The following is a 129,199-nucleotide window of genomic DNA, read 5'->3' as shown; positions in this document are numbered from 1 at the left end:
TTTTCAGCCCTTGGGGGACCCACGCTTTTTGTGATGGCAGAAGGCCATCTTGAAAAGATGATTGAGACTTGTTTAATTTGAAGCATTTGACTGCTGGCGTTAGCAGGAGGCCCATCAGCAGGATTCTAACAGCTTGATGGGTGTTCTCAAGACAGCAGTGACCAGAGAAAGGGGAGGCTGTGTGGGAGGAGATCAGGGCAGGGTGGCTGCCACAGCCCCCCATAGGAGCTGCAGGAGCTCTTCCCAGCCCCAGAGACGGGCGCTCCTCCTGACTTGGGCCAACTCAAAACCAGAAGCAAATTCCTCCAAGTAGCCCAGCTTGTGAGGTGAGGGAGCCCTGCTCCCACATCCTGCCAGATACCGCCCACGAGCCGGAGCTTCACCTGAGAGCTCTGCAGCCTGCTCCAGTCCCTGCCCTGTTGTGCCTGCCCTGGACCTCGCTTTTGGGCTCACCTTTGCAACTGTGGCAGGGATGATTCTAGGGATCGTGGCGTTCCTCAACAAATTGCTTTCATCCTGAAGGAGAAATTAAAGGACGGTGACCAGCTGTCTGGTTTCTTTTGGTATCAAACGAAGCGTGGGGTTATTCAGGTAAACAGCAGCTAAAGACAAGTCCTCCCACAGGAAGAAGCCGCTCGTTGCTTGGCACAGATGGAGCCGTGCAGTGCCCAGCCAGGAGAGCCCGTGGCCCTCTCCACACGGGGGCACAGCTCTCCATCCATCAGGAAGCTTCATCAGGCCCTGCCCCAGCCTTGAGGCACTGGCAGTGCCGAGCTTTGAAAACGCGTTGGATAGCACGAGGTGGATAGCATGACAGATAGGCTTCTCCTGCCCTGGTTATCTTGACACTTCTCTTTTTTTTTAATGGTGTAGATCTGTTGGGCTCTTGTTACAACTTGTGTTCAGGTGACGGGCTGCAAAAGCGTGAGGGGAAAAAGGAGGTGCCTGCGAATCTTTTGCAAGGATTGATGATTAACGCCTATTCTTCTGCTGGCAATTTCACTTCTAGGTTACTCCGAGCCTTTGGTTTTAACAAATGAGACAAGCAGACTTTCAGCTCGTGACTGCTTTGCAGAGCTTTAAAATTGCTTCCTCAGCTTTTGGATGTCCATGGCAATAAAAAGAAACAACACAAAACCGCAAAAAGTCTTCCTGCAGAATCGCACCCCACAAAAGTTTTGCGGCTCTGACGTACGGAGCACTGAGCTGAACCGGGAGGCTCAGTCTCCAAGAAGAAATTCCAATAAAGGGCTCCCATCGGGCGAGCTGAACTGGTGGCAGCCTCAGTGGGAATTGTTTACTACCATGCTGCAGCACAGACAAGGCCTCATTGTCTGGCTTTGACAGGGAAAATGTCCAGTTTCGCAAACTTTGCTGAGCAAGGGAGAAAATAATTATATTGCAGATCGGCTTACAAGGGGCACATTCATGTTTGGAAGAAAACTTGATTTTCATAGGGCGAGAAAGAGAGGCACGGCCGCCAAAGGGAAAAGGCAGCGCGCCGCTGACCTACGAAGTTGGCCTCGAGCCAGGAGCTGTTCCTGGCCAAAGGGGGTCCCGGGGGTCCTGGTCCTGGCTCTGGCCGGGCGGCAGGCACCAGGCACACCAAGGGCAGCAGGAGCAGTGCAACCCAACCCAGGAGGTGCCTGTGCAGCCATCAGGACCCGAAGCATTGGGGACTTTTTGCCTCATGTGTTTTTACTTAGGAGGATGACGGCGAGTATTTAAGGAAGAGGTTTTACAGCGTGGGGCTGGCTGCAATGAGCCATGTGCCGTCGGTGTTGGCTGTGGAGTGGCCGTCTTCCCTCGAGCTGGGAGCATCAGCTGGAGCCATTTTAGCTGACTACCCAAGGGGGAGGATGCAATTATCCTCTTTTCGCAAGATTGCATGTAATTTTCTTTCTTCTATCTTAAAATAAAAAAAAAAAAAAAAGGAAACAAGCAGAAATGAACAGTGTAACAAGCTGATAACCCATTAATATTTTCATCAGATTGAAAGCAAAGCTCAAATGAGTCTGGTTTTATTAATCTTGCTCTGTGAATATTTCTCTCAAGACTGCGTGCGCTCTCCTCCTTGCAGGAAGCTGCAACATCCAGCATAAACCCCATTTGTTGTCATGGCAATTTCCTTAGCTGCCTTATCTGTATACCCAACTGCAGGCACCCAGAGGTTCCCACAGGAAAATTCAGGTGGGACAGGACCTCTGGAGATGTGCAGGCCACCCGCTGAGGGCCGGGCAGCTGTGAGACCATGCCATGTTGCTTAGGGCTTTCTCCATCCGGGGCACGAAGACCCGGAGGTTTAGGGGCACAACCACATGCATACAAACCAGTAAAGCCTGTGCTTGACTTCTCTTCAGATGGATTCTCGGTCCATCCTATTTGTGGTCACCTCTACAAAGTGCACTGTCCTAAGGAAGAGGGAGAGCATGCGTGCGTGTGTCCTTGTTCTGAAGGGCACCCCCTTGCCAACTCTCTTTTGACAGGATTGTTTCAGGAGTTTTGTGTTTCACCCTTCAGCTTGTCTCATATTTAGTATGCTGTGTCCTGAGGGCAACTGCTGTCCAAGGTTCGTCGTGTTTAACTGAATTATCGTTGCCATGGGTAGTGGAAAGGTCAAATTTCATTCTGCATGGTGAATTCTGCCAGCCAAGGTACATTACAGAGGAAGGGGGAAACCAGGCTCCCGAAGTCTGTGTCAAGGAGTCAGAGGGTGAACTGAGCGGGATTTTAAGAGGAGTTTACAGTAATTTGTTGCCCTGCTTCCCAAGGAAATGCAACTGGAATTGGGTCCACTTTTAGGCTTATTGGAAAGCCCTGCTTCACAGCCAAGTTTCACGGCTCTTTTTGTGTCTGCCTCCGTGCCTGCTCGCTGCTTTCTGGCCACGGCCTCCTCTGGAACAGTTGTGCTTCACCTCAGATGCCTACCAAGGTCTTCACAGTGAGGATTTCAGGGAGCCCAGCATGGGTGAAGGGGTTGGCACAAGCCACTGACTTCTAGGTAGGGCTGGGCTGGCACGAGGTCTGGAAAAACTCAAGGAGATGCAGTGTCATTTGTTTGGATACCAAATGCACTGGGGTCGTGCTCTTTCTGTGGTGCCAAGGCCTGCCTGGGGGGAACGCCTAAAGTGGAGAAGTGTCTGTGTCCCACTGCATCTGCTGGCAGAGCAGCAGCTCAGCTGGACCCGACAGCCTGTTTGTGAAAAATTAAAAAAAAAAAAGCATCTAACAGGGAGGACATGGGCATGTCGTGAGAGGAAATTCAGAACATCACTGCTGTGCTAAGTGTGGCTGTAGGAGACATAATGAGCAGCTGTGGAAAACTGATACAAGCAGGTGGGTTTTGCAGCTTGCAATATAACGCTTTGATATTGCTTACCGTCAGATGGATTTTTTTGTTTTTGCTTGCTTGCTTACAGTTCTGCTGTAGTTCCATAATTTCGCTAATCACAGGTAACAGTAAAAAGCATCTGTGGAGGCCAGGCAGCTGTACAGCACATTCAGTCTCAACGATCCATCGCGCCGCCTTCTTCTCAGGGCAAAGCCCAGTGCTGGCTGAGTTTTGGTCTGCTCTGTCAGCTTGCTGAGCATCACCAAGAGCAAAACTATCTCCAACCAGGGCACCATCTACTGCGGACTTGCAGAAGATATTTGCAGTGCATTGTTCTCCTTAATGACTGCTCTCTGGAAATACAAAGCATGGGATGAAGGATAATGAAACAAACAGGCTTATTTAGGTCAATTACAAAAACGCGAGCTAATTGTGAACAAAGTGGTAAAGCAGGAGCAGACGGGGCTCAGGGGCAGACGATGGCACCAGTGACCTACATACCGCTGGCGGCAGGCGGTGGGGGTGCGCAGCTCGGCACGGGAGGGGTTTGCACGTTCTCTCCTTCCAGGTCCCCGCGGGCATGCTGTGGAGTTGTGCAGAACTGGTCTCCGAACACAGAAACATCCAGGGAGGTGATAGCCAAGCCATGCAGGGGCCTCCTTCCCACGTAGCGTCCAACCCTTGGGAAACTGCAGGACCTCTTCCCCTCAAGCCTCAGGGCAGACCTGGAAAAGAACAGCACTTTTTTTTTTTTTTTTTTTTTAAATATATATATATATTTCCCCTCCTGCAGAACAGCCCTGGAGTGAAAATGGCATTGTTTGTACGCTCTGCTTATCCTGCCAGGGGGAGGACAAGAGAAGGAAGATTGTGTCCTGATCTGTGTTTGGACATGCTCAGGAAAATCTGTCCCACGATCCCATTCTGTGCCTGTAGCTGTCAGGCGCTCTCTCTTACCTCACCTGACTCAACGCAACCTAACCAGACCCAACCTTCCTCCAGGAAACAGGCCCTTAGAGCAGAAAGGCAGCTCAGGGAGCCCTTGCGAGTGCTTTCAAGGTGCTTGTGAGGCGTGGTTGTTCTGGGCTACCTCCCACAAACACCCTTATCCCCATTGCCAACAGGATGAAGTGTGTAGGTGTCAGCAGCTCTGCTGTGAAATATTTCAGGGTCCCAAACTGGGAAGGGTACAATGTGACTGCCCTAAGGGAAGCCGTTATCGCTCCTCAAGGAGTTCAATGGTAAATTCATCCTGTGCTTCACATTTCCAGGGAGCAGTAATTAAGGAGAACAATGGAACAAATATAACTCCTACAAAAGGGAACAAAGACTTGGCATCCACCAGCTCAGTCAAATGCTTTCCTACAATGTGGTTTTCAGCTCTGGGTGCCCCTTGCCTGTATCCAACATCCCATCTCTGTGTGTGCCTTCCAGCCCCGGGCACCTGGCTGGGCAAGGAGAGAGACCCCTCTTTTTATCTGTACCTGGCTGGTTTTGTCTCTGCCCAACCCTAAGGTCCTAGCTGATCCCTCGGTAAAACAGAGGTCAGGCAAGACTGAAGCACATGTTCCCAGCCAGCAGCTGTGGCACTGCATTCCCCACAGCAGTGATGCTCTCACGAGGACGGCTCAGAGCACGTGCTGCTGAGGTCCTGAGCCCATTCCTCCAGCCTCCAGTCACCTGGCCCAGGCTGTTTTCTATCACATTTATTACTTCACGGCAAGCTCCAGAGCTTGCTACGCACCGGATGCATGCGTGCCTCGGGCACCAGGTGAGTCAGCACAGGGCAGATGCACGGCCCTGGCTTGGCAGCTGAGCAGACACATGTATGTGCTTCGCTAATTACGTTAAGAGCATTTTTGAATGAGGACATGGGCATAGTTGATCCCTTGAGATACAGGAGTGAGACATAAGTGGACTTGTTCACCTGAGTTAAAATTTAAATGGATTCATAATATTTTCCTTCAATTTAGATCTCATTTTTCTAATTTGGAAAAAAAAAAAAAAAAAAAAAAAGGCTTGGCTGTACTTGGTATTTCCAAATACATCTGTGCACCTTTAATTTCACTACAGTAATTACCCACCCTTGGTGTTACAAGCCTTTTCGAAGTAATGTCTCCCTATCTTCGCTTGGGCTTTCCATACAACACATTTTGTTCTTACTCCCGTATCTTCCCTAGTTCCTGTGTAGCTGTTGGTTGGAAACTAAACATTTCAAGTCAGGCACCAAGACCCAGACTAAAAGACCCAAGATTGGGTTGGAAATAACTTCCAGAAACTCATTTTGCTTGTCCCTTTTAGCTGTGACCATAAAGGAGAGGAAGGGACAAAGACCAATGGGGGAGAACAAGTCAACAAAAGCAACTGACTCTGGTTGGGGTTCACCACCTGGCACGCCATACATTTTGTTTAGAAGACTTTTGTATTTCCTGTGAAGGATCTTGTGTGCTTTGTCTGGGCAAACTCATTGCTGAGTAAGAGGTTAGTAATGAAATGATTATGAAGTTTGCAGTCATTTTCCTAGCTGGAGGAAAATCACATCTAAAACATCTTCTATATACAACACAGTAGCTGCTTTTCCTCTTTTGCCCCTTACCTTCCTATTTTCTTATGTATCTATTTCTATTCTGGAGTAGACCTAAGCTGTTTACCTTCCCTCCTCCACCCTCCCTCCCCACCTGAGTGCCTGCTGTTTGCTCTTCTAATAACTCACCAGGTGCAGAAAGAATTTATGACCCTGCAGAGTCAACATCATGTGAGGCTAAGATGGTAGACAATAGCCTAACTGGAAACCAGCGCCATGGTCCCGTGGAGGTGGAAGTTTCAACAGCTCTTACAGAAGACTGAATGCTCTTCCTCCCAGGTATTTCAAAATCTGTGGTACAAAATATGTGCTCTGCTCTTCACTTGGCCTTTGCTAAACCAGATGGAAAGCTGCTCAGGATAGAGGCAGTGATGGTGTGGAGCAAAATCTGTCCACACAATTTTAGCAGGCACATGTGAGCAAACTCAGCCTCTGCTCTGTGCTGTTTGGGAGCCCTTCATTTGCATTGGTGTGATGCCAATCCTTGACTAAGACACCTGGTCTCCAAACAGGCTTCAGTTCCTCATGCCACCTGCCACGACTTCCAATTTGGAGCTCCTTCTAGTAACAGGATTGTCTGCTGGAATCTAAAAAATAAGAAATGCTGTCTCAGGTCTGTTTCTCTGAGAAAGAAATCTGTTTAAAATAAGGCAAAAGCAAGCTGATCAGGCAACCACGCTGGGTCACAGCTGCAGTGTGGTAGCGATGCAGCAGGGGCTTGGAGGCACGTGGCACCTTGCTGCCCCTGTTATGCAGAGCTCACACAGTGCTCGGCAAAGACAGCGGTGGGACCACGAGTGTCCTCATCATATCAGCAGGGTCAGCTGCAGAGTCACCTCACGTTCCCTGCCTGACTGCTGGTGGTGGGAAGCACTTGGGGAACAAGTTCAAGGAAAGGTTTTGACATTAAGAGGGCTCACGGAGCACTTCTGCTCTGTTGCTTCACATTTTCTTTTACACGCCTTTTTATCAAGGCATTTTTGAGAAGGAAAATCGTTCTGATTAAAGTCACTTAGAAAATGTTCCTTTTGCTTTGAGCCCTACAGAAGGCTTATGGGATTATTTGCAAGATGTTATTTCTTAGAAAACACAGAGGATTTCTGCAACAGAGGAAAGCGTTTCCAGATAGCTAATTACCTAGTGCTTAAAAATAGGGCATTTCATTTACGAGGCATCTGGTCTCTCTCATTATTTATGGCACACCTCAGAAGACTACGTTAAGAGCATCATTGAAGAGTAAATGCCAAAGGCAAATTATATAATTTATTCATGGTAGATTGGCTCTTCTGGAAGGGAAGAACTCATGACCTTAGAGTGAAGCTTAAAATCCTGCCGCCTCCTCTTATCATCAACTGATCTCAGTCAAGGTGCTGACCTTGGGAGTGGGCGCTACAGAAAGTAGAAGTTTTTTCTTTCCATTTTGAGTTATTTGGTATTTCCTGGAGGATGAGGTGACAGGGAGAACTGAAGCCAAGCAGGTTAGCATCATCTACTCCATTTTCACCCAAGCTAACACTTTGATAGTTGTAGAGTTAATACATTTTGCACTCATTTTTCATAAATGTGATGTTAGAATTGGAAAATCAGGCCCTTCTAATGTTGAAGTAAGTGTGGAATAGGACTTATATTAAAATGCTTAGAGGAAGCTGGTGATTCCTGCTTGTAATAATAGATTTTTAAAATGTTTATATTAATAAAACTGTAGAAAAAGTTTCTTTAAAATCATTGGTAAGACCTTTCTCTTTAAAATGAACTGGAGGAACTGTGACATGTCATTCCATTTTACCTAATAATTACAAAGGGGGTAAGTTTTACTCAGAAAATCAGAAGCATCAGTTGCCTGTCCCAGTTCCTTTTCAGTGAATTTCAAAGTCCAGTGATGTTTCAGACATAGTCTGTCTCCTCAGTCGCTTCACAGACACAAAGAATTGTAATCACAAATCACATTATGCTGCGCTCAGCTTTCAAGAGAACAACGCTAGCTGCATTAAAACAGCGTCTCCCAAGCAGACATCTCAGCTGTCCCTTGTTTTCAAAGACATCCCTCAGTTCATTCCCAAATGTATGCATGTTTCTCACAAATGTGATGACTCTGATGTTTTACTGTTGAACAGCAGAAATTTAAGAACTATCAACTGCTTTCTCCCCCCTGTGCAGTATCAGGTCTCCGTGGTGTACAGGATGGTGCATGTTTTTAACTCTGCATCCAGCACGAGTGGTTCCACTCTGTAGAACTGATCCCAGTCTGGATAAAACTAAGCACCCATGTAATCTTTATAGAAGAGGGATTTTACTTTTTTTTTTCTTTTCTTTTTTTTTTTTTTTCTTTTTTTTCCACCAGCTCTGTTTTCCTTCATGAATCCCTACTCACCCTGTGCAACAGGGCACTGCTTTCCAGCAAAGTGGCAATAGGTAGGAACGGACAACACCCACATTTTCTGAAAGAATCCTCTTACGTGCCTCTTCTTGGGCTGCAGACCATGTTTGGGCGTGGAAGCTAAGATACTGTTGTTCCTATCTCCCACAGACTTCAATTACTTTTATTTAAAAAAATAATTGCGACACTGCTGACTTGCAATTTAATTGTAAATTAAAAAAAAAAAAAGTGGTATATTTCTGAAAGCCTGGAACCACACTGCTTTATGACTCCTAGGTGTGGATTTCTTTAGGGCACCTATGTATGGAGACTAAAGACTAATGAAGATTAGAAACTGACATTTTAAACACACTTCTTGCAGGTTACTGTGGCATGACTAGAGCTCATAGAGATTGGAAAGATGTCCTGTGTTATGCTTCTGGGTGTTTCCTTCAATATACGCAGGTTTCTGACCAGCCAAGCCTTAAGATCATAATCCTGGCTGTTCAAAATCCCTCTTTGAATGGAAAACAACCTTTTCCTGAAAAACAGGCAGTGTGGGGTCACGTAGTCACAAGCTGTGACGCTGGCAGTGTCAGGGCCGCTGTGGTCACCCCAAAGGGCAAGACCACGGCCTGTGTGGGTTGACCACCATGGGAAAGCTGTGCCTGAACTTTCAGAACACAGAAGATTTTAATGGGAGAAGATTTTCATGGGCTATGTTTTTGGAACGGTCACCCCCAGTTGCAGTGAGAACTCTGGGTTTGAGTCAGTTGTGGAAGAGGGGATGGTCATCACTGAGGGGAAATTGGGGAGCAAGCAGCAAGGAGCCCGCAGGGCGCTCTGAGGATGGACTGAGAATGGCATCCGCCATCCCTGGAGGTGTTTGAGAGACTCGTGGATGTGGTGCATTAGTGAGGGACTTGGCAGTGTAAGATGGCAGTTGGACTGATGTTGAGGGCCTTTTCCAACCCATGGCTGTGCTAAACAAGGGGGTGCCGGCAGGTTTTTTTCATAGGTTGGACCCTCACAAACGCCACTTTCCTTCCCCGCCTTCAGGCCAGCCTCTAAACTCCCCCAGAGTTCAGCCTGGAGAAAAGGAGGCTCAGGGGCGACCTTATTGCTCTCTACAGGTACCTTAAAGGAGGCTGTAGCAAGGTGGGGGTTGGTCTGTTCTCCCATGTGCCTGGTGACAGGACGAGGGGGAATGGGCTTAAGTTGCGCCAGGGGAGTGTTAGGTTGGATGTTAGGAAGAATTTCTTTACCGAAAGGGTTGTTAGACATTGGAACGGGCTGCCCAGGGGAGTGGTGGAGTCACCATCCCTGGAGGTCTTTGAAAGACGTTTAGATGTAGAGCTTAGGGATATGGTTTAGTGGGGACTGTTAGCGTTAGGTCAGAGGTTGGACTCGAAGATCTTGAGGTCTCTTCCAACCTAGAAATTCTGTGATTCTGTGTGATTCTGTGACCCCTCGGACACCACCTGCCGAACCCCCCACCCCCCATCCCCGCCTCGCCGCCTCACAGCGCCCGTGAGGGGGCGGCGCGAGCTCCCCGCGCCCGTTAACGGCCGCCCGCTAACGGCCGCCAGGGGCGCGCGCCCCCCAGCTCCGCCGCCGCTGCTGCCGCCGCTGCCGCTTGACCCGCGCGAGGCGCCGTAGCGCGGCCGGGCGGCGCTGGGCTCCCGGGGGCGGCCGCCCCCCGCTGCTGCCTGAGGCCCGGCGCCGCCGCCGCCGCTGAGGGAACGGCCCCCGCCCCTCCCCGCCCGGCCGCGGGGGCGGCCCCGCCAGGCGGCCCCTCCTCGGGGGAGGCCGCATGGGCAGGCGCTGCGGGGCGCCGCGCTCGCCGGCAGAGCGGCGGCTGGGCGGCAGGTAGGGGCGGTGAGGGGCCGGGAGCGGGGCCGGGGCGGCCCCTGAGGCACCCCCGTGCCGAGGGGCAGGGGCCGGCCGCAGCCCCGCGGTGGCGGTGGCGGTGGCGGGGGGCAGCCCCTGGCTGTGCAGTGGGGCTGCGGAACGCGCCCTGCCCGCCCCGCCGGGTGTCGCCCCTTCTGCCTGCGTGTCCGCCGGGGCCGTGGGAGTCGAAGGGCTCCCTCGTGCTGGTGCCGGGGCTGCGAGGAGCGGGCGCCGCGCTGTGCTTGCCGGCTGCGGGGCTGGAGGGACCCCGGTGATTCTTGCGGTTGTTGTAAGAGCTGATGCTGAAGCGTAGGAAGATCGGGTTGCTAGATCCGAGTCGAGTTGATTTAGAGCTGCTAAACGGTGGTAAAAGAAGGGTGTTTTTTATGGCAGCCTCTGAGAATAAATAACGCTGCATCCATCTTTATTATTAAGTCTCGCGTTTGGCGTTTCTCGTAAAGAGCGAAGCTTGGAAAAATGATTGTGAATGTTGTACTGACCCCTGGGTGCATCTTTCAGTTTAGATTACTGCTGATTTGATCCTCTGGAATCTGCAAAAGGAAAGCCTGCCAGCCTCTGTGAATAGCTTTGCAGTGTAACAGGAGTGGAGTCCCCGAGCAGAATCCCTCAGAGATGTGTGAACAAGCGTGAGCAAAGCTGAGCGCCTCGGTGTTTCTGCCTCAAACCTGGGCTCATTCCCCAGGCACGGTTTGCACGGGGTGTAATACCCTCCTGATACCTGGAGATGATGTCGGTTGAAGGGTCTACAATAACAAGTCGGATCAAAAACCTGCTTCGCTCCCCTTCCATTAAGCTGAGAAGAAGCAAGCCTGGGAACAAGCGTGAAGATATCGGCAGTAAGGTGAGTGTGGTGTAGTGCTGCCAGAATGTCTTGACTTTGTTGCCTTCTGTACCGAAAATTGTGCTTTGGGAGGCCTGGTGTGACCACAGGATCATCTTTTAGTTGAGATCCTTACTGTATTGCAAATTCTTGCTAAAGCCAGCATCTCCCTTTCAAAAGGCGCTCTGCTTGTGGTGTATGTGGCTGGAGGTACCCAGTCTGAAGATACTGTATTGGAAAGCTTTTGGGGTTTTGCTCGTTCTGGCATATGGAGATGTTATGGATGACTGACAGGAGGAACATAATGCTTTTTCTTCCTCCACATTTCCAACTGCTACCCAGTGTTACAGGCAACTAATGATCCACAAAGACCTGTTTTTCCGTGTAAGCGATGGCTGTCGGCCCCACAGGGGAGTGCTCTGTGAGCACCTGGGGAAGGGTGGGATGGTCTGAAAGGTGGAAAATGTGGTTTGTGTCTCTGAGGTGGCCGTTCAGACAGGGGTTGCATTCCACAGCTTTCCTCCATCTTCCCTTCTCTGTGTGCTTCAGACTGAGCTCTCCCTTCTCTAGGAGATGCCTTGTCTGGGTGCAGTTGGTTCAACCTGAAAAATTCCTCGTTCCTCTCGGCGTTGCAGAGGATTCCTGACAGACAGTCACTCACCGGGAATTGGCTGGTGTCATGAGGAGAGGAGGCTGACTTCTCCCCAGCTGCAGGGAGAAGAGGAGCTGGGTGGCATTGCCTTGTGCTCAGAGCAGGCGCCTCTGAGTCAGGGCACCTGGTTGTGTCCCTGCCACTGATTCACTTGTAACCCTGGGCAAATCACTCAGCGTCTGTATAGCTCCGGCTCCGTAAATAGCGAGGTTAGTCCCACCCCTTGTGAAGACTCAGTAATAAATAAGAAATGCTTGTAAACCATGAATGCAAAGTGCATTCATTTATCTCAAAACAGTAGTGCTTGAGTGCTGCAATGAGGAACGTGTGTGTAAAACTGCAGGGGGAATAAATGGCTCTTTATTTAAATGACCTGTCCCAGCATGAAATCCTGCTCTTGAAGCTCTGGTTCAGGTCGGAGGTTCCCTGTGTACCAAGGAACACAATGCTCCTCTCTTGTCATGAAAGAGAAAAACCTGCTCTGCTTCCTCAGAGTTGTCTTGAGGAGAGTCCTTGGTGCTTGTGCATGACCTTTTCATGTGCATGTGCGTGCAGGTACTGCGCTTAGTGCAGCCTGGGCACTGCCAGGGACGTGTGCTGCACGTCTCTTGCTGGCCTGTGTTCCACAGAGACCTGATGAAACAGCCCAGGGCCACTTGTGCCACCAGGTACCGTGGATGTTGGATTCTTTTTTTCCCTGTGGAAAAAAGGCTGAGTTCTGCCCGCTCTGTTTTACAACCAGGACCTGCTGCTGCAAACCCCGGGTCTTCCCTGATACCTGTCTTTTTAACCTTGCCATGTGCCTTTTAGGAGAGCTCCATTGTGTCCCTTGTGCTGTTTCCCGGTGTACAGTCAGGGCTGCCTGATCCCCTGGGGACATCATGGATTCTTGCCACACCATCAAATTAGGGTTTGAGGGCTGCCTTTTGTGTATCTTATTAGTGAGAGCAGTTAATCAGTGAGACACAGAGAAGCTTGCTGGTAGAAGCAATTTGCTGTGATGAGGAGTTAGGGGCTGCTGGTGGTTTTCCAAAGCAGTCTGCTCTGAATTTCTCTCAGATGACTTACGGCCTGCCTTCAGTGGCACAGCTGGGGGGTAGGCAAGGCAAACAGGAGTGGGCCCTTTACCAAAGATCCAACAACAGCTTCCCCTGTTTGAAATCCATGGAGATGTTCCCTCTGCTGTGTGTGTTCTTCAGCCTTCCAAGGTGAGAAGCAGCTCTCCTTTTCCAAAATAGCAGGAAACAGATCCTCTGAGTCTGCTATTTAGCACAAGTGTAAATCCTGGGGACTGAAACCTGAGCATCACACGCACTGCTCCTGAGGGATCTCTGCTGACCTGCAGGAAGGGCTTTTCCAGGCGATTTCGGCTCTTGGACTCTTTGAGAAGTGCCCGCTCCGAGAGGTGCGTGTGGCTTCAGCCATGTGAATTGGGTGAGCCTGGGAGTATGGCAGGGTCTGTGAAACTTAGGGCTCTGGCTGGTCACCTCTGAATGCTGCTTGGGTGCCTAGGATGAAGCAGGACTGCTGCCTTTGATTAATGCGTGAAAGGCGATACGTGCTTTGTGCACATGGGCATAGGTGAAGAGCAGGCTCTCTGCAGCTCTGTGGTTCCTCAGAGTCAGGCTCTTTCTGCAACCAGCCACTCAATTTAAGATGGACAAGCACCCTCAGTGGCACTACCTTGACTTTTCTAAGCTGTAATTATTATTTTTTTTCTCTTTTATTCCCCAATGTGTGGTAAGTGTCCCTGCTCTTTCACAAAGAGCCCTTGGGCTGTGCGAGGCCTGACAGGGAGTCTCAGCGGTCAGGGACGGACCCCTTGGGCAGTTTGTCCTGCTGACGAGAAGCTCTGTGGAAATTGGCTCCTTCCAGCGAAGCAGCTGCTGGGCTGCAAGGGGCAGGCTGTGGGAGGCTGGCTGTGCAGAGACCTGTTTGTGCTTTGCCCTGGAAGGGGGAGTGTGGGTAAGCAGAGATACGGAGCGTGAGGGCTGCGCAGGACATGCCATGTGTGACTTGGAAGCTCTAAGAGAGAACTTGTTTTGAGACTTTCAATGGGACTTATTTCTTGCCTATAATTAATGCATGGTTCTACCGTGCTTCCCCCAAGGAGATCTCTGCAGGAGATCACACAACCACGGATGTTTTAATAAATAAATATATAAAGGGAAGGAACAGGAGCTCTTTAAGGAAAGCTTGTTGACAAATTGGATGTAGTGTTTGGTTTTGCTGCTGCATTTTGAAAACAACTTCTGTTTTGTGGGAGTCTTGATTTTTGTTGCTGTGTGACTAGCTCTGTGTTTAGAATATTATTTTTTTTTTTGGTTTTCTGGTGTGGTAATCCACTTTTTGTATCCTCTCCACAAAAACACTCCCTTTTTTGTGTTGAACCAATACAGACTTAGAGTGCAGTGACTTACCTCTAGGCCTGTTGATTGTCAGGATTGCAACATGTCAGTGTGGAGGCTGGAAGCTAAAATTTCCTCAGATAAGTTGGTTGGCCTACGTTCAATTTCGAGAGGATTACTAGCCCTACCAGAAACCCAGCTCTGCATCTGGTCGCCATGCTTGTGATTCCAGCAGGGAGAAGGAGTTTAAAACGGGGAAGTGAGTGCCTTTGAAGCTGCATTCGTTGTGCTGCATGCGAGGCACTGGACAGCAGGGAAGCACGACAGGCCTGAGCCATCTGCTGTTGCTGTAATGCCCCGCTTGCTGTTTGCACCCTGCACCAGAAATCTTGCTCTGCTTACAGAAGTAATATACCTGAGCAGGTAAAGCTCCTGCAGGGAATGTTCGTATTGTTAAGCTCTACTCCTGTAAGTATAAGCAGCTTTTTTGTCTGTGTGTGTTCCTCAGTAAACCAGATCCACAATGTCACTGTAGAAACAAATCGCTACAAAATCTGCATACAGACTTCTCTTTAAAAGCGTAAGCCAGAGAGACAGAAATGCACTTGGAATTTGCAGCTTGTTTCTTTGATCTCTGCTGTTTTTTCTGAGCTAGAAATATTTCACGTTGCCAGTTCACAACAGCGCCTTGACTAAAACCTGACGTTCCCCAGCAGGACGCCATTCAGCACAGGGACTGGTGTGTTCTGGTCTCCCCCTCATCAAACATCGTGCAAACATGTGCAGCTGGAACGAACGCTCGTTGCTGCTGCATGGTGCTGGGTTGGACCGGGTGGCTCTGCAAAACCTTTTTAAAGTTTTTGTTCAGAAAACAAGCCCTGTGTTGTTCCTGGTGGGACAGGGGTTCCTGTCCTCTGGGGAGGAGTGGTTGGCCCAGACGTGTGCCTCTCTGAGCAGGATGTGCATGGGCACAAGTTATGAGGAAAGCAGTTCTGTGGAAGCTTGAGAGCCCATTCCCAGCCCAGTTTTCCAGCTCCTTAGTCCCTTGGGAAGCTGCAGGGCTGTGCTAGGACCGCAAGCCACGCTGGATGTAGTGGAGTGGAGTGATACTTCTGGCCTGCCTGTAGCTGCCTGCCTTCGGTACGCAGTCCTTTTGGTCTGAAAACGTTAGAGCTTCAAACATGAATCACTTCAGATGCTGCTGGTCCTAACTGGATCAGCAGAGAGCTGCTGAGTTTGAACTGGAACAGAACCAAAACACAAGTTTGATTCAGAGATACGTGTGCTTCAAAAATCATCACCTCTTATTAAATTGTTTAAGGTGCAGCTGAGGCTTGTTGCAGGGCACAGTTCTTTGTAAGTCTTTGGGAACAATGTGGTCCCACAGCAGCAGAGCCTGCTGGCTTCCTTGGGGACTGCTGCAGCCAGTGGCACAGCTGAGAGGAAACTTCCAGCCCAGGTTGGGCCTGCTGCTGCTGTGCCTGCTCTGCTTCGGTATCCGTGAGTGTTGTGTGGCCCCAGCTGATAGCCAGGGATCTCTTTGGCAGTTCTGTACCGCTCACTCTGAACACACCCAACAGCTTAGGGGCTGCAGTCTGGAGACAGAAGGGATTTCCTGGCTGTCCCTGGTCAGGCTTATAACGGTGTCTCTTAAAGCAGAGGACAAAGGCTGATTAGGCTCTCCACGGCCAGATGACCCGCATATCAGTGGCATGTCTGTATGTGTGGATGGTATCAGTGAAACAATGAGTGTGTCACAGTTTGGGGGCTGAATCCTTTCCTACTACATTGCTCTGGTCCCTTCCACTTCACCCTCGAATACACAGTGCTCAAGATGGCCCTGTGTTTGCTTAACAATTACACGCACAGGTTTTCCTCACTCCCCTCGTTGCTCTGTGCACGTTATGCCTTGTCCTGCAATTACAGGGTGATCTGGCTAGGTCTCCTGGCCTGGGCTAGAGCCTGCTGTGAGTGTTAAATGTGGCTTATAGCCACAAGGCCTGTCAAAGCCAATGCGTTTCTGCTCCTGGGTTGCAGCACCACTTGCTTCTGGTTCAGGGGGATGGACACAAAAGCTTCTAGCAACTCAACGTGTTTGATTTTATAGCCTGCAATTGTATCACGAACCACTGTGACCCTTTCTGCCAAACTTGCGACAAGATTGCTGGAAAGATCTCGCCCTTCTGGCCACTCCTAGATAGCACGCTGCCTTCACCATGAGGGACAGCAGGGAGCCCCCCACACAGCGGGGTGGGAGCAATGGTTTGCTGACAGCTGGGGTGCAGCTAGCATGAGTAACACAAATCAGGTCACTTGCTGAGAGGGTTTACGTGGCTATTGCTTCCCCCAGGCAGTCACGTGCTGGATGGTCTCAGAGCTTCAGAGGTCTTGAATTGCATGTTGTTCTTCTCCTTCAGATGAGCAGAGTATTCTGAGAAGGCACATGGGACTTAGAAACCTAACCTGGCTGCGGAGAGCAGTAAGCAGGTTTTATTCTGTCCCTGCTGTGCTGGATAAGCCGTGCACATACAGATTGACAGCCCCCTTTGGCTTGCGGGCTGTTGCACTGCAGCAGGCAGTGGCACACGGTGTGTTTGCCCAAGACGCGGCTGGGACAGTAAGGTGGCAGAGCTCCAGGCTGGGCAGCAGCACATCAGGTGATGGGTTTGCTGCTTGCTGGTCATCCCCGTGGGGTGCTTCACTGTGGTGAGGAAAGACACCCACAGACACGGTGCAAAGAGACCTCCTCCAACACGTACTGTCTGTTTTGCTGCCTGTGCGTGGTGGTGTGTTTTGCTGTCTGGGGTGTATCGCATGGCTGGTTTCAGGGAATAACAGTTGACATGTTGGTTGGGAGCCAGGCCAGGTTGGAGCACTATCTGCTTGTGTCTCATCAAGGGTCTGCAGACGCCTGTAAAACAACACAGGCACAAATGTGTATTTTTGTCACCCTCCTTTGTTTGGTGGAAAACAGCAGCAGGACACCACCTCCATTTCCAGCTGGGAAACTGGTGGTCAGCATTTTGGTGGCCGCGCAGAGCTGAGCAGGTAGGGCATCCTGTCGATCAGGTTGCTTGGTTAGCCTTGGTATGGTTTTATCCATGAGACTGGAAGCAAATACCATGCGGTAGGTAGTCTGGCTTTTGGTACAAGTCTCTTGTCTTGATGTTTGGGGCAGGGAGTGGTGCTTACATGGCACTCAAATGGCACTTAGCAGGAGCGGAGCCCTCATATTAGCACTGAGTGAGCCCAGCTAAGGTCTGAATAATTACCTAGTGCCAAACCCGGCATCAGACACTTGAGGCTTCTCCTTCTGTCTGATGTACCTGTCTCCTCCGCACAGTTGGAAGCTTCTGAGGATTTGTGTGCAGGTGCAGCTGGGCATTTCTGGAATCTCTGGATTCCAGCTCCACACATGGGCTGCTCCCTGTGCCTGAAACCCTGCGGCTCTGCTGAGGCTGTGCCCACCAAACGGTGGCTACTGCAGGTCAGAAAATCTCCCTGTTCCCTTTCACCACAGCGCTGTTTAGCCTTGTCCTGAGCGTGTCCGCTTGTTGTGCAAGGAAAATACGGCTGAGGCCTGCGGCTGTTGGAACTGCTGATTTGTGCTCTGTGATCTGTCTTCAGAAATATTAGTGCAAAGGTGGGTCGCTGGCTGTGTTTGTATGACCGTAGACTGCAGGAGCATCCTGTCTTTATCTTGCTTCAGCCAGCATGGGACAGATATGATGAAGTAGACCCAGTCCAAAGGAGACTTAGGTTTAAAAAAAAAAAAGAAAAAAAGAAAGGATAAAAAGGTAGGGTAGGGAATGTGCTTTTCCTACACAGACGTGACTCCAAACTCCCACAGGAAGTCTGAAGCAGAAGTAGAAATTGAATCCTGATCCTCTGAGGCCAAATCTCAGCCTTAGCTGCAAAGCCCAGCCTCTTGCAGATTACCAAGGATGTTTCTCACTTCTCCCACTTGAGGACCGTGTGTTCATTTAGGATTATTTGCTTAAAAGTCCCCAAACCACGCTGCTGTGAATGCTGATTTGGTTCTGTTGTCGCTAACGATTTCAGTAGCTCTGGTGATGATGGCTTTCCAACAGGCTCAAGCAGATTAAGAACCATCTGAATTAAAGCTGTGGAAACCCCAGTAAGCCTTGTAATTCTGCTGATGTCCCAGGAGATCAGGACTGTTGTTAGTTACTGATTGGAAATAGTACTATAGAGAAGGCTACGAACCGCTGGGATATTTCGTGTTTCCAGGCCAGCAGCAATAAAAGCCAGTCCTGCTCGTTCTCCGAAATACAGCATTGAAGTTCACAACGGGTCGAGAAGGCGAATGCGAGGTAACTGCTAGGAGGTTTCAGGCCGAGGGGGAAGGTGTGCGTGCAGCAGCCGTGCCCCAGCGCTGCCGCCTCGCAGCCGGGCGCTCAGCGCGGTGCCCGTGCGGCCCAAGCGGGCAGCTCCCGCCAAAGGGGCGGGGCCTGGCGCCGTGGAGACGCCTCCCGGCCAATCCGCGCCGGGAGAGGGCGGGGCCCCGCCGGCTTGGCCCCGCCCCCCAATGGGTTTTTGGCGCGCCGCGGTGCGGCCCCTGCCCGGCGGCGCCCTGCGCTCAGCCCGCGCCGCGTCCCTAAAACGCAGCAGCGGGGGGCACAGCCGGCACGCCGAGCCCCAGGGCTAGGCAGGCGGAACGTGCCCACCGCCCGTGTCGCACAGAGTGGGCCTTGGTGGTGGCAGTCTCGCGTGCAGCCCTGGTGGCCCAGGTTTCAGGCTGAACGTCAAGGCCAGAAGGCAGCACCACGTTGCCCTGGGTGATAACGCCGTCCTCTGGGGCAGGGGATGTGGTGGCGTGAGGTGTACTGGGCAGCTTCCAGCTCAGCATCTCTGCCAAGGGAAACGAACCGTCTCTGTCATTTTAGGAAAACTTGCCTCTCTTCTTTTGCAAAAGAGAAGGGTTTTACAAGGCGCCTGAAACCTGGGGAGTTCCTAAGGTAACCAGGAGTGACGAAATGCTGCTGTCTGCAGAGAGCCCTGGGATGTTCCACTGGGAAGAGTAGAGTGCTTGTTGTAATAAAGCATTTAATTTTGCTGCCAGGACTTTCCAGAGGTTTAAAACAATTGGGAATACTCATCACCTACCGCCTAGAGGTTTGTTGGCAAGCAACAGAAACTCTTTTCTTTCTGCTGGTAGTTTTTTCTGGCACTTACGGCCAGTTGTACTGGGAGGAGCAACCCGGCCCGCCTTAGCCGGCAGCCCTTGCCGAGGAGGGGAGGAGGCTGTGTAAACAATCCTGGAAGTCTGCAGGCAGAGAGGAGCTGCTGTTCCTGCCCCGGGTTGTGGGGACAGGAGCTGTGGGCCTGAAGCGTGTTTGTGTAGCATGTGGGGTTATTCTGAGTTGGGGAGTTCTCATGCTGAGGCGATGGCAGAGCTGTAAATCATCAGTGCTCAGCATAAGCTGCAGAAGCAGTTCAGGCAGGAGGAAGGGCGTTACAAATCCGTTACAAAATGTGGGTGATTTCCCTTGCTGGGGAGTGGGGGGGATGCTGTCTTTGGGATGCGGCCACCACTCTGGCAGAGGGATTTACTTCCAGGTCTGTCTGCCTGGGTTTTGTCCCGAGTCCTGCCCTCCTGCTCTCTGGTGTGATTTCATTTGGATGCCTTTCCTTGGATCCCCAGAAAAGAAAGTACTGTAAACAGCTGCCAAGCAGGATTTCACATTGTAGGGGATATTTAAATGCTGGGGCCTGGTTGGATGACAGTATGAGTGTGTTTCTATTTTGCTACGTGTGTGCGTTTAATAGGAAGAACATACTCTCTTTGGGTTGAGCGTATGTTACTTTACTTAATGTGCCTGTTAGACAGTAACTGACCCCCCTTTAGAGAGTGGCACTGATGTTGTGTTACAGCTGTAACGTACACAAAGTCTTGCACAACTTTGTGTAATGCTTTTACAGTGGCAATGACCTTGAAGGTTTAAAAAATGCATGTACTTAATTGTGTGTGTGGTAGTACGAGTGTGAGCAGTTCTGCTTCGCCCAGTGCATGGGGAGATAAGCACCTCTGTGGCTGGTGGCAAGATCAGCGTCTGTGTATGATTCATCTCATGCACATGAGATGTCTGCATGCCTTATATGTATATCATGCAGTTGTCTTTATGATGTTGTTTTGACCATCTCAGCTGTGCTTTGCTAATCTATATTCCCTGGCTATGCTGCTAACAAGTCCTGTGAAGTTTGGAGCAGAGACTGGTTTTTCCCCCGTTCCCCAAGTGAGCAGTTAACCGGAGACGTTCTGTGTTATTCCATTTTTCTTTGATACCCCCATCATCATCCCCAAAATGTGGAACTGGTTTCCTCCTTTCTACCCAGCCAGTTCCACATGAGATGCTGACCTGGCGTGTTCAGGAAGGCTCCCTGTGGGCTGCTGCCCAAGGGCCAGGTAAGAGCAGGGTCTAGCACTGGGATCTGTGTCCCCTTGGCTTGTAGTGGGCGCCTCCCTCGCCTGCGTGCCGCTGGCACCCCGCTCCAGCTGCAGTCTGTGCCTTCCGTGCTCCAGGCCACGAGCCTGTGGGTGTTGGGCTCAATTCGGGTTCATTAAAATACGGCAGCGCTACAGATATTCCTACTCCAAGCAGGGTTTGCACGTAGAGCTGCTGACTGTGGTGCAGCCCGCTAGTTTCTAAGGTTACATTAAAATGCAAGGGGCCGCTGGCAGATGCTCTGTGCGTGTCTGCCCTTGTGCTGTCACACGCCCGGGTCACCTCTGCGTGGTCCCTTGGCAGGCAGGCAGGCACGGCATCCCGCTGTGGTACGAGCGGGCTATTAACTTACAGCTATACATCTGCTGGGGCTGCGGTGGGAGCCCGTCACTGCTGTGAGTTGGCAAGGGGCTCACTTAATTTCTTGCTGCATAATTTTCTTGGTTTTCTAATTATTATTATTATTATCGTTATTTTTATTTTCCTACCCGGCTTGTGTTTCTGCCCTGGTAGAGTCTGTTCTGGGCACAGTGAAACAGCCAAGCTGACAGCGTTTATGGGACATTCTTTCCAATTGCTGTGCTCTAAACACATGTACACCAGCATTGAGTTACTTCTGCCTGGAACTAAGCCACAGAGCTATATATAAAATGTATTTGAACTGTGGCAGTAATGTTGTTGGTATAAATAGGAGAAAGGGGTAGCACCAGGGCTTCCCTTCCCTAGAGCTGGCTCGGGAGGAGTTCCCTTTGCTCCATCTCAGCTGAAAAAAATGGGGAAGGAGGCTGAAAGCAACGAGAAAATGTCATGGGGCTAGGCTTCAGGGAAGAGCATGAAGCATGGGAAACTTGGGTCTGGAGCACTGGGTTCCTCCTTGGTGGCTGCCCAGCTCTTCTCTCTTGTGGTGGGTCGCCCGTCAGATATCCCTTAGGCTTTGGTGTGTGGTGACCTGATCCTCAGGGCCACAGGGTTGTTCTGTGACAGCCTCTTGTGTTCTTGTGACTCCATAACTAGTGCTGAGTTTTCTTTAACTCTTTCTGGCAGACATCTCCCTGTTCTTGCTGTTGGAGACATGGTCTGGGTACATGTAGGGCTTCTGTTTGCCCCGGTCCTTGTGTTGTGTGACATGTTGTAGGGGACAGTGTGTTGAAGTGATGTCACTTCCACAGGTGCACCAGGATGCTGCTGTCATCTTTTGAACCCTTGTGAAGTGTGCTTGGGACTTTTCCCAGGCAGCATTTGTAAATGAAACAACTTCTGCACTTTTGAAGTCCTTGTCTGGTTCTTTGTACAAAATTGGTTGGTGGAAGTCTTTGCTCAGTCAGCGGGGCTGCCTGTACCGCTGTCTGCGGTGTTTTCTGTCAGTAATAGATTTTTATCTCACCCAAAAGAAACGTAGGAAGTGACCTCTATAGAAATAGCAGAAAGTGCTGATAAGCCCTGAGCAGCGGGTTTTAGTCTTTGCTCATGGCTGGTGTTAATTCCGTCTTTAAAGTGTAAGTGCTTGTTTGTCTTGGCTAATTTGTAAACTGATCCTTCCATAATGCTCTCTTTTAAGTGCTTTATTGTAGATATCAAGCCTGTGATGGTCGAAGGAGATAAGAGAAACAAGGTTTGCAGCTAGAAGTATAGTCCTTACTTAAAACGACTGATACCAAAGAAGAGAAGCAAGATTGTGGACATGTCTATGATTTCAGGGTATAGTGCTCTGCAAACAAGTCTTTACATTCAATCCATTCTGCTGTGCTGCAGGGTTTTGTTTTGTTTTTGAAAGTCAAAATCACCAGCTGCATTCTTACAACTCCAAGTGGTGCTCAGCCCCCAATTCATCCTACCCCTCTTTTCTGCCCAGCGGTGGGAGCTGCAGCCTGGCTTCACAGGGGGGCTCAGCTCCTGAGCAGGGGGGAGAGCAAAGCCCCTCTCCAGCTGTAGCCTGCTACCTTACTGCAGTGCAGCCAGCAAGGAATGGGGAGAAGCTGCACAGAGACTTTATAGCTGTCTTTTTATTTATTTTTTTTCTTTTTTTTTCCCTGCAGGACATGAGCCTTCAGTTTGAGCAGGGTTTACGTAGGCAGAGTGGCTCACTACAAACGATAATCAAGGGGGATGTTCTGACTCTAAACATTGCTTTGCTGTTGGGTCTTTCTGCCTGTCCTTCAGGTGCTCATCTGCTTCTCATTACCCTTAGACAAACATACTGAGGGCCTGTAGTTCAGGTATTTCTGAGCTACGTGTGTCACTCAACTATTTCTTGCAAAGATGAATGCTGCTAAATGCTTCCAAGTAGGTAAATGCATCTAAAACTTTTGAGTGGAAAATTGTGAATCGGGAGCATTGACACTTTGCTAAGACAGGAGTTCAATGAGCTCTTTTTTTTATGTTCTGCTTTTATGGCAGAAAATTTTGCTAAGAACTAAACATATAAAAACAGAAGTTACTCTGTGCAGCGTTGGAGAAACAGGAGTTGGTTGTGTGCCTAGATCTGTGGCTTTCTGAATTTCGAGACAAGGACTGTAAAGAAATGGTGGTATTTTTAATGGTTTGTTTTCTAGAAGCATGGCAGGAGCTAGGTGGCAACACAAACAAAGCGGGTTTTAAGCCTGTGGATAAAAATTGCTTCCTCTGAGTGTCATTTCACTTCCTCAGTTCTCACATTTGATAATTCTGCCAGCTACACATGCTTGTAAGCATCAAGTATAGGATAAAGGAGACCTGCTTTGCCAATGTTATTTCTCATGTTTCTGGGTTTTCTGCACTGAGGTGGCAGCCTGCTCCCTTTTTCTTTTTGTTCGGTCACCTTTAACCCCTCAAACAAGTGAGCTTGTGTTGGACTGCTGTGCCTCTCATTTGCAGGCTTGGTTTCATTCAGGAAAGGAAACTGACCAGGCACTTGGGGAAAATCACAGGCAGAAGTGATTTGAGGGCAGAGTATGTAGGAAAGGCAAAGTGTACTGAACAAACGATTTAATGTGTTTGTTTAGGATTGCTTTCTAGGTATCCTTATAACTTCTGGTCTCTCTGTGCACGAGGGAGAGCGAGGATAGGATGGTGTTTCTTGCTGCTAAATTGCAGGGGAAGTTATTCCAACCTTCTGGGTGTTGGGTCTAGTCCATAAAATCTGCAGCAGATTTTATTCTTTGGGAAAGACAAACCCAAGTTCTGTGTCTGAGATAGGTGTGACTCAGTGATGGTTGCCTCTCCTGTAGCACCAGCTTGCGTCTTTGAAGCAGAAAGCTGGCCCTGTGGTGGTGCTCTGAGGGAAATTGGTACGGTGGGAACCTGAAGCTTCACCAATAGGGTGCTCCTCTGCAGCCCTGCCTGAGCAGCTCCCCATAGCTGTGTGGTCCTGGGCTTGAAAATCCGATTTCCTAATGCATGGGAAACACATGCGGAAGCAAGAGGGCCCTGCAGTGAAACAAAGTTCCCAACATGTCTCTTGCCAATTTTTACATCTGTCACTTCTCTTACTTGCTTATTCTTGGGGTATTTCCCCAAAGGCCTTCAGAGGCAGGTTGGATCTTCAGTGTTGAGGCAGGTGAGACTTGGGGAACACGTGAGAGTTTGCAGGAGATACCCATGAGGTGGCTGAGCAGCAGGTGCAGTACCGGGGTCGCTGTATGACTGACTGCTGGAGACCTCTCCAGCTGTGCTGGGAAGGGAGGCGGTGGCAACAGGGTTGTTGAGGAAGCGATGGAAATCCGTGCTCGTGCTGTTCTCTTCAGTTTGTTTTCTCAGTCTTCAGCACGTGTTCATACATATTGCCTCTCCTGGAGGCCATCGTCTCCTTTCTGGCTGGCAGGAGAAATCTCTTGGGTGCTCAGTAGACACGTTGACTGGCGGACGCAAAGGGCTCCTTAATTCTAGGGTGCACAAAGGGCAGCTGATGATAAAGGCCCTTGTGTAAGAGGCTTATTCCTCAGGGCAGAGGGAGGGCAGGGAGTGGAGGAAGGGATTGGAGAGAGCTGGGCAGCGAGTGGTGGCGGGGGGAGCTTGGGTGGCTGCTGCTGTATATCCCAGTTGGTCTGGGGGAAAAATAATCTCTTATGTTGCTTCGATTCAGTTTTAAGCATTCATTAAAATTCTTGTCCCTAGCCTCAAGCAGGAGTGAGATACAGCAGTGCTGTAGCCTGGTCCAAGCAGTAGATAACTGCTGGAATTTGGGAGGGAGGTAAGGTTTTTCTCAGCTCTGCCACTTGTTTGTTACATGACCATTATCAAGACGTTTCACCTCAGACTGTGTGTGTGTTTCTCCATCCAGCCCTCTTATATCTGTTTATAGATTGCAAGCTGTGTGAGAATACGTGTTGCTACCTGCTGTGAGCATAGGAGGCCTTCATATTCACTGGGACTTGTCTCAAGAAATGTGAAACAATAAATACTTCAGAAAATGTTTAGGGAAAGAACAAATACTCCTCTCCTTACCACGTGCCTCCTTCTTTGGGGATGCTGTCTGTGTGATAAATGCCGTGTGCTCCTGTTGTATTTAGTCCAACCTTAGCATCTTTTAAATTATGTTAGTATTTTTTTTAGTATAATTTAAATCGGCTTACAACAAAACCATTTTCTAATCTCCTGAGCGTGTAAGTATTTACTTTCCCCCGTGGAGTCACTGCAGTCTTAGGGAGATGTGTGTGGGAGGACAAGGTGGCTGGTACTGCAGGCATTCAGGTGCTGCCAGTGGGAGCTTTCAGGTGCGGTTAGAGGCGAGCTCTCTGACCTCGTGTGGAGGACACAGGTATCTGCTCTGGGCAAGGTATTGGAGCATAAAAAGGTCAGGCTTTTGTGTACAGAGAATCTCTTTAAGTCTTTCCCAGGGACTTAAGTGCTGCTTAAAGCTGTCTTCTTCTCTGGAAGATCTGCGACGTCTCCTTTGTGCCAATGGGGGCTGGGTGGATACAGAGCAGGTTCAGAGTGCCAAGTCAGAAATGACAGTGGGTGACTTTTTAGGCAGAACTCCTGTGTAAATCAGTGATGAAGGACAAAAATAAATTGATTTGGCATGGGGTGTTAAGAGTGAGTAAAGAAATCACAAATGAATTATGAGTGTCACTTCAGGCAAGCTGATTAAAATGCTTTCCTTCACCCTATTTAGTTCTGTCTCCAAAGTTCCTACTCTTGTGGGAGCGAGCTCCACCACCAAGCCTCCCCCCCACACCCCTACAGCCTTGGACAAACAGTACACCGATACATTTATACCAAAAGTAAGTGCCAGGGAGAAGAAATGAAGGAAGTCGGGGACAGGAACCTCAGCCTGGTACTTTTCTTACATAGCTTTCCTGCTCTGCTTTCACTCGGCAGGGTTAACTGTGAGGAAGGCTTTCTGAGCCCTCCCTTTCAGCGTATCTGTCCCGTGTCCATGTTTAGTTTGAACGTATGTGTTGTTTATAGAGCTCAGCACGAGGTGATTTAGGACTGAGCTCCGCACCACGGCGGTATCAGCATTAGAAACGCTGTGTTACGGCCCGTGTGTTTAGCTTCTCTGGAGTCGGGAGGTATGCGGAGCTGCCGTGGCTTCCTTGGAGCGGGTGCCTGTGCCCGCAGCAAGGCCGTGGGCTTTGAACTCCCGGCTGCTTGTGTTTAGGAGCAGCCCAGCTCGGGGCCAGGGCTGCGGGGAGGGACTTTGGCAGGGCCGTAGCAGGAGGACTCCTGCCAGCTCTTGCCCGCATCCCTGTTTGGCTCTTTCCCTTGTTCTGGTGTCTCGCTTCTCGTGAGTGCTAAAGCCTGTGCGAAACGGAGGGGAAAATGACTGTGGAGAGAGCCTTTCCTATCTGGGAAGTGATGATTAACGATGATAAACGGTGACCCTTACGCTTGGAGAACCGTTTGTTCCTGCTTGATTTCAAACCCTTATATGAGTAACTGAAACGCTGCCCGAGGGAGCTGTATTTAAACTTTTTTTTTCAACTTCTTCCCCTCACTGAAGCACTTTCTTTGCCTATATTCAGGCCCTGCGCATGGATTTGGAGACCAATATATAACACTGCCACACAGTCAGAAGTGCCTTCCTTTGATCTACACTGCTGGGACAGACTAGGGGAGCACTGCAAGTCCTTGCTTGTACTTAATCCTCTTACAGATATTTTTCCATGCTGGGGAAGGTGAATTGGTTCCTTTTTCTACCATGAAGGAAAAATCACTGGACAAATGGCCTGTGTGGGAGGGCAAAATTACCCCCTACATCAAGTATGATATTTTACGTGCTCTCTTTGCTGTATGAAGAAGTAAATTGCAAATTGGAAAAAAATCTGTTCCTTGTAAAGAAAGTGATCCTGTACAAGTCCAGGTCCCGAGAACTTGAGGAATGGCTTCTTTGAAGCCTGCCCACACAGGACGCATCTCTCTGTTTCCCAGAGGACTTGCCTACCCGTGGAGCTGGCCAGATCGACTCCATGTGTAGACACTTAGTCTGGAATAAATCAGGATTGACTCTTTATGTACCAGCAAACCTGTAGCCTGTTTGATGTTGCTTTCTCTTTTTTAAAGCATACATTTTGCACACAGTTTTCCCTTGCATCAGCAAGAAGAATTCCCCACACCAAAGTCCAAATAGCGTCATCACAACTTTGACAAAGGTGGGCAATTTGCACACACTCCACACCTTGTCCCTTCACCACATTTGTATCTCTGAAGGTTTTGTGAACTGTCAGGAAAGTCTGAGTTGGCTTTTATGGTGAGGATGGTGCCTGAATAGGAGAAGTTGCCCCTTTGCCGTGTCTCTAGCCAGGTTTGGTAAGGTTACGTGTGCCTTTCCTCATCCCTGCAATATTTTGAAATAAATTGGATTTTGTTGTGGGTATTACAATAGGAAGGCAAACTTGAGGGATCAAGCTGGTGTGGAGTGAAGGAACAGAAGACAATTATTTGATGATAACTAGGTCATGCTGCAGAAACTGGTAGAAAATTAACTGTGTGTATCCTCTTTTGCAGGACACAGGGGCGCTTGCACGTGCGTTGCTGTCTGTTCTGAGCTCCCTCGCTATATCTGCTGGTGGAGGTGCTCTTAACAGTGTTACACCCGGTTCCCCAGGGCTATGCAACAGCATTTATGGCCTCCCCAGGACTGCCTTACTCCAGGTGCACGAAGAAGAAGGCAGAGTGCAGATTCAGCACGTAGCCCCCGACAGCTGGGGCTGACGGGTCAGGAATGCAGTCCTGACAGCTGGAATTGGGCTGGAAGCAGCCAGCACAGTGGGGAGGCCAGGAGGGGAGAGCAGGCAAGAGAGACTGCGGAGAGATGGACAAACGCACGCATGCTGTATGCAGGCACGTGTAGAAAGACAGCCCGCAGGGACCCTGGGTTGCTCACGTTCCCTTTCTTCCACCTCTGTTGCCATTTTGTTCCCTGTTCTCTCAACTGGATCATTTCTAACAAATGTGTGTGCTCGACCCTGCGCAACCACTGTAGTGCCACCAGGCAGAGCCACTGGAACCGAGGCGCAGCATTTCTGTGAGAAACCCACCCCTTCCCAGCTCCGCTTCTGTGCAGGTTCACCCATGTAATACCTCAAGTAACTCAGTGAGTCAGAACCCTCTGGCAAGTCAGTTTCTACCCTTGCCACTCTTCCGCCAAGGTGCATCAGTCATAGGTTGTGTTGTGGAAGATCACTCCCCGTTGTCCTCAAAGTGATTATTTGGGAAATCAACGTTTCCTAGAAATGGCAACTGCTTGTTACAGGCAATGATGTTCTTGTCTTTTTTATTTTTTTTTCTTTAAATTAAAATACGAGATCTTGTTCAGTGGTCAGATGTATCTCTGAGTCCTTTCACCCTATGGATGCTGCTTCCAGCCTATGCTCAACTTGAAGTGTTGCAGCAGGTCACGGTGGCGGATTGCATGAAATCTGTCTGAAGGTCTTGGAATAGTTCCTAGAAGGTCATTTAGGCAATGGTATGAACCTGCAGTAGTGGCCATGAGCAAGGCTTGTGAGACTTAATGCAAGAGACGTGGAGCCTGGTCTGCCAAGGCAGAGGCGTCCGGAATTGGTCGTGTGTTGGAGCTTGTCTTATTGCTGTTGCTTTTGCAGGTGGAATATTTTCAGTCTCCAGGCTTGCCAAGACAGTACTTTTTGCAAGCACTGGATGCCGAGGCTGGAGAGGACAGAAAAGCCTTTTATTTTATTTTTATAAATTATTGTAAAAAAGAATGTGCATATTCTATGCACACAGACTGAAGTGGGAGGGGGGGCTTGGGTAGGTGAGGGAGAGAAACCAACTGTGGAGCTGGGTGGTTTTATTGTTTGTGCGTTCTTGTAAGTCAAACATCCCCTGCAGTTAATTCCATCCACCCATCTTCAGCCCTCCCTCTGCCAGGCCGAAAACAAAAACCCCGACTCCCAAAAAACAAACAGGCAGAAGAACCTGGGCCAAAGCCAGACCTTTGCATGTCAAGCTCAAGTGCAAAACGAATATTTCACAGCTGTGGTATAAAGCCCTGAAATGAAGGCTTTACAGTGGAAATGCTGACAGCCCCTTAAGTAGAACAGTATACTGTAATTAGCGTTCTGCGTTTAATGTGCCAAACGAGGCACAGCAGAGCTAAATGTAAAACTTGAAGCCTTTGTTTTTCTGCAGCAGTAACAGGAGATCAGACAGCGTGTTCAGACAGTAGATTAGAGCCTACGACGTGTGTGCTGGTCCCTGGAGGTTAAACGTGCTTTTTTGTGGTGGGGCTCAGGGGCTGCAGGGAGATCTATGAGCAGGGCCAGCTGTGAGATTTGGCACTCTGTATCAAATTTCACTTATGTAAGAAATAGACAGCTATTTCTTAAGTGCTGACGCTGACAATGTACAGCTACAATGCATTTTCACGTATCGGGTGCCGGGGTGCAGTGATAGAGCTTTGCTGTGGTGCAGCAGGGAAAATACGCCGGCGGCTGTGCAGCAGGGCTGAAAATGTTGGGACCACAATACAGGGAGTTGGATATGAAAACCACCATGCTGTTGTGAAACTTGGGCCTGATTTTGGAGCTCTCTGTGTCAGTGTATTGCCAGGGCTGAAGAATACTGGGGTCTCAAGCCTAGCCCGAAAAGTGTTCTTCTAGAGGAAGAGAACAGGTGATTATGCAGCCACTCCTCCATCAAGGTGGTAACTGATCACCTGATGGCCGCTGTGATGTGCTAGGGAAGGCTTTCCAGAGTAATCCTCATGAGTTACACACCTCTGGGATTTCTGTGTCCACCGCTTTCTCAGGAGCTGTGCTCTTGCACATACATTATTAATACATGTATGGCCACGCTCAGTTGGGAGAGGGATGAGGGCAGGCAGATGATGCAGTGGATGAGATGGGAACTCTGATGGATGTTGTCTTTTTGTGCTGACTCAGTGCTATTAGTTAATGAAATGGATTGAAATGTTAACTGTTATGCACAGGCCCATGGGAGGACTTGTGAAATAGGGCTTGTCTGCTTGTGGACATTTATTGAAGGAGCCGTTCTGGAGTGGAACGGAATAATTGTGCCACAAGAGCTCTCTTTGAAGATGTTCTTCATAAATAAATGCTCACAAAGGCATGGATGGGAAGGGGGAGTTGAAACCCAAATGTCGATTCAAGGATAGATTTCTCTTTCTGTAAAGGAGCAGAGAAGAGAATGGGGGTTACATTTCCAAGTGCAAAGAAAGCATCTGGAGTTCTTATCTATGACTTTGTGGAGCTGGATGACCTCTGGGCTGTTGCCTGTAAGCAGCCTTAGATATCAGAAAGGTAGATCAAGTGTTAGGCATTAATGGGAGAAAAGAACAGAGAACAAAACGGGAGACGGTATTGATCTGCTCTGTAAATGCTTGGCATGCTCACAGTTGGAAGCTGTATGTAGTCTTGGTGTTTCGTCTTTTGTCTTAGGAAGGATATAGTGGACTTGAAAAGAATCTCGAAGAAGGGTATTGGAGCTGACCAACGATAATGAAGGAGAACCAGTGAGTAAGTCAAGACTCTTCTTCTTGGAAGAGAGAGCATCAGACTGACCTAAAGATGGTAGATGCACTGTTCACTCTCTCTTCCAGTACAAGAACTACGAGGCATCAAGTAACGTTCACAGGAGTCAGGTTTAACACAGGCAAGAAGAGACAGTGGTTCTTGCAGCACGTAACAGGCTGGTGAAGCTCCTTGCCAAAAGACGGTGTGAATGCTAAGCTTTTAAAGACACAGTGGGATGATTTCATGGTAGAGAACTCTATTGAAATAGGTTAAAAACTGAGAATAATTTTCAAGTGGGAGATTGACAGGAGGTGTGAGAGACTCAATTTTCCTTTCTCTGCACTTCATTTTTCTCCATGCATTTGTTTATAATACTGTTCTTTCTAACTCTTTCGCATATGGCTGCAAATGGAAACAGGAACCAGTGTTTGATCCAAGATGGCCTATCCATGAAGTCCTGAGCAGATGCATCTGTTCATGGGATGTGGTTTTCCCAAGCCGTAGCCTCCTGCCTAATGCTGTAGGCATTTGGGCGTGTGGGCAGCCCCGTACAGTACCACCATTTTTTCTCTCCCCGGTGGCCTTTTCGTGCACCCGAGGGTTGCATGTATCCTCTCAAAGAAGCTTTGTTTCTTTATTTCCATGCTTAAATAAATTGTGTATGTAGAGAATGGTGAGGTTTTGGGCCCAGAAGAGGGTGTGTACAGTAGTAGAAGGCAGGGAAGCAAAGTCATCAAGTCAGAAAACTGTACTTTGCTCTCAGCATATGGCTGTGGGAAAGAGGGACTGAGATACTACTCAATTCCTGCTCAGTCTTTTGCTTCTGGCCTGGGGAGAGCGAGGGGGTAACGGCATCACTCAGCCTACAGGTGAAACTCTGGGAGGGCTGTCTGCTGTTAAAAATGGTTTTCTCTTGAAAAGTTTCTTTTCATACCTTTCTTTGAGGTGAAGCTGGACTGCAGGACAGTGCTGGTGGGCAAGCAGGCGTGGAGGAGTGGTGGCAGGCTGGCAGCAGGAGCAAAAACCATGTCACAGAGCCTGTGAGCCTGATCAGGCAGGCAGTATGCTCGCCGTGACTGGATTGCCCTCTGTGGCATCCATTTGGCTGGAAATGATTACTGTGCTAGATGGGCGTGTTTCAAAGAGCGAGTTCTTTACAGCTACTGCTCTCTAGAAACGTCTGGGTGTTCAGGCCACGGTGTCTGCCTCCCGTGCACCTTGCGGGGCTTTGCTTGTGGATGGTCCCAAAGGGGTGCGAACTGCGGGAAAGAGGAGAGTGTGTGCAGGGAGGGGAAGAGCGGGACGGGGAGCACTGAGCTGGTCCCTAAAGGATTTCTGTGTTGTCCTTGTAACATGTGGAAACAATTGCTTGTGGTTAGTCTTTCAAGTTCCCCAAAACAGCAGGAAGAGCTCAAACAAGTAAGAAACTCACGCTCTGAGAGCTGGGAGCAGCTGCTCAAGTGTCTTGTTTCCTGAAAAGACGAGCAAAACTGGCAGGGGCTAATTTAGAGCAGCCTTTCCTAAAGGAAGGCAGAGGTGGCATGGCTCTGCCACAGGTGTGTGTGGGCTTCCACTCATACTGTGAGGGACCGTGTCTGAGGGAAACAACAGCTGCTCTCAGATGTGCCTGGAGATCCAGCGGGGATTGCACTGCCTCAAGGCTTCTCCTCCTCTACCAGGAGGCCTGGCTGTATCGAACACCTTCTAGTAGCTGCAGATCAGGACTCTGCCCGTCTGATCATGCCAGAGGCCGAGGGGCTCTAGGAGCTCTCTGATGTTTGGATCTGAAGGAAGGAACAGAGTAAGTGATCTGCTTAGGCACTAAAATTTATTTGCCCATTTGTGCAACTCTGAGCAGCTGAATTTAGATTTGTCTGTAAGATGGATGAACATCAGGTTTTGCAAGACAGGTGTTTGCTCCGCACCTGAAGTTCTGTTTTCTACTCTTGGTGACTAAGGGTGTGTACTGAGCCTCCAAATTTGAAAAAGTTGACCTTAAAGAAGTGGAGACAAGGTGGTCAATAAGTAGATAATTTCAATGCAAAGTGAACTCCAGGAGAATGTTGCGTGTGGTTCAGTTCAATAACACTTGCAAATCACTTAGAGAACTGTGAAAGTGCCAAATACTATTAATAGAGGCCTCAGGATGAAGTAACAAATGTGGATAGCCAGCCACCTTTCTGGGCCTTTAATTTAGGGGCACAAAATTACAGGTTTCGTCTTGCAATTGTTTCCTGGCTTGGGCAAGGGTGGTGAGCTGGCCCACTTATTGGATGGGATGACCCAAGCAAGCAGGGACACATCTGACGATTGTGGGCAGCAAAGTGGCCCAATGTGGGAGCTATTGGTAACAAACACACCCGCTTCCCCCGTCTGCAGTGGGACCCTCCAGTCCCGTGGTTAGCTCAGATCACACTTGGAAAGAGGTCAGGAAATTTCGTTCTGCCTGGGACATGCTGAAGAACCACCTGGGTGACGTTATGGGAATGGCAGTGGCTGTGTGGGATTGGGAGACTGCTTGCTACATGACAAAGTGAGTTCCTGCCTCATTTTGCCATAACTTCACAAGTGGGGTAATGTCAGACCTGTATCGACAAGTTTACCCTTTGCTGACAAATCTTAATTTGAGATTGGGAAGTAAATGTTGGTGTACCCCTGTCCTAATTAGCTATACTAATTATTTATTTGTTTTGGCTGGCAAGTCAGGAGGAATCCAGTTTACACTGCATTGCTACCTATTGTTTTTTTCTCCCAGAATTTTTTTTAGTCTTCTATCAAGCTTTGTGACATGTGACTCAACTCTTTCCCTTATGGCAACTAGACTGGAGGCTGGTCATGGAGATAAAGCTGTGGTGCCTTGTGGACAGAGAGGTGGGAGTAGAGCTCACAAGTTTCATAAGACCCATTTTTAAATGTGTTCATCCTACTCTTAAAGACAAGTTGTTTTTAATACCTAAGGATTATTACTACACGTGCTGAGGTGTTGTAACAGCATCTGGAAGGCACACAGGGCTGCCTTTCAGGCTGCTTGCTGGAGAGGCAGTTGCTGTGTCAGTGCTGGTGCGAGGGAAACGCCGGCAAGGGAGGGGGTTGTTGGGACAAGTGGGATGAGGGAGGAAGGAACTGTCCCCTCCCTTGGGAGCAGGAAGCTGTGAGATCAGCTCAGCGGCAGCATAAGGTGGCACTGGGGGTGTTGAATGTGTGTCCTGGCAGAGGAAAAATAAAGCTGTTGGAGAAAGTAGGTTGCTGACCTGCTGCTGAGCGCTATTAGCTGCATAGCCAAGGTCAGGTAGCACCTTTTAGGACAGCTGCAGTTACAGCCAGCCTGAGCTAAAGCCTGCACTGAGCAGCGTGAGCGCAGCATTGCTAAATTTGCTGTTTGCTGACAGCATCGAGTAATTGGTGCCTTATCTAGATGGGAGCACTTGAATGGCACGTATCTCTCCCACTTCCTCCTTCACTGTCAAGTACGTGGTTTCTATGGGAATTCAAACTTCTCTTCGTGTGATGGGTTGGGAGCTGACAGCATGAGCTGGAATCTCAGCAAATTCTTCCTTCTGTGCACTTAGGAAGCTACTCGAACAACGAATGTGTTGACGTATTGAAACAAACCTGGAAGAGTAGATGTCCCACTGGCCTCCTTTTCTCTTCCCCCCCCCCTTTTTAAGGAACATTAAACTGAAACAAAACTATTTCCTTGCTTTACTGGCGAATTTGTAAATGCATTTTTAATTGTATGTTCTAATGCTAAGCAAAAATTCAGTGGAATTTTATAAAAGCCGTGGTTCCAGAGATGCTCATTTTGTGAGGAAAGGAGGCAATTTGGTGTTTTCTTACACTATCTGAAAGTATCTGGGGTATGTCATTACTAAAAGGGAAAAAAAGACTGAGTTGCTCCAGAGGGCAGGACGTGAAATCTTGCACTTTCTGTGTCACTGGTTTGAAGCCAGCCCAAATTGGAAGCCACTGAAGCACAGATGGCTCGTTTTAAGCAAGCTGGTGGCGCCTCGGCCCTGCTTTACCTGTTGAAGCAGAGTAGCTCCACGTGGAGTTGCTTTTACCACCTTCTCCAGTAACTTGGGCCATGGGCTCAGCGAGACCTCGTTTCTTCACCCTACAGCTGAACTCTTGAGGGCTGGTAAGCTGCGTTGTCAGGGCAGCGTGCGGAAGCCCGCCCTGCCTCTACCTTTTTTGCTCCACGTTGGTGTAAATGCAAGATGCTGGTCTGCAGGGCAGCCATTAATGATTGCAGTAATTATTACAATGGGGACTTCTTATGCCGCGTCCATGCCTTAAGGCCTTAACCAAATAAAACTTAGATGATGATAATTAAAAACAGAAGGCTGTGACCCAGTAAAATCCATGAATTTGGCAGGGACAGCAGTTCTGAGGAGGAATGTATGCATAAAATATATAATAAATAAAATCAAGCTGTGCAAATGTAAAGGAAAGAGAATACTTTCGCGTCTGTCATAACAATCCCAAGGCTGAAAATTGCTTTTTGCTCAGAGGCTGGGTCCTTTCATGTCACAGACCAGACTTTGTGCAGTGTAATCTCACTGCAGCCTTTTGCTTTGGGAGAGTGCTGAATTCTGATGCTTCCTCTGCCAGCGTGCTCCCTGAAATGTCTTAGTCCTCCCCGTCCCCCCCCAGCTTTTGGTTTTGCTATTCCTGGCTTCTTGCCATAGAGGCCTGACTCTGAATTTCTGTCTTTCAAGTAGCTCTTCCCAGTTGCATTTCATTTCTTCTCTCGAAATAGTTGGGATTTTTGCTCGGGGAGAAAGCAAGCATTTTGGATTGTTGTCTCTTGAGTGGGCCATTGGTATATGGGCTTGTGAACCCGATAATGTGAGCTGTTCTGTCTCTTGAGATTCCTGGGGAGGGATGTGTTTGTCCAATGGATGTGGTTTCTAGTTCAAGCTATGTGGGAAAAAAATGACTCTTCAGCTCCTATGAATATGGGACTGGGACCACACTGAACCACCTACCACTAGATAGAGATAAAGAGAGTGGGGCAACCTGGAAAAGATGTCCAGGAAGATAACTGTGACGAAAGTGGTTTGCTGCTCGTGCTGAGAGGATGGGAATTGCAGGGCAGTGAATGTGCACCCCAGCTTCTTGCTCTGTACTAATTGCTGCATGCAGTCCTCTGCAATACTTGGCAGTGCTCTGGCACAGACACAATAATCAGTGGATGCATAACTCCTTCTCTGTACCCCGGCAGTATTTTACTGTGCCTGTGTTGAAGATAGAGGAGGGTTAAACACTTGTTCTGCACCTGGGTGCTTGTCAGTGAATTTATAGGAGCTCTGAATTTCTGGGAGCTACGATTCTTCTCAGTGCCATTATACAGTGCCACACCATCAGCATCTGTTTATGGGTCCATTTGAACTGCACTCATATCTCATAGTATTTCTTGTTTTCTTTTTCACATGCACTAGGTGACCTTGGAGAAGGTGTTGGGGATAACTGTGTCGGGAGGCAGAGGATTAGCCTGCGACCCCAGAACTGGCCTCGTTGCTTATCCAGCAGGGTGAGTCACAAACTACATTCTTCAAAGCTAAGATTAACCAGGACTGATAAATCAGCATAAAGATCCAGGGTGTTTCCAGGATGGCCTTCGACGGGGAGACTATTTACCATTCTGTAGTCTCTTAGCACAGGAGAATGATGAGCATTAGCACTGCTAGTGTAATTAGCAAGGGAGAAGGACTGCATTTTATCTGATGAGTTTTAATAGTATCCCATTTATGGAATCCCTTTCCCACCTCTTGCTCTAAGCTAGGTATTAAATACATTGTGGGCTTTTTAACTATGCTCTGTAGTATGCTGACCTTGCACATAACTCAGTAGGATGCTCAAGCCAGTGAGTACCTAATGGAGCAGGTGATGCTTTATGTGAATTGACAAAAGCCGCCTTGTACACGCCCTACAATTCAGAACTTGCTATGTTTCTCATCCAAATGCGGAGAAAGATCTCAGGCTGACAGCCCCTTGCTTGGGGGTTCTCTGGAGTGCAACCCATCTATCAACCGTGGTCCAAGTGTAAATAGAGAGATCTAGATGGAGACACTGGTGGACAGCAAAAAAAGATGCCTAGAGCGAGATAGCTGAGGGCTGGGGAGGTAGCTTTGTTAGTTGCATGTTTAGCAAAATCAGAGACATCCTGGGCCAGATCCTGATCTTGCTGAAGGTGGAGCCTACTCAGAGAGCGTATGCCTATGGAGGAGCAGAGCACGTCAGAGTTGCTGATCTGCGGAATGGGATTCATCCGAAAAAAGGTAGCACCTGAAAAAATGTAAAAGTACTGTGAGAGAGGCAGGCTGATGTCTTAGAGGGTATTTTGAAAAAGCAAGGGAGGAAAAATGTTTTCAGTACAATATTTACCTTGCTGGTGAAGGCACAACTATTGAGATGGGAGGCGACTATGACTGAGATGGGAAGATATGATACTGCAGTGGAAATAGATTGGGTAGACAAAAGAGTGACCTTTCAAGAAAAGTCTTTGCTGCCCGATGTGGTGCCATGTGAAGATGTTCCAACTGGCTCTAAACTGGATTGCTGGAGTCCATACGAGCTTGTCTCTTCCTCTGAGCTAGTTTATTCTGCCGATGAACAAGCTACGGGAGAAGAGAGAGGGTGGTATCTCCAGATAGCAGTGCATAGGCATACTCTTAAATATGAAAGCTGAAATTAGAAGAAAGGAACTTCCACGAGAATTATGGATGATGTTTTCAGTCACTCAAGAAACTGGCTAGCTACACTTGAGGTTTCTGTGTATCTTGCTGAAATAAGAGGTGGGGTCAATAAAACTGCCCAGAAATTCTTGCCCTTCCTGGCCAATATTCTAGTTCACAGAATTGCTGTGGTTGGAAGTGACCTCTTGAGATCATCTCAGCCAAGCCCCTGCTCAAGGAGAGCCACCTACAGCGGGTTCTCCAGCACCAGGTCCAGGCAGCTTTTGAATATTTCCTCAGACGAAGGCACCATAACCTCTCTGGACAGCTTGTTTCTCGTGCTGGATACTTACACAGTGGACTTTTTCTTTCTTTTCTTGTTTTCAAATAGAATGTCATGTATTTTCACTTCTGCCCATTGCCTCTTGCTCCCTCTGTGGGCGCTACTGAGGAAAGTCTGGCTCCCTCTTCTTCATTCAATCTAATCTGATGTTTACACACATTGATAAAGTCCCCCTGAGCCTTATTCTCCAGGCTGAACAGCCACCTTTTATACAAAAGGTTCTTCAATCCCACAGTTATCTTTGTGGCCCTATGCTGGCCTTGTTCCAGCAAGTCTGGATTTTTCCTGTATGGGAAAGCCCAGAACTGGACGCATAGCCCAGATTTGGACTTGCCAGTGTTGAGTAGAGGGGAAAGATCTCTTCCCCTGATCTGCTGGCAGTGCTTTTCCTAGCGCAGCCCAGAAGGCTGTTTGTTGGCTTTCTTTGTCACAATGGTTCATTGCTGTCTCATGATCAGCTTATTGTTCCCCAGGACCCCAAAATTTTCTTCAGAGCTGCCTTACACCCAGTCAGCCTCCAGCATGTACTGGTGCCTGAGGTTATTCCTCAGGACTTGGAGTTTCCTTTTGTTGACCTTCATAAGGCTCCTGTTGGCCCAATTCTCCAGCACGTCCAGGTTGCTTGGAATGGCGGCACAGTCATTTGGTGTCAGCCACTCCTTCCGATTTTGTACCAGCTGTGAACTTGCTGAGGGTGCACTCTGCCCTGTCCTCCAGGTCATTAATAAGGAGATGAAACAGTAACGGCCCCAGGAGCAACTCCTGGGGTATACCTCTAGGGGTTTGCCCCGACTGGATTTAGTGCTGCTGATCACAACCCTCTGGGCCTGGACATCCATCCAGTTTTCAGTCCACCTCACTGTGTACTTACCTAGCCTGTATTTTGTCAGCTTGTCTCTAATAACGTTATGAGAAACTGTGTAAAAGGCTTTATTAAAGTTCAGGTAAACAACGTCCACTACTCCCCACTCACATGCCAAGTTAGTCACCTCACTGTAGAAGGTTATCACGTTGGTTAAGCATGCATGATTTTCCCTTCATAAATCCATATTAACTACTCTTTATCATGTTCTTGTCCTTCATGTGGTTGCAAATGGTTTCTAAGATTAGTTGTCCCATCACCTTCGAAGAGATTGAGGCAAGGCTGACCTGCCTGTAGTTTCCGACATCTTACTTCTTGTGCTTCTTGAAGATGGGAATGAAATTGGCCTTCTTCCAGTATTCAGAAACCTGTCCCAGTTTCCGTGACCTTTTCAAGACCATTGAGAGCAGCCTTGCAATGCCATCAGCCAATGGTCCTAACTATGAATAGGCTGGTTTGATTGTTATGCCAAAGCCTTTCAGGAACCAGAGATGGTGAGGCTGCAGTCTCGGCTGGGTAAGATTCATCTGGTCAAAGGAACTTCTAAGCTGGGCTGACTACAGACTGTCCTGCCTGCCCTGTTCTCTTCTGCCCAGTGCATGCACTCCTTTGTCAGGAGAGCCTGGGAGCAAGGTTTCTGTTCCTTGTTAACACTCATTAGCTGTGATGAGGGGAGCCATGTCAGCCTTGGAGCTGTATCAATGGTGAAGCCAAAGAGCTTCCAAAGGACCCTCACGTGGACTTCTGAGAGGGTACTGAAGGTAAATACAGCTGAACAAACCACAGTTTGATTGCTTTCTCCTAGTTTTTCTGCAGTGTATTGAAATGGATTTTACTAGTTGAGTCTTACAAGGCCATTTTTTTCTTCCTCTTACCACGGTGTGTGTGTGGGGGTGTGTGTGAGGTTCTTTTTTTCTTAAAGCATTTTATATAGTTAAACTAAAGACATTTTGAGTTCTGCATGTGTGCTTGACAGCATCCTTTATGCTCGAACTCTTCAGAGACATGCAGATATATTCCAGTGTATTGCCTCTTCCTCTGAATCTTTTCTGACACTGAATTTATTCACACTTGATAATGAGAAGGAGAGAGAGAAGAAAGCAAGTGCGGTAAAATGAGATGTTTTGGACTCTTGGATAGCTGAAGATAAATGAGTTCTATTAACAGTGATCTCTTATGAGCTGGTGCATGCCAAACACGAATGTAATCAAGCTTGAGGACACCTGGGGATTCTTTTGGATAATTAAAAGGCTATGTGATTCCTTAGGGCTTTACAGAGGGATTCGTGTTCACACTTGTTGGTGGTAGCATCTCTTGGTCTGGGCAGGAAACCTATGGAATATGCCAGATATTTTGTAAGAATTTGGTGGCTTTTATGACTTGCTGCTTTTGTGCCACAGCTAGCCTGTTTCGTGATGTTGATGTGATTTGCTACAGTCAAGACGATCTCCTTTCGCTAGCTTAACCTAGCATTTGTTAAGAAGTCAGAACGTGAGAGAGGTATGGGTGCAGACCTTACAAGCTGATACAGGTTCAGTTTGTTACACTTTTTCCCTTTCCATTCTTATTTCTAGTGGATTTATCTCACCTGGGTGATTTGCAGGAATCCTGACATAACTAGTTCATTGGTTTTATTTATTTTTGTTCCTATTTGTTTGAATTTGCTGGACACTATAACTTCTTACATGAGGCTGATTTTGCAGACTGAGGACCATGACCTGTCCTTGCAACTTGGTCATCTTCAGCTGTGCTCCAGTGATTTCCTCAGCCTTCTGCTCATCTAGTGAGGTTTTGTAATCCCGACATTCAGAAGCTTTACTCCTCCAATCTATCGTACCCCCAAAAGGTGAATTTATGTAACATCTCTGTTTTCCTAAGAACTCTTTCAACATGCCTAGGTTCATTTGGCTGAGATCAAAACAGTTGCCACAGGCATCCCGATTTATCCAAACCAGGCATATAAATGCTTGTTTGAATGAGGACTTGTGTATTACAAGCTTTGGTGTTCTTTGAACAGGATCTTACTCTGGTCTCTGGTTTGTCTAAAGTAATTTTTTAAAATACAATGCTTTTATGGATTTTCTCTTTCCTGGTGTTTTTGAATCTCCTGAAAGCTGCAGTTCCCAATGCAATCTGAGCTCATTCCAGCTACACATTGGTGCCAAAGAGCTGAATGTTACTTTATTATTTTCTTTTCCTTCTCACTGGCTTTTGAACCTTTTATCCTTTCTCTTCTTTGACCCTAATGAGGTTTTCACTCCTCCAGTGGCAGCTTTGCTGCTCTGGTATTGTTTTAGTGTGATGCTTGTGTTATAGGAAGCTTTTTTCTTCATGCCTGCCAGAAAGGCTAAAGGCACAGAGTGCTCCAGATATTTTAGGCCACCACTTTCATATAAGGCTGTTGTCTTGGGAGACAACACAACATACAAGAGAAAATTACCTCCTCCCCTCCCCTAAGGTCTTACATCTGCTGCCCATGCTTGCCTGTTCTTATGCTGACAAGTATAATAAACCCAAAGTTGCCTAATTTGATCTCTGGTAGGGTTATGCAGCGAGTGACAAAGTCAGCTTTGTGGGAGGAGTGAGGGGGGACAGAAATGTGTTGAATATTTTTGTTTCTTGTGGCAAGCCTGGTGCTCTGTCCATTTTTTTTTTCCAGTTTGTTTTCCACTTCTCTTTTTCTCTGTCCTTTCATTTTGGTTCATTCTTTCTTTCTCTCCCCCCCCCCCCCCCCCCCCCCCAGTAGCTAGTTGAGGTTCTGTCTCCTAGAAACAAGAATGGAAACAAAGCTTAGAAAATCCTCTGAGGTTACTGATGACTAGCATTAAAAAGGGGGGAAGAAAAAACAAACCTTTTGAAAGGGGAAAATATCTATCCATTTAAATTCCACACCAGCTACTTAGATAGCTTAAGGCAGCTTATCTATTTTTTTGGGGGTGTGTTTGTTGCTTTTTGAGCCTTGTAGGCTGGTGTGGCTGATTTTATTTTGCTTCTCTTTATTCCTCTTTCCTTGGCTTGCAGTTGGTCATGACAGCTGGTTGAGAACCTTGTCCTCATGTGAGATACCTGTCTGCAGGGGAGAACAGCCTGTGCTGTTTCCTCTGTAGGAGCAGGAAAGTAGTGCTTTGTGCATACAGTGTCTAACTAACACTCTCATGTTCTGGCCAGCTTAGGCCACTCTCTAGCTCATCAATTCTGAGCTCTTCTGATAGAATTCATTTTTTTTATTTTTTTTTTAACTTAGTCTTCCTGCTGGGGAAATCTGTATTTGATACAGAGTGTATGCAATGAGTTGACGATCCTCAACCTTCAGCTCAGCCATGGCTCTTCACCAGCTGAACCTCTAAAGCCCCGTGTGAGTTTAATAGTCACTCCTCTCTGAGACAGCGAGAGGAGACAGCTTCTTTGGGTTTCTCTCAGAATCGACTGCTGCCAGTGCAGATGCAGCCCACTGGCTAACTCTGTGCATGTACAGTACGTTTTTTGAACATGGGAATTGGACACCCCTATGTTCTATAACCATTTCCTAACGATTTACCCTTGTTTGCAAATGGGAAGAGGGGACAATAAAAGCAGGAACTAAATGATCAAACTTAAGATGAAGATACTCACTCTCTTTTCCTGCTGCTATTTGCCACGATGTCATGTCTAAGAGCTAGACTTTTTGCTTCTGCTTTATTGCCTTGTGTTTTTAAGATAGGACAACTAATACCCAGACCTGAGTACTGGTACGATGTGTTCACCATCAGAAAACTGCATGGCTGTCTGAGTCAAATTTTGTTTTACTGCTGCTGTTCCATGCATGTTGGACAGCAGGGCAGCAGCCTCTCCTGTGCCAACCTGTGCCGCAGCAGCATTGAGCCACCATCTCTTGTTCTCGTTTCACTTTATTTCACCCTGCTCCACCCCTCATCCTTGGCAGATTCACTGTTGAACTCCGTCAGCCCTCCTGAGTCACAACACCCCTGCTCCCGGTCCACAGATCCAAGGAGGTGAATGTCAGGTCCTGCAGCAGCAGGGCAGTGACAAGGGTCTGTGTCACAGCAAAGGGAGGAAGGGGAGGAGCACAGCAGGAAATGAGTGAATCGCTTTTAATCCATCCAGGAGTCTGCTTAGCATGTGTGGAGCTCTCGTGTAATTGAGTGGTAAAATCCCACTGGAAGCTGACGAGTGAGGACTTCATTTATTTATTTATTTATTTTCCAGAAGTGGTTGTTGGTTTGCTCCCAAATACCTCTCTCCAATTCCAGTAGACAAGCTATAAGGCTAAGTGGTTTCCAGATATCCACATGTGGAGCCTCTTGGAATGTCTTACTCATCATTTTCCATCATTATATAGATAATTTATTATGTTGTGCAGTAATCCATTTAGAAGAATTTTCCTTTACCTTAAGTTGCATAAAACCCACAATGAAAGAGTAACATTAAAGATAGACATTGCGTAACATTACAAGGCACGATGAAGATGCTGCTGTGCTCTTTTTCATTTCTCTGTAAAGTGGAAGCATTTCGACACCTTATGTACTGAAATGAATTGTAAGAAGCAGATCTAGTAGAGGACTGCTGGTGACCAAAGTGAAATTCTGTTTTGAATTGGGATCTTCTCAAGACTTACAAACATTGTAGCCAGGTTAGAATTGGTGGCTACGTCGAACAATGAAATCCTAAGGTGACAAGCATTCCTGCCTTTCTTCAGAGCATATTTTTTCTTAACTAACAGATCACTTTGCTTGGATGCTTCAGTAGCAGTGGGCTATAGAAAGCTAGAGGTGCACAGAAGGGATCTGCTTCTTTATGGACCCTTTGTCTGTATGGACCCTTCATATGTGTGCGGTTTGTGCAAAGCTCTGCAGCTTTATGCAGGTACAGCTCTTCACTCATTTTTCCCTAGTGTAAATGGTAATGCCATTGAACCCTATCCCGTGTGCAGCTTGGGGTTGGTACAGGGACACTAAGATACTTGAACTGCTGGATGGCCAGTAGATAAATGCAGTCCTGCTGGTGCTGGCTCCTTCAATTTTACTTCACTCAGACTTTTGAAGAATTTCTGAGCTGCCTTTGTACGTTCACTTCTAAAGGAGGATCCTGCAGTATTGTAGAGATTGTAGAAACCTACCCTAAAACAAGAAGTCTGTGGTTCAAGGCAGATTTCATCTGCTTTTGCCACACCAGAGGCAGCTTATTTTGTCCTTTTAAAAACGGTACAGTCATCTTCCAAGGGTTAGACCTTTTTCCTCCTCCCTGTTTCCCAGGAATCTGGGCTGTTGTTAATGCGCTTCTTCTATGAGGATACTGTGGTTGCACATGCCATCTGGGGAGGCTTTCCAGCTGGCAGAGTTGTGCTTGTGGACCCAGAGAGGAAGATAAGAAAATCCCCTTTGTTTAGATTGTTAAAAATAACTTGAACTGAAGAGCTGTGACTGCAGCTGGGTTTGAGTTGGGCCTTTATAACCAAACAACACAATTTTTTTTTCTGTGCCAAAAGTGAATACCATGAGGTTTCGCTGTCCTGAAAGCATCCATCCCTCCCTCCCTCCCTCCCTTCTCCAGTAACAGGAGATCCTTCAGAGTGATGACACAGGGATATGGTTTACCTCTTAAAATCTTTGGAGGGAAAGGGTATTTCTCCAGAGTGCCACACACCAGTCTAGCCTTCCAGTTACCACAAGCTGGATCACTGTTCTGTCACGTGCACCAAGTGCACCAAACAGCCAGCTGTTAGAGCCTCGGGACAAACAGAGCTGAAATGTGACACTGTCCCAGTTACTATTCGAGGCTCTGGCAGCAGGAGTTCTGGCATGGCATCTTCCCTCAAGCTGCCAGGTACCAACATGCCTGCTTATCCCTGTCCTTGCACAGAAGCCACGTGCTACAAATCTTTTCTTCCAAAGTGTTCCCTTTGTGCATCGACTCTGCTCCCGTCCCGTCCGGGTGAGCCTGTGCTTATCTGTGTTTACATGCTTCCTCCTTTCTGCCAGGCACCAGCAAGGGCTTGCAGAGTGCAGCTGTGCTCAGCACAGCGCACATCCATACTGCTTACATTCCTGTGTGGCTGCAGGAACCCCTGAAGTGCTGAGAGAGCAGCAATCTGCCCTTCTTCCTGCAGTGCTTTCAGTGAGAGGAACCTCCCTGCTGACCAGTGATACCCACGCTCACCAGGCTCGGGGACTCAACAGCTGAGGTCTGGTGACTCTTGGTAGCAGAGGTTTCACCAGCCACCCACAAACAATCCAAACCAAAACTCTCAAAGCCCTGATAGAAAGCCTTCACCTGTTAGGGTTGCCAGATGGTTTTGGTGTTGAGACTGAATATAGATTTTATTTTTGAAAGAATGTTCCACTTGTAATGAAACTCTTTGGGATAGGTTTCTTATTCATTCACCAACAATTCTCTGGGGAGGGAGTGAAGGAGCAGGAGCAGCTACCTTTTCCCTGAATAAATTGTGTGTGAACAGTTCCTTGCCCCTGGTAGGCAACCCTGCTTTGAGCTGAGACGGTAACTCTCTTAATTCCTTCTTCTCTTCCCTGCCTTGAAAATTAGAGGTTGGGAGCAGGAAAATGTTGTTTTGTATTTGGGATGAAGGTGAGAGTTTGTTTGAAAGACATAAACACTTTTTCTGAAAAAGTCTGCAGTAGAGAAGAGGCAGACCAAATTTTCTCAATTCTGCAATATGCTCTTTTTGGTCTGCCATGGGGCTGGTTAGTAGAGAAAATCTCCTTTAAATCTCTTTGCTTCTCCCAGCTTGCACCTTTTTCTAAAAATAAGAGTACTTTTTTTTTTTTTTTCTCCTTTATAGAGCTGTAGATAATAGGAGCTAGGTATTAAACAGATAACTGAAAGGTGTGCTGTACTGTACAACAGTCCTTGCCCTTGCTAGTTTGGATGCACTTCTCCCAACATCACATGAGCGAACACGAGAGCGTATTTATTTGCCATTTCTTTGATTATTAAAAATAAAAAAAACACTGTGTGATTGTGCTCTCATGTCCAGTGATGGAAATGCTGGGGAGGGGAAAATCCTGGGGAGAGGTTTTTTTCTGTGCATGATGCTGTGGTGGTGTGAGAGAGCCCTAGGTAAAGGTGGGTAGTGTGGGTAGGGCAAGTCTGGGGGGGGAGCTTCAGCCCCGTGCCTGTGTCGGGGGGCCAGAAGAAAGTTTCTGTTAGAATGTGGGTTCTGGCTGCTGCCAAAAACGCTAGTGATGAAGAAAGTGAGAGAAGGGAAGCGGGAACACTTTTATCTTTGCAAGACTGCAATGAAAATTCTTGTGACAAAGAAAAAGCACTTCACTGCCCTTGAAGCTTTCCTGTGCTGGATTCCAGAGGCTGTGAGCAGGGAAAGGTAGGGCAGCGTGGAGGAGTCCTGCGGGTTTGCTGCTGTGCGGGCTGCCTGACAAGCTGTATCAAGGAGATCTATATAATACATATTTGCTCCTGCATCCATCTTAATTCCAGGGTAAGTATTGGTGTCCCCTCAACATAAGAGTGTTACTGTGCCTCTCAGAGTAGCTACAACAGCTGCTCTTTTAATGATTTTATTCATCATATCTGACTTCAGCCTCCCTTATTTATCAACAGAAACATTGGTTGGCCTCACTCTCACCATGCACCAAAATGTGCTAATTACATTTGAATTTTAAACTGGGAGGCAAGCTAGAAATGAATCCCCTGTGGATGGGCAGTTTGTTACTTCGTGCTTTGATCTCATTAACCAAGCAGTCCCGTAGTGAGGGTCATTCACAGTTTATGCGCAAAGAAATTACAGTGAGAGAGCAAACATGCCTGCTTTATTTAAGGACAGCTCTGGTAGAGCTCTGCAAGTGGGAAGCTTTGACTGATTTGGCAATCTATCACGTGTCCTTGGGATAAGGAAGAGGAGCAGTTGCAAAGCTTGGCTACTTGGGAACATGCAGGCCTTTTTTCAGCTCGATGCCCTGCAAGCCCCTGGGGTTTGCCGTGTCCTGAGAAAGGAGGGGGCAGGCTGAGAGCTGTGTGCCTGCAGGTAGCAACCTGCGTGCCTCCCTACCTGCTCCGTGCCCCTGGAGCAGCCCAACCTCCCAGCAACCAGCACCTTGGTGCGGCAACAGGACGGGCTTGTGAGCCAAGTCCTAAGCTTGCATAAGAGCGAGGGGGGGGGAACGGGGACTGAACGGCAAAGTCTGGGATGAAAATGAGATACCAACCGCCTCGGCTGAGCTCCACCCTCTCTAAGAATCTCAAAACAAGCTCCGTGTCTCCTGGCAACCTTTACACAAATTGTGGAGTTTAACTTGAAAGAAGTACGTGGAGTCCAAAGTACCAAGTACCTCGCCAGGTGTGAACAAGGGGGAGTGCTCGTTTCCCTCTTCCTGGAAGCCCTGGCACTGGGGATGGTCTCAGGTTTCAGCCATGTCAGAAAGGCAAGAAGTTAAAGGTGAAGCAGCATCCTGCTCGACAGGATGGCTAAGAAGTGCCAAGAAGTGTATTTTGTTCATTGTGAGCATGCCCACGAGTGCAGTGAGTATTGCTTAGGAACCAGACACAGGACCTGGCACTCCCCGCGGGCCAGCGCTGGCGGCTGCACCCCGCAGCGTGTGCCCAGTGCCCCAGCCTGCTGCAGGCACTGCCCGCTGCTTCTGCTGGCAGCCAGGGCCTGGCAGGGCTGGCATCAGCTAATTCCTTGTCCAAATTCCAGTGTCGGTCAGCACGCTGGGACAGTGCCGACCCAATGCTCCATGCACTCCAACTGTGCCGCATTTCTGTGACGCGGGAGAGGTGTATGAGGAAGCAGAGGGATCTTATCGTGGTTGCTTCTCCTTCCAGGAAAACTGTCTTTTCAGGCCTTGTGATAACTACTGCTCATTAGCTATTCTGAAGAAAAATCTGAGTGTGGTTAAAGTACTCTATATTATCTGAGCTACAGGCAAAGCAGAGGTAAATGCTCATCCTCCATTAAAGCCCCAGCTGTCACAGGGCTCCTGCAAAACACAACGCAGGCAGAACTGAGTTTTGTCAAGCTGAGAACACCTGAACTGTGCCTGCTTGGGGAAGCGAGCCCTGAGCTTTTGGGCCTTGGAGCATGGGTCCTGGCAAACTCCTGCCCCCTCTTCCAGCAGCCTGGGCTTGGAGGGCTCTGGAGCAGGCAGAGTTGGCAGGAGGCTCCCTTGCCAGGGCTACAGCAGCTGACTGCTGGGAGCAGGCAATTCCTTAACGCCACGCTGTCAAAGAAGCTGGGTCATTTCGTCTCCGCCGCTCCTATGTAGATACTGCTGGAATTATGCTTACCGAAGCATTCAGAGGGAAAAGCTGCTCCAGTTTTTCCGCTGCAGCGGAGCTTTTGGTGTGCCTGCTCAGGAATGCAGGCGAGAGCAGCGCTGGGTTGTTGGCTGCCCCAGGGGCCTGCCACAGCGCGTTGCTGCCCGCCACAGCCTCCTGGCAGGGGGACGATGGGCAGGGGGCTGCGAGACAGCCCTGCTGCTGCCTGCTTCCTCCGGAGGGTTAATTAGATGAGACCAGAGGGGAGTTAAATTGCATTACTCCTTGTTTTGCTCTCGTGATCGATGCCACTGTAATATCGGCTGTGCTGAATGCTAGCAGTAACGCAATTACAGCCCTGAGGCAGCTGCCAGGAGCTGCCACGTTTGTCTGCCCCAGCTGATGAGTTTGCTGCATTGAGCTTTCTCTGTGGTGCCCAGGAGCTGCTCTGGCATGGTGAGGGAATCCTCTGGCTGTGCTTGCTGCTGGAAACAGAGGTGTTGGCCAGATGTCTGCAAGTGGGATGTGGTTTTCCTCTGAGACTTGATTTAAAAGGAAGAAACTTCAGCTTTCAAGGCTTTGTGGCATGGTAGGGACTGCACTTACAGGGAAGTCAGCGCAGACCTGCAGTGTAAATCTAGCTGCTCTCGTGTAATGCCAGCTGGGGCTGTGCATCTCTTCAGGGAGCTGCTTGCTCCCAGGAGGGTGCCTCAGGGGGAGCTGCCAGCCTTTCGCAGTGTGCAGTTGGGCCGGAGAGCTGAACCTGCGCACGGCTTAGTGGCAGATTTCATGATTCTCCAGTACACTTTGCTTGTACACTTTGCTTTTCCAGATCTGTGTTGTTCTTGTCTTCTCCTCTGAACGACTATTTACTTTTTATTAAAAACAAAGCTTTCTTCTTTTCTTCTCTTGTCTTTGACCGTTTCCTCTTCCCCTAGATCTGTACATTTTCTTTCATCTTCTCCTAGGCTTTGCCTTTGGACTTTGCCTATAAGCATGCTGAGTGTAACAACGAGGACCCTTACATATACGTGTGTGTGTGTAAGTCAAAAAGGCAATAATTTGTGTTAATATAACTGAAATCTCAGAACTGTAATTCAGGAACCAGTATTAGTCTACCACTAACTGTTACATGAGAAAGAGAAGAACAATGCATTAGAATACTTCTGTACAGAAAGTGTCAGTAATGGGGATAATACAGCTCAAACTGTAACACATTTCTTCATTTCTGTCCCTTGTGCGTGGTGTTACATGTATGCTCACCCTTGTGTGCTTCATCTTTATCTTCAAAGGCAGTAGCTAGAGGGGAAGACCGTAAGTGTTCAGCCTTTGTAGTCCTTCACGGGGAGGAATGTGATGTGGCTGTGGCTGACTGCTTCTTCCTCACTCCAGGGTCCACTTGGGGTGATTTTTTAAATATATTTGCTAACATGCTTTACACCTTTCTCTTTTCTAGCTGGTCTGCAGCTCCATGTTACTTCTGAATTCACTTTGTATGGTGTCTTTTATGCATGTTCGATATTGTTTCTTTGTTCCTCCAGTTTTGTCCACCCCAGGTCTGTATTACTTTTGCTGACCCTTGGTGAGCTGCCCAGAGCCGTGGGGTCTCTGCTGCCAAGCCCGTGCCTCACCTCTTATCACCCCACGCCTCTACTGCCCTGTGCAGCGTCACCTCTCTGCTTCTGAAGGCCTCAGCTATCACACCGTGCCTGCGTTTCTCTCCACTACATCCCTGTGTTGGTTGTAAATATCGCATTCTACATAAAGTATCTGCTTGTTACTGTTATTTATATAAAACCATGGCTGTATCACATAAAGGTAAACAGAAGTAAAACAAATGAGCCACAGACACCTGGCCAGTTAGAGAAACTGCTGTCACAGCTGACCCAAGCGAAACAAAGCTGTAGGCAGGTCAAGAAAAGTTCAGACAGAGCAAGCGCCACAAGCCTGAGGGCTTTCAGGCTCAGTGCAAAGCTCACAGCCTGGTGCTGAGAATGGCAATACCGTGTTACAGGGCTACATCGTTTGCAGCTTCTTGCTGTTCATCCTCTTCTCCCAAACACAGGGGTTTGGCACCTCGGGTTTTTCACTTGTGCTATAGAAGACAAATCTGGGGCTGTCGGCCAGCTGCTGATGGAAGAGGGACTGGCTCTTGGGAGTTAGAGGAGGGAGGGTGGAGCATGGCTGGGGAGCAGGAGATCCCTGAAGCAGGTGTCTTGGCTGCTCTGTAAGGACTGAGAGCTGTTCTCCTCTGCTTGTTGATGTGCCTGTGGCAGCCGTAACTCTGGAAGCCCTCAGTGTATGGAGACAAGCCCTTTCTCGAACATGAACAACAACACAGTGCGCTGCGATTCCAGAGCATCCATCCTGGAAGAAGTTGCATTCAGTGCCCCGGTGAAAGCTCCTCAGGTCTGCAGCGATGTTCTGGTTGGTTGCTTCAATCATCTTAGTAGCACCTGGGACCAGCCAGGTTCTGCTCAAGGCTCCATTTTCTTCTGCTTTTCAGTCTCTCCTGCCTAACTGATCTGCACAATTCCTTGTCATGAACTCTCAGGGAGCCTTTTATTCCTCTAGCCTTCCTGTCATCAGTTGCTCATTGCTCTAGCCCCTGGGGCTGCTGCTGCTTTGCAGCGTTCAGTGGGTGTTTGCCAAGAGCACTGAAATAAAACACAATTCTGCAACTCCTACTCCCAGCCCAGTCGATTTAAAAGTTCGTGTAGGTGTTCTGCTGGCATCGCTCGCCCGCCTGGAGGGAAGTGAGTGGTTTTGGAGGGAGGAGGAGGAATGTGGACTCTGCTTTATAGTCAGTCATGAGCCACGTGTATATATACACGTATGTACAGGTGAAGGAGTATGTAGGGGTGCACATGCATGTGTCATCTGTGCCGTATGTCCTTTGAAGCTGCTCAGACGTGCAGGCTGACACACACATCAGTGTGTGTACGTGTGGCTGCTGCTTTGCCTGGCTTTGTTGTTCCGCCTCCCGCTGCTACGGGCAGGAGGAGGAGAAGGGATGTTCAGCAGAGGAGGTGGCCTGTCCTCAGGCCCGCTGGAAGAGGGTTTTATCCAGGCTCCTAAGCAGCACGATTCTAATCCGGGAGGTTTTTCTTCCTCTCCTGGCTTTGGAGCATTGAAGTGAACGAGGATGTTTTGAAGCTGAAGTTCCTGCTGAATCACTGGTGACCACGCAGCCGTGAGCCGCAACAATTAATTTGAGTCATTTTCATCTTCCTTGCAACTCTAACAATTCCCGGTTAATGCACTGCTTTAGACTTAGTCTAGGTTTTCCTCTGAGCTTGTTTCACCCCTCTGTTTCCCCCGCACAGGTTTCTTGTCCAGATCTTTCACAGTGGCCATGTGGCCCAGCTCTACTCCCTGTGAGAGCACTTTTGTTGAGTCTCTGGCTCTAGCGTGGCTGCTGGGGAGTTGAGTGTGGCTTACACGTGGGAGGCAGGACCTGGCCACCCATCGTGGCCCTGCATCCATTTTGTGTGAAGCGTGGAGCGTGGCTTTGTTTTCCTGAATCATCACCCTGTGCTTATGCTTGGCCAGTGTTAGAAGGTTGCCAGTCTTAAAACTCATCCACCCTGCCCCTTAGAAAAAGACCTTGAAGTAACCTAGCCTTGGAGGTTTGTGTGTTGAGTTTTCCACATGGGATTGTTCCAAGGGGATGAGGATACACTGAAGAGAGATCAGTAGCACCAGTTGGAAATAATTGTGGCCAGGGCTAATGGGAGGTACTGCCCTTGCTCTGGTATGAGGCAGGCAGGACTCCTTCAGCCCTCCAGGTGTTCCTGTTAGAGCTGAAACTTCAGCGCTGTCTTTTTTATGGAATAAGAGGGGCCTGGATCGGCAAACACTCACAACCTCTCCTCCATTTTAGATCTTTTTAACCATGAATGCCCTGAGGTTTTGGACGTCTTATTTTACAGTATCTCGGGTATCTTTTCAAATCTGTGTATCTGTTTCCTGCCACCTGCAGCTGAAGGCCAGACACGTAGCTGGTTGTTTTAAAGAAGCAGTCTGGTAGATGTAGAGGGGCTGCTGAGAGCTGCCAGTGGAAGTGGCTCACCATGCACAGCAGGAACCTGCACTGGCAGTGTGAAAGGCAGGAGCACCCAGCTCTGTCCCCTCGTGGCCTCTTTCTGTGGAGGCCAGCAGATCCCCTAGGCACAGTTTTTTTTGGACGAGCACTTGGAGACTGCCATAGCAGGGGATGCAGCAGTTGTCCTCCTGCTCGCTCAGTGCATTGGAGGATGACTGGGAAGTGAGCTGGCGCTGGTGTTACCAGATTGCTGCTGAGGACGGCAATCAGAGCACTGTCCTGTGGTTATGCAAGGCCAGTGGCACTGGGCAGAGGCATTAGGCTCCTTCATCTTGTGTTCCCTCAGACATGTCCAGGCTGGGCTATCAGTAATGACTGGTGTGAGTTCAGGAGAGGCTGGGTGGCAGGGGAGCAGAGGCTGCCTTTGTCCCTTTGAGGGTTATTTCTACAAATCCTTCTTGTCAGGTCTGCTCTACCTTCTGGGCTGAATGTATTGCGTTGCTTTCCCTCTCTACGTGTGGGTGCAACCAGATTTTCATCGGATTTCCTGCTTCCATTATGTGTGATGGAGAAGACATGTGGAGAGAAATGCCCTGTGCTGGCTGCGTGGCAGAGGAAGCTGTGGGGACCAGTGCTGTTTTGCAGGCTCCCCCGATGATTTCTCCCATTTTTGTCAGAGATTTTGAAGAGGAGAAACCTGAAGGCACTAAGCTCTACATTTTTACGGGTTGGTTTAAATACACGAGAGACTTGTGCAGGGGGGAGCTAAAAGTCAGTTTGGCTGAGGCTGTGCTGATGCTGGTAGATGGGTTAAAACCAAGAATCTTTCTCCCACTGGCTTAAGGTAGCTCTGATTGCCAAATTCGTGGAGGCTGGAAGAGCAGTCTGGAAAGTATCTTTATAGTCTTCTGTGTTCTTCCCTAGGCCTGTGCTTTTGGCTGCTGTTGGAGGCAAGATACTGGACCTGAGTTTGATCTGGTGTGGCCATTCTTGTGCTTTTTTGGAGCAGAGCCATTTTTGTGCTGTGTTTTAGTTCCCAGTCCCACAGGTTTGGGGTGCCGCCCAGCCTTTTTAGCAGAACAGATGTGTCCCAGGTTGGCAACTAGAAATTCCTACTCTCTTAGCCTAGCAGTGCTTGTATTTATTGATCACTTTTTTTTTTTTTTTTTTTTTACAGTGGGTTTCTTGGTCAGCAGTTGTGTCTTTCCATTAGCCTGTGTTTGTTTCTGAAGCATGAATTTCTCTGCATCTCTGGCTGCTGCTCTTCCAGTCTTCTTGGTCATGGTGTGGTGCAGGGAGCTCTGAAGCCCTTTATTCTCAGGCAACGATACCCAACTCTTAACCTCTCAACAGATACGCCTTTCTTCTCAGAATGCATTTAATTAATATAGCTTGCATGAAAATACCTATTCAGTTACACAGTCAATGTGCACATCCTCTCTCATCGCTGTTAACCCACTCTCAGTATTGGCTACGAATTAAAGAAGCTTTTTGGCAGGAAGAATTGCAACACAGAAAATTAACACCAGCTTTTGTAGACGCTGCTTCACTCTGATCAAGCTTCCCTTGGCAACCAGCGCAGTGTAAAAAAGATTTTGTTCTTATCAATGCCTTTTTTCTTTTTCATGCATTTTGTGCGTAGGAAGCTGTTGCAGTCTCATTTGAATAGCTTTGGGTCTGGGGAAGAGAGCAGAGTATGAGCCAGAAAGCGAGAAATGGACTCATTTTGAAGGGATGGGACTGTTTGCTCTTTTCATTTATCCTTGCAGCAGCATGAAAGGAAACTATTGGCTGGGGGGAGTAGCCAATTTCCAGCATAAACTATATACACTTAGGAGAGGAGGATTGGACCCATGAATTCAGCCTCTGGTCCCGTGTCCTGCAAGACAGGGCAATGCTGGTTGAGGGATAACTTGGGAAAGGAAGGCAATCGCTGACTTCTGGTTTTCCTGGAGGGGTGGGTGTCCTGCAGAGGGAAGGGACGGAGAAAACTGACTTGTGCAGAGATCTGTTTGACACTAGCTTGCTGAAGAAGGGTGAGGAAGACAGTGGGTGGAGGAAGGCAGCTGAGACTGGAGGGATGTGCAAGGAGGGCAACGAGGAGATGTTCAGGAACTAGGATTCGGGCAACAACAGGAGTGAAGCTGGGAGGAGGAGAGGCAGAAGTAAAAGGGGGGGGCACGGAGTGACCCGCTGCTGCTGACTTAGTGAGTCAGATGCTTCATGTAAATGTGATACTGACGTCCGATTCCTCTCCATTCCTGCTCCTATATTTAGCTTGGGGAAATTGCTTCTTTTTTATACTTTGGGCTTTTTTTCCTTTTGCAGGAGCCAATGGGAACTGTTTGGACACTCCTTCCCCTCCTCTTTTCCCCCTTTGAAACAACACCAGCTTTTTATCTGCATATATGGTGCACAGTTGTGCGTGTGCAAGATAGGGCTGCGCCTTAATGGAGGCTTGGAAAACTCTGCCAGGGGCCTTTCCCTGCTTCCTGGCTGCCTGACCCACATGGGCTCCCTGATGGAGCTGTCTCCAAAAATCCTTGACTTAGCTGTGACAGCCAATTCTGTCCTTTGTGTTTGAAGTTACCTGGGTGCCCCACAGGGAAGAGGAGACCTGGGAGGGAAGCCACAGCCAATTTGTCTTTAAAAGCTGCTTGCATCAGGAAGGTGTTGCTTGAAGGTTGTGGGTGACATCATAGACCTAGAAATAATTCCTGAAATATGTGTGCAATTGCCAATGGCCCTGCAGGAACCGGCATGCAAACAAACAGGACACTTGATCTCAGCTGGCTGATAGATGGTTTGTACAGCAGCAATCTGTATGGCAGTGAATATTTTCTGTAAATGTCTTGGGAATCAGGATGTATTCGTGGATGAAAAGATGCTGATGTCATCGAGCCCTGCCTGCAGCTGCAGAGAAGGTAGAGTTTGTGCTGAAACAGGGTTGTTAACAATGCTGACCTTCTAAACAGCTCGAGAGCACTAGGTCAGTGGTGTTTGTAGGTCCCATGTGAGGTGCTTTTGAAACTGGTGTTAGTTTTCGTGTTGGCACTAGCATTGAAAAAGTTCTCTTCAGACAAAAGCATCTTGAGAACTTGAGTTTGTTTTGACAGCTTCAGTTTGGGGAAGGGGTGGGGCGGGCAGAGAGGTGATGTGACCATTATACAGTGCATGTCTGAAGTACTTTGCTTGGTTTGCATCCACAGTGGGAGGCTAGGAACAAAAAGCTGAGTGCTCTCATCCCTTGCGTCCTTTCCACCCCTCTGGCTGTAAAATGCTGAATGCGGCCCTATAAAGCAACAGACAAAAGTGTAGGACGGATAGATGGGTGTATGCTCTTATATGCAATTTTCCATGGTAATTATTTTTATTATTTTAACTAAGATTAAAGCCAATATAAATGGAAAGGAGTAGGTACTTTGAGTCTCCTGAGGGCTTGGTAGCCATAATGAAGTTGGAGGAAGCATTGAATAGGTGGGTCAAAGATCTGACCATTCCCTGTCCCCATTCCCTGTATTTTGCTAGACCAATTTACCTTGCTAAAACAGCACACCCAGCATCCCCATGGGCTCTGAGCTACCTCGTCTGGGGAACTGCTGCAGGTTCTGCTGAAGAATCACTTGCTGGCTGCGTGGGGTGGAGGAGCTGCCATCCCGAGCTGAGCTGCAAGTGTCTGAGCAGGCATCGAGGTTGCCCTGAACTCTCAGAAGTGGTTAAAATGGTGAAAGTAGTTAACTTCTGCGCTTTGAGATGTGCTCTCCACGACTACACGCCTTCCTGTGCATTTTGAGATGGAGCCAGTTTTCCAAGTCAGGTGCTGCTGACTCCCAGAACAGTGCCTGTGCCCTGCCATGAGGTGTGTGGCTCGTGGCTGCCATCCTGCTGAACAAGCATCTCTTGGAGCTGCCTGGCATCGTCATTGCTCCTGTGTATGGCAGACGGGAGGGTGATGGTGGAAAACCAGCAGAACAGTGGGGTAGCTTTTGTTGGGTAGCAGCTCATTTAAGAAAGCAAGCTGAAAAGACTAGTTGAGCCTAGCCAAATAACTTTACTGGTATACAAGGCCATAATATATTAGCAAATATGGTTTACAACTCAATATAAGCACTTGCAATCTTGTTTCTGTAAACATATGGGTTAAAGTGACCTTTTTGTGGCATAAATCAATGCTTGCAGACTCGTAAGGAGTCACTGAATTTTTCTTTTTCCCTTCCAGATAGGGCTTGTTCATTATGAGTCTGACTCAGTGAATCTGACATAGGTGTGTTAGGACAGAGTTAAAATATCCATGCCTGTGCCTGCTGCTGTGGGACTAGCGCCTGTGTGGCTGCTGCGGTGCTTTGGCAGTTCGTGGGTGAGCTGGGGGGCCTCGCCTCCCCCATGGGGCCTGGTCTTCGCTGGGAGCTAAGAAGGGGCAAGGAAGCCAGCAGGAAGGCAGGCTGGCAGGGAGACAGCCAGCTCTGGAGCACATTCAAGCTAAAACTCATGATTGTAAGTGGTCAAAGGCTCTGCTGTGTAAGTTACTAAGGGCAAAGCCCGTAGTGTTTCACTATACTATTCTAGGAAGTGGTTTGTTTGCTTGCCTGGTTTGAAGACCGTGGCTTGTTTTTTGCATCTTTCCTGTGTTTTTAGACTGTGTTCACTTCTCTGAAGCCCTTTTTTTTTTTGTGCAGGATGCATAGGAAGGTATCTGACAGGATGTTGTGTCTTTCCTTGATTCTTTCTAATGCTTTCTTTGAAGCTTATTGTGAGCAAAAATCGTCACAGCAGGATTTTGGTCCATTAAACATATCCAACTTCACAGAATGGAGTTTGACTTTGCTTTTCTGCTTAGCGGAAGGCTTGGGATTAGATGGATTCTCACATCTGCTAACTTCCTATTTCATATCTTGTGATTTGCAAGGCTTAACCTCCCCTGACTTGTTAATGGATCACAAACCACCTGCTTCTTTACACTAATCCTTCAGAAATAAATAGCATAGCTTTGACTTGAAACTTCCCAGTTTGGTTCTGCAGGGTAAAAAGCGTGGAAGGCTCAGTCCCAGCCTGAATGGGCTCCTGCTTTACACTTTCACTGCTCCTCCACAAGATTGTGTCTCCGGTCATGGCTGTCTGACTTAACCGTTAGGAAAGTTTGGTGCTTTTATGACTTCAGTGTGGGGCATGGGTGGAAATGTAGAACAGTCTGACTGGGGGGCATTTCTTGTGACTGGTTGGTGATGTGGAGGTTCAGGCTTTGGTACCCTCTGACAGTGTCTGCTTTGAGCTAGTGATGTTAGTGGAGCATGGTAGCTTCAGCCAAGGGCTGTGAGCACAAGGCCTTGGTGTGTCAGTGCTCCTTCCTCTTCTCTTTTCCATCTCAAAATGCACAGCTGCCAGCCCAGGTGAGGCCCTGTCAAACCCGAGCTGTGCCTGCAGCGCTGCTCGCCCTGAGCACTGCCAGCAGCACGGAGAGGGGCCAGGAGGACCCGGTGTTGGTGAGCGCAGCGCCGTGCTGCCCAGGCACAGGTTTGCAGCCTGCATCAAAAGTTGGCTCCTGCGATGGCCCAGCTTTTGCCTTTCTGCTTGGCTGCTTCAGGCCAGCTCTACAACTTCTCCCTGCCGTGTTTCTCCTGTGACTGCTGTCTGTGGCCTGGCACACGTCGTGGGTGAGCCCCAGCGTGACGGTGACGTGAGTGAAGTCCCCAGCAGTGAGGGCTGCTGGCAGCGGGGCTGGGGCATCCTTCAGTGCTCTGCTGGCACCGCTGCAGCAGGAGGAGCCGGGCCTCCGAGCTCTGGCAGCGTGCACATACAGAGTGAGAGACAAAAGCCACGATTTCTATTTTAGAGGTGAAGTGAGAGATAGGGCACCAAGTCATTAGAGCAATTGCTGTTCTGCCTGAGGGCAATTTTCCCTTTCTTTTATGCTTTCAGGCGGGAGCAGGAAGGGCCTTGTGTGTGGGGTGTTTTGTTTTTTTTTTTTTTCATATCCACTGGCTACTGCTCTGTTCTATAAGACAAGACAAATGCTGTTACGTGAGGATTTTTGAAATTGTGCTAAGTGTTTGTGGAGAGTGGGGAAGATGCGGGGCCTGGGAATGCTCCAGGCTGCTTGTGGTGGGCTGAGACACCAAGGCAACAAGCTATTGGAAAGATCTGTGGGGAAGAGGAGCCTCTTCTCCTTCACACCCCTCCCAGCCAGTGACTGGTTTGCTCCTGATGGAGCAACCTATTGCTTACCAGGAGTTTCAGATGAGCTGCAGAAGCAAGTAATAGAGATTTATGCAGAGTCCCTAAGCAAGTTGTTTATTCAGATATGTCCCTCAGGTCAATGAGTTTTGGCATCATGGTTTTTCCCTTCTGAACTGGCCAGCCACCTCTCATGCTATACTCAACAGCTTTCTGTCCTCTCTAGTGTTATGGACAAGGTGCAGCTCCTCATCCCAACCCGGGGCTTTTCTGAAAGAGCACCTCTTTCCTTCATCCTGACATCTTTGCACTGGTCTAGACGTGATGGTTTGGTGCTCAGTACATAGGGTCATGTTTATGGCAGGGAACCTAATCCATTAGGGCCATTGCCTAGACTTTCATGATTAATCTTTCCATCCAGCTTGAGGAATCAGAGACTCAGGGCTCGCAGATGCAAGAGACAATTATTTATGATACTAGCACACGGTGTACCTCAACATGGGAGAGACTTACAATTCTTCCTTTCCACTTTCCAGTTAAGCACAGCTCAGCCTATGAGGTTGGCGTATGGAACAGCTTTTTGGGGCTGCTCATGCTGCTGCTCTGCCAGCAAGGATGGTGCTTTTTTTTTTTTTTTTTTCTTTATACAAATACTTACGTTGTTCTTCTGTTTCCTGCGCCTAGGTGTGTTGTTGTGCTGTTCAACCCTAGAAAAAATAAGCAACACCATATTCTGAACAGTTCCAGGTGAGTGAAGTTTCAAGCTTTCTTGCTTTCTGTGGGAGATGAATTTCAAGGTTTTTATGGCTTGAACAAAGTGGGAATTGTTGCTCCAGCTAAATCCCCTCTCAGTGAGGATTGCCTTGGGGAGAGGCTGCCTGCTGGCTTGACTCTAGCTCCTTCTAATGTGGGGTGCTGTTATTGATGAGGCAATGGCTCAGAAACGTTATGGCCTCATGAGGAACTTCAGCAGGCATGACATGGGAGGACTCTTGCAAGAACTCCACGGTATCTTTATGATTATTTTTTTTTAACATGAAACTATTTCCTCATTATTGGAGCCAGGACTGGGACGTGGTCCTGCATCTGGAATAAAGACATAAATATGAAGATAAACCTTGACTTCTGGAGCTTTTCCAGTGCTGTAGGCATGCTGCTAGAGACTTAAGCACCAGGGAATCACCAGGGCAAGTGTTAAGATGTCTGGTAAAAGAAAACTATTATGTCAGGCTATTACACGTGATTTGAGCCTCTTTCCAGTTTGTCCCAGCCTACTCCCCAGTCATGATGTATTGAAATGAAATCACATGTTGGAAATGTTTCTGAGTGTCATTTTCTCTGTTTTAGGAAAACAATTACAGCACTTGCTTTCTCTCCAGATGGAAAATATTTGGTTACAGGAGAGGTAAGTGTGAGAGGAGACACACCTTGTCTAGCACATTTTGAAGCATGGTAGAGAGTGTTATAAAAAACAAGCCAGTGAGTTGCCTTTACACAGAAATCTCTTAATGTTGTACCTTTGGGTGGACCAGCTGGATTATGGGTGGCTCTGGATTCCTGCTTGCAGTTTCTTAGTGTGTTTTCTTTCATCGGCTTGTGGGACAGATCGTCTGGAGTGGCTTCTGTGACCTGAAGATAGGGTGAAAATAAGTGAAAGAGCACACAGCATGGCTCTACTCTAGCCTAGTGAAGAGTACTTGGATGGTCCTTTGACAGAGTTTATCATTGTTCCTTCAGGATTTCAGGAAGTAGCTGAAGCTGAATAGTGTTGTGGAAAAAGTGAAAAGTGCATGTGGATTGAAGCTTTAGGAATAGTGACAGAAGATGCTGGTGCCTGTGGTTTGGCATTGTATGTTTGGCTGGGGGCGACAATTACTTCTTCTTTTCAAACATGCCTAAGGGGGAGAATAAGGATGACTCCACCGCATGTCTATTGTGCGTGAGAAGTTCAGAACATGGACTGTGTGTCATGAGTTTGGAATTGCTGGATGTTAGAAATCCACAGAAATGTTGCCTGTCCCCCTTATGGTTGGGCTCAGTTTGCTCTTGTGTGTGATTAATAATAAGTTATCATTAGTCTCTGTGCCTCTGTAAGACATGGGGAGTAAGCATGTGTGAAACATGTCCCCTCCTGAGCTTCAGCCACAGAGAAGTATATCACAGCCCTGTCAAGAAGGAGGCTGTTCACTCCAGAGGGCCCTGGAGCAGTCACTGTGATGCAGTTGTCATGCCACTGGGTAGCTCCCTAGCCTGAATCCTGCATGGATCAGGCCAGTGATAGAAACAGTAGTGTTTTGGGATGGAGGCTACCTTGACACACACACAAAAAAACAGAAAAACATGGATTTTCCATCAGATTTTGTTGTTAACTTTTTAGTGAAAGCACAAGATTTTATACTGTAATTTGTTTTTAATTGCTCCTTATATTCTAGAAGTTTTTAAAAATAAACAACTTATAATTTTATATGTAATTTTCTTTTATGTGTATGTAAGTAAATAAATTTAAAAAAAAAAAACAGAAAGCTCTCTTTTTGTACCTCTCTGCTGCTCTATTCTTTCCATGTGAGGTAGGAAAAGAGGTGAAAAATGAAATGGATATTTTTCTTACTGACAACCCAAGCTTTCCAGTTTGATACTTCACTGGGACAAAGGGCAAGTTTTGATTAAACAAAAAAAAAAAAAAAAAAAAAAAAGCTTTTCCAGTTATACTTGAAAGTTGGTGTGTTGTTTTTTTTTTTTGTGCCTTGTTGCAAAACATGTCTCCTCTTGCCCTACTGTAAGGCCATTTCTCTTTTTGTATCCTCCCACATGCCTGACATTTGAGTTCGAACTTGGTGGAGTGGTGTCCCCTGCCGGTGTCAGCAGCCTCTTCCTCTTCTTGCTTGGTCCTGTGGGTGGTCCCCCAGGGAAATGCTTACTGAGTTCACTTTGTCAAACTCGCTTTTAGCAGCCTCATGCTAATTCTGCCTCTTAGCAACTTAGCTTCCTGCACGACTGGCTTTTCAGGAAGGAGAGCACTGAGATTTGTCCTTGGCATGCCATACACATCAAATGTCTTTTGAATATTTCAATACAAAGGAAAATTAATTTTTTTTTCTCCCTATGGAGGCATAAATTGCTCATGCGTGGGGATGACGCATTGCTTGCTTTTGGTGAACATTTATTATATGACTGAATATGAATTCAATTTCTTAAGGTCCACAGGTTTATGCTAAGATGTTAGGAAATATGTATATATATTTATATACACACATATGCATTTGTTTATGTACAGTAATTGCTTGAAAGAGCAGCTGATTTAGCTCACTGTAGCATCTTGACAGCCAGCTTGAGACCTGAGCTCTGCTGTGCAGGAGAACTGCACTAACTGCAGCAAAATCTGACCATAGCACCCTTCTGGGCTACAAGCAGTTGCTTGGCAAAGCTTTCGGACAAGACAATTAAACATTCACAGTTCTGAGTTGCTAAGGATTTGATTTCTCCTTCTTGTGATCGGAGTTGCCTCTCCCACACAGTCAAATGACTTAACCCTGCTCAGGAAAGGTACCATTTTGCCATGTTGCCATGGAAATGTTATCAGGCAAGCTACCGTTTTGACAGATTACAACGTGAAATCATGATAGGCTTTTGACTAGGATTTGCTCATCAGGCACATTCTTGGCCAACATTTCAGCTCATCTTCTGCGTCTTGTTTTATTTTGCATTAATAACAAATAACTAAGGAAAAAAATGGAATTGTCTGGCAGAAGGTGCTGACTTGGCATTTCTGAAGTCTGTGAGCTTCTCTTTCTTTTGAGAACAAACATAAAAACAAAGGACATTATTCTCTCAATGCCGTTCTCTGGTACTGCCTTGCCCATGTTCTTTCAGGCAGCACGCATTCACGTATTACCCTTGTGACAGAAATGGTACTGTTAGTCTCCGATATGCCTTCCTGAAGTAGTGTGTGATAATTGAACAGTCATATCATGTTTTTGTATGGCATGACATGGTTTGGGATCTCCAATGTCCATGTAGTGTTAGGGACTTTCATTGCGCTGAGTCCAGAGATGCAATGTCACGTAATCCTTTCCAGAAACTGGCCGTGAATTCCCTTCGCAGATATCAGGGATGTACATGAAAGGTAGTGTTATAATCTTTGGGTGTTCTCTGAGGAGGGTAAGAAAAGGATTAAAGCAAGGGAGGTAGTCTTAGCGCCTTCAGACACCTGTTGAAATGCATATGCTCATTAGGTTGGCAGCCTCAACTTGGGCTTTAAAGATTTGAAAGGAACTCAAGTCTCACCTCACCCTGCTGTGATTCCAGCAACTACACATCTTTTTCCAAGCCCCCCCACTTATGTATGCTTGAATCTGTCAGAACTGCCCTCAGGAGTTATGTTTCCTGTTCTGTGTGTGTTCTTCTCCCCTCCAGAGCGGACACATGCCGGCTGTGCGGGTGTGGGATGTCGCTGAGAGAACCCAGGTGGCCGAGCTGCAGGAGCACAAGTACGGGGTGGCCTGCGTGGCATTCTCCCCCAGCTCCAAGTACATTGTGTCAGTGGGGTACCAGCATGACATGATTGTCAACGTGTGGTCGTGGAAGGTAAGTTCTTCAGGAGGCTGGGTGGACCACATAGTTGTTAAATTAAAAAGAGTGGGCAGTCTGTCATTAAGCTATTTCAGTTCTGTCTTGCTTTCTGCCCTTTTCTGTGTTTGTTTTTTTGACGCTTATAGATGCAGACAAGCTTGGACATGAGAGAAAGCTATGGTCCCTTAGGGATGGTCTAAATCACTTCAGTGCAGGAATATTCTCCAGACTTGGAGACGCATGACATCTTGCTGTCCTGTCAGAAAAGCCTGGGCTCTGAAACCTTGTCAAAGCCTCGTGCTTTTTTAGAGGTTTGTTAGAAAGCTAATTTACGAGGTTGAGGAAGGAAACTCTCATCAACCAGGGATTCTTTGTTGGTGTAGTGGATGCCCTTGGCTCATTTTGCTTTTGTTGTGTCAGCATCTGTATTGCTTCAATTCCTTCCTTGATGATTTGGAATGGAAATTTAAAGAAAGGTGATGGAGGCCACACTGTCTGCCATTGGGTTGAAGCAACATTCTGTGGAAATAATGCCTTTGTCTTATCCATTAAAAAACATTCAAGTTTGTGTTGTTTATATTGAAAACAAAACAAAAAAAACACACACATGTGATGCATCATGTGATGCAGCTTATAAGTCCACTTATTTAGTTTGTTACCCTCTTCATCACATTTCCTATGCTTTAATTTAGTTCTCTTACATGAGCTGAAGTTTGGCCTTTCTATTATTTTTTATGGCTGACCTGCGTGGTGATGCTTTAAGCATGTGTGTCAGGGTTGGAAATTGAGTGCTCAGTCTTCTGGTTCTTTCAAGTTACGCAAATGAAAGTAGAAACTCCAAGATTTAACATAATGCAAAGCATGTGGGGGACTGCATATAGGTGGCTTTGTGAAAAAAAATTAAAAAATATATATTTTTTAAAAATTCAAACTTCTACCAGTCCTCCCTGGGGAAAGATGGGGAGGAGGAAAACTGAGAGCTGGTCCTGGGGACAATGAGCTCCTGTTGTCTGCCTGTTCTGCTTGGACAATGTCCATTCCCTTTCTGTGTCCCTATCATTGCTACAGTCCATTTTCTTTTCGTTTTCCTAAACTTTTGACCTTTTGAAATGCACAGAGAGGTGCAACAAATTTTGCTTTGTATCTTCTAGTACAGGCGTGGGCTTTTTGTGTTCTGGGTCTTTCTATAAAGCTTTCTGCCTTTAAACAGAAGGGAGAATTTATGGAGGAACCAGTGCTGTTTTCCTTATGGAAAATATCGGTTCCTTATCTTGAGTGCCTTACCTACACAGCTGCCTGGAGGCTGGGAGAGCTCCTCCTTGTGCTCGCCTACAGTGTGCCTTTCTGTTTAGAAAGGGAAATGGGTTTGCTTTGAGCTCCCTGTGATTGTGCAACCAGCGAGTCGAGGCTCAGATGCCAGTTCCTGCAGTCACTAGTGACTGCTGATTTCTCAGTCCCAGATAATGCGGATGTGGAATTGAATATAAATGTGCTATCTGCCAAATCAGTGCTCCCAGCTTCTGCTGGGGAGGTTGTATTCAAGAGTGAATAGGTTTGGGTCTCATCTTTTCCCTGCTGCAGCACTTGTAATGAGAATATGCCTGTAACTGAAATGAGTTTCCTTTTCTTCTGAGCAAAGAAATTAAGCTATCTAAATGATTATGTTTCCAGAAAAACATTGTAGTGGCAGCCAACAAAGTCTCGAGTAAGGTGACAGCTGTGTCATTCTCAGAGGACTGCAGTTACTTCGTCACTGCTGGAAATCGGCACATCAAGTTCTGGTACCTGGATGATAGCAAAACCTCCAAGGTGAGAAAGAGCGTATTGAGGTCAAGCTGTGAACAAGCACTTCTGTCTTATGGCAGGGTGGATTTTGCCTCAGTAAGCTGTGGGAACTGGGAATTCTTTGATTTTGCTAGGGTTCAGGAGCAGCCCTCCACACCTGGCTCTCAGGTTTTAATCTCCCTGTAGGATGGTAGCAAACACATGCTGCAGAGGCACCATGTGCTTGTTTTACCCTGTGCTGAAGCAGACGCATGGCTGCTGGGGCTGCATACAATCATGCTTGTTCTTTAGTAGTCACATATTCCAAAGGAGAGAAAATAAAAAAGAGCTGCAGTTATTGAGCTCCTTGCAGCACAGAAGTAGGGAGAGCTGTTTGATATTGGTATGAGCATCTCAAGAGGTTGTGAGTGTTATTTCTGAAGTTTCAGCTAAAGCGTTTAACCTTTTAGCTGTCCTTGTCTTCTCTGGGGGACAGAATCCATGTATGCTCATTTTTCTGAGTGCTTATGAACAGATGGTCCTACTTCATGCGTGGACCACCTGTTGGCGTTTGGTATAAATCACAGATTGGCCATGAAAAAAGGTGGGTTTTCCTGTGGGGGGTTCTGCTGTCTCTGGGTTGTATGTTTTTTTATGCTGATCTTTGGTGACACAAGTCATATTCTGTTTCATTGATGGTCTCAGTACACTATGCAACCAGTGGGTCTGCAGCAAGTAAAATGTGTCACTACATTTCCTTGTAGGTTGTTTGCATTTCCCTTTCTTTGAGGTTCTTCAGCACTTAAGGCTTGTTGTTCTTAAAAATAAGTCTGTCTGCCTGGAGTGCCTCACTGTTTCTAACAAACTATTTTTTTTATTGGTAGGTCAATGCTACAGTACCTTTGCTAGGTCGCTCAGGATTGCTTGGAGAGTTAAGGAACAACTTCTTTGCAGATGTGGCATGTGGAAGGGGCAAAAAAGCTGACAGCACCTTCTGTATCACATCCTCAGGCCTGCTGTGTGAATTCAATGAAAAGAGACTGTTGGACAAGTGGGTGGAGCTGAGGGTGAGTTTTGTTCTGTCTGTCCTGTAATACTCATGCCTGCTGAAGCAGAGCAGGAACAACAAATAATAAAGGGCACTCAGCACAAGCTGGCCACCAGCAGTAAGAGTCATTGGGCCTCTGCCACTTTGTGACTTACTCCGGTTGGAAAGCCAGACAAAATGGCACTGCTTCTTGGCAGAGGGATTTTATTAATCATTGAGACTTTTTCATTCTCAAGTCTCAATGATTAATAAAAGTGTTACAGTAACTGCCCTTCTGGACAAGCAATGTCCTAAAGTAGCTTTGGCAACTCCTGTGTTGTCCTTCCTTAGTTGGCCTGTGTAAGTAGGAGTATTTGAAGGATTCTGATTTCTACCCCCTCTGCAGCATCTAACCTGGCTTGTGTGTCTCACATACAGGTTCCCTAGGTAGTAGGTAGTGAGTTTGGCTATTCTAAAATACCAGGTTGGCCTGTAGTTGAAATTTTACTGGGCTTATTTTCATGTCACTTGGATGTAAGATGCTCACCTGAAAGAATCCAATGCATTAAAACCAAGGCAAAAATCTTTCCATGCTTTCTCTCAAGTGAAATGCCTCTTCTTTTCTTTCCTTTCTTCTCTAAACTCTGCCTTTCACTCTCGCTCAGAATACAGACAGCTTCACAGTAAGTTGGAAAACAGTTTTGCATTGAACTCATCCCCGTATCGTCACAGTCCATTTTTACCATTTTCTGCCATTTGTAGAGATCCCATTGGAAGGGGGGAGAACATTTTTTTCTTTTTTTTTTTTTCTTGTCCCCTTGGACAGGTAATGTATTGGTGCACTAGTACAGGGAGAGGTGCTGCTTGCCTGATAGTGATACTGAATGTAACAGAGGAACAAAAAACAACGTTCAGAATATGATTCAGGTGGAAGCTCCTCAGGAAAGAAATCTGGATTTTTAGCCTTTTTCTTAGTCCCAGAGGGCTTGAGTTCACTTCACTTCTCTGACCATGATTCCTTTGTCTGTCAATTTGCTGTTCTCTCTCTCTGTTGTGTGTTTGGTGACCTTTGCAGTGAAAGTGCATTGCTCACAAGCCTTGTACTCTGTCCTCTTCAGACCACTGTGGCAAACTGCATCTCCGTGAATCATGATTACATCTTCTGTGGCTGCGCTGATGGCACTGTGCGGATTTTTAACCCTCTGAACCTTCACTTTGTCACCACGCTGCCGAAGCCGCATTTCCTGGGAACAGACATCGCAAGTGTGACTGAGGCCAGGTACTGTGGAGAGGATTGAAGGGGGCAGGGGAGGCTTGTGTGGGTTATAACTGTTCCCCAGGCTTTTGCCATCTGGATTGTGCTCTTTTTATGGACTAGAATTGGCAGTGTATGGCTGATCTCCCTGAGTTCTAACAGCGTTGCCTGGCATGGCTGGGCTAAAGACCAAAGCTGGTTGCTAGATTACACAGCACGTCTTCTTCCTCATCTCCATGAAATTGCTCCTGTCTGGTGGCTTTTTGATTTTGGTTTACTCTGAGCAAGCAGGCAGAGAGGGTACGGGATGCTGCGGCACACTTCAGTTGCTTCTGTACCCGTGGCACATTTTTTGGTTATTGCTGGTGTAAGGGCTGAAGACTCCCTGTAGCAACTTACATTGTTAACAGATGCCCAGGCTTTTGTATGGTATCTTTTCAAAGGCTCTGTTGCAATCTTTTATCAACCCGAATCTCCTACTATTTCCCTCAGGATTTCTCTTCCCTCAGTCTTGTACTTTGTTGTCTTGTTTTCCTCCATTGCCCCAGTATCTTCTGCCTTGGCTCTCAATTTCTCACCTTCTGAGATGGACAGTTTCCCAGTTTTCTTCCATTGCCTCTTTTCCACTGCTGTTCCTAGTGGGAAAAGGAATCCAAAAATGTATGAATCCACCAGCTATCGTTCTAGTGGATATCTGGAGTTCCAACATCTACAGAGAGATACTATTTTTTTTTTTCTTGAGTGTCTCAGCATGTTTTCTCTAAACTTCTATTGGGAACTTGAGGTAAAAAGTTCAAACAGTACATTGCATAGCCCTTCTCCAGAGTATCTGTGGAATGATAATCCAATAATGAAGCTGGAAAAGGAACTATTTCAGTTTAAAGTTTTACTGGTTTCTGGTGGTGCTAAGCCAAGCAATTGCATACACAGACCATTTAAAAGTACTGTCTGCTGCTCTCATCCATCAGTCAAGTAGAAACATTCATGTGATTCTTAAGCATGCATTTTTAAGGTTGATTACAATCTTAACATTTTTTTTATTACTTCCAAAAAGCTTGGAAACACAAGAATCTTTATATTCCCACAAATGCCAGAGCCTTTCTGTGGGATGCTGGTTGTCCACAACTGCCCACAACTGTATTCATGACTTGATTTTTTGATAGGGTCTGGGCTGCACTCTTAGCCCTCAAAGTTTTTCACTTGGAGAAGCAGGGCTCCAATTGTCCAGTGTACTTGGATTCATTTTGGCCCTCATCCCTGCATCTCCATCTGTCCTTTTAAATTGCCTCATCTCAACACCCTAACACTCTGGCTATAATTACATTATTCAGTACCGTTAGCAGCGTTGTGAGATGTGTGTGTTCACCTCAGATCAAGAGAATAGCTCCTTCTCTATGTGTGTGGCAGCAGCACTTAATGGAAGACCCCTGTTGAGGAAATACAGGGTTCACATTGGCACAGTCGTGTTAAAACCTGGGAAAAAGAGTGTTTCCTTCTTCTACAGAATCCCTCTGTATTTAAGTTTGCTTCAGAGAACCTGCCTGCCTAGAAAGGACTGTGCCCATCTGCAGTTGCCCATCTAAGGAACCTGCTTTGGCAGGGGGGTTGGACCTGATGATCTTTTGAGGTCCCTTCCAACCCCCTCAATTCTGTGATTCTGTGATCTCACGAGTGCTCCAAGCAGCCCCAAGCTGGCCTTTGTGCTGGGCAGGGGTGGAAGGGAAGCATGTCAGACAAGTGGCAGCTGAAATGAATCATTCCCTTGTTCGTTGTGCTGTTGTGCTTCTGTATTTTAAGTAGCAGCATGCTTCCCCTTGGTGCTGCACAAGAGCAGTTTGTGCAATCAGTAAACAGAAGGTAGCACACATCAAAAGTTATTCCTCCATCTTCCCCTTTCTTTTGAGATTGCTTGACTTGGATTTTACCGCTTGGTTATGCAGTGGTAAATGATGATGACCTCCAGTGATGATCAAGTGTTGTCTCTGGTGGTCACTCAGGGAGAGCAAAATGCCTGTCTGTGGTGGGACTCTGGGTTGAATGGTAAGGAGAATGCCTTTTGCTATGGGATTTTCTTTTTTCCCTTGGGACTTTGCTTGTTCAACTGACAGGCCTTCCCAGCCAGCTACTCACTCTACCTGTGTACGCCATAGCGTATTGTTCATCGAACCAGATCCCTGCAGCAAATCTGAGCTCCCATGCTTGACCTCCTTGCTCAGACCCCAGGAGAGCACAAGTTAACCAGGCTGTTGTTCTCTCTTTGCAGTCGTCTTTTCTCCGGTATGGCTGATGCGAAGTATCCGGACACCATTGCCTTGACGTTTGATCCCACCAACCAGTGGCTCTCCTGTGTATACAATGACCACAGCCTGTATGTGTGGGATGTCAAAGACCCGAAGAAAGTGGGCAAGGTGTACTCTGCTTTGTACCACTCTTCCTGCGTGTGGAACGTTGAGGTAAAGATAGACAGGGAACACTGTCCACAGGTACAAGTCTTGGGTTTTGAGTGGTGGTTGGGGAAGTCATCTGAAGAGCTGCCAAATTTGAATATAAATACTTAAAGCGGAGAGAAAGAGTTGACCCAATTTTCTTTCTGTGGTTACTGTGGTTGTTACGGGGCTTGGGTTGGAGCTGGAGGCAGTCCTTTGGCTGCACTGCAGGTGCTGACCAAACATTTTAATTGCAGTGTGTTACTGGGAAAAAATATTAATATCACCACTAAAAGGTGAGAGGTGACAGAAGGGACAGAAAAAGATAAAGCTGGATGGAAGAGCTTCTTTCACCAATACACGTGTTTACTGCTGACCTCAGAAAAAGGCGTTTGAGGTCTGTGGTGAGCAAGTGCTCCAAAGGCAAAGGAATGAAACAAGTGATAAGATCTCAGCTCAGGTCTTCATTAACCTATTTACCAGTACATCCTGCATTAGCTTCCCAAGTGGTTATTGTCTTCCAGTCTGTCTAGTTGACTTTGAGAGGGAAGTTCTAGTTCCCTTGAGAGGGAAGGATAAGGAGATACAGGAAAAAATGCAATTGATAATATGTTGATGTATATCCTAACAGTTATAAGGAAGAGGAAAAGTGGAAAGGAAGTGTGAAGAGGTTGAGGACTCTTTTTTATTTATTAATCACTTATCTCCCTTTCCTCATGGTTTATAAATCCACAATAGTACTTGAAATTCTTGGACAACAGTGCAATGTTGTTGCATGGTCTTTGAGGTGCTCTTTGAACCATTAGGAGCAAAGAATGCTGGCTTATTGCAGGCTTCTTAAAGGGATGTTCTACATTGAGGGAAGCTCATTCAGCATTTGTTTGAAGTGAATATGAAGCTGTGGTTTAGAAACAGGGTTTCCTTAGGAGAACTCCTGTCTGGCTCTCACCTTTACAAAGCAGAGAGGACAGCATTTCATTTTACTCTGTTTTGAAACTTGCTTCTGGTATCTAGGATGCCAGTGCAGGACACATTCATTCAGAGGTTGCTTTTACCTGCCTTTAGATGTATCCAGAGGTGAAGGACAACAATCAGTCATGCCTCCCCCCTGGTTCTTTCATCACCTGCTCCTCTGACAACACCATTCGTCTGTGGAACACTGAGAGCTCCAACATTCATGGCACAGCACTGCACCGCAACATCCTCAGCAATGTAAGATCCCAGGGTTTGGTCACCTCCTTGCTCTTGGGGTTGCTCTTTTTTATGCATAAGTATTCCCAAGTTAAGGCCCAGACTTCTCTGGACCTCTAACTCAACACAGGGTTCTCTGGAAGTAGAGCACAAGTCTAGTAAAATCTATCGACCTGAAGAAACGTAATGGGAATAACAGATGTAAAGACAGCTTGTCTGAAATGGCCCTGGGTACTATTGTTTTTTCCATAAATCACCCAAGGATTCACCAAGCTTAGTCTTTTCCAAAACAGTTCATGTCATGTGCTTCAGGAGGGCTGCTTTTATTTTTCCCAATCTCTGTATTGTGTAACCACTTGGAGATTCATTTGGAAAAGGTCTATTAAATGAGGCAGAGACTTGAGAGAATTAATGAGGACCATTTTACCCTCACTTCGTCTATACTAAGGGTGAGGATACTCATCCAGTACAGCGATTGCTTATGGACATTTGCTTCTGCTGCCAGTTGTGTTGGAAGATCTTTGGGCACAGCAGCCCTGACCTGCCTGTTCTCAGCAATGTGCTCATGGTGGAAAAAGCTCCTTCTTTTGAACTCCTCTCAAAAGGCATGGGCTGACTTGGATGATGCTCAGAAGTCTTTCAGGTTCCTGCTTTGTCCTCTACTACATTGTAATCACTAATCCCAGAGCTTTTTTGTTGTGCAGGAGATGCTAATAGTTTCCAGCCTAAAGGGTAATCTTTTGCAAATGGTGGTTGTGAAACACAGCTGTGAAACTTTCATGCTGCAATATGAAGGGACTGAATATTTGCTCCTAGCTAAAAGTTACCACCAATTACAGAATTACTGCCAATGAAGTTTATATGTGGGCCAGGAGCCATATTTCTAACTTCACTTTAATATTTTGTATCTAGTTAATATTTTTCTGGGTTTATTGTATTCCCAGGACTTGATGAAAATCATCTATGTAGATGATAACACTCAGGTACTTCTGGACACAGATTACAACTCAGGAGGAACTGCAGACAAAGCTGACACACAAGTGATGGACACGAAGGTGGGGATACGCACTGTCTGCGTGAGTCCCAGTGGGGAGCACCTGGCCTCAGGGGACAGGATAGGCACTCTCAGGTAATCCCATGTAACTTCTCATGCAGGGTGAGGGCTGGGCAGGAATGAGAATCAAAACTAGATTTTGCTTGTTTTATTAAGCATACTAAAATCAGCTGTGTTATGTCTTAGGATATATGAGTTGCAGTCTCTGCAGGAAATGCTGAAGGTGGAAGCCCACGACTCTGAGATCCTATGTCTGGAGTACTCCAAACCTGACACAGGTAAATGCACTGGAGGTCCTTCCCTTTTGCATATGAATATGGTGTTGAGCAAGTCAGAATGTCCAGCCATGGTATGTCAGAAACTTCAATGGATTTGGGAGCAGGCTTATAGCACTGGGCTAGTAGACTGAGACTTTGAAAAAGGCATCTTTCGTGTACTCTTCCTTGGAATATTGTAGGTTAAGATTGAAACTTGTTCTGTCTGCTATTGTGGTATGAAATTTGAGGGCATTTCTTAGTGTCCATCCCTGCAGTTTGCTACAGTATGTTTTGTTTCTAAGATGAATTAAGAAGCTGTTTTAAAATGGTGACTGGAAGAGCAACTGGATTTTCAGTAATGGTCTTGCCCTCTTTTTAACTTTCTTACAGGGTTAAAGCTCTTAGCCTCAGCCAGTCGGGATAGATTGATTCATGTCTTGGATGCTGGAAAGGACTACAGCCTGCAGCAGACCCTGGATGAGCATTCTTCTTCCATTACTGCTGTGAAGTTTGCAGGTAGATAATTGCAACCTCCCTTCAATGTTGGATTTAAACACAGCTGTTGTCCCAGTGGACATAGTTGTGTCTGTGAAATAAATTGAACTGCTTAAATACTAAAAGTAGGTCAGGCTGAAGTTGCTGATGCTTTTTTTGTCATCTGTAGCTATAGTCCTAGCAGAAGGTGCCTCTCTTTTCCATCTCTTTTTTCCTTCTCTTTCTTCATTGAAAAAACTTCTCCTGATTGAATCCCCAAGAATTTCTTTAGAAATCTGTTTTCTATAATGATTTACTCCCTTTAACCGATGTCAGATGGTTATACCCTTTTCTTAGTAAGGATTACTGTGGAACAGTCATCCTAAAAAAAAAAAATCTTGAACCCCAGAAAAATATTTTGGGATTAACCAGTCACAAGTAAATTTGTCATTGCAAACCAGTGTGAAGTTTTGCATTCATGATAATGGAGCACACTGCATCCCCAGCACTGTTGCTTCTGGTGGTCAAAGACATCAGTGCGGTGTGGTGTGCTGTTGTCAGCGAGCAACAAGGACTGGCTGATCTGCAGGGGAAGAGGAGCCCGTAGTCAAAGGTGACAGAAAGGCTGGCAGAGCTAGTGGCCTCACTGGCAATGGGAAAGTCCTACAGTACCTAAACAGGGTGGAGCAGACTAAGTCCAGTGACAGTAAATAGATTCAGCTAGCAGTCCAGAGCACCAGACAAATCCATAGTGATGAGACGGGTCCAAGAACAAGCCAGGAAGACAAATCAGCAAGTCAGGGTCAGTCTGGAGTTGGTGTGCAAGGTTGGTCCCAGTTCAGCGATTGCCAGGCAAATCTATAGAAGCATGTGTCGTGGTTCCGCTCGAGTGGGCAGCCGAGCTCCACCACAGCCGCTCTCTCACTCCCCCTCCTCAAAGAGGAATGGGGAGAAAATATGTGAAAAGGGCTCAAGGATTGAGATAAGGACGAGAAAATCACGCAATAATTATTGTAACGGGCAAAACAGACTCGGCATAAGGAGATAGTAAGATTTATTGCCTACAACTAACAAGCGAGAGAAGTGAGAAAACAAAGGAAAAAAAAACAAAAGCACCTTCCCCCCATCCACCCTCTTCCACCTCCTCCCCCCGAGCGGCGCAGGGGAACGGGGAATGGGGGTTATGGTCAGTCTACAGCACTTCTTCTCTGCCGCTCCTTCTCGGTCACTCTCGTCCCCTGTGCTGTGGGGTCCCACCCACGGGATGCAGTCCTTGATGAACTGATCCGGCGTGGGCTTCCCACAGGCAGCAGCTCTTCCAGAACTGCTCCAGATATGGGTCCGTACCACGGGGTCCATCCCTCAGGAGAAAACTGCTCCAACCTGGCTCCCCCACGGGCAGCAGCTCCTGCCGGGTCACCTGCTCCTGCGTGGGCTCCTCTCCACGGGCTACAGGTCCGGCCCAGAATCTGCTCCGGCAGGGGTCTTCCACAGGCGGCAGCCTCCATCGGTGCAGGGCCACCTGCTCCACCGTGGTCTCCTCCACGGGCTGCAGCGTGGAACCCTGCTCCACCGTGGTACTCCATGGGCTGCAGGGGGACATCCTGCTTCACCATGGTCCTCACCACAGGCCGCAGGGGACTTCTGCTCCGGCGCCTGGAGCACCTCTCCCCCTCCTTCTACACTGACCTTGGCGCAAGGCTGTTCCTCGCTCCTCTCACTCTCCCGGCTGCTGTGTGGCGCAGCGTTTTTTCCCTGTCTTAAATATGCTCTCACAGAGGCGAAAAACAACATCGCTTATTGGCTCGGATCTGGAAAACAATGGGGCCCTTCCCAAACATGGGGCAGCTTCTAGATCTTTCTCACAGAAACCACCCCTATGGCTCCCTGCTACCAAAACCTTGCCACGTAAACCCACTACAGCATGGCAAGTTCGAGTTCAAATCAGGAAGCTGAGTGTGTGGGCCAGGGTTTGGATCAGTGGGGTACATGGCCAGGTGTAGGTGTGGTTGCAGTGCTGCTGCAGCACTGCTCAGTTGGGGTTCAAGGATGAGAACCTGATCTTGAAAGTAGCTCTCAAATGAAAGTCTCAAGTAAAAGGACCTTGCTAAAACTTCAGGGAGCACTTTCAGGGAGCCTCTGTTGAGGTGCTTCAAGCTTTTTCTCAAGTGGCTCCAAGGCCAGCAAAAGTTCTCTGACAGCTCTGTCTTACAATGAGCTGTCTTGAATGCAGCCAGCTGAACTAGGAGATGGGGGAGGCACACTGAAAGCCCTGGCAGCTCAGGCCATTGTGCTAGTCTGTGAGCTAAAAGCAGTCCTGCTGTAAGTGGGTGCAGCTCAAGTGTGTGATATTGTATCCATTTTCATTCCATTGAGTTTTTTCAGGTGCTGCTTTGATGAAGAAATAGATTGGTTACAAAACAGTGTTAAGGGAAGAAGGAAATCCTGACCCTTCAGTAAGAAAGGGCAGCAAGAAATATGTGACTGATTTTGAGGACTGAAAATTGCCTATTGTCCATTTTCAGCTTATATAGAGTGTGACCCGCCTTTCTCTTGTCATATTGCCACAGAGTACTGTGGCACACAGAAAATAAGAACATGAACATGTTACTGGGGGAAAAGACAGAATTACATCCTAATCTGTTGCATAAGTCCTCTGTGTTAAGATGTCATGCACTTTGAGCATTATCAGATTTTGTCCCTGAGAAAGGGCTTCTGTAGTGCTGCAGTGTCATACTGCTAAGGTAGGAGTGGGTTTTAGTTAATCGGCTCTGGAATAAATGAGCAGTGGTATAAATTGAAGCATTTCCTCCACCTTGTATCTCTATTTATCTTTTGATTGTCTCCTGCCTTTTTGTAACAGCCAATGATGGGAAAGTGAGAATGATCAGCTGTGGAGCAGACAAGAGCATCTATTTCCGCACTGCGCAGAAGGTAAAGTTATTGCAGCTTGCTGTGTGTTTTTTTAATAATCTCTTCAAAAAAGAAGTACTTTAAAGAGCAATATCAGAATTCTGCAAGTGCTTGTTGCTGTTTCAGCCTCAGTGTCTCCCACTCTGTCTCAATACAAGAGATTACATTCAGAGAACTATTTCTGTGAAGCATGCAGGGCTCCCAGCCTGACCTCTCTCAGCAAGATTCAAAGTAGAGAACTGTCAGGATATCTGCTTTTCTTCTGCTGTCCCAGCTATTGTGAAGAGTAGTGAAAGAGTATGGGCTGGAGGGAGGAGTTTGCTGTGCCTCCAGTCTCAGCTGCTCCCAGCACACCTGGTTAGGGGGAAGTGTTGGTTTGTGCTGGCTGTGTGAGAGCATCTGAATTTAGAAGTTTTTAATAATGGGTTAACTACTTGATTTTGACTTGCTTGCTTAGACAGGAGAAGGGGTTCAATTTACCCGAACACATCACATTGTTAGGAAGACCACTCTGTATGACATGGATGTGGATCCCAGCTGGAAATACGCAGCTATTGGTTGCCAGGATCGTAATATCAGGTTAGTTTTCACCTCTTGTCTTGAAAATATTCTTGCAATCATAAATGAGTTGGCCAGAGCAGTCTGAGCCCCATCATTGTTCCTTGATTCTTTGCCACAGCACTTTCAGAGTGATCTGAGGTCTCACCTCAAACTCTGAGGTTGAACTCTGCTTTTTCCCTTGCTGATAACAAGCAAGTGTGGATATATAGTAATGTCCCTTGGATTCTCGGCTTCTCGCTGGCTTGCTCTGCAGAGCAAAGCCTTTCTACTGGAGAGAGAAAGTGTGCCTTCCTTGGCATATCATTGAGCTGTGGGGCAAGAACTTCTGCACTATGGTAACTTTTACTTTTAAAAGTATGTCCATTGAGAAGCTTTGAGGTAATGTGAAGTAGCTGGGACTGCAGGAGAACTGAACTAGTTGTGGCTGTCTTTTCACAAGTGGAGCCCATTCTCTGCTCCCTTTTTATCGATTTCTCCAGCTTGTCTGCTTCTGCCTTCAAAGCAAAGGAGAATCTCTGTAGTTGTGTGTCTCTTGTAGTATCTGGATGACATGCTGAGAATTCTGGACATAGCTCAATGCCACTGCTCAATGTCATTTGTTTTTGCATTCTCATGTAAATAAAGGGTCTTGCTCTCTTAAACCTTTCTTTTAATATGAAGAAACCACAGGTATTTTTATAGTAAGGGTGGACTGGCTGGAGCTTATTATGAGCTGTTCCTGCTACATAACCATTAAGAACCATAACAAGGCATAGCAAGGTTTGCTCCTTCCCTTCAGTGCCAGCATACTATACTTGTTCTTGATTGAGAATCAAACATGAATTTTAAATCAGATAATCTGCTTGATATTTTATCATCCAGTCTTAGGTCCTTACATTACTTTCAAGGTTGTTTCTTAAACCATTTAATTGATTGGTGGTTATAGTTTGTAGAGACTGCAGCTCTACTTTCTGTGGTTAGGCCCTGTTCCCTGTATCTCATGTGAAATGTTCCCCCCAGGGTTTTCAACATAAGCAGTGGAAAGCAGAAGAAGCTTTACAAGGGATCCCAAGGTGAAGATGGCACCCTCATTAAAGTAAGTTGTTTTCTTTCTTCTTCCCTTTTCCTTTTTCCTACTCTTCTGAGTGTAGATTAGAGCTTAGAAAATGAAATATGAATCTGAACACAATTTTTTTTTTTTTTTTTTTTTTCTTGCTCTCTACTTTGCTTATCCTTATCCTGTTGTTGCTTCCTCCTACCTCCATCCGTAAGGGACAGTAAAGTAATTTTTTTAAAAAAGTAATTTACAGATAATTTCTCTCTGTCCCCTGTGAGACATAGTCCCATGCTGCAAAAGCAAGCAGAACTGCAACAATGTCCATCAGGAAATACTTTAGTCTCCTTACTTCAGTCCTTTAATTTTTTGCTCCAGAGAGCTCATTCTGGCCTTCTTGATTGTTGTTGATAGGATTTTTATGTGGAGTTGCCTGTTGATCAGAGTTGAGAAATGTCATTACTGGAGGGCAAGTGCAAGTTCAAGGCTTTACAAGTTGGTAAAATTAAGTAGCATCTGCTCTGGAAAGCTCAAGTTCTCTGAGCCTTGGAGGGCTGGACAAACCCAGCACTTTTGTTTAGACAGAGTCTTTCATGTTTCACAGCTGCTGAGTGTATCCAGGCTTTGGGGTAACTTGCCTGCTTCTGCCACTTTCCTGTGCTTCCCTCATTTAAGATTTAGTATTAATATTGATGCTAGCACACTGGTGTGTGGAAGCGTTACATTCATGTCTTTAAAGGGGGAAGACCGATTGACAAAATCAAAGTATCTCTCTGCTTAAGTTACCAAACAAGCTTCTTCACTGTTTTTGTTTTCACTCATTTTTACATTTTCATATTTTTATACTTTCTAGAACAAATATTTCTGTTCAGCTGCACAGGCTTAGCAGTATTACTGATGGGTGTAAATAACTGGGTTAAAAAAAGGAGAGGAAAGCAAACAGCTTTGTTCAGTGTCACCTCTTCTTTTTTACAGAGAGAAACAAGTTCTCGTTCTCTGTGTCTATTATATTCCTATCCAGTTTTTATAAGCCATAGTAATGAAAATGAAAAATTGATGGTAAGCTCAGGTGTCTGATTATATCTTTCTCAGAGTACAAACTGTGAAGTGTTGCTGGAAGCTGCATTTTTTTTGTTTTTACTATTCTTTATTTTCCATGTGTATCTCAAGTGGGGAATCTCAATTATTTTGTTTGTTTTTAGGACAGTTATGTAACCAAGGGATTATAGTTGCCTCTGGAATTTAAACTTTTTTGGTATGTTGTTGTGAGGTCATAACATACATAGAAGTTTAGCAAATAGAACCCAAACAGTGACATCTGAAGCAAAAGATACAGCAACAAAATAAACATTATAGAAAAAAAGCTATTGTTATTTTAGCATAGTGACTTCTTCAAAAACCAGACATTTTCACTCTTGATTCCTCAAAGTTCTGCAAAGCAGAACTCATGGCATTTGCTGACGGTAGCTATATTTGCTGTGTAGTGCTGGTGTATATTTAAAACAAAACAAAAAAAACAACAAAGTTGTGAATGCAGGAGATTTGACCACATCATCATCAAAGATGCTTTTTCTCTGTTAGTTTTTCTCCTCAGGATTGGTGTCTGAAATTTTCACTAAAGTCTGGCAGCTCTGATTTTATTTATTTATTTTGATTTTTCTATTTTGTTTTTCTCTTACCTCCTAAACAGGTGCAAACTGATCCCTCTGGGCTTTATATCGCCACCAGTTGTTCTGACAAGAACCTCTCCATCTTTGATTTCTATTCTGGCGAGTGTGTTGCAACCATGTATGGGCATTCAGGTAGGGCATGTGAACTTGTGGAAACGCGTTTTTCTGCTGGTGACTGTAATATTACTGTCTGATACTAGTCGAAGCTTTCTGAAGGTTCCTTTCCACCAAAGTTTACCCAGTGGGTATTTTGGACTAGGTTATATTTGGGTGAAATTGTCATAGGTTATTTCATTGCAAACTTTTTTCAGACTGCATTTTGCATTGGAAAACATAAGCACATGTGCATGTGTGCCTGTCAGGCCACGTATTTGTTTGCACAGTTAATGGAATGTGTAAGATAGTTTGTGTTTTTTCAGTGTATGCTAAATTTCTTTATGATATACTCTCAGCTCCTGTAATGCAGGGGTTATTCTGTTATAGACAAGAAGAGACTTCAGTCTGTATGCTTATTTTGCCATGGCATAGCCTTTCTAATCTTAGGTGGTTATGGTAATTGGGGCATATCGATCTGTGAAGTGTTTGGCTTTAATCAGTCTGTGTTCAGCGCAGCAATTCAAATTCTATTTGGCTAATGATCTGTTCTACTCTTAGAAATAATTAAAAGAAGGTTTATTGATTATGCTTTATTTCACACAGAAATTGTAACTGGGATGAAATTCAGTAATGACTGCAAACATCTGATCTCTGTTTCTGGTGACAGGTAAGGGGGATTTGTTTGTGATACCAGCTCATACAATTTTACACTAAATTTAATGTTTTTCCAGAAGGAAGGTAGATTTATTTCATGAGGAATGTCTTACGAAGTCCAAAGAAACTTCAAGGCGTTCTAAATCTGAAATGTGCTCTGGCAGAAATAATGCTTCCATAGAGCAAGACATGTATGTGAAATGTTTTTCTTGTGGTTTTCTGAATGTAGGTACTATTATTCCCTGCTGGAAAGGAAACAGGGATGTGGCCTCTTACTTTACCACTCTCAGGTCCGTAACATAATGCAGTGTAATAGAGTTTGTGATATTCTGAACAGCGGCGCCACAACTTTCTCTTACGGTACCCCCATGTGTGAGGTTTCACCATGTGAACGGGCCTGTCTAGCAGCAAAAAGGAAAGGCCTGTCCCCAGTCTTCCCACTCCTGTCCATATGGTCCTTTTCCCTGCTCCCCTAAGTCAGTTGTGGTGCAGCTGAACCTCACTAAGCTGGTTCAGGTCACTAAATCAGCAGCCCCTGGCTCCCCAGCTAAGGTTCCTGCTGATTATTGAGCCAAATCAGCTCATGAAAACATTAAATAATAACCAGACTGAGCCTAAGGGAAAAGCAGAATATATGCCAAATGTAATGATTGTAGAGGTGAGCAGACCCACTGCTTCTGGAATCAGTGAATGCTTAAATCAGCTGAAACTAATAAGATTTTCCTTTAAGAAACAAGGCTTCCTGGAGTGCCATTTCAAGGCCTTTGCAACCCAGATTCTCTCTTTCTCTCTCTCTCTCTTCTATTAATAAAACAACTGAACTGTAAACAGAGTTCTAGAGAGTCAATTGTTACAAAATGTAAAATATATCACCTTAAATTGCATGGAGTTGTTACTTGTTTCAGTAAAAAGTAAATTTGTCTTTCCTTTTATCTTTCATGTGTGTAAATAGATTAAAGGAAAAGTTGCAGAATAAAGACCCCTTTTGTTGTGAATTTCTGATAAATTCCAGAAACGTGGAAGCTTTGAGGTAGCCAGTGCTGCATGTGATTTAGTGCAATGTTCCCTTGTTGACATAAGAGAGTGTCATTTTCTTCACCAAGGGTGTGGAGGAGGAGGTTGAGAAGTGAGGAAGGGATTCATGTAGAACTTAGCTGTAAGGAGCAGAGAAAGTGCATTTTACGAAGGAGAACAGGGAAAATAGCCTGATCACACGCTGCAGCATGTGCAAAGAATGAAACTGGGAAGAGAACAGTGGAGATGAGGGGCACAAGGATTGGGAGAAAAATACTGCACATTCAAAAATAAAATGAAATAAAAACAACAGAAAAGAACCCAAAGGGGTAGGTGGAAGCATACTTATGCAGAGCTTTTTGTCGAATGCTAATGTATTTAATGCATTTACAAGTTCATGCTGTTTGCTGCTTATCTCTAGGTTTGATTGCTGTGGGGGCGGGGTAAATGAACAAGCTAGATTTGCTTGCCGAATTTTCTTTGCCGCTTTTCAGTGTTGTCTCAGCAGCAGATTATAGTTGCTGTTATGTTCAGGAGAGATGCTTTTGGAGGAGACGCAGCTGGCTGCCTTAGGTTGCCATAGTTCCCAGATGCAGTGCCTCACAACTTTCTCTTGGCTAAAAAGCTGGGGAGAAGGATGACAACGTTTTCACTGGTGATGGGAAGCTTCTGTGTCTGTGTGCGACTTGAGTAGCTGGGAGTGATGTTCCACTCGTGTGTGACAAAGCTCAGGGACTGGGGCCAAGAAGTGATTTGTCAGTTTTTTGTGAAATGGTGTTTTGTTGTTGTTGTTTGTTTCCTTTTGGTGTGGCATGAAAAAGAAACTTTTTAAAATGTCCTTTCATGAAACAAACAAAAGAAAATAATGTAGAAGATGCAGGCATTCAAGATCCTCGTGCTTTTGGTGTTTGTCTCTGGTCCAGGAGACCAAAATTCATGATCACTGTTCAAAATGGTAGAGGAAATGAATTTTTACAAATGAGCAAGGAAGGAGGGGAAAGCCCCTCATTGAAAATTCCTTTGTGTATTGGAGTACTGATGAATAGGGTGACACTGACAGATCTTGAAGAACTTGATTAAATACTCTTTGGATTCCAAAGAAGCAAGCCTGATGTTATAAGTGATAGCAAAAACACCACCCCTGTTTCTACATCAGCGTAAATACACCCAGCTAGACAGGAAAGATGGGTGAGATGAAAAGAATTAGTTAGCACTGAGGTTGTATTTTAAAGAAAATACTGGTTGCTTTATTGTCTAGTAGCTGAAGATGAGATACAGTATTCTCTAATGTGATGAGGAATTTTTTTTTTTAAGCCAGATTTCTGAAGAAAATGAAACCAGTGAGATGACACTTTGTTTCCCTTTCTTAAACACTTTTTTTAAACATCCATTGACCAAATTCCATCACATTCCTTAGAAGTTTCCTGGGGAGAGTCAGAATAGAAAAGTAGAAGAACTACCCTGGTTGTAAAAAGAATGACTGCATAAGCTTAACTGTTAGTACACCACAGAGAATCAATGAGATGGAGGGAGAGACTTTAGGAAAATCTTGCCCATAGGGGAAGGTGCAATCAGAGCCTGCAGCTTAATTGATGCTAAGAGGATGTAAAACACATCTGTAGAGAGCCAGACTTCATTTATCCTGCTGGCTATGGAGTAACTTGTTATGATATTTCCTTCAGCAGCTGGTTAGGTAGGGGAATAGAGGTACAGGACAAGATGTGAGCCCATGCAAATGTCTGTGCAGTTGCTCTAGTTCACAAGGAGTCTTTGCCAGGCAGGCTTTACATTTTTGTCATGAGGCTTGTAATGGGATTGAGTTTCCATTAAGCTGTTCCTGTGTTTGTCTCTCCCCACCACAGTTTAGAAGGTCTCTTGTTTGCCTTTGCAAATGAAATCGATAATGTTAATAAAACGAGCTGAGACTTAAACCAAGCCTTATCTTTCCCTCTTTCAGCTGCATCTTCATCTGGCGTCTGAGCTCAGAAATGACCATCAACATGCGGCAGCGACTATCTGACATGAAACAGAGAGGAAAGCAGGCAGAAAAGTCACCTCCACACAAGACAGCTGGACTCATGAGGTGAGCAGAGTAGACTGAGAAGAGCTGGCTTTGTAGGATTTAAAGTGTAAAGTGTGGCACTGGGGTTCAACTGGAAAGTTTTTGCTGTTTCCACTCACAGTGTCTTCTAAAAGTTCTCTTACTCTTCTGTTGTTTTTGCCATGATTTTTGTGTCTCTTCTTTGGATATACAACCCTGACTGTGGTATTCCAGACAGGCTTACCTGCTGTTGCTTCACTGATTGCAATATGTATATAATGTCCCTTGTGTCTTATTTTAGTTTAATAATGTGGTCAAAAGCTTTTAACAAGCAGTCTAGTACTGAGATTGGTACACAGCATCCCACCAAGGAAGCCTTGTTCCTTCATGAATAAAACGTGGTGGATCTAGGCTAAATGCAATTTAAAGGTGATTTTCTGCCGTGGCAGTACTGACATAAACCTGTGAGCTGCATGAGTTTGCCATGTTGATCATAATTGTGAAAAGTTCTTACAGTTGTATCATTTCTTTGTTAACTATTTTCAGGAGGCTTTGAAGAAAGTCACCTTTAATTATAAATATAAAAATGATTTCCATGAGAAGTTCTTGCCAGACAAATCATATTATTATTTTTGCTTGGTGAGCAACATAACTAAAAACTGCCACAGTCTACAAACTAAATAGATCTAAATTTATCTGGTGACCTTTCTTTAAAAAGTTGTTCTTAAACACAGACACTAGTTTCATGTAGAACAAGAGGGAGAGGAAATTATGAATTATTAGGGTAATGTCTTTGGATTCTCTACAGTTAGTAAATAGCTGAGACTCACTTGACCAAAAGCAACATAGGAAAGGCTCCTGGCAAAGCTGATGTGGGATCAAAGTGGAGGGGGGGGGAAAAAGGAAGAAAAAAAAAAAAAGAAAAAAGAAAAACAGAGCTTTTTGATGCTATGTCCCACAGTTTTCCTCCTGCGAATGGCTACAAATTGATTTCTGGATATAGAAGTGCCAAAGCTTTGGAGAACTTACCACACTGGTCGTTAGAGTATCACAAGGAGCTTCCTGCTCCCTTTGGGAGCGAGTAACATTTGAACAAGTCTGTCTGCATAGTTTCATTTGGGAAGGTCTTGATCTGTTCATTCTTGAAACAACTCTTGCCTAATAAGTGCTTTCAGTAACGATACTAGGAGAACTCATGAAGCCTTTTTCTAGCCAAAATTCTGGAGCTGTCAAGCAATGTGCTTTTTATAGCAGACTCTCCATTATTCCAGCAGCTGCCGCCTTACCCTACTGAGGCTCAGCCTGTGACAGATAATCCCAGTTCTCTTCCGCATTAGGTGATACTTGTTTCCATCACAGACGCTTGCTGAAGGGCGGTGTTAGTGCCACGCCAACCCCAGCACTTTATTAAACTTGTTTGGTTACCTCCTTGCAAGCCTGGAATCTTCTTGTTTGGTCAGCTTTGAAAGCTTGTTTTCAGTTTTGATCGACCGCTGTGGTCACTGGATTTCAGCAAAGACATAACTCCAGAGCATTTTGGATTGGGACTGAATATGGAAGAAGAGCCTATTGGACCAGCATTACTGAGGTGGGAGAAGAGAAACTAATGAACTTTAGTGAGATTGGTTTTCTAGATGCCCTAGAGCTGTTCTGGTTGTGTTTCCAAAGTCTGTATGTGTAGGTTGCAGTAGAGAGTTAGTTTATACCTTAAGATATAAAATTGTTGTCTCAAAAGGAGTCACAATAATATTAAGAAAGATCCCTGCCTGGTGATATGTCATTGTTGTACTAGATTTTCTCAAGAATGGTATTACTAGAATTTGGTGTGGGTAGTAATGCATTCTATAGTTCCATAATATGAGAGTATGACAAAACGAATAACCAAAATATTACCAGGGAAACAAAACTGAGCTGAGGTGGCAGTGGGGAGCAGGAGATTTCTAATTCATGACAGTGCTGTCTCTATCCAGCTGCAACTGACAGGGCAGGGATTAGCCCAAGTGAATAACATCTGGAATGCAAACACGTAGAAAATGTCTTTCTGGGTCAATCCAGTGTTCCACAAAGTTCAGTGTTCTGTCTCTGTCTGTGGAAGTGCTGTTCAGTGAGACACTGATCCTTGCTGTATGGACCTTTGTGGTGCACTCGCCTTATGCTCAGTTGTTGCATCTGGGATGTTAGGAGTATGCCTGTTCCTTTTAGTCTTTGGTCATGGAGCCATTGTCCACCGAATTTGTATAAATCCTTTTTGAACTCTGTAATATTCTCTGCCTCTGCACCGTCCCATGGTGACAAGTTCCAGGAGTTCACTATTGTCTATGGAAAGAAAGACTTTTTTCTCTATTTTAAACCACACTTCTGCTAGTTCATTGAAAGCTCCCTGGTTCTGAATATTGTGAGTTTTGGTGAAGTGTAGTTCTGCATCCAGATACGTGTCATCTCCAGGGTTTTGTAATCCTCTGTCATAAACTCTCCCCATCCAACCTTCTTTCCAAACTGAGTCTAAGCCTTTTTAATACATCCAAAAACTTCTAGAGATACTAAAGCTTCTCCTCTGAAGGATTTCTCTGACTCGCCTTATGAGACATTACGTTATTTTGGACCTGATCAGACCTGTATGACCCACCATTCTCCATAGTGCCCTTGATAGCCTTCTAGTTCTGCCTCTGGTTGTGAGAATTGCTGATGTGTGCTTTTCTCTTATCTGCTGAACATGTGGAGCTTTGATTGTTTGGGATAAAGAACTTACTCAGCTGATATTGCTGGTACATTTTGGTTTTGAGACATTTGTGTTTTCAGCTGAGGAGTCATGTAGAGGCCTTTTAATTCAACTTTTGATTTTGATCCAAGTATGCGTTTATTGTTTAGAAAAGCTTGTCTCAAAATTTTGGAAGGGAAGTTTTAAATTGATTTTACTGTGGAATGTTTACAGCGATTAGTCTAGTTTTAGCTGAGCATTTATATTTTTTAATTTTAAAAGTCACTTTTTCTGTGACTTTCACTGAAGCTCTGGTATAAATAGCAGAAGATGGAAATGTTATCTGAATTACATTGGCAAACATACAGTAATTTTAGACAAAGAAATACTGTGTGCCCTTGGGTATATTTGGAAAGAGGAGCTCCTTATCAAATTTTCAGTGAGGCTTTGGTCCAGTCCAGGAAAGCTGTGCCTTTTCCAGGGCTCATAAAGGGGCAGGTTTTTGATGCCAAATCAAAAGTGGTGCCTGAGTCTGTGCTGTGCTGCTGAGGTTTTAACACCACGGAAGCTCTGAAGTCAGCAGCACTGTGATCTTTCTGTCAGGAAAAGCAGGGTAACTTTGATTTTAAAACCCTTAGGCATTTGGCAGAGGATGGAATCAGCTAGTGTACCCTACCACATAGGATGTTAAGGTTTCATAAATAGACTCTCAGAGCTGACAGTTTAAGTAGCACAAGATCAGAGTGGGAATGCTGATAACATATCTGTTGAAAGGATAGTTGACATTCTCGTGTTTTGTTGTGTTGTTTTAAGAAAAGAAAGAAAGGTTAAACTGAGGACATGTAAAAGAATACAGAGTACTCTAACATCAGTTGTCTTAATACTAGAGCTCCGTACATAGATGTAGCACTTCGAAGTCTACTATATTATATGTCCTGAAGACTTTCTAACTGAAGGTCCTTCCCTGCCATTGACCCTGTACTGGCCGACCCTTCAGAAATTGGAAACTTTGAAGTGCAACTGACTCTGCCCATCCCCACAGAACAAAACCTAGGCATGGTACTAGGAGGGGATAGTTCCTTAGCAAAGGAGGAAGCCAAGAGCACGGACAATTAAAATCCCTGCACTGAGTTGCACATGTAATAAGGCCACAGACATGTCTGTACATGCTGTTCTGGAATAGCTACTCTGAAACATTCATTCAGGTGTAATGATGCTTTGTTGGGGTTGACTGAACCTGTTCTCAACAGGAATTCAGCAAAACCTCAGAAGTCTTCTTCCATCCATGTCAGAATGCTCTCATGTGGTGCTCATTCGGAAGCAACTCCCATGCTTGAAACCTCAACCTATATTACTCTGACTTTCATCCAAGCATGAACAAGAACTGAGGAAGAGTGTTGAGGACGTGTGGAATGTGTTTAGAAGAAAATCCAGTGTACGTAGATGAATGTGGAGAAAGAAGTAAAGTCCAAATTGAAGGATTGACTTGGGCAAGCAGAAGAGTTAAAACACTCAAGACCTTGTGAACCTAGGTTTCATTTTCAGAAGTATCTCTGAAGTCAGTGGGCCCAAGATGCTTCTGAAAACCCCGTTCAGTTATCTGCATTTGAGTCACAGGACTGAATTTGAAAAGCAAAAGAGAGTTGTAAAAAGGAGGATGTAGAAGGGGGCTTGAATTTTTGCTGTGTAATGTGAGACAACCGTACATTTGTATTGGATACATCTGACTTCATAATTTGCTTGGCACTTACAAAAAAAGTAAAAAAAGGTAAAAAAGAAGCCCATCCAACTTCCAAAATATGTTTTACATTCACTTACTCAGCTTCTTTGAGGATGCTGGAAAATACTACATTTTTTTTTTCCTTTTTTCCCCCTTGCTAAGTTTTTCAGTCCCTATCAGATGGATAGAGGCCATCTATTTGTAACATAAAACGCGTTGATAGTAATCCTCCCTTCTCCATTTACACCAATAACAATACATGCAGGAATTTAGCAAACACGTAACTTTGCCTTGCCGTAACACTTACTCATAGTAAAGCGACCAATCAGTTAGATGCTAAGAGGTCTAATCCAACCCTTCTTCCTTGATGATCTCCTCAAACAACCATGGTGGACACAAGCAGAAGGATGCTAAGTTACTGATAAAAGTTAATATTGCCTATGATATATAGATATATTATACCTCACAGGATAAATCTTGTCATACTGTGGTGCTTGAGCTTCATTGGGGTTTCCCTGCTCAGACACAAGACCATGAGAATGACAAAGTGGACACTCAAGAAGACTGTAGAAAAGATGGAAAATGACATAATCAAATGTCAGAAATAGATAAGTGCAGCCAACATGAAACTGTTTCACTGGACAAGTCAACTGGCTATGCTGTCAGTTTTGTTCTTATTCTTTTTGCCAGAACATCCTATAACTCATCTGAAAGGATTGGGTAATTATCGCTCAGTCACTCCTAATAAAATGGAAATGAAAGTTCGCCACTATGTGGGTAAAGATTAAAATACCTTAACTACTTCTTGTCATGTTTTAATACTGCCTGCTATCTGTCAGCTGCAGGAGAACTTGGTTCCTGGCCAGGAATGATCTGTATTTGGTGGATGAGCTATTTTTACCTCATGAATAATGCTTGGCACTCAACACCCACAACTGGTATCCTATAAGCGTCACTAATGATGAGCTTGGCACTGTAGCTCAAGGCCATGGAGTGGGTGCTACCCAAATTTTTTTTAGGGATTCTTCATTTCTTCAATTATTGTCCAAAGTGGGTTAAATCATTTGGGTCTTTTGTCTGAAGGGATGAGGGGAGGAAGGGGAAGAGGGGAAAAAAAATAGGTTGGTGCTGGTAAGTGTTCTGAGTTGTTACCGGGGAGTTCTGTGCTTGGAGTGCCTCTGAGGTTTCTGTGGGAATGCTTGTTTGATCTACTTTGATTAAAGATCTGCCCAAATTTTCTTTTACATTATTCCTTGTGCCTTGAAGCTAAAAAGTGCAGCATGGCACTCTTATGGTGTGGGGGCTGTTCATGGAGGTTTTTCATGGTGCAGTCCTTGACGCAAACCTGTCTCTTATATAATAATTTGCCATATATCCAATTGCTGTCAAGCAGGGAATAAATCTCTCTGGCATTTATGATGTGTAAAATAGTTCCAGAGAGGAAGTGCTTAAGGGTGGGAGAAATACTTGCCTTTCAAATATGCTCTACCATCCTGACCTTTTGGATTGTCTGGGTCTGAAATGGAAGGCCAAGTTTCATTCCACTCGACTTGCTCTGGCTCGTTTCCTTTTGTTCTGATTTCTGTCATCATTCTACATGTAAGAGATGGTTTCCATGGAAGGCTCTGCACACCACTGTGCAGGGTTTAACTTGCCCTGTTTCTCAGGGGTGGGTCGATCTAGGGCTGTCTGGGAGAGTTGAGGCAGCCTGCTGAGTGTTCTCTGTGCAGGAGAGAATAAGGTGGAGAACTGCCTGGTGTAGGATTTGAAATGTTGGGCTGTTCTTGAGAACGACTGTAACACTTCTTCCAATTTCTGCCTCCCAGACACGAGTCCATCTCTGCCCTATCCTCTGTGCCTGCACTTTCATCAGACAGCGACAAGGATGGTGAAGATGAAGGGAATGATGAAGACGAGTTAAGTGGGCTGCAATCTTTCCATATTCAGTCCAACTGCAACACTGAAAGAGACTCAGGTATAAATGGGCGCAGGGCATGGGCAGATATAGAGAAAAATTACATGAATGTGTAGGGGGGAAGAGACAAGATACTTAGGGCTTAGTTACAGCAAGGTATGTGCAGAAAGAGACCGAAACAGGAGCAGATAGATCAGCACCACTGGGCAATGTTGCCCATTCTGACATCTAAACAGAGGTGTATTTCGGTGTTCTGTTGTTAAATTGCCAAGTGTCTTGCTGGTTCCAGCTGGCCAAACAGTTTTTGTATTAATCCCATGGGCTTGGTTCTACAGGTTATTACAAGTTCACAGAATTCAAAAGAGATCTCATGGAAGGTTCTAAGGATGCATGATAAAACTTGCAGTACAAATTACCGTTACCTATTTGAGACATTTTTACTATAGATGCTACAGTGTATTGGAGCAGGGTTTTTTTCCAAGCCTTTGATGGGCTACTGCACTGTGGCAAGTGTTCCACTGAGTCAGTGAAAAACCCGTATGAAACTGTGTTTAAAAAAATTTAAAAAAATGATACAATGATTTGGCAGTTCATGAGAAACCATGCTGACAGTGGTGTGTGGGTTCAAAATGTGTAGGAAAGCTGCCTTGGGGGAAAGATGAGGTAAGAGATTTTTCAAAAAGCTGGACTGTTGTCCAAGGATGACAACTAGGTATCTATCTTTTTCCCTTTTCAGATCCAGACCTTACCCTCTCAAGAAGCCTTTCCCATTGGGAAATGAGGAGGGTGAGTTGCTAAATCCTCCAATTGTATTTCTCATCATAGGGAAACTGGAAAAGAAATTCACATGGAGATTGAAAACTTCTTGTTTTCAATACTGGGAAAGGTGCAGCTTCAGTGGGAAACTATTGAGAAGCCCATCAGTGAAGAATGATTTGGGGGTGGCAAAATAGAGCCTAGTTAAGAGATCTTTTCACTTGAGATCTCTACTTCTATATTGTTCCATCAGATGTTATGCTTTTGTCCCCTTCATTTCTGTCCTGAATATCATGTAGGGTTGAAGCTTACTATATACCAGGATCTGAGCAAGGTATCTTAATGTTCAGTCATGCAAGAAGCTGCAACAAAACTATTGTTTTACCTTGATGCCTTTATAATTAGGGGAGGAATTTTAAGCTGATGAACATCTTTTATAGAGGCAGATATAATTGTATTTTGCTATGGGTCTTATATTTTTTCTCCTGTTTTTCAATCAGCAGAGCTGATTCCCTAAGACTGTCTTTTAATTTCCTTCAGGCCAAGGAGATAGCGGCAATCCAGCGTTCGGAGGCACCAATGAGCAAGATGCCCCGGCAACGTGGGCGCTGGTCCCAGCCAACCAGCAACATAGAGATGACTGTGAAATCCATGCTTGACTTACGTCAGCTGGAGTCCTTCTCCGTTTCCCGATCTCCAAGTCGAGATTCGCTGTCTCAAAACAGCAATGGGGATGATAGAGAAGAACAGGCAGATCTACCTGTGCACATCAACAAAGTAAGGGTGGTACTTCTTTGAGGAGGTGAATTTATTCTGAGTGTATCTGTCCTGCCTCTGTTTATTATTACCTATATTTATTACTGCTTGATAATATCCGTTATATCTTTACCTTCTGAGAAGGCTGCTTAGCTAACTCTATTGTAGTTAATACTCAAAGCAGAGCTCGTGTGGGATTAAGGTTTCTTTCCAAAGGTGGGGGAAGAACTTGTATTTTCCCTTTGCTCCTTGATTAGTAAAGGATAAAATAACCTGAGAAACTGAGCTTGGCATTACAGGTATATGTGCCTGATTTCTTGTTACCTCACTTTGATGGAGTACTGTTTCTCCACTCTAGCAGCAACTGAAATGTGGCTCAGTGAGCCACATGAGCCTCAATGAGGCCCTTAGTTGTGGCTTGTGCTAGATTATTGTGAGCTTTAAAACACAGACAAGATCTCTGTGTCTATGGGTCACAGCAAGTAATGTGTGCTAATACCTCAAAAGATTAATACCTGTTTTCTAGTAGCAGTCTGTGCTGAAGGTAGCCGTGTTTTTCCTTGCTTTATAACTGCATGACTGAGGAGAAGATTGGGCTTACTGTGTGCAAGTAAGCCAATGATTTTCAGCTGTGGCCCACGGATTTCTCTAAACTATGGCTGATCAGCCTGCAAAAATTAACATAACCTGTTGACTTATATTTTTCATGCGTGGACAGAGAGGTTTGGGGAGTCTACTACTTCACTAGAGAATTTTAGGGGATTGCAAATGAAAAACAAAATAGGAAACGATAGCAGTCAAGCTTACTAGTTGAGGAAGAGAGATACAGAAGTGTTGTTTTCTAATCTCAGATTTCTGATTATATTCTTTCTGTGTTGGTAGTGTGTACTTTCTAGGTCTGCACAGCAGCTGCTGACCTGAAGGAAAAACATTGGTAATATCTAATTTTATGTATTTTTTAACCAGGTTGGAAGCTCAATAGCTTCCCAAGACAACCGGTCTTGTGTGCGACCCCAAGTGATTCGGCTCGTGTCTTGTGAAGAGGGGATTTTCTCTCAGGAACTGGAACCATCTGAAAGCGAGGAGTGTGTAATCTACCCTGAGCAAGACGAAATCCATCCCACAGACCCTAGCAGGTCAAAAATAAAAATAAGCTCTCTGCTATGCATGGCTTAGATATTTCTGGTTTAGTTTGCTTGCAGCTTGTGTGGTAACTTGGATGAGTCGACTTGATTGATGCCAGGCATATTTAGTTGAGAGTTTTATGCCAGCCTGATGCTAAAGGAAGGTGAAACTACAAGGGCACCATTAAAATAATCTTTCCTCTGAGGAAACTGCACATTAACAGCCTCCTCCAGTATTTTGTTGAATAAACGATTTGGGAGCAGCCTTTTGCTTTCTCCCTCCTCTGGGTTGAAATAAACAAGAGAAAATTTGGAAGCTGGAAAAGCACCCAACAGTGATGTATGCATGGCAGTGAAATGTCTGCCCAAGACAAAAGACAGGATGCTATTATTTGGGACAATTCCAAACCTAATTGGGCAAGAATTTAACAAATGTGGTATGTGATGTTGCTGTTGTGAGAAATATAATGGGTTGCATGAGTTAGAATTTACAAGGACACTGTAGACGGTGGAGACCTTTCTTCTTCCTCTGCTATTTCTTCTGTTTTAGTTTTACCTTACTGAATTTTCTGTTTTATTCTATGCTAATTTTTTTCCTTCCTCAATCATATTTTTCCCTTTGCTTCTTAACCTGATGCTAATAACTGTTCAATTTCCTCTGTCTCCTCCTTCTCTGTTAAAAAGAGTGGATTGATAGATAGCTTTAGACAGGCTTCTATAAAACAGTGCACACCAAGAGTTTGCAGTTGGAACTGCAAGCTTATTCCCAGTTTCTCTTAATTTACATTTTAATCTGTATTATTATAGCATTATGGACAGACCCATGTACTGTTCCAACATGTAAGAAAGGGAGGCATTCTGGTGATGTTGGATACAGACTGGAAGTATCTTGAAGTTTGCTCATTTTTGCAAGCTGTACTTGCCATGCAGTTCCATTGAGTGAATTCTGCATCCTCAGGCATCAGGCAAAAAGAACAGTGTTTGTGTCTTGACAAAATAAAACTAGAGAATTCACAAAAGAAATCAGGAACCCTGTCCTGCAACACTATATTTTTTGATACTCATCAGTGAATTAGTCTTGCTCAAATCCGGGATCTTCACTGTTTTGCAGCAGTGAAATGGCTCAAAGAAGCAGGTTGTAAACATGGAAAAAATACTGCATTTGGGCTCAAATCTGTGGCAAATTGGAGTTTGCATCGTGTGGGTATAGGCCTGATTTTAGTCCTTTTTTAATTGAGTAGACCACTTTGTTTGTTCTTCAGCTGTGCTGGAAATCAAGCCAGGCAGTGCAGTGCTGGTGCCTTGTAGTCATGGGAAATTAACAACACCCAGGAAGTCAGACAGTCCCCTTGAGACTTCACTGTCCAAGCTTAATGAAATGCAAAAAATGTACTGTATAATGATAAAAGAAATCAACTTATTTTTCTCTTTAAAGTCTTACTTTTGTAATCAAAGGTGTTATTAACACAGGTAAGGCCTTATTAGACTATGCTCCTTTACATGTAAAACAAATTTCTTCTAGCACTGTATCTTTCCTGTCTCTCTTGTAGTGAGTACCAGGTAAAAGCATTGCCTCATGGGAAGCTAAATAGAAATTATCAGACCAATGGATGCCCAGACAAACACAGTCCTGATAGTGCCTGCTCTGTAGATTACAGCAGCAGTCGTCTGTCCAGCCCAGACCATCCAAATGAAGGTAAGATGCAAAGATATTATAGTTTATATCTGATGCGGATCACTGCAGGAACTTGATAGGGCTATGCTGTCCACGTTCATTGTTTATGCTCCTGATCTGTAGTAGCTGACCCTCTTCATGAGGTACTAGCTAGTCTTGCTAGCATTGCTGTAAAGATTAAGGCTTATCTGAGCAGGCACTTCAGTGAAGCCACTGCAGAAGCAGGAATTGGTTGAACTGTACTTTCCTTGCAAACCTTTTACTTTGTTCTGCCCTCCTAGCTAGGGAGGCAGATTTTATATTGATTTAATATTGGTTATCCCATAGGCTGTGCTGTTGGGGGATAATTAGATAATTACACTTAATGCTGACTGACTAGAGCTGTAACATTTTAGGTTTAAGTTGTTTAATTTAGCATCTTTGCTGAATATCTTTTTAAATGTGACTGAGGTCACTGTGATCATGCTGTTACAGTTTTTGTTTGTGCTTTGTTTTTGTTTTTACCTTTTTCCAGATTCTGAAAGCACTGAGCCCCTAAGTGTGGATGGCATCTCAGACCTGGAGGGAGAAGAAGGAGAGGAGGATGTGGGTACCAGCATTCCAGAAGGAGAAATTCCTCAGATACCTGATCAGGAAAAGTTCCTTAAGCAGCATTTTGGGACCCTGGGCAGCACTGATGGAAAAGGTACAGCTCTCTGCTTACTGGGGGAACTTTCTCTGAGAGGAATTTCTGCTGGGTATAAATGTATAAAGAGGAGGAAATAGGGAATTAGTGTAGAGATGCTTGAAGATTAGAAACAGCTGATAAGTCTGTTGGTTTGTGTGTAAGTTTGTGTGAATCAGATTAGAGTCTATGTTGGTTTTGGTTAGTTATTGTCCCTGGAATCCTGAAAAGCCTTTCTCTTGTTCTAGCACCAGTTTTTTCTGTTGTATTTGAATGTATTGACTCTGTGTGTGTGTCCCCATAGGTGACATGTAGTGGCCTCTAGTGGTATGTTAAGGCAAAACAAATGCCACAAAAGAAAAGGCTGAAATGCTGGGTGGAGGGAGAGAATAAGAAGAGACATCAGAGTGGCAAAGGAGCTGGCTAGTCTTTATCGACCAGCTCCAGAACAAAGCGTATCTTGCTAGAATTGATAATGGTTGCACATAGCAATATCTTTTTTTGTTTTCCTCCTTTGATTGGTTTGTTTTCTGCTTGATGTCAATGCCTCACAGTCTTACAGGCAGGATAGGACACAAAGGGAAGAGAAAAAGGAAGAGGCATACCCTTAGGGAGATTAGCAATGTAAGGCAGAGTAATCTAAGAAGAACAGAAAAGGCAATGAAATTACTTAATTCTTTGTCGTTTTAGCTCAAAATTTCCCCTTGGATATGAGGAGGACACATTCAATAGTCTCTGTGAACAGAAAATGAATGCCAGAATGTTTGTTTGTTCTGTAACTAAATTGCTCCTTTTTTCTCTCCGCTTTAACCAAAATTTTTAGGTGGTTCTTGTAGGAGTCTGGAAAGAACTGAAAACCTCAGCATTTCCTCTCGCTTTCTTTCCCAGTCCCCGGCTCTCAGGTATGGCTCTGTTTGTTCTGAGTGTGTCTGTCTGTCTACTTTTACTAGTGTGAGGTCTTGTGCTAGGCCCTGGGCCAAAATAGCAAGCAGGCTTCTGCACCCAGCAGGTTGGTTGCAGACCCTTGTGGTTCGGACAGGCCATCCTGTGACACTTGAGCTGATCTGCTTCTTCCTAAAGCAACACTGTTATTTTGTTATTTTTCCTCTTTTGAAAATGTGATTAACTGTTTTGTAATTAATGCCTTGATTGATTAAGCTGAAGGAATCATGGTTGTTTAACTTACTCTTCACTATTTATATTCTGTTTATTCTTTTGCATTTCATTCAGCTTGGACAATGAAAATAGGCTTGTAAACTTTTCCTTTGTTTTACAGTCCTTTCTTACCGAGCCTCATTTCTTGGTCCCATGCCTTCACAGGGTGCCCTGGTGTCTCAGACAAAGCGCCATGGGAATATTATTATATTATTCTTCCAAAAAATCCTCAATCCCAAAGCACCTCAAAAAGCCTTTCCAAGCTGTTTCCCATGGTGTTTAAAAAAAAAAAAAAAAAAAAAGAGAAAGAGAAGAAGAAAAGGGTGGTGACTGTGTAAATATTCTAGTTGATTTGGGTACATAAATATTTAAAACAAATTCTCCTGTATTATTCCAAAATGACAACCTGAAATCTTGTCTCAAATTAATTTAATTTTATTGTATAGAATAGTGCAGATTTAGGTACCTCTGTGGTTCACCAGCTATGTCTAGACTGTGTTAAGAAAATTTTTTTGATTGCTGTATTCACATGCAGTTGTTGCTGCTGTCAGGAGTGCCTCTTATAAGGTCTATGTAGCATTGGGACCTCACGTTTGGGAAGAAAGCCAGTGGTTAGTTATTGTGCAAGCTTCTGGAGACTTGCAATGGTGAGTGAAGGAAGTTGCTGGCAACTCTAGAGGTGTAATAAGAAAAATAGTTTTAGGTTATGAAAACTTGTGGACTTTTAATCTGTTTGACCGTCAAACACCTCAGATTGAAAGTTGCCTCATTTCTGAGGTAAGCCCACTATGATTGTCTGAAGGGAAGAGGAGGAGGCAATAAAGCTTTTCTCTCGAAGATACTGACCAGCTTTCGTAGTAATTATACTTTGATAAGGTTGTGAAAGTGTAATTAGTTTCTCTTCGGGTATCTTAGAATGTAAAAGGTTTTGTTAGTAAGGTGAGCTGAGAGAAGAGACATGATCTGACCTTACCCAGTCTTCCCTCTGCCCGGAACTTTTCCTGTTCTTTTGCCTTTACCTTTTGCAAAGTCCCTTCCTGAAGCAGTGACCCAGTGCTATTTGTGATTGGGTAGTTTAAGGTGGAATGCATGAAGACCAATGCCTCCAGGGATAGGTAGAACAAACTGGTAACAGCCTAGGGTGATTTTGACTTGAAAAATCCATATAGGAAAGGAAAGGGCTCTTTATCACGCAGAAACTGGCTAAATGCACGTGCTTGTTTGTCCAGGGCAATATACTCGTTTTAATTAAGATTTCTTTATTGCATTCTCTAGACGTTTGTCACTCTCTTCATCGAATCTGATATTGGATTCAAAGCCCATTGCACCTCCAACCCAGACCAATGGATTTACTCCAGACCTGTTGAAAAATGGCAGCAGCCATCCTGGTGATGCTTTGGAGAACAACCACCTCCTGGAGAGTATAAATTCACACCGGGCTGCTTATGTCCAGAAAAAACGCAAATCAACTTCGGAGGCTGGCAGGGCTGGTATGGCTCCTGGACGGGTTATTGCATCCTTTCCAGAAGGCCCTGTGAATGCAGTGATGAGAAAGGCACAGTCAGTTCACGATCTTGTTCATGAGGGTAAGGAGACGGATTGAATGATAGTATAAACTCAGAAATGAAATGGGGAGCCTTGAGTTTGAGTAGAGATTTAAATTAAGCTAACGTCTTTCTGTGTTCTGAGCTGTGGGCTTTACATCTCTTTTAATTCTTAGCCCATCAAGGGAAAATATTTTCAATTTGCAATACAGATGCTGGTCTCCTATTTATCAGTTTCTGATATTTGTCTGGCACCTGCGGGAGGAGAAATTCCAAAGGTGAAAAGGACTGCAAAGAAATCCTCTCTTGCCATGGGTAGGTGCTCCAGGTCAAGAGTGAAGCTCCCCAGCATGGGGAGGGAGAAAGAGGGAAGGAGAGTGTAGTAAGAGGGAGCTTACTGTATCCATGCACTCTGTGTGAAAGAACTCCAGTTTTGAAAAAATCAACTCATGAGCCATAAATAAGCACTATGTTTGTTTTAAAAAAATACACCTTGTCACCGCAACACCGTGCTTTAAGAACTGGTCTCTCATCAGGTAAGCTGCAGTCTGTTAGCAGTATGAGGGATGGGGGAAAAAAGAAAGCTGTTGAGGCTTGGTAATATTAACCTGAAGTAGTGGTTTTGAACATCTCTTCCCTGGGCTGAGCTGAGTCACATAAGCTGAAGCAACCCTGTTACTTTCCAATTTTGGAATTCACTGCAGGCCCTTTTCTATTTTTGGTATGTTTGTCTGTTTAATTTTCACAGATAAGGGTCCTGGAGTGATATCTTCTGCCAAGCAGCGTCCTCAGACTCTGATGGTGGTTGAGAAGGATACCAGACCTAACAATTGCAGGGTATTATCAGCCAGTCTGTTGAAGATGGATGGATCTGGTGCTCTGCTGGCCAAAGATGTCCGGACTGCAAAACCAAAGTCCTACATGAACCCCACAACCAGCTTTCGGGCTAAGATGTCAAGGAGCGTATCTGTAGGGGAAAATCTGTACCTTGGTTACTCCACTGAAATGTCGACTGATGGGAGGACAAGTCCTCCGGTGCCAGAGAAGACACAGCTCAGTCCCACAACAGATGCTGAGAAGATTAAGTTACCAGCGAAAGAAAATGTTCCAGTGAAGCCAGCGCTTCAGCCAGTTGTAAACTGTTCATCTCCCAAGTCCTTTCACAGCAAGTTGGCATCATCAAACCGAGCACACCTGATTCTTGACATTCCTAAGCCATTGCCTGATAGACCCACACTGGCCTCCTTCTCACCCACTACCAAAACCAAAACCCTGCTTGAGCCACAGTCTCCGCAGTCACCTGCAGGGGCCTGTAAAAAGAAACCCTCTTTTCCTGAGGTCCGAACCTCCAAAAGGGAGAATCAAACCGCTGGGTCTCTGGTTCCTGGTAGAGAGAACTCAGCAGGACTCGTTAAGGAGAGCCCAATGGAGAGTCCAGTCTCAAGGACAGGTTGCCAGGATGAGCCAGGGGTCACAAACCTAAAACTGAGGGAGTTTTCAGAGGTCCGGCACCTGAAGTCTCCTGAAAGCACGCTGCCCAGGTGCAGGGAGAGGATCACCGGCATCGGCTGTGTGCTAGACAACCAACCCGGACTTTGCCCACTAGACCCCATCAGGCCGAGGTCTCCTACATCTGTAACTGCCTCGGCACAGGTCTCAGGTGTGCATGGATACCCATCTCTTATCTTCCCCCTTCTGTCTCCTGTCTTTGTGAACCGCTTCACGATCCCATCACATTTCTTTACGTCCAGCTTCTGGCCTGTCTCGTCCTGTCTGCACCTGTCTCGTTCCATAAGCCATCCCCTCAATGGTGAGACACTTCTTCAGCCTGACATCTTTTTCTGAGTCTTTAATTTCCATTTTCTATGGGTCTTATGTCTCAAGTTAGATTTTAGCTGAATCTAAGATATGAGGAGGTAGACCTCCTTGAACAATTGCACCTCGTGGTTCTAACCTTTTTTGGTCAGTCTTGAAAACTGACATGTTGTGAATTTCCCTCAGTGCATGTAAATTATATCACCTTTGCCTCTCCAACCAGCAGATGAAGGTGCAGGTCAGTATGTATCAGCTGGACCTACTGAGATAATAAGTGACAGTGAAGTTAGTCCAGGCGGCTTGGTCCTCACTTGGTTAACATGTGCAAATGTGCAGGGCCCAGGGTGGTTTACGTGCAGTTTTGCTATGTGAGATAAGGCTTGGCCAAGGCAAGTTCCTTGCTCTAACCACCTGTGAGAGCGAGAAAATGTGTGCTGCTATCATTTTGAGGACATCTGCAAGCTAGGCATGCAGTGCACATGCAGGCCTAGGCCTTTGGGTATGAGCATCAAGAACAAGGATTAGTTTTTGAATTATCTCTAATTTGGAGAAAAAGGTACTATCTGGGGAACTATTTTACCAGCTGAAAGAGCTCTTGGATCTGTTACAGGCTCTGGTTTAATGTATATCAATCATATGAAAGCTAGTAGGTAACTTCAAACTGAAGCAAAAATCCTACCCTCCAAGGCTGTGGTCTCCAGAGGTTTTTCTTTTTTGTCACAACCTGAAAGGAAATGTGACTTCCCAAATTATTCAGCTGAGTTGTGCAATATGAAACTGGATGTTAACCACTGTTCTGATACATTATACATTCAGGGGACCAGGCAGTGCACAGTTTTGTAATCCCTTTTGCTATGTTGTTATTATTCGTGTCTGAGAAGGAATACCTCTGTTATCCTTTGATCAATTACCTTCTGTAGTGTCAGGCTGTCCCACCATTCATTGCAATGGTGAAGTACAATATTAATGCACCTAAGCATTGCGGAGAGACATTCTGGGTTTGCTGCAGTTTTTCTTTCTGCATTTCTAGAGGGATCAAATGCCCAAGATTGAAGCACTGGTATGCAAAACAGGAGATGTTATTTTTTGTCTGAGGGACCTACTGTTACTACATCAAAGGGTAATTGCTCTTTTGAACAGTGATTGTGTCTGAAACTTCCAAATCCTAACCTCTGCAGAGGTGAGGTTTCTTCCAACAGAGGTGCAGCCTGGAGCTGTGGAATCATCTCCACAGCCAGGCAATAACAGTCCATTTGTTTGTACTTTTTATGCTGAGTTTTCTCTTCTAGACTTGGGAATCGAGTGAGATATCACATGATTTTTGGTCAGTTAATAGGAACCTCTGTTTGCAGAGTTAGCACAGATAGTGCAGAGAAACAGCAAGTCTGTATACATACATATATATAAGCAGCTGCCAGTACACAATATTCCCTGACAGGATATTTCAGTATCATTATTTAGTGAGTTAGTATGGTTTAGCACAGTTGATCGACAAAATTTTTTACCTGTCAGTGGATAGTTGTCAGCCTTTACCTTCTTGGAGACCACTTTTCCCAAATTTGTAGTGGTAAATGCTGGAAAAGCTGTTTAGATCAGAGCTGGCTATTGCTGTGTCTTCTGTGGATCATAATGTGGCAGTGTAGACTAGGACTGCAGGGCTGACAGTCAGAGACCTGTTCTGCTTCCGACTTGCTCTGGGACTTTTGGATTCCACTTAATTTTTCTGTCCTTTTTTCCTGCTTGTATAACATCTACTGTTAAGGAGAGTTAATTGTTTTTATTGAAGCATTTTGAAATCTACAGTTAAAACGCTGAAGATGTGCTGAATACTGTTGCTGTGTTTAATATTCCCTGCTGCTTTCTGAAGAGCTGTGCTCTGCACACCCAAGAGGCAGGAAACGTCTGTTACTCAAGCATTGATATTATATTTGTGACCTTTCTCCAGACTGGCATCTCACAGAACTGGAGACCAGCATGAAAGAATGAGTAGAGGAGAAATCCAGCAACAATAATGAGAAGAAAGAACTGGGTTAAAAAAAAGGGGGAGGGGGAAGGGGGGAGAGAAGGGGGCAAAAATCTTGGATTGAACAGAAACCCACTGTGCTCTACCAGGTTGGGTGATTCAGGAATGAAGAATGTAGATGGAAGGGTTTGCTCGTGTCCCTTTTTGTTTTTTCAAGTGTATTTATGTATACATAAATGGATGTTCTTCTAGCAGTGCTTATTTATACATCTTTTAGATGTATTCATAAAACTAGCTAAGGTTCCCTGCAGCCTATTCAAAGATGACCTTCATGGAAGTGCAGAAATAACTGTGCTAGTGTGACAAAGTTCAGTTTTTAGGTTAACTAAAGGAAGTCAAATGCCCTTTGTCCAGGCCTTTGTAAATTGAAGATAACTGCAGCTTGTGTGTGTCTGTCAATGTCTTTGTTTATGATTTATGTCTAACTCATGGAAGTGTTTATTTTATGAAAGCATTGCAGGCCTTTGGCTCTGATGCTTTGGAATTAGTGTCCAGTGAGCACTGTAAGAAAGCTGTGTTGCTTGCTTTTATTTTCAGGTTATGAAAATGGTGTACCAGTATCCTGGGGTGTTCAGCAATGCAATACTGTTATGACTGGGTTTGTTAGTCAGCACTCCTTTGGACCTTAGTCCTCACTAGAGAACACTGCTATAATTCAGTATAATCCTTCATCCTCACAGTTCTTCATTGTATGCTGTGCAAAACAATACGTGAAGAAGAGTGTGTAAGTTTCTGACTAGGTGGAGGCCAAATTAGAGGCACCTCAGATCAGTCCATATTGTCACTGGAAGGCTTCTTTCAAACTTGAATTTAACTATAAATGAGAATAACATGGGTGATTTTTGACTATCCTTGATCATAACAACATTGTATGATCCAACAGAAACCATTATTGACTTTGTAGAGGCTAAACATTAGAAAAACAGGAATGTTTGAAACAGGAAGCATCTCTAGTTAATACGAAGGAAAGTTCACATAGAACTTTATCCAATAAGCATCTCTAGCTAATATGAACCAATATAGAACTGCATCCAATGATTGACTCAAACCATCCCTAGAAATTGAATGAGAAGTGTGTGCACGTGATCTTTTGAATATGTGTTAAGAAACGTTTTCTTACCCAGCTGTGAGATCTCAGATATTGGAGTGTCTGTGCCTTAGTGTGGGCTTTTATTTTTTCCTCCCCTTCAGAATCGTGCATCAGCGTAGAGCAGTGTGAGCATGTGGTATCAGAGCTCCAGGACAGCATGCGCAAAGCCATTCATCTTTACCGCATGGTGAGTGACCTCAGACACAGGCTCTATTTTAGCAGGTTGACTGTACAGTCCACAAGCACTGAATATGTGTGCTTGCATGCTCAAAGTATTCTCTTGACTGTGTGTTCAGTGGCAGAAGCTGCCTGGTTTACTTCTCTGCACCTAAGCTTGAGCTGGGAGGCAGGAACTCCTGATTTCCAACCGCCGCATTTTCCAATGGCTTGCTACAGTATTCTGAGCAAATCAATTAACTTTACAGATTGTTCTTCCTATTTGTAAGCTGAAGATAACAGTACGCTCCTTTTCAAAGGGGTATTAGGGAATTAGTTAATATTTATACCACGCTTCAGAGATATAGAATGTTGTATGAACTTTAAATTTTATTATCACCTTCTGTTCTCTGTCTTTGATGCCTGGGAAAAGTATTAGCAAATTATCGTGGGAATCCAGCTGTGAGAAGGAACATGCATCCACTTGCCTGTCCCCCTTACTGCTAGACCATCGTTACATGTAGAGTATTACAACGGATCTTGTTTTCTTTGCTTTGCACTGATCTGTCAAGTTGTACGAAGTGTGAGATTTCCACAGTGAGCTTCTGCCATGTGTTCTTCTGCAGCTACAGTCACAGTGCTTGCATTAGCTCTGTGACCTCTGCATTCCTGTGACCAGCTGCATCTGGCAGACAGAAAGAAGAGGCTGTGGCCCTGTGCTGTAACTGGGAAACAGTACCTGTTTAGGCCCAGCATAAAGGGGTCACTACCCAAAAATATACTTTCCACCTCTGTCATATTGGAGTAATGCCTCTGTTGCTTGTAAGACTAGCTGTATTGGATGCATACATATATGACTAAATTGGCAGTCTCAAATGTTGAAGAAAAGGACAGTTACATGGTCTGTTAATCTTCTTCATTGCTTCACTACTGTAAAGGGCTGAAACTGGTTACTTTGTGCTCTATCCAAAACCCGATGCATTCTTTTTTCTTTTCTTTTGCCTCTTTATTTTCAGGTGTTAAATGATACGGAGTCTTCTACTGACAAAGATAAAATAGCAGGCCTCCTGACAGAAGCATTCTCCTTAATGAAGAAAGAATTGGATTCCCTGAAGGATGAGGAAGAGCTTCCAAAGGTTGCAGAGGTACTGGCACAGTCTCAAGATACCACTAGGCCACTAAATGATGGATCTGGTGCCAATCTACCAAGTCCCAAGAGTCTGGGAGATGAGCAGACACTAGCTTTGCTGGAACAGTACTCAGAGCTATTGCTACAAGCTGTGGAACGACGGATGGACAAAAAACTTTAAAAGCAGTGTCTTTCAGGTGCTTGTGAATACACAGAAATAATCCCAAGAGAAGGACCACAGAGAGATCTTCAGACTGATGCGATCATCGTGCTGGTCTAGAGCTGGTGGGGTGACCTTTAGAAATTGATTTCCTCAGGCCCCTACAACTGACTTGCTCTAATTCTTAGCAATGTGCTGGCCACAATTTTAATATTTTTTTTCCCCAATTGTCTTCAAATTCCTGTCTCTAAACAAAGTTTTGAAAGAGGAGTTTGGAGAAATTGCCTGGAAATTTCTCCATAGCCAGGAGATCAGGATGTTTGGCACCTAAAGAAACAAAGAAAATCCCGTTTATCCAAGCAATTCTGAACTGCTGACTAAATACAAAGGAGTTCCAGTGAAGCCACTCCCTTCTTCTCCAAGGCTTCAGGAGAATCAAGAAGCAGACTTTTTATGGGTTTATTTATTAATTTATTATTTTCTGACTGTTACTCTATGTCACATTTGTGACTATTACCTTTATTCTTTAACAAAAAATGTCAATCCCTTACCATATCCCAGCGAGACACAATCTCTGTATTATAAATCCCCAACAGGGAGACAGGCTGGAGTGTCTGTGCAATTAATGAACTGTTTCTGCTTAGATCTTGTCTTTCTGTTCTTTCTTTTCCTGCCATAGCTTGTTACCTAGAGTAATCTTACTGTTGTCTTGACTACTCTGCTTTTCTCTTGTTTCACAAGACAGTCCCCATACTGTGTTGTTATCTGTGTTCACCTCCAGGGGGTAAGACTTTGCAACCCTTAGACCAAGCTTTGGAGTTTGCTTAATGAAGTCATTAGTGATATTTTTAATCTGGAATTTGACATTATGTTGATATTCATGTACTGCAGCCTTTTTTTCCTGACGACATTTTAAAAAGATTTAAATACAAATATGAAAGTTTGTTTCAGCCAGCTTTCACGATTAGGAATTGGATATCAACTTTGATATTACCATGACTGGGAAATTTGGGGTTATGATTTATTTGCTGAGAAGTGACATTGAAAACCTGGTTTCCATATCATACAGCATAACTCTGGATTTGAGAGATCTTCAGTGCAACTGCTCATTCATATCATTTGTTGATTTCACTGTCTTGATGGAAAAATGTTTTCTTGCTTGACAGGAAAACGGTACTTACATCCCAAGAAAACTGGGATTCTCTTTCCTTTTGTAAATCTATTTCTCCTACCTGCAGAAAATGGTTTCCCTAGAACTTTGAACTAAGATATTTTTGAATGTGTTTTCTACCATTCCCCTACCTCCTCCCCCAGACTCTTTTCATTAATTTCTTGACTGAAATAGAAAATCTTCTTTGCATTTGTGTGTGCAATTCTCTTGTCACCCCGTGGAGCTTCTCTAAACCTATGCTGACCTGTGTTTGTTATGGCTTAAAAATGTCCAGTGATACTTTACTAGTCAATGATAAGCTAAGAAAAACAAACAAACAAACAAACAAAAAAAATATTAAAACCAATAAAAACTCTTCAGCACCTTCCCCCTTATTCCCACTCCTTTTCACAACAGAGGCAGATGCACAAAACGCTTTATTTCTTCCTCCATCTTCAGACTTTTATTTATTTTAAGGCAGAGTAGTGTAATCCCATTTTATAAAACTAATGCAAGAAGAAGCTTCCAAGTGGGTGAGAGAATGCCAGCATCTGGAAGTCACTAAAGGTAGCCAGTCACTTTGTTCCATAGGTTAAGGGCCCAAAGCAATCTTCTTTTGTTTTACTGTCCTGGTTGGCATCTTTTTGAAATCCTGTGGCTCTCTGAAATGCACTCTGTTGTCTTGCTTTGTTTTATGTCCTTTCTGTGACTGGGGATCTGCATTGCAGCCTTTTTCTACTGGGACAGCCAGACTGGTGACCTATTTCTTCAATATATTCTAGGGATGAATTATCTGCAGTTCTTGCTCTCCCGCTGACAGGTTTTCTGGCTGATCACCACTGCTGAATGTTTCAGGACATGGCAGCATGGCAAGCACTTTCAGGGCTTTCCAGCTTTTTCTGCCTGTAACGTAGATCTGCTTCATCAAATGTTTCAGGTGTCTTTGCTAACCTTTCCTTCCATGGGCTTGTACTGAAACTTTAAAAGTGTTGTCTTCTAGTCCTGTCCCAGCATTGCGCTCTTCTGAATCAGTTGTGCAAGAGAGGTTTGTAAAGACAAGTTGAAAAGTAGACGAAATTTCTGGCAGTTTCCTCAAGTGAAAAGTTGTGCTGGAGATGCTGTGAGTGGAATGGTGGCAGTTGTGGGTCTGTGACAGAGTTAGTGTGGGCCAAGCTTGCTTTTAAGGTGATTAGTTCCTCCACTTTCAGACTGTGAACATGTATGTCCTAGTATGCAAGAAATTTCTTGCTGTACTGGGGCCACAAGACACTCAGGTAAAATAGCAGTCCCTTCAACCCAGGTATCTTTTGGTACTGGAGATAATGGTTTGAGGGTCCTTTATATTACTTCCTTGTGCAATTTTATTCCATTTTATTATTTCAACTACGACGTAGTGACAAAAAGGGTCAGGGAGAGCCAGAGGCTGGAATGAAATTCACATCGAGGCACAGAGCAACAGCCAGTGAAGCTGGCATAGAGTTCCAAAACAAAGCTCCTTGGAAATGAGACGTGGAGCAAATTTGATTTTTAGGCTGATCAAAGTGGGTTTTGTTTCCTGGAGTGGATTTTGCTTGGGGGTCATGGCTGCATGCAGGAAACCAGAGGTAAATTATTCAGAATGATGATAAAAGAGTTGGGCAAGTAGATCAGCTGGAGGATGATTGTATAGTTTAAATTAGAATAGTATGTGTAGGACATTCAGGAAAACAAAGTAGAAGTAGAGAGTCTTGGCCTGAGGAACATCATTTGGCCAATAACCATGAAAGACATAGTACAGAAAGGCTTCAGGAAAGTAGATTTAGGACTGAGGTGGTGATCAGTAATTGAAGAATGAATTGAAAGATGTTTTTTTAAAGATGCCCTATTGGGCCTCTTGTTTCTTTGCTTGCTGTCCTCTAAGTGACTGCATATTAAAAGGCAAAATTGTCAGCTGCTTGCCCAAGGTTTGGCAGTTAAGAACTGGGTAGTGGAAGTCCTGTAAAGGAGATGCTAGTGCCACAAGTTTGTTGCTTAGAGGCGTGACAAGATAGTGCTGCTGTTTGAGACAGATGCAACTGACTCTTCCCTGGTAACTTCCTATTGCTGGCAGTAGGAAATATCCCTAAAAATTCTAGTTTACAGCAAAAAGAGAGCATAAATGTGTTACATTTTGTTGCACCTTGTGAGTATGGTTCACTACAGGCTGTCCATTAGGCCAAGTAGAGAAAAAGTGAGTGAGTGGTAGTTGCCTGGGAAGTGAAAAGGCTTATGGGAGGAGGTAATAAACTTGAGTCTATCCCTTTTACTGCTTTGGAATCCCTCTTACTGGTTTGTGTGGGTGTTAGCACAGGTACAACCAGGCACCTGTATTAAACCAAGTTATTTGTTTAACATAGTCTATAAAAAAAGAAAAAAAAAGAATTTAGATCTACCCATTCTCCCTTATACCCAACGTTCCTGGTCAAAATGAGAACAGTGCTGTGTTCTTCCCAGCCCCATCTTGATTGTAAATAGTGTCACTTTGCCTGCGGGACCCCTTGCTTTGTTCTTAGGCCCTCCGAAGTGGTGCAGGAGGAAGAGCAGCAAACTCAGTGTCATTCCTGCCGTGGGTCGCTGAGGCCTTCCTCCTTTCCCTTAGTAGCACCCAGGTGATGTGCGATGTTGGTGCGTTTCCTCCACCTCCTCTCTCAGGTTGTCTTCTCCTTTCTGTCAGCTCTCCCAGGTGATGGTTGGGGTAGGCTTTAGAGCATCCTCGCCAAAATCCCCCATTTTGGAGAATTCATCACACCTCAGAGAACTGGGGTGTTTCCCTACAGGAGTAGAAACATACAAACTTAATTTTTTTAAAGAAAGGATATGTATATAATTATATATAAGGAAAAAATACAGGTATTTAAACACCATTGGTAAAATTCATGCATGTATATGGTGTCATCTCCCCCCTTCCCTGTCCCCAGATGTGCAACATCCAGGATACTAAATGATGAAAACCTCAAGAAAATAATAGAAGCAGGTCTTTTGTGGCCCCTGAGCGAGCAGGCTGTCCTGTGGGGTAAGACAAGCACGCCCCGTGTTTCAGGCTGAGGGGTGTAGAGAACAGCGGGCACTGGGCTCTGTGTTCGTGCGGGTGACCTGCTGTACCGAGGGATGGGAAATGCGCGGGGCAGCAACTTTAGGAATAAGCCATGTCCACCCTGCATGTCTTGTGTATGCCCCAGGCACCGGACAGCTCTACCTGTGGTCTTCAACACTACCCTTCTCCTTCAGTGAACAACAGCCCAACCCTCTTGCTTTATTTATAAATGTGTTTTTATACTTTTGCCTCCAAGTAAAATAATCCTTTAAAATGTCTTTTTTTTTTTTTTTAATTTGAAAAAAAAAATAAAAAGTTGTTCGGTTTTTCTTTTTGTTTTTCTTTATTTTTATTTTTTTTTGCACTGTGAGGCTTTCCCCCCCCCTCCCCCCCCGTTGCGGGAGCTGTTTTTAACTCTGTATTCCTTTGTACTCCGTGTCTTAAACCGTTTCAATAAAAACGTGAGCATTTGGTACAGCCGTTCCTCAACGGGCAGCACCTCCGGACTCTTTTTTTTTTTTTTTTTTTTTTTTTTTCTCTCCTCAGCCGAGGCCGGGGCCTCCTCCTCGGGGGGCCGGGACCGGGGGCGGAGCGCGGGGCCGGGCCGGGCCGTGAGGGAGGTGGCGCGGCCATGGCGGAGGGCGCGGCGCTGCGGGCCGTCAGGGGCTGCCTGGCCGCCTTCCCGGGGGAGGCCCGCGGTGAGCGCCGGGCCCGGGCGGCCTCGTGGCTCCGGGCAGAGGCGCTGGGGAGCGGGGGGAGCCCGGCGGGGAGCGGGGGGAGGCCGCGGGGCTGGCGGCGCAACCGCATGGGGCTGCCATGCCTGGCCCGGGCGCCGTCAGCCCCTGATGAAAATGCTGCTTTGGGGTTGTCTTGCGATGTGTAAAGCGGCAAAGCAAGGCGGGTGGCTGCCTGCCCCTGGCACTGAAGCGCTCTGAAACAAGGTCAGGGCTTTAACGGAGCGATTTAGGGAGTCTGAGAGCCTTGTTGTCAGTGGCCACCGGTGGTTTGGGGTTTAAAGCCACTTAGAGCTCTAATGCAGGGCGCTTCACTCGGGACACGGGGTAAAACTGCTTCTCGTTTGCCTGGACAGAGTTGGGGTGGACGGAGTCTGTGCCGTATCTGGATAGGCCTCCGTCCCCGCTGGAGTTTTATCGAGAGTGGGTGAGTCCAAACAAGCCCTGCATAATTCAGAATGCCATCAGCCACTGGCCAGCTCTGAAGAAATGGACCTCGGCATACCTTAGGTAGGAATGAGCTTTTGAGCATGACTCGTGTTCAATTTAAGTTGACCTCACTGAAAGGCCCTTTGTTAATGTTTTTACTCGTGAGATTATCTCAGATTCCCCTGTGCATCTGCATGAAGGTGTTCAGTACTTTACACAACGTCCAAAACTCAAGTATAAATTTCATCCTGTGAACATACTATCCTGAGCAGTTCAGATTCTGTAGAAGGGTGAATATTTTGACTGCGTACAGCCAGTAGACTCACGTTGTCAAAACTGAGTCCATTCCCAGTGTCCTGACATGTGCTCCATCCCATATCCCCTCAGTTAGAGTGGGGCTGTAGCACTGTAAAACCAGACTGACTTGTTTGTGACCAAGTGCATCCTGCTTATTAAAAGAAATAATGGAACATTTTAACAATGTCTGAATTTTAGAAAAGCAAGTTATTTTTTGAGGCAATTCTTGGTTGGACCTAAAATACGTGTTTTTTTAAACTAAATTTCTCATTGAAGTATGGGCTATTAGTCTCAAAATGTATGTCTGTCAGTCCCTGTCTACGCTTTCTCAATAGCTTTTGAACATAAGGCCACGCAGCTTTGGCTGGATTGAGTGGTCCTGAGAATATCAGGCTCTGGCACAATTCATGAGAAGTGACTAAAGAGGGCCCTCTTTCTGTCTTTGAGGAAAAGGGAGATACTTCATGAACTCACCTTGTAGAGATGAGAGGATTCAGAGAGGTAAAAGACACTCCTGTTGCCTTGAATGCAAGGAGCAACTGAAGCAGAGTCCTTAACAGACACTAGAAAATCTTGTCGAAAGATAGGCAGCTACGGAAAGCCAGGCTTCTTATTTTTGCTGTCCATGAAGCATGTTGTTCTTAAAGTAACCAGCATCCAATACGTGAGCCAATTACAGGTCTGGCTATAAACATTTGATTTATTTTGCAGGGAGGTAGTAGGTCCCAAGGTAGTGAGTGTGGCAGTAACACCAAATGGTTATGCAGATGCGGTGTTTCAGGACCGTTTTGTCATGCCAGAGGAGCGCCAAATGCCTTTCATGGACTTTCTGGACATTGTGGAGAAGAAAGTGACCTCTCCCAACGTATTCTATGTGCAGAAGCAATGTTCAAACCTCACCGAGGAGTTCCCTGAACTTGTCTGTGATGTGCAGCCTGACATACCATGGATGAGTGAGGCACTCGGTAAACTTTCTGTTTCTCCTGCATTGAGTAAAATATTTTGTATGTAACTTTAAAACAACCATGCCACGAATCATGCCACGTACATGGTTCTTTTGCTGGTTACCACTGCTCAGTTTGGTTTCATCCCCTTAGAAAGGAAAACTGGTGAAATAATCATAGAGTAATCCTAGTTTGGGGGTTGCATTACTCCAAAATAAGCAACTTACTTGTGTTTTGTCACCATCACAATGAAGCATTATGGTGGTAGTGCTGTACAGCACCTCTTTCCATGGAGTGGCTTTTTTTTTCTGGTTTAGAGTCACATTTGGACTTGAATTTGTGCTGTTGCTATAGTTATAAGAAATGAGCGAACACACAACCTCACTTTTGTATCATTCCAGGTGTTTGTTTCTCTTAAACTCTGTTCCATTTAAGTTGGTTTCTATTTTCCAGGATACATTTCCTTCAAATGTTAGTTTACTATGAGCTCACGTTCTTTTTGCAACTAAACATAAATGTGCTGCAATTTCTCTGTGAGCTAAATCTTAGGGATTCAGGACATGAAAATGAAGGTTGTAACCCTCAGTTTGGCTCTGGGTAGTGAAGCCTGATGGGTGCTACAGTAGCTTCCTGAGCAGAAGCTACTGTTGCTCACAGAGTGCTATTTATAATGGGAACTGTCATAGTTAGGAAAGTAGCTAAAAGATAGAAATAAACCAGTTTGCCAAAAAAATACTTAAAATTCTTTTAGACATGATGCTTCAAATTCCCTTTTTGTTGAAAACATCTCTCTAACCATTCAGGGAAGAAGCCTGATGCTGTGAATTTCTGGCTCGGGGAATCAGCTGCTGTGACATCTTGTAGGTATAGTATGGCGCTGTAAGTCTTTTCTGTGCTTTCAGCACAAGTTTAAGCAGAATTGATTTGAGTTAGTGGCTCAGTAGAATGATATGTTTTCTCTTTTACTTTGACATGCATTCTTTCAACTTCTCTTCTGCAGCCTCTCGCTGCTCTGTCTCTGGGTGCATCTTCTGGATGTTGCATCTAGCATGACAGATGATTTCTGTCCTGTCAATGTTGAGGCCAGCTTAAGTGTAAATCAAACCAGGCCCATCCATGGCAGGCCACAGGATGTTGTCCCACACGTAACTTTCTCCTACAGCACAGTAGAGAATACATGAAATTAAGACAGGGTGTGCTTTGCTTGGCCATTCTGAACTTCAGATTTTGTAAGAGCATTTGAGAGCCAGAAATCCCGCCCGCTCTCAAGTGCCAATCAGTTGATTTCATACCAGTTGGCTGATAGCATCTATCCTGGATGTCATCATGTTTTTGTAACCTGTGTTTGTGTATTACTGATAAAGTGATTTTGGAACTTGATTGGCTGAGTATGTTTGCTACATCATATTGCTGGTTTCCACTCCCACTGGCCACGAGAGGAGGAAGCAGCCTGCTAATTAGAAGACAAGCTGATACTTTCAGTTTACTGTAGTTTTGGAGGTAGAGAAGGAAACAACATTGATTTTCTTTTTCTCTCTTTTACATCTCTTTTTTTCTAAATCGTAGTACATAAAGATCATTATGAGAACTTGTACTGTGTGATATCTGGAGAGAAACATTTCCTACTGCATCCACCGAGTGACCGTCCCTTCATCCCATATGGTACATAATTTACTATGTGTATATGTCTGGAGGCTGGAAGGGGGAGATATTATATGCTGAAAGACATGAAAATGGGGGCAGAGATAACATGTTTATACAGTTTTGTTTTTTCCACTGCACACAGAAATCTCCTATTGCATGCAGCACATGGTTTTGTAATGCAAACATTATTCTGAGGGCAGGTTTTCCTGCCCTATAAAATAATAGGTTCAATGACACCCATGGCAATCTCTTTGGCTTTAGAATGTTTAAATTATTTGTATCTTGTCACTACGTAGCTTGCCATCTTTGATGTTTAACAGGTTTGAATTCTGCCTGATCGTTCTTTTCTTTAGGAAAAAAAAAAGCCAGGAAACTGAAAAGCAAGTTGTAATTCAATGAAATATTTAAGTTACTAACAGAATCTCTGAAAGCGATATAAATGAACAAAGAGATTCTTATGACAGCATTACTTTGCCTGTTTTCTCTTTCTTCTTGTTGTTTTCCTGGGTACGCAGTAGTCATTTGTTCTGTTACAAAAGTCATCTAGACAATTGACAGCTTAACTCCCTGCCTAATATTTTTTTCCCGTTCTTTGATTTTCAAATCTTCAGATCGGCTGAATGTAGAGTGCTATATGACACTAACCTAATTTTGCCTAGGTACAAGCACAGCTCTAATGTTGTAATTATACTGTTTTTATTTTGTTTGCAACATTGAAACACATCACATGATTCATACCTTGTAAAAGAAGTGACTGTTAAAGCATTGAACCCAGATAATGCTTACATTTTGTAGTGTATAGTAAAAGGGTGACTCTGTCTTTCTGAACATCAGGTTAATGGAGGGAGACGCTCTCAAGCAGTTACAAAAGCACATTTGCTGAAGCAATGGAAGAAAAACATGCTGCTTTTCTGAAAGTGTCTAAAGCAGGTGGTAAGCCCTATAGGGTGAAATTAGAAGTGAAAGGCTAGCCACAAGTTATTAACAGCTCTGGAAAAGGCTATCTTGCTAGACTGATCTAAGAAGAAAGGAGAGAATATAGAATGCTGGGTAAGTCAGGGATGTGTTTATGACTTCTGAAAGGGAAACAAAATAGTTACTGGAACAAAATAGGACCAGGAGGAAAATAGGTTTTGAGGAAGAGAATAGAATAATTTCTGTGAGAAAAAAAGGTTGGAATTCTAAACAGAAAGGCAGCTCAGTATTCTGGCTGACTTAAAATAAGACAAACCAGAAACTAGATAAAAATTGCAATGAACAAAGAGAAAGGCAGAAAATTGAAAATGGTTTTGTCTTAATTTTTCTGTCACCTAGTGAAAGTGTGACATGTCCTTCCATTAGTTTCTCTGAGTACTACTCTGTGTTGTGTCATTTAATTCTTTCTGCGGTTCCAGAGCTCTATCAGCCAGCAACTTACCACGTATCAGAAGATGGCTCTTTTGAAATTGTGGATGAGGAGACTGCAGATAAGGTAAAAATGATATAAAGAACACAGTCAATGTGAAAAGTAAAGCTAGTTTTGTACACTGCTGAACTCTTAAACCAAGCTTTTTGATGAATATTTAGAAATCCCACATTACTGGAAAGAATTCCCAGATATTTCACTTCTACGTTACTATTTGCAAAGAATGCCCAGCTTCCACACACAAAAAAAAGAATAAAATTACTGCATACCTGAAACCACTGATGTCATAAGCTATCGCTCTTACACCAAACTTAAATGGATCCACTAAAGGATTTTTAAATGAATGAATAACAAAAAAAAAAAAGATTTAATACAGTTCTCTGCGTTCACCTTTTCTAGCCCTCTACTCAGGCATGTATTTTGCTTTACAGCAGTATCACCCAGTGCAAGAAAACATGCCTGTCTCAATGAATAAATTGTGTTTTCTTAGTTCTAGCAATATTTATTTGATTTAAATATATAAATCTGAAGTCACTTTACAAAAACTCAGCACCCTTTTGTATATAATCTCTCTCTTTTTGCCTGTGCAATGTGTGATTAATGCTACAGCTGAACTGGAGCCTGGGTTTTTTTCTCTGTTTACAGAGTGCTGCTCATAGAATCTAAAAGGAGCATTCTTGTCATACATACAGTAAGGTGGAGTGCTGAGGTTTGTAACTCTCTGGGGCAAAGAAGAAATTAATGCAGGCAACAGGGATGTTCCAGCAGGAAGGAGGGTGTTTAGTTGACAGGAATCAAAGTAGATCAGAGCGCTTTAGAAGAAGAAAGGAATTTCTAAAATTTCAAAAGACGTTTTGAAAGTATGCCATGAGAGTGAAATTTGATGGCTGACATTTAGCAGCTTTTCCCTAATTAGAAATGCTTCACTGAAGAAAGCAAGTTTTTGTATCCTTGACCTATTCTCAGTTGAGTGTGGAAAACTGTGTAGCATGTGTAATGTTTTGCTAGGCAAAACACGTATTTTGTAACTAGTAAGTTTGGTTGTCAGTTATTTTCCTGGAAGCTTGCTGGAAATGCTTGCCATGGTCAGTACCATATACATACTCTTTTGCTTTCAGGTGCCCTGGATCCCTGTGGACCCTTTAAACCCAGATCTAGAAAGGTATCCAGAATATGCTCAGGCAAAATCTTTGAAGTGTACAGTGAAAGCTGGTGAGATGTTATACCTCCCTTCTCTTTGGTTCCACCATGTTCAGCAATCACACGGCTGTATAGCAGGTAAAATACACAAGATTTCCAGGTATATTTTTGAATTAATTGCACTGGGTGTATGCAGATACGAGATCCCATAGCAAAGCATAACTGTGACCAAAGGTCCCTTTAATGTCATCTAACTCCCTTCAAGAGAAAATATGAATATCTACAGATGCTGATCCTGTTCTTTTCCATGGGGCTATCTTCTTGCAGTCTGTTTTGCATGTAATTCATATGATTGTCAACAAGAGTCAGGGATGTATCAGGAAAAATACATTTGTAGTTGTCAGATGAGGAGAAGAATAGCTAATTCAGTGATCATGATCCAGATTTTGTTTATGGTAGGAAGCTCAGTAGTTTGTCTGCCTAGTCTGATAACTGCAAGCGGGTCATTTACATACCTTTCACAATTAAACTGTATGTAGTGCATGATACTAGCACATCAGCAAAAAGGATTTGGGTGAAGAAAAGGAAACCAGAAATGCTAGTTTTAGGCGTGGATGTAGACACAACGTGGAAGCTATTCTGTTGTTATGTGAGCTGGAATTCTCTCTGACCCAGTCTTTTACCTTGTTAATAAGCCTATGCTTGTGTTACTGCTCCCCTGAGTTTATCAGAAGTCTTCCATCTCTTTCTTTGTAGGATGCATCATCATCTCGCTTTTTATTTTTATTTTTCTGCTTCCCCAGGAAAGTTCGAGAATTTCAAGCATTGCTCATTTGGTGCAGGTGGAGGGGTAGGGATGGGAAGTAGTGCAGAGTGTTATCATTATGTCCTCTTAATTTTGCAAGGTTTGCAGAAGTTTTTTTGCTGTCCTTCACCTGCATTAATCCTGCCTGCCCAGACAGAGTAAATAAAGTATTTTGAATAACAGCATTAGTATTTGTGTTACACTGCAAATATTGCAAACCATTTTTTCAGTATTGGCAACAGTGTGATAAAAAGTCCTGTTAGCTACAAACCAGTATTTTCAGTTCTCTTTTCCCAGTACTGCTATATCTGTCCTCAAAGACAGAAAAAGTAGAGTTGTTTCTAGTTGCAAAGCCCCAGCCACTGTTTTTCTGTGGCTAGCAGAAACACCAAAGGGTTGCTCTGTTTATTCTTTTGTTAACTGCACTGCATTCTGTATGCACTTGAAAATCAGTATTTTCTGGGTCTGGTCCGGTGGGTGTTGGAAACTAGCGTATGCCCTCCTACAAGAAGCATTAGTAAAACATTATATACTGCTTGACTTAATATATATGTATGTTTTTTAACGGATGTTACACCAAATTTAAATTGAGATTCAGAAATAAAGCACTGCCTAACTACTCACCATTTTGATTAAGTGGTGAGTTTGCCATCTGTCACACACTCAGAGAAAGGGAGGTTCCTATCCAGATACTAAACTTTGAAGTGTTTGGTATCTGTGGCCTAACTAGAAGGAGACATTTCATGTTCCTATACATTTTGCCGGTTTCTGCACCAAGGAGTCCCAAGGACAGAATCTGAAGAGGAGATAGTTTGAGTTGACAGAGTTGCATTGGCAGCAAAGAACTCTAATGTTTGCTCACGTTACCTTTGGCTGTAGTCAACATTTTACTCAATCCAAAGTTCAGTCACTAACAGGGAAACGCCTGTACTAACTGAGCTGCCTGAAACATTCTGTGAACGTTTGTAAATCATTACATTGCAGCTTTAGGAATGCCTTTTTTTTTTTTTTTTCTCTCCTCAGTGAATTATTGGTATGACATGGAATATGACCTAAAGTACAGCTATTATCAACTGCTAGATTGTCTCACAAAAGCTGTGAAAGTGTTATAGCAGAGGTGGGAGACTCGAGCTGGCAATCTTTCTCCCTGATGTGATGCAGTCAGCAGCATCTGTGACTGGAATACAGACCTGATTCGAGTGAAAAGAACTGAACACTGAATTATCTTCAACAACATCTGTCAAAACATCTGTCAAAACAGCCCATGGCTATTTTGCTTGATTTCAGAGTCTCGGGTCAATTGGCTGGGTTTTTCGGCTTGTAAGTAGAAGATGTGATATCAGCATTTTTAGGACGTTGCATATTGCCCCAGTGATGGTGAACAGAATAAAATTTGAAAGGTGGCAATCCGGGTTTTGGAAGTCCCAAAACAGAAGCCATGACGTTTGTTCAGGTCTACAGATAGTTTTCGTAACAAGCCAAAGGAAGAATCTGCTCTGCCACCCATGCATCAGGCTGTCTCAGTCCAACGCGTACATCCAGCTTAAGGCAAAAATCCTGCCCGGTTGTGATCACTAAGATCAGTTGCTGTGGTGTTTTGGTGGTGAGAAGTTGCAACTTCTGCAATAAAAGGTCAGTTTAAAAGCTTACTTCTGTACTAATTTCTGACATTGCTCAAATGATGTGATGCATGGAGAACATCTAGAAGGACATGCAAAGGTCAGTGGTGGCTGTGCTCCCTGTTAAGCTACATGTTTTTATTACCAGTTTCTATTCACCATTGTATTTAAATGTAGCTGCATTTTCTTACATCCTCAGTGGTGGTTTTCGAGTTGCTTTGCCATGTCTTCGGTCAACCTGCACGTCACCAGTACATGTATTAATCGGGAAAATGCAGATACCCTTTAGATAAGTTTGACAATTCTGAAGAAGAAAGTTTTTTTTTTTTTAATTAAGAAATACAGGTGCAACCTAAAACATCATTTCACCATGTGGTTCTTGTTCAAAAATTACTGCAAACTGAACAGGAATTAGACAGGCTTTGTTTCATGGCTAGATTAAAATGTCATGTTGCTCCAGATTTTCCAGTTTGCTTGTGCTTACTGTGCCTTGACAAAAGCACCTGAGCCCATTCTGTGATTGAAGCTGAACTTCCCATGGTATGGGGGAAAGGCCATGTGAGTATCTCTTTCTGCCACTCGAGGTTCAGGGATTTAGCCTTTATATGCCCAGAAATAAAAGTGCACAGCAGCAGCAAATGACAACTCCTGTCCTTGCAAGCCGGTTGTGTTTTTGTAGGACACCTGAGATGAGGTGTTTGATGTGGTGTACCCGAACTACATCTCCCAGCAGCCCGTGCTTGCTGGCTGGAGGAAGCAGTCCCGGTGCTTCCCCCTGGACTTTGGCAGAGATTTTAAGCGTGAGAAGCGCCGGGCTCTTGCCGTTCCCGTTTGACACAGCCGGCGTCTCGCCAAACACCAGCAGCCTCCGCTCCCCGCCAGCAGAGCTCGATGGCGGTGCAGGTGACGGTTCTGCCCTCCCCCAGGTGTCTGTTCGATGACCCCGTGCAGATCTGCGTGACAGGTCTCCTGCCGCACCAGGAGGTCACCCTCAGAGCCTGCCTGGTGGACGAGGGTGGGGAGCTCTTCCAAGCCCACGCTCGCTACAGGGCTGGGAGCAGCGGGGAGCTCGACCTGACCCGCTCCCCAGCGCTGGGGGGCAGCTACTCGGGAGTGGAGCCTATGGGGCTGCTGTGGTCTCTGCGCTCCAAAACGCCCTATAAGCGGCTGGCAAAGAGGAACGTCCTGACCCCTTTCTGTGTGGACTTGGAGGTGTATGAGGGCCACGGGGACATGAGCCGGTTGCTGGGAAAATGCACCCATGAGCGAAGTTTTTTAGCAGAGGGAGTGAAGAGGATTCCAGTCAGAGAAGGTCGGCTTAAAGCAACTCTCTTCCTCCCTCCTGGTGAGTTTTAATCCCGTTCTGGATTTCCAGGTGTGAGTTGCATCGTACATTGGGCACTGCAGCCCATCAGCAAGCTGGCACACAGTCCCCGTTATGGTTCCCTCAGCTGGTGCCGTGTCCAGCCACTGCCATCCCCCCAGCAGTGCAGGGCAGTCACAAGCCTTGCCTGGGCGTTGCATAGGCAGGGGGTGCAATGAGGGCAGCAGCAGCAATGCAAGGCATCTCCTGGCTTCAGCTGAGCAGGGAACAGGACCTTTCCTGGCTGAGGGTCTTGGGGAAAAGTGTGCTTATTTCCCAGCTCTTCTGACAAGCTGGGAGGGCAGAGGCCCCTGGTTTTGGCCAGAGCTCTAAGGTGAGGAGTGAAGTGGTGAGGTGGGAGCAATGGGCTGGGGTCACAGCAGGTCTGGGCTGCTCCAGCAGCTGCCACAGGCTCTGGACTTTTGTCACTTTCTCTCTCTTTGGCTTAGGAAGACAAAGGAAGAAGTCTGTTCCTGCTCAGCTGAGCAGCTGAACTGCACGCGATAATTTAAAAGAAGGGGGACAAACAGGGAAGGCAAAGCCTTCCACAGACATCACATTTGCAAAGTTCTGTATAGAGACAAGGATGAGACTGGATCCTGAGTAAGGCTCTGAGTCCTGAACTGTTTGTTTTCCTTGAGCAGTACTTAAATGTGAGTATCTTGCTCTGGAGCAAGTAAAAAGTCCTTTGTAGCTGCTGTGACACCAAATTTTGTTACAGAAAATTTCAGCTGTATCTGGTGGTAAGAATGGGCAGAGCAGCAGCAGGAAATGGAAATTATACAGCTGTGGAAGGAGAACTGAGAAGCCCAGAGGTGGTTACCCAGATCAGGCTGAAGCCTGAATTTGTGCACGTAGTAATGGCATTTGTTGATGCATTAAGTCAGGCATTCCCTGCTTGGAAAAGCTGCTAGCACGGTTACTAAAAGAATGCACATAGTGATTGATACTGCACTTAAGTCAGTCCCCAATGGCCTGACAACATCTAGGCCAATTTCAGCTGAAACTGGTGGTGGGAGAACAATGCACAAAATACAAACTTCCTATAATAAATTCCTAGGCAGGAGAAGAAATATCCAAATTAGTGTTCTTATGGGGAGAGAGGTGCTGTAAGGTGAACTCATCTTCATAATTACACAGCAGAGAGCTGACTAATGGAGAGGGACTGTGGAAACTAGGTTTCATACTCTGTGCTGCTCACAGAAATGCTTGGGATAATCCGTATAGGAGACAATCATACAGGAGAGGGAATAGTAATTTCTTTATAATCATCTCAGTTAATTAGGCTGGGAAAAATAGTCCAGTTACATTGAGTGTGTGCCTCAGAATGAGAACCTGCATGTGTAAAGCTTCAGAGGATGATTTCCTTTTGATATCTACAGTCTGGATGTGCGTTGAGGGGGTGCTACTGAAAAAGCAACTCTAGAAAGTTTTCTTTGTGATCGTGTATGTATATTTATCTCTCACTGCAGGACCAGGACCATTCCCCGGACTTATCGATTTGTATGGATCTGGAGGAGGTCTTGTTGAATACAGAGCAAGTCTTCTGGCTAGCAGGGGCTTTGTGACTCTGGCTCTGGCTTACATGGCCTTTGAAGATCTGCCTGCTATGCCAGAGATTCTTGAACTGGATTATTTTGAGGAGGCTGTACACTTTTTGCAGAAGCAGAAGCAGGTAGGAGATAAATAATGGTACTTTTCCTACTAGAAGCAACTCTCTAATTTCCTAACGTGAAATGCTACATGTCACTGAAAGCAACTAAGTTTGTGAGATGTAAAAGGAGAGAGCATGTTCAGACAGTGTGATCTGAGGTGGAAAACAATGTGCCTCAACTCCAATTTTGCAAGTAGTTGGATAAAAGTTTTGCATAGCACCTTATGACAGTCCATGAAGTGTTGTGCAAATGAGTATTTGTATAATATTTATGTCAAAGCAGTTCCCAGACTAGAAGTGCAACTTCTTAAGCACAAGATCTTAAAAAAAAAAAAATAAATAAAAATAAATGTCTTTTTCTAATATTTCAGAGAGGTTTCTAATTCTGAGTAAGTTTCGCAGGACGGTAATAAAATGCTGTAACAGCAGGATATCTTAACAGTTACAGTACTGGAGAGCATGCCATGTTTTAAGAAGCTGTGGCGGTATTAGGATATGTATGTGGGATGAAAAAACACTTTTATGGCAATATATCATAATACTTAAGCCAATAGAGACCAAGAGAAACTAAATATAATTTAAGCTTTGAATGCAACGCTACTTAATGTGATTTTAATTTCACAAAGTTGATCCTGTAAGCCCAGGATATGAGTAGTTGATAATGGCTGTTTCATAACTGTTGGTGTTGTTCCTCATCGAGCTGTAAAACTTCCAGAGTATCTTACAAGATGCACATTACAATGTGAATTTGGTGTGAAGAGCCCTCACTATAAATAAGTTGATTTAAACAATTAGGCTTACTCGGCCCCAAGTGCCTTGTGTTCCAAGACAAAACAGAAGATAACAGGCCAGCTGTAGGAGAGTATGAAAAAACAATGGCAAGAAAGAGAACCGATGCACGTAAACCCGTGAAAAATTGGTTTTCCACAAGGGGCTTGAAGAGAGCAAGCTGGGATGAGCTTTTGGAGGCAAGAGCAATAAAATGTACAGTACTGAGAGAAAGTGTCAAGCCAGGATGCAGAAGAAGCAAAAGGCTTTGTCTATGGAGTTCTTCAGGAAGAAAAAGTGCTACAGGGGAAGAAATGCTGAGGAGTTGCAGAATTCATGCTCATTCTTGTGGAGGTTCAGCAAAGGGACCAATATGGGGGAGAGAGAACATGAACAGAGAAAGGGTAAAAAGATTTTAATCATACAAGGAATAAGGAAGCAGAAGAGGGGGGAGGTGTTATGTCAGCCCAGGATATGAGTAGTTGGTAATGGTTGTCCCATAACTGTGTTTCAGGTGAAGGATACGGGGATTGGCGTTTTGGGCTTGTCTAAAGGAGCTGACCTAGCCCTTTCCATGGCCACCTTCCTACCTGGCATCAAGGCAGCTGTCAGCATATCTGGAAGTGGTTTTAATTCTTTCATTCCCCTGCGGGGGGATGGCTTCACTATTCCTCCCCACCCATACGATCTGGGGAGGATGAAGACCAGTAAGGAGTCCGACCTAGTAGATTTTTCAGAAATCCTAGATGACCACAGGGACCCCGCAACGTGGCACTGTCGCATTCCCATGGAGAGGTCTTTGGCCAAGTTCCTCTTCTTGTCAGGGCTGGATGACATGAACTGGAAGAGTGACCTCTATTGCCAGGACGCTGTTCAGCGCCTTCGGCGCTGTGGACGGAAGGTGGAGTTTTGCTCCTATTCTGGAGCAGGGCACCTCCTGGAGCCACCATACCTGCCTCTGTGCCAGGCGTCCATCCACAAAGTGCTTGGGCTGTTCGTGCAGTGGGGAGGACAATGGAAGGAGCACGCCAAAGCCCAAGAAGATGCGTGGCACAGGATACAGGCTTTTTTCTGGCAACACTTGATGGACTCGGATACTCCTAAGAGCAATCTGTAGTAGAAGTGTCGCTGTCAGCTACGGTGGCAGGGTTCGTATTTAATTTCTCACTGTATTAGGGCCAGAATCCTGGGAAACTATTCAAAGCTTCCTAGCCTACCTCTCTCTAAACACCATTGTTGCATAATTGTATGTTTTCATTTCTCAAATAATTTCCTGTTTTTGAGTTGAATTTTAAGTGTCATCTGTCCCCAGCTACACCGTAGACTGGTGCCATCTGATCTGTCTGTGCTGGAGCCATCAGTGAGAGCCCACCATCCTGTCATGCAGACTGTGTTTGTCCCAAGCTGTCTTTGCTTTCAGCCTCCAGCCCTCTCCCTTGGTAGCAGGAAATACTCTCAAAGGCAGAGACCTTCATTGAATTATTCAGTATTACACCTTTAATTACCCTAAATATAAACAGTGGTTTCTCAGGGCAATACATCAGTACATTTATTCACCTTTCTTCTTGGTATGTAATTTTCTCACATTCCTTAGTAAAAAAGATGCTACAGTTCTGATGTGAACTGAATAAAGAGGCACTCTTCTGACTTATTCTGAAGTGCAGTGAGGATGTTTATTTCTGGTACTTCAAAACCCAGAAGAAATTAATCTTACCCTGGTTACACTGGTTGTATCTCCTGCTGACTCCAGCTACCTTACATGTCAGATGGAAGTTTGCACTGTGCTACTCAATAAATACAACGTGTATGTGTGTATGTACACTTTACTTGAAATCATCTGAATGAAGTCTTTGAAGACTGTCTGTATGCCTGTAAATGCACAGGCAGCAATCTGGTGCAGTCAGAAACTATCCCTTCACCTGGCTGAAGAGTTTCTGTACAGGAGTCCTCACCTCTTGTCAGGAACAAGAATGGGGGAGTTTGCAGAAGGGTTCTACACAGTGCTCAAGATGGGGGTGATGCAGATGTGTTAAGTACCCACTTTTGAAACTTGAAGCTTAGTTTATCCCTGTTTTGGGGAGGAAGAATAATGCCATGGCTGCTGCTGAGTTCCCAGGAGCCCTGTGGAGTGGAGTGTCTGCGCTGTCTTCCTGCTACATCAGAGAGCTGTGGGCTCACTGGCAGCTAGGAAATGCCACACCGAAGAGAGGACTGATGCTGCCTCCTGGTGAAATGCACATTAACCTGCCCCCTGCTGAGGCCCAGACACGGTGAGGACAGCTGGGATGTACCTCTTGCAATTGCAGGGTACCAGCAGACAGCAGCTTGCTGACATTTTCCAGGGATCGCATGGTATCAGCTGAGCAAATTTGCCTCCTGAAGCAGTCAAAGCTCCCATTCTGACCCCAGGAGGTGGGGGTCCATCAGGATTTCTGTTATTACCTCTTCATCTCTCTTTGTGCTCTGTGTGCCTTGTGTCCTGCACAAATTGTGCTGGTTGTAAATGTTTGGTGAGTGGGTGGGACCTGACAGAAGAGCAATGTGTAGCACCAAGGGAAATCAAACACATTTGAGCAGTTCAGTTTGGGTAAGGGACATTTTCTTTTCCCTCATCTGTCTGTTTTATTAAAGCTGTCAGAAAACCCTGGGTTGTCCATCCAGATTTGTCTCCGACTCGGGCCGCTGTACTGCGAGATTCTCTAGAAGGTGAATAATTTTGTTCTGTTTTTACTGAACACAGCGAGACTTATGCAGTACAGTGTGTTTTCTGGGACAACACACTATTTTAATCCCTTCTGAGATGAGGACGAACTTTCTCAGCCTTCAATGGGCAGTTTACAGACCTGTGTTTTGAATTAGAATATTGTGAGCTTCTGAGAAAATAGATTTCCTTTAACTATAGGAAACTGCAGGTAAAAGGAAAAATACTTTGGGCCAGCAAAGGAACAATGGGTCAGTGATGCTTGCTTATAGTCTGTTACGTTGCTGGTTTCAGTAGTCACATTCAAGGAAATCATTGCTGCAACAAGGGGAGGGAGGGAGCTGCGGGGTGATCCCAGCGATGACAGCACCGCATAAAACCTCTTTGTTGGTCTGAAATGAAAGCTTTGCTGTCCAGTTGAAGCCCATTTATTTACCACTTGGATGGCAGCTGGCAAGAAAGGTCGAAAAGGCTGATTAAGCAGCAAGAAGGACTGAAAAAGCTGATTTAGCTGAGCAGCTCTGTGCCATATACAAACAAGAAAATAGGTCAGCCAACGCAGTTGCACGGGGTATTCATTTTAAATCAGCTGGCCTCTTTAGAAACTTGGTTTTGAAACTTATCTTCAGGAAATGGAAGCTGGAAGGAGGCTAACATCAAGTAATTGGAAATGGCCTAATTTCAATACAATGCTTCTGCTTGTTCTTGAGCATGTTCTGCAGTGACAGAGCTTTGAATTGTTAACATTTCTTCTGCTGAAGGGGTGAGTTAGACGAGTGGGGCTAAGACGACATTTTTCCAAGGTAGTGGCAAAGATTGTACTAATCACAGCCTGTAAAGTCAGGCGGCTTTGTGTAGTTTCTCCAGGGTTACAGATGACAGACATTCAAGAACAATGTGAAAGTTACAATTTAATTAAAGTTAATAGATCTTCAGCTGCAAAAGAGACCATGCCAAGCACAACTGATAAAAGTAATAAAAAGGGGACGGGGAAAGCTGTACTTGTACTCTGCTTGTAATTGAAAAGTGCTTCAGATGAAATAGCAAATCAAAAAACTAGCCTGAACCAAAAGATCTTGGCTTGATGCTTTTATCAGTCCTTTCATTTAGCACTGCATATCTTAATAAGAAGAATTTGTGACATAGCTCCTCAGAAACTGAGAGGCAATCTTCTCACATGTAAGCTGATACAGGAGAGGTGAAATATCTTTGAGAAGGTACCTATACATCAAGTCCTATGTCTCTGCAGTAGTGGCTATTTGAGACTTCAGTGGCATTTTGCTAGGATCCGCACAGAACAAGGAGATTTCAGTGCAAATGTGCTCCTGTAACAGCAGGAGCTTCTGACCTGGGAGAAGCAGGGATGCTGGATGGCTTCTGCAAGCAAGCTTCTTCCATGGCCTCAGGGCAGAAGGTTTGAAGTGAAAGTTGAGAATATGTGAGGTGTAATTAGAAGTGCTCTTTCCCCATCCTGCTGTCACAACACAGTTTCTGTCCTCTGTGTTTGGCAGCCTAAAGACGATCAGGGACTTTATTTTTCTTTTTTAATTCAAAGCTTACCCAGTTCTCTAATACGTTACCAGGTCATGTGTTATCAAACTCTAGGATAGGACCACCATTCAATGACAAAAATCAAAATTTTGGCTATGGTAGTATTTTGCTAAGAAATTTATAATTCTATCATTTCAGAAAAAAAAAAAAAAAATCACCATTCTGCACTTTTTAGTGCTTTATGTATGTCATTTGGAAATGGAATCTGAGCCAAGTGTAGTATTCAGTGCAGAAAAGGCGATATTCTGACTGAAGCTTGGCTAGAAGGAAAATTAATGCTTCCAATGAACTAACGCTCTCTGCAGCAATTTCTGTAAAACATCATTGTCATTTATCATTGTCCAGACAAAATACAGGGATTCTAAAACTCACTGTTTTTTCAGTCTTTAAAAATTGGCTGTGCAAAATGTACATTAAACATAAAAATGTCTGTGCCCTGACTCTAGCTACCACTTAGAGAAAATAATTAAATGAGTTGCATTCTGTTAATTTAGGCTTATATCTTTTCAGTGTCTTAAGCCACTGAACATTTAACACCTACATTTAGACTAAATTTATGTCTACATTAAAGTCACTTTAGTTAAAACTTGTGGTTTCCTGTTCCAGGCTGTTGAAGAACGTCTTGCTGACCAAAGGGACAGCTATGCTGTTTTCCTGCTTGCTGATCAGAAACCTGATCCTGCAAAAAAAACAAAAACAAAATGAAGCAAACAAACAAACAAACAAAAAACAAAATCAACCAACCAACCAAACAAAAAAAAGGAGATTAAAATGTTTAGTTCGTTCAGAGGAGGAAGTAGCAGGAACATGCACTGGGGTATCAGGTGAGCCTTTTGGGGTTGCTGTGGCACTCTGCCAATCCAAGATAACTGAGTAACTCTAGCAGAGCTTTTGGTTCTGTTTGCAATAACTGATCCAGCTGATTCTAAATTCTGCTGCAGTAATCAGCTGGTTTGATCTTGTCATTGGAGCCAGTAGGTCACAGAACAGCCAAGGCTAGGTAAAGAGCCAAGTGTTGTCTCAAAAGACAAACTGTTACAACCGAGCAAGAACAAAACACCGGAGAAGCCATTAGGCACAGCAGCAGAACACAGCTATCTGTAGAGCATTCTTGTTCATGGCCAGCCTGCTCAACTTTACATTTCTGTTGACAGAAGCTGCAAAATGCCAGCAGTCCCAGGAAGACCAGGTTCCCTTCCTGTGTGACATCAGAGAAGTACGCAGCTGACAGCTCAATTTGTACATAAAGATGTATAAAAGTGATGCAGTTTGTCTTGGAGTGAGATAAAAGGGCAAATCTTTCAGTCTGCTATCTCTGATGCTCTGTGAGAATCTCTTATGCAGGTTAGGTTGCTGTTACATTGATAAATACGTGCACTGGTTGAGCTGCCTCTGTTCACAAATTCTGGATGCTAAGGCTAAAAATTCAAGTAGGAAGCACTGCCTTTGAGGTCAGACCTTGACAGTGCAGAATTTGGGAATGACCATGTGAACTGGACTCACTGCATTTGGCCTGCTACCAGCCATCGCTCCCTGCCAAGCACTGAGTGTGACACAAATACCAAGCTTCTGTGCTCCTTTGTGCTACTGACAGAATATTGCTAATGCTAGATTTAAATCCTCAATTAGATAAAAACGTATCTGTCCTTTACTTCAACCACTTCAACTGTGTTTCCCATTGGTCCTCAAAGCATCTTTGATTTTATGAAGACTGTGAATGCGTTGAGAATGGTCCCCCACTCTGATTAAATGCTGCACAAACAAACCCACTCTGTGTGACTTGCCATCACACCGGTGCTTCAGAGACCCAGAACCACAAATTATATGAGCCTGGAAGAGGGTTCTGGAGAATTACCACAACAGACTTGTCCTGTTCCTACACTCTTCTGTGGACATCTTTTTTGACCACTGGCAGAGCCAGGATGCTGGGCTAGATGGTCTTCTGGGCCGAAGCAGAGAAATCAGTTCTTGTTTGTATGTTTGCTTGTATGTGGTTATTTATTGTTTTATATTTTGATTACTGTGAATTTGTTTGCTTTTGTAATGGAGTTCTGTTTCAGATTTTCAGAAGTCTCACACCAAGTTCTGCTTCAGTAGACTCCAGCTGCTTCCCCCTGTTCATGCTCTGGCACCTAATCCCACCTACTTGTTCCTAAATCCTACACTTTACTGCAAAGCAATAGGTGAAAAGAAACCTCAGCAACTGTGAAGGAAAAAATAGGGCTTGCTCATGTGCAGTGATAATGAATGATTAGAAAATGCAATAATCACCTGGTGCAAAGAGAGCAAACATGAGCAAAGCAGAGGAAGAGGTTTTGATTTTCCTATGACACCTTGTCATTTGTTTCTTGTGAGGGTTAGGAGCTTTTTCTTATTTTCATATAAAACACCATGAGTCAGTGTTAAGGTGCCTTTGATTAGAACCTCAAAATGCTCAGCAGATTCTCACCTGTTTCTAGTGTGGAGACAGACCTATCTTGGCCATCTGTCACGTCAAGGATTTAATCAAGGTGTCTTTTATTTCCAGGGGAACTTACATTATACTAATATTCTTGAAGATGGGAATTTCTAGATGATGTGCACAAGAGGAATAATGCTTTTCAGTTTGGAGCAAGAGTGGGTTAGGAGCAGCTGAACTGTACACAAGTCATGTGGTATTAAGTCGGGAGCAAGCTCTTGGTCCTTCCATGCAGCACCTGGGGCATTCCTCTTTCTTGTGATAGAAGTAGCAGTGTCTAAATGAGAAGAAATTAAATATTTTTGGTATTTTTCTGACTTGACAGAGACCTGGTTGTTACATCAAGTGGACACCAACTCTCAGTAAACCCTCCGTTAAATCCCCAGCATGCAGCCCTGGGCTGCTGTCAAGGGCTGCAGAGAGAACACGCTGCTTTATGTTTGGGGATGTTCCAGTGGAGTGTGTGCTGTCTGTTGGAAGTGCAGCATGATTATGTTGTTCTCCAGTGAAAGGTATGTTTCAAAGGTCCTTATTTGCTGATAAGGGCATATTTTCATCTGTCAAATGAAGTTTGTAATTGGCAATTCATATATAGAGGGGCTTCTTCTCTCAATTGGGGTACAATTTATGCAGATAAAAATAAGTCTTTGTGGTGTAGTTAGAAGATTTGGGGGTCCGTGAGGGGTAGTTACTTTTCAAAAACCACCTTTTAAAAGCCCTGAAACAGGCAATCCCACTGTGTTGCAAGTAAAGCAAACGAGGCAGAAGACCTGCCTGGCTGAACAGAGAACTCAGCCCGTGGAAAAAAAACGCTTAGGGTGGAAAAAGAAAATATATGACCGCTGGAAGAAAGGTCTGGCTTCACAGTGAGAGTACAGAGCAGCAGCTCACCTCTGCAGGGAGAAAACGAGAAAAGCCAAAGCCCAACTTGAGTTGACACTGGCCACTGTGGTGTCAGACAACAAAAAAGGCTTTTTCAAGTATGTCCAAAGCAAGAGGAGGTCAAATGAAAACACTGTACTGATACTTGGAGACAACGGTCATCTAACAAATAAGGAAGAGAAAAAGGCAGAGGCATTTAATGTATTTTTTGTTTGTTTGTTTCAGTATTTAACAGTAACACATCTTGGGCTGTCTGGAACTCAGAGTTGGAGGACCATGACTGGGGGAGCAGTGACTTCCATCTCTGGTAACCAAAACTGTAAGGGAATAGCTGCATGGGGAACGGTAAGGAGAGATTTAAATAAATTAAATATTTATTTATTTATTTATTTTAAAGTTACGTGGTATCTGATTTCATTCAGTCATATTAACTGTAACTGAACATTATGATGTAAGATTCCAAACAATGATTATGATAAATTAACTTGTTAGCTGTTCCTGATATTGAAAAGGAATTGACAGTACGAAGCCATAGTGCTATAATTCAGTTATGGAGATTTCTAACATGTTATAACTGCCACAGTGTAGCTTTAGTTGGCTTGTACTGGAACAGTGCAAAAAGGTGAAGCTTGAGAAAATTGGGTTTGAGGCTGACTGCTGGTCTGATGCTTCTCTTTGTGTCTTGTCTTATTTGTACCCTTCTCTGCAGACGAGCTATTACAGTCCAAGACTCCCTATAAATGACTTGCATTACCTTATTAAAAAAAAATAAATTATGAAGAAGTGGCAAAAGGATATCCTACAGAAGAATCTGTGCATTTGATTTGTCAACTCAGGAGCATTCCCACAGGAAAAGGAGGGTAGTTATTTCAAACACCCCTAGATTTTATCATGGACAAGGTTTGACCTTTTAAAATCAAAACTTACCATGAAAGTCGTTCTGTAAAAATGTAACCGTAAAGAAGCTGATTATGATTGCTGTGGTAGCATTGCTGTTCCATAGCCTGTAAGACTGATCCTCCTCAGTCTCAGTTACCTCAGAGGAGTGTTCATCGCTCTTGTGATCAGTTAAAGGTTAATGCCTTCAGCTTGTAGTCACTGATTTACTGTTTTACATTCTCTCAAATAATTTCCAAAACTTCTTATCATCAACATTATATCATCATCCTTCAGCTCTGTGAAAACAAATATTGTGCAGCTTAAATGTTTTGATTTCTTTGAAGTGATCCATTAGAAGCCCTGCTGCCTGCTACTGTCTCACAATGGCTTTTTAAAACTAGTTTCTACTAGTAAAAAGTATGAAAAAATATGGGAAAATATGTAGAGATATTTGACTCTAGTCTAGAACATGCAGTGGAATTTCAGTGTGTGCAATACCCCAAATCAGTATCATAACTCAGCTAGGCAAAATCAAAAATCAACTAAAATAGACATATATATTGCACATTTCTAAAGAAAAAAAAAAAAAAAAAGGTAACCAAAATCTTTATTTTGTATACTTTCATAACCAAGTGTTTTTGCAATACTCCCTAAATTTCTCCCCTCGATAAAAGGAAGTGTGTTATTGTGTAGACAGGTGGGTAGGGATATATACAAATGTCTGTTAGGAAGGAGGGAGGGAATGGAGAGTGGAAAGAAAAGTAAGAACAGAAGATTAAAAAAATGTGTTTTGTAATTACTTATATGTTTGTTTTTTTGTAGAATGTAAGGTTTCCAGCAGAAATCTCCTTCTGCCAGAAGACATATATATACAATATATATACAAGTGAAAGCAAGATGGCCCAGATCCTGACCAGATGGCCGGTTTCACTGTGCGGTGCCTGAGGTGAGTGTATGGTAACCACTGCTAGTCTGGGATTAGGAGAACAAGTATGATTACAAGGTACCAATTGCTCAGCTGTGACACGAATCCTTTTATTCTCTGTAGGACAATGAGTGTCAGCATTACTGGCTACTGCAAGACACAATACCTACTTAGAAACAAGTGATTGAAATCTGTATTTTGTATACTTTAATAACTAAGTGGTTGTGCATTCAGTTATTATTAGTACTGTTATTGTCTTGGGAAGCTGACAACTAGTGCTTTTCTGAAGAGGTAATAACTGCTTTCCATCACTGAAGCTCTAGTGGCAGGCTGTAGAAATTCTCTCAAGAGAGGTCTCTCACTTTGAGGTTGATGTAGCAACCAGGAGAACAAATCTACTTCATTTTTTTCAGTCTCTAATCAGACGTGAAAATAACAAGGTCCTTTGTTCTCTAGTTACTGGAGTGTCTTGAGGTAAAAAAGGTATTTAAAAAAAAATCATTCTTTCTCACACTGAACAAAAGATTAGCCCTTAATTGCATAACTCTGTTTTATCCTCTTAAAGAAAGGAGGTAAAAGTCTCCTTGAAATTGCCGTTAAGCTAACAGTTGGGGATCTCCATGGGGTTTAGAAGGCTGAGACTTATGCTTCTGCTTGATCACATTTTCCCACTTCCCAAACTATTATTCTGATCAGCAGGTTGTTTAT

General features: G+C 45.0%; 3 protein-coding genes across 4 annotated transcripts; all 3 read left to right on the top strand.

Annotated features, from left to right (window-relative positions):
- The first annotated feature begins 10,042 nt into the window (after positions 1-10,042).
- Positions 10,043-106,719, top strand: MAPKBP1 (mitogen-activated protein kinase binding protein 1). Of its 2 annotated transcripts, none has more exons than XM_084287734.1 (31): positions 10,043-10,140; positions 10,681-11,023; positions 35,825-35,916; positions 58,397-58,459; positions 59,060-59,117; positions 62,126-62,296; positions 63,953-64,090; positions 64,930-65,112; positions 66,191-66,351; positions 68,591-68,780; positions 69,819-69,965; positions 70,889-71,073; positions 71,185-71,276; positions 71,646-71,771; positions 74,593-74,663; positions 75,100-75,221; positions 76,203-76,278; positions 77,927-78,038; positions 78,606-78,669; positions 81,628-81,753; positions 87,956-88,104; positions 88,781-88,830; positions 89,341-89,577; positions 90,523-90,692; positions 92,231-92,376; positions 92,870-93,040; positions 93,843-93,921; positions 95,450-95,760; positions 96,467-97,378; positions 100,748-100,833; positions 101,819-106,719. In XM_084287734.1, the coding sequence occupies exons 2-31, from the start codon at positions 10,907-10,909 to the stop codon at positions 102,110-102,112; spliced, it is 4,899 nt and encodes a 1,632-aa protein (XP_084143860.1). In that variant the 5' UTR covers positions 10,043-10,140; positions 10,681-10,906; the 3' UTR covers positions 102,113-106,719. The 2 variants fall into 2 exon arrangements, with proteins under 2 accessions (XP_084143860.1, XP_084143861.1); XM_084287735.1 differs by lacking the exon at positions 10,043-10,140 and adding an exon at positions 10,464-10,527.
- A 194-nt stretch (positions 106,720-106,913) lies between these two features.
- JMJD7 (jumonji domain containing 7) lies at positions 106,914-115,721 on the top strand. The gene is made up of 8 exons (XM_084286927.1): positions 106,914-106,991; positions 107,384-107,537; positions 108,465-108,718; positions 109,501-109,557; positions 110,264-110,359; positions 111,736-111,812; positions 112,865-113,024; positions 114,715-115,721. The coding sequence occupies exons 1-8, from the start codon at positions 106,925-106,927 to the stop codon at positions 114,801-114,803; spliced, it is 954 nt and encodes a 317-aa protein (XP_084143053.1). The 5' UTR covers positions 106,914-106,924; the 3' UTR covers positions 114,804-115,721.
- Positions 115,722-115,979: 258 nt separating this feature from the next.
- On the top strand, positions 115,980-121,678 carry LOC311209527 (acyl-coenzyme A thioesterase 1-like). The gene is made up of 3 exons (XM_084286925.1): positions 115,980-116,655; positions 118,146-118,348; positions 119,610-121,678. The coding sequence occupies exons 1-3, from the start codon at positions 116,202-116,204 to the stop codon at positions 120,210-120,212; spliced, it is 1,260 nt and encodes a 419-aa protein (XP_084143051.1). The 5' UTR covers positions 115,980-116,201; the 3' UTR covers positions 120,213-121,678.
- Positions 121,679-129,199: the final 7,521 nt, after the last annotated feature.

This window comes from Netta rufina (genome assembly GCF_964035555.1).
Source record: "Netta rufina genome assembly, chromosome: 5".
NCBI classification, from domain to species: domain Eukaryota; kingdom Metazoa; phylum Chordata; class Aves; order Anseriformes; family Anatidae; genus Netta; species Netta rufina.
The sequence above is the reverse complement of the archived record's forward strand: the minus strand, read 5'-3'. Positions and strand labels throughout refer to the sequence as shown.

What these genes read in the sequence shown, in the direction of transcription:
- MAPKBP1 (XM_084287734.1), top strand. Translation starts at nt 10,907, where the DNA reads ATGATGTCGGTTGAAGGGTCTACAATAACAAGTCGGATCAAAAACCTG. An exon ending in AAGATGGCACCCTCATTAAA is followed by an intron (nt 76,279 to 77,926) that starts GTAAGTTGTTTT and finishes CCTCCTAAACAG; the next exon opens with GTGCAAACTGATCCCTCTGG. An exon ending in TGCCTCGGCACAGGTCTCAG is followed by an intron (nt 97,379 to 100,747) that starts GTGTGCATGGAT and finishes CCTCCCCTTCAG; the next exon opens with AATCGTGCATCAGCGTAGAG.
- JMJD7 (XM_084286927.1), top strand. Translation starts at nt 106,925, where the DNA reads ATGGCGGAGGGCGCGGCGCTGCGGGCCGTCAGGGGCTGCCTGGCCGCC. An exon ending in TGGACCTCGGCATACCTTAG is followed by an intron (nt 107,538 to 108,464) that starts GTAGGAATGAGC and finishes TTTATTTTGCAG; the next exon opens with GGAGGTAGTAGGTCCCAAGG. An exon ending in CCGTCCCTTCATCCCATATG is followed by an intron (nt 110,360 to 111,735) that starts GTACATAATTTA and finishes CTGCGGTTCCAG; the next exon opens with AGCTCTATCAGCCAGCAACT.
- LOC311209527 (XM_084286925.1), top strand. Translation starts at nt 116,202, where the DNA reads ATGGCGGTGCAGGTGACGGTTCTGCCCTCCCCCAGGTGTCTGTTCGAT. An exon ending in AACTCTCTTCCTCCCTCCTG is followed by an intron (nt 116,656 to 118,145) that starts GTGAGTTTTAAT and finishes CTCTCACTGCAG; the next exon opens with GACCAGGACCATTCCCCGGA. An exon ending in TTTTGCAGAAGCAGAAGCAG is followed by an intron (nt 118,349 to 119,609) that starts GTAGGAGATAAA and finishes ACTGTGTTTCAG; the next exon opens with GTGAAGGATACGGGGATTGG.